This window comes from Oncorhynchus mykiss, chromosome 2 (assembly GCF_057628025.1).
Source record: "Oncorhynchus mykiss isolate SJ-2025 chromosome 2, ASM5762802v1, whole genome shotgun sequence".
Taxonomy (NCBI): Eukaryota; Metazoa; Chordata; class Actinopteri; order Salmoniformes; family Salmonidae; genus Oncorhynchus; species Oncorhynchus mykiss.
The window spans coordinates 20,855,170-20,977,065 of record NC_143023.1 but is presented as its reverse complement, the minus strand read 5'-3'; the positions used below and the strand labels follow the sequence as shown (position 1 = coordinate 20,977,065).

The 121,896-nt window shown below is 43.2% G+C and overlaps 9 protein-coding genes across 42 annotated transcripts; all 9 read right to left on the bottom strand.

Annotated features, from left to right (window-relative positions):
- Positions 1–3,987: 3,987 nt before the first annotated feature.
- On the bottom strand, positions 3,988–9,413 carry LOC110537720 (uncharacterized). 8 transcript variants are annotated; one of them, XM_036941942.2, is made up of 4 exons: positions 9,280–9,374; positions 8,292–8,646; positions 8,144–8,213; positions 3,988–7,732 (listed from the first exon to the last, which is right to left on the bottom strand). In XM_036941942.2, the coding sequence occupies exons 2-4, from the start codon at positions 8,595–8,597 to the stop codon at positions 6,309–6,311; spliced, it is 1,800 nt and encodes a 599-aa protein (XP_036797837.2). In that variant the 5' UTR covers positions 8,598–8,646; positions 9,280–9,374; the 3' UTR covers positions 3,988–6,308. The 8 variants fall into 8 exon arrangements, with proteins under 8 accessions (XP_036797837.2, XP_090048548.1, XP_090048547.1 ...); XM_090192422.1 differs by having other exon boundaries at positions 9,121–9,331; XM_090192421.1 differs by lacking the exon at positions 9,280–9,374 and adding an exon at positions 9,064–9,186.
- Positions 9,414–11,716: 2,303 nt separating this feature from the next.
- On the bottom strand, positions 11,717–19,549 carry LOC149984900 (zinc finger MYM-type protein 1-like). Of its 5 annotated transcripts, none has more exons than XM_090192396.1 (3): positions 19,372–19,502; positions 11,960–14,603; positions 11,717–11,821 (listed from the first exon to the last, which is right to left on the bottom strand). In XM_090192396.1, exons 2-3 carry the CDS (start codon positions 14,516–14,518, stop codon positions 11,819–11,821), a joined length of 2,562 nt encoding a protein of 853 aa, XP_090048522.1. In that variant the 5' UTR covers positions 14,519–14,603; positions 19,372–19,502; the 3' UTR covers positions 11,717–11,818. The 5 variants fall into 5 exon arrangements, with proteins under 5 accessions (XP_090048522.1, XP_090048513.1, XP_090048515.1 ...); XM_090192387.1 differs by lacking the exon at positions 11,717–11,821 and adding an exon at positions 14,970–15,055 and having other exon boundaries at positions 11,852–14,603; positions 19,413–19,549; XM_090192389.1 differs by lacking the exon at positions 11,717–11,821 and adding an exon at positions 14,970–15,055 and having other exon boundaries at positions 11,852–14,603; positions 19,372–19,452.
- A 1,286-nt stretch (positions 19,550–20,835) lies between these two features.
- LOC110537677 (uncharacterized) lies at positions 20,836–35,585 on the bottom strand. 7 transcript variants are annotated; one of them, XM_090192457.1, is made up of 4 exons: positions 35,535–35,585; positions 22,781–23,160; positions 22,604–22,679; positions 20,836–22,366 (listed from the first exon to the last, which is right to left on the bottom strand). In XM_090192457.1, the coding sequence occupies exons 2-4, from the start codon at positions 23,126–23,128 to the stop codon at positions 20,982–20,984; spliced, it is 1,809 nt and encodes a 602-aa protein (XP_090048583.1). In that variant the 5' UTR covers positions 23,129–23,160; positions 35,535–35,585; the 3' UTR covers positions 20,836–20,981. The 7 variants fall into 7 exon arrangements, with proteins under 7 accessions (XP_090048583.1, XP_021479699.3, XP_036797872.2 ...); XM_021624024.3 differs by lacking the exon at positions 35,535–35,585 and adding an exon at positions 24,636–25,240; XM_036941977.2 differs by lacking the exon at positions 35,535–35,585 and adding an exon at positions 24,596–24,869.
- Positions 33,743–37,862, bottom strand: LOC110537735 (uncharacterized). Its single transcript, XM_021624092.3, has 4 exons — positions 37,770–37,862; positions 35,712–36,091; positions 35,535–35,610; positions 33,743–35,283 (listed from the first exon to the last, which is right to left on the bottom strand). The coding sequence occupies exons 2-4, from the start codon at positions 36,057–36,059 to the stop codon at positions 33,899–33,901; spliced, it is 1,809 nt and encodes a 602-aa protein (XP_021479767.3). The 5' UTR covers positions 36,060–36,091; positions 37,770–37,862; the 3' UTR covers positions 33,743–33,898.
- An 8,092-nt stretch (positions 37,863–45,954) lies between these two features.
- LOC110537743 (uncharacterized) lies at positions 45,955–52,698 on the bottom strand. 6 transcript variants are annotated; one of them, XM_036942061.2, is made up of 4 exons: positions 52,112–52,698; positions 49,805–50,086; positions 49,626–49,713; positions 45,955–49,445 (listed from the first exon to the last, which is right to left on the bottom strand). In XM_036942061.2, exons 2-4 carry the CDS (start codon positions 50,042–50,044, stop codon positions 47,998–48,000), a joined length of 1,776 nt encoding a protein of 591 aa, XP_036797956.2. In that variant the 5' UTR covers positions 50,045–50,086; positions 52,112–52,698; the 3' UTR covers positions 45,955–47,997. The 6 variants fall into 6 exon arrangements, with proteins under 6 accessions (XP_036797956.2, XP_090048610.1, XP_036797974.2 ...); XM_090192484.1 differs by having other exon boundaries at positions 49,626–49,738; positions 52,112–52,156; XM_036942079.2 differs by having other exon boundaries at positions 49,570–49,713; positions 52,112–52,156.
- A 248-nt stretch (positions 52,699–52,946) lies between these two features.
- Positions 52,947–56,717, bottom strand: LOC110537864 (multiple epidermal growth factor-like domains protein 8). Its single transcript, XM_021624296.3, has 2 exons — positions 56,549–56,717; positions 52,947–55,343 (listed from the first exon to the last, which is right to left on the bottom strand). The coding sequence occupies exon 2, from the start codon at positions 55,301–55,303 to the stop codon at positions 54,842–54,844; it is 462 nt and encodes a 153-aa protein (XP_021479971.1). The 5' UTR covers positions 55,304–55,343; positions 56,549–56,717; the 3' UTR covers positions 52,947–54,841.
- A 1,885-nt stretch (positions 56,718–58,602) lies between these two features.
- LOC110537766 (uncharacterized) lies at positions 58,603–64,819 on the bottom strand. 6 transcript variants are annotated; one of them, XM_021624142.3, is made up of 4 exons: positions 64,384–64,819; positions 62,075–62,356; positions 61,896–61,983; positions 58,603–61,715 (listed from the first exon to the last, which is right to left on the bottom strand). In XM_021624142.3, exons 2-4 carry the CDS (start codon positions 62,312–62,314, stop codon positions 60,268–60,270), a joined length of 1,776 nt encoding a protein of 591 aa, XP_021479817.3. In that variant the 5' UTR covers positions 62,315–62,356; positions 64,384–64,819; the 3' UTR covers positions 58,603–60,267. The 6 variants fall into 6 exon arrangements, with proteins under 6 accessions (XP_021479817.3, XP_090048631.1, XP_036798025.1 ...); XM_090192505.1 differs by having other exon boundaries at positions 61,840–61,983; positions 64,384–64,422; XM_036942130.2 differs by having other exon boundaries at positions 61,840–62,008; positions 64,384–64,406.
- Positions 64,820–65,252: 433 nt separating this feature from the next.
- LOC110537646 (multiple epidermal growth factor-like domains protein 8) lies at positions 65,253–101,117 on the bottom strand. 7 transcript variants are annotated; one of them, XM_090192280.1, is made up of 43 exons: positions 100,941–101,117; positions 99,261–99,509; positions 93,742–93,905; positions 93,246–93,455; positions 92,731–92,911; positions 92,199–92,287; positions 91,110–91,323; positions 87,477–87,660; positions 86,958–87,103; positions 86,711–86,821; positions 86,467–86,630; positions 85,913–86,014; positions 85,621–85,768; positions 84,808–84,971; positions 83,695–83,898; positions 83,354–83,557; positions 82,972–83,217; positions 82,739–82,857; positions 82,505–82,636; positions 82,108–82,305; positions 81,630–81,869; positions 81,277–81,461; positions 80,933–81,146; positions 80,474–80,717; positions 80,222–80,354; positions 79,881–80,131; positions 79,557–79,667; positions 79,355–79,473; positions 78,912–79,149; positions 78,525–78,696; positions 78,080–78,243; positions 77,796–77,931; positions 75,558–75,789; positions 75,250–75,376; positions 74,947–75,163; positions 74,607–74,821; positions 74,298–74,493; positions 72,224–72,392; positions 71,023–71,215; positions 70,652–70,822; positions 70,309–70,439; positions 69,710–69,842; positions 65,253–69,517 (listed from the first exon to the last, which is right to left on the bottom strand). In XM_090192280.1, the coding sequence occupies exons 2-43, from the start codon at positions 99,433–99,435 to the stop codon at positions 68,024–68,026; spliced, it is 8,640 nt and encodes a 2,879-aa protein (XP_090048406.1). In that variant the 5' UTR covers positions 99,436–99,509; positions 100,941–101,117; the 3' UTR covers positions 65,253–68,023. The 7 variants fall into 7 exon arrangements, with proteins under 7 accessions (XP_090048406.1, XP_090048419.1, XP_090048430.1 ...); XM_090192293.1 differs by having other exon boundaries at positions 86,479–86,630; XM_090192304.1 differs by having other exon boundaries at positions 83,354–83,554; positions 86,479–86,630.
- Positions 101,118–110,232: 9,115 nt separating this feature from the next.
- On the bottom strand, positions 110,233–117,582 carry LOC110537775 (zinc-binding protein A33). The gene is made up of 6 exons (XM_021624155.3): positions 114,975–117,582; positions 112,608–112,703; positions 111,919–112,149; positions 111,713–111,735; positions 111,502–111,620; positions 110,233–111,317 (listed from the first exon to the last, which is right to left on the bottom strand). The coding sequence occupies exons 1-6, from the start codon at positions 115,398–115,400 to the stop codon at positions 110,779–110,781; spliced, it is 1,434 nt and encodes a 477-aa protein (XP_021479830.2). The 5' UTR covers positions 115,401–117,582; the 3' UTR covers positions 110,233–110,778.
- Between the last annotated feature and the right edge of the window lie 4,314 nt (positions 117,583–121,896).

Below are 121,896 nucleotides of genomic sequence, written 5' to 3'. Positions count from 1 at the left end.
AATGATAGTTTCCGGATTTATCCATATTAATGACCAAAGGCTCATATTTCTGTGTTTATTATATTATAATATAGTCTATGATTTGATATTTGATTGAGCGGTGGTAGGCAGCAGCAGGCTGGTAAGCATTCATTCAAACTTTACTACGTTTGCCAGCAGCTCTTAGCAATGCATGAATCACAGCGCTGTTCATAGTCAAAGGTGAATGAAATACAAAAGGTATAGAGACAAAGAGCGGACACGTCATAATAACTACAACCTAAAACTTCTTAACTGGGAATATTGAACCACTAGCTTTCATATGTTCTGAACAAGGAACTTAAACATGAGCTTTTTTACATGGTACATAATGCACTTTCACTTACTTCTCCAACACTGTGTTTGCATTATTTAAATCAAATTGAGCATGTTTCATTATTTATTTGAGACTAAACAGATTTTATTTATGTATAATATTAAGTTAAAATAAGTGTTCTTTGTTCATTCAGTATTGTTGTAATTGTCATTATTACACATATTTATATATATATATATATATATATTACAGTTGAAGTCAGAAGTTTACATGCACTTAGGTTGGAGTCATTAAAACTAGTTTTTCATCCACTCCACAAAATTCTTGTTAACAAACTATAGTTTTGGCAAGTCGGTTAGGACATCTACTTTGTGCATGACACAAGTCATTTTTCCAACAATTGTTAACAGACAGATTATTTCACTTATAATTCACTGTATCACAATTCCAGTGGGTCAGAAGTTTACATACACTAAGTTGACTGTGCCTTTAAACAGCTTGGAAAAGTCCAGAAAATGATGGCTTTAGAAGCTTCTGATAGGCTAATTGACATCCTTTGAGTCAATTGGAGGTGTACCTATGGATGTATTTCAAGGTCTACCTTCAAACTCAGTGCCTCTTTGCTTGACATCGTGGGAAAATGAAAATAAATCAGCCAAGACCTCAGGAAAAAGTAATTGTAGACTTCCACAAGTCTGGTTCATCCTTTGGAGCAATTTCCAAACGGTTGAAGGTACCACGTTCATCTGTACAAACAATAGTACCCAAGTATAAACACCATGGGACCATGCAGCCGTCATACCGCTCAGGAAAGAGACGCGTTCTGTCTCCTAGAGATGAAAGTCCTTTGGTGCAAAAAGTGCAAATCAATCCCAGAACAACAGCAAAGGACCTCGTGAAGATGCTGGAGGAAACAGGTAGAAAAATATCTATATCCACAGTAAAACAGGTCCCACATCGACATAACCTGAAAGGCCGCTCAGTACGGAAGAAGCCACTGCTCCAAAACCGCCATAAAAAAAGCCAGACTACGGTTTGCAACTGCACATGGGGACAAAGATCGTACTTCTTGGAGAAATGTCCTCTGGTCTGATGAGACAAAAATAGAACTGTTTGGCCATAATGACCATTGTTATGTTTGGAGGAAAAAGGGGGAGGCTTGCAAGCCGAAGAACACCATCCCAACCGTCAAGCACGGGGTGACAGCATCATGTTGTGGGGATGCTTTTCTGCAGGAGGGACTGGTGCACTTCACAAAATAGATGACATCATGAGGGAGGAAAATTATGTGAATATATTGAAGCAACATCTCAAGGTATCAGTCAGGAAGTTAAAGCTTGGTCGCAAATGGGTCTTCCAAATTGACAACGACCCCAAGCATACTTCCAAAGTTGTGGCAAAATGGCTTAAGGACAACAAAGTTAAGGTATTCGAGTGGCCATCACAAAGCCCTGACCTCAATCCTATAGAAATTGTGTGGGCAGAAGTGAAAAAGCGTGTGCGAGCAAGGAGGCCAACAAACCTGACTCTGTTACACCAGCTCTGTCAGGAGGAATGGGCCAAAATCCACCCAACTTATTGTGGGAAGCTTGTGGAAGGCTACCCATAACGTTTCACCCAAGTTAAACAATTTAAAGGCAATGATACCAAATACTAATTGAGCGTATGTAAATGTCTGACCCACTGGGAATGTGATGGAAGAAATAAAAAATGAAATAAATATTTCTCTCTACTAATATTTCACCTTCTTAATTAAAATTAAGTGGTGATCCTAACAGACCTAATGCAGGGAATTTTTACTAGGATTAAATGTCAGGAATTGTGAAAAACTGCAATGTATTTGGCTAAGGTGTACTGTATGTAAACTTCTGACTTCAACTGTATTATATATATATATATATACACATACAACTTTTTTTTTTCTTTTTTTTTTATATCGGCAGATTAATCGGTATCGGCTTTTTTTGGTCCTCCAATAATCGGTATCAGTGTTGAAAAATCAATTGGTCAACATCTAGAACTCACCTTTCAGCAGGACAATAACCTAAAACACAAAGCCAAATCTACACTGGAGTTGCTTACCAAGAGGACAGTGAATGTTCCTGAGTGGCCGAGATAAAGTTTTCACTTAAATCTTTGGTTGTCTAGCAGTGATCAACAACCAATTTGACAGAGTTGAGGCAAATGTTGCACAATCATAGGTGTGGAAAGCTCTTAGAGACTAACCCAGAAAGACACAATTGTAATCGCTGCCAAAAGGTGCTTCTACAAAGTATTGACTCAAGGGTGTGAATACTTATGTAAATGAGATATTCCTGTATTTCATTTTCAATACATTTGCAAAAAGTTCATTTTTTTTTTCTTTCACTTCGTCACTATGGGGTATTGTGTGTAGATGGGTGAGAAAAAAAATAATTTAATCAATGTTGAATTCAGGCCTTAACACAAAATGTGGAATAAGTCAAGGGGTATGAATACTTTCTGAAGGCACTGTAAGTGCTATATTAATTCCTAGCATCTATTAGGCTTACATTGTACAGAAATTGTAAGTTTCAAAACAAAACCTAATTAAACCATTTATCAATATACCATTTTTTGAAATGATTTATTCCATTGTGCACGGTTTGGTTAAACAGCCTTAACGTTGTTCATATTTATTAGTCAATGTAATGACTTAGTAGATAACAAGTCATTGACACATTCTTATAATAACAGTTGCCTAATCATTTAGAATAAATACAATGTACACTATCGTTCAAAAGTTTGGGGTCACTTAGAAAGGTCCTTGTTTTTGAAAGAAAAGCCATTTGTTTGTCCATTAGTGTGTCTACTTTGAGAAACAGACACCTCACAAGTCCTCAACTGGCAGCTTCATTAAAAAGTACCCGCAAAACACCAATCTCAACGTCAACAGTGAAGCAGCGACTACGGGATGCTGCCCTTCTAGGCAGAGTTCCTCTGTCCAGTGTCTGTGTTCTTTTGCCCATCTCAATCTTTTATTGACCAGTCTGAGATATGGCTTTTTCTTTGCAACTCTGCCTAGAAGGCCAGCATCCCGGAGTCACCTCTTCACTGTTGAAGTTGAGACTGGTGTTTTGTAGTACTATTTAATGAACCTGCCAGTTGAGGACTTGTAAGGCGTCTGTTTCTCAAACTAAACATTCTAATGTACTTGTCCTCTTTCTCAGTTGGCAGCAGGGCCTCCCACTTCTCTTTCCATTCTGGTTAGAGACCGTTTGCGCTGTTCTGCGAAGGGAGTAGCACACAGCATTGTACGAGATCTTCAGTTTCTTGGCAATTTCTCGCTTGGAATAGCCTTCATTTCTCAGAACAAGAAGACGGACGAGTTTCAGAAGAACGTTCTTTGTTTCTGGCCATTTTGAGCCTGTAATAAAACCCACAAATGCTGATGCTCCAGATACTCAACTACTCTAAAGAAGGCCAGTTTTATTCCTTCTTTAATCAGAACAACAGTTTTCAGCTGTGCTAACATAATTGCAAAATGGTTTTCTAATGATCAAATTAGCCTTTTAAAATGATAAACTTGGATTTGCTAACACAACATGCCATTAGAACACAGGAGTGATGGATGCTGATAATGGGCCTCTGTACGCTTATGTAGATATTCCAATAAAAATCAGCCATTTCCAGCTACAATAGTCATTTACAACATTAACAATGTCTACACTGTATTTCTGATCAATTTGATGTCATTTTAATGGACAACAAAAAGTGCTTTTCTTTCAAAAACAAGGATATTTCTAAGTGACCACAAACTTTTGAAAGGTAGTGTAATTAATCAGTTACAACACAACTATTTATCACACACACCAAGACAACACTATCAGTTAAAGTAGGTTATAGATTCAGTACATAGGCGGTATAAAGAGTATTTGTTTCTTGTATGTACAGTCCTGGCCAAAAGTTTTGAGAATGACAAATATTAATTTCCACAAAGTTTTCTGCTTCAGTGTCTTTAGATACTTTTGTCAGATGTTACTATGTAATAATGAAGTAGAATTACAAGCATTTCATAAGTGTCAAAGGCTTTTCTTGAAAATTACATGAAGTTGATGCAAAGAGTCAATATTTGCAGTGTTGACCCTTCTTTTTCAAGACCTCTGCAATCCGCCCTGGCATGTTGTCAATCAACTTCTGGGCCACATCCTGACTGATGGCAGCCCATTCTTGCATAATCAATGCTTGGAGTTTGTCAGAATTTGTGGGGTTTTGTTTGTCCACCTGCCTCTTGAGGATTGACCACAAGTTCTCAATGGGATTAAGGTATGGGGAGTTTCCTGGCCATGGACCCAAAATATCTATGTTTTGTTCCCCGAGCCACTTAGTTATCACTTTTGCCTTATGGCAAGGTGCTCCATCATGCTGGAAAAAGCATTGTTCGTCACTAAACTGTTCCTGGATGGTTGGGAGAAGTTTCTCTCGGAGGATGTGTTGGTACCATTCTTTATTCATGGCTGTGTTCTTAGGCAAAATTGTGAGTGAGCCCACTCCCTTGGCTGAGAAGCAACCCCACACATGAATGGTCTCAGGATGCTTTACTGTTGGCATGACACAGGACTGACGGCAGCGCTCACCTTGTCTTCTCCGGACAAGCTTTTTTCCAGATGCCCCAAACAATCGGAAAAGGGACTCAGAGAAAATCAGTCCAATCCCTGTACCTTTTGCAGAATATCAGTCTGTCCCTGATGTTTTTCCTTGAGAGAAGTGGCTTCTTCGCTGCCCTTCTTGACACCAGAACATCCTCCAAAATATTTGCCTCACTGTGCGTGCAGATGCACTCACACCTGCCTGCTGCCATTCCTGAGCGAGCTTTGTACTGGTGGTGCCCCGATCCCGCAGCTGAATCAACTTTAGGAGACTGTCCTGGCGCTTGCTGGACTTTCTTGGGCGCCCTGAAGCCTTCTTCACAACAATTGAACCGCTCTCCTTGGAGTTCTTGATGATCCGATAAATGGTTGATTTAGGTGCAATCTTACTGGCAGCAATATCTTTGCCTGTGAAGCTCTTTTTGTGCAAAGCAATGATGGCGGAACGTGTTTCCTTGCAGGTAACTATGGTTGACAGAGGAAGAACAATGATTCTAAGCACCACCCTCCTTTTGAAGCTTCCAGTCTGTTATTCAAACTCAATCAGCATGACAGAGTGATCTCCAGCCTTGTCCTCGTCAACACTCACACACACCTGTGTTAACAAGAGAATCACTGACATGATGTCAGCTGGTCCTTTTGTGGCAGGGCTGAAATGCAGTGGAAATGTTAATGGGGGATTCAGTTAATTTGCATGGCAAAGGAGGGACTTTGCAATTAATTGCTTATTAATCTGATCACTCTTCATAACATTCTGGAGTATATGCAAATTGCCATCATACAAACTGAGGCAGCAGACTTTGAAAATGAATATTTGTGTCATTCTCAAAATTGTTGGCCACGACTGTACTGCAGACCCACTCTGCTCACCTTCATCAGTAAATTATTGTCATCATACATTCAGTAAAATAGTGTCATGATTTTAGATATAGCACAAAACAGATATCATTCACCCAAAATAGTAATTGACATGACAGACGTCTGTCTACCTTACATTTAAGTCACTTTATTGCTCTATAATCAAATGTTGACGTTTTGATGAATCATCTACACCTACAGCCACGGTAAGTGGGAAATTAGATTCATTTGTACTTTGAACTATCCCTTTAATGTCCAGAAAACAAATCTGAAACTGCATGCCAACTAAAAACTCTACCCAACATCTAGCTGTATCTAGTGGAGTGTCAATGTCTGGAGCTCTTAGACCTTCGAATTGACGCTTCCTACATCATCTTGTTTGTCCGCTGTAATAGTCAGCCAAATGCCCCACCTCAGTGTTCTGGTGAAATATGGCTGCCCCCCCAGGTAAGGGCTACACATTGGGAGTAGTGGAAAGAGTGAGTTACCCCCATAAAGCAATGAATTTGAGAAAGGCGCAACACAACCAGGCAAATCATTATCATCAATCATCGACACTGAGCCAGGTGAACAGAGAGGTGGTGGGTGCGAGCGAAGGTCCGGAGACAGCGGGGGCAGGAGTACGGTCTCTCACCGGTGTGGGTCCTCATGTGAGTTTTAAGGTGGCCGACCAAGCGGAAACTCTTGTCACACTCCTGGCAGGGAAAGGGCCGTGAGCCATTGTGGATCCTCATATGTTTGCCCAGATCCCCTGAAGAGGTATAACAGCCGTGGCAGACAGAACATTCATACGGCTTCTCTCCAGTGTGGGTGCGTATGTGTTTAGTGAGATCTCCAGACTGAGCAAAGCTCTTGCTGCACTCCGAACAGACGTATGGTCTCTCCCCTGTGTGAGTGCGTTGGTGGTTCTTCAGGTGTTCCAGTCGAATGAACTGCTTGCTGCACACTGTGCAGTGGTAAGGCCTCTCGCCGGTGTGTGAGCGCATGTGTGTCTTCAACGCCCCAATGTCTATCACCTTCAGGCCACACTCCCCACACTGGTGGCCTTTTTCATTGTTGTGGATCTTTAGGTGAAGCCTCAGGTTTCTCTTGATAGAGAAGTCTTTACCACACTCTGTGCAGTGAAAGGGTTTCTCCCCTGTGTGAGAGCGTAGGTGAATAGTCAGACTAGACTTGTATCCAAACTGCCGGTCACAGTGGGAGCAGGAGTACTGCTTTTTGCCAGAATGAGTGGTCATGTGACTCCTGAGACCCTTCATACGGGCAAAATCCTTCCCGCATTCCTGGCATTTGAATGCCTTGACTCCAGAGTGTATCAGCAGGTGTTTGCGTAAACTGCCGCTCTCCGCAAACCTTTTGCCACACTCCTTGCAGGCATAAGGCTTCTCTCCGGTGTGAATTCGCATGTGAATGTTCAGGCTCTGTGGACTACAGAGGATCTTGCCACACTCTGAGCAATGGAAGCCGACTTCAAGACAGACCACAGGCTTAATGTCCTGAGGTTCAGTGCCCTCTGGTTCGTGACACTGGTGAGGTCCCAGTCCCCAACAATTCTTGAAGCTCTTCCCACAGTTGGCACAACTGAGGTGTCCATTGGTGCTGATCACAGCCATTTTGTGTGAAAGCTCACAGTGGTTTTGCAGACTGCCCAGGTATCTGAATCTGCGGGCACACTGTGGGCAGGTGTAGAGTTTTGCCGAAACTCTGTGTGGACGGGCAGGTTTCCGGGGAGTGGCTGAAGGGTGGATCTGGAGGGTGTGGATGCTAAGCAGCCGTGGGGTTTGGAACATGAGGCTACAGTGGAGGCAGCTGTGTGTTGGGAGCGTCTCTGTTCCACTGCTCTTTGAAAAACTGCTTCTCAACATGGCCAGATACTCCTTCTGGTGGTTCCACTTGATGTGCTTCTCCAGGAAGGAATGGTTGGTGAAGGAGATGGTGCAGTGTGTACAAGGAAAGAACTGAGGAGAAGAGACTGAGGGAGAGTGGTGGAAGTAGGGGTAGAAAAAGACAAAGGGAGAATAATAGATGAGTTGTTATTCTTGACTTGACTCTTGTTATTATTGCTATTGACTGACGTACTGCATAGTTGAGGGAGCTAGCACGTAAGCATTTCACTGCACCTTTTACCTGCTGTAAACTGTGTATGTGATGAATCAAATGTGATTTGATTTACAGAAGAGGGACATAAACTAAAATAAGAAACATTTCAAAAGTAAACAAGAGTAGTCATATATTTTCATGATGATTCTTAAATTTAAAGTCAATATAACCATTTAGCCTAGTCAGTCAATATCAAATAACCATTTAGCCTAGTCAGTCAATATCAAATATTCCAGCAAATTTTAAGATGACACTGATTTTAAGGGTGGGTGTGTATGAGTACCTCTGTTGCTGTCAGTATCTCTCCCGTCTTCGGTGTCCTCATCTGTGTCTTCTTCACCCACATTCTCCTCCTTCATGAAACACACTTGAGTTTCTTTCTTAACCACTACCTTATGTATTTCAGAATCAGAATCATACTCCGCTTTTACCTCTACTGTTCCTTGGCTAATGTAAACGGAATCTGTTTCAGTCTTGGTTATGACGGTTCCAGAATCCTTGTGGAGTGCTCTAGAATCGAAGCAATGACTCTGTACTTCAAAGTCCGCTGGTTCCTCTTTAATTTGGATGGAGTTGGAAGTTATCCCTTTAGTGTTGTGAGAGGGAGCTTGGCTAATGTCTGGTTCTTCTCTTTTGCAGTTAACATCATCTGACTGTGTTTCACACTCTGTTTTGATGGGGTCTCTGTGTTTAGACCTCATGATTTTGTGTTGCTTTTTCACAGATTTGTGCTTCATCTTGTTGACAAGTGTGTTTCTGGTTAGGTCAACACCTTCACATTACATTCTGTGGAGAAAAGACAAGGTTTGATTGAACATCACCCTATTATGATCCCTGATAGAGAGCTATGGGGATTATAATAACCCATCCAACAATGTAAAAAGTAAGAAACCCAAATTCTGCAATAGCTATGCTGAAGTCTGGCTTAGTAACACTCAATAGCCTACTACTTCATAGCCCTTCATAACACAGCATTATCATAATTTCCTGCGGAGTAACTTTTGGTTACAACCTACCTAGCTAGATTTCTACGTCGACGTTAGTAACCTATGTAGGCTTGCATAGTTGTAGCAAGACAGCTAAACGTATATGTTAGCTAACGCACCCTTGCTACTTTGTATGATTGTCACCCACCAAATGTAGCTATCTTGATTATGAAGACAATCACGAGAGGAAAAAGTTGTTTATTGTATAAATACTCACGGATAAATAAATAAAAAAGCAAGCTAGCAAAGTTTTGAAAATAGCTTAGCTAGCTACCTTCTTTCTGATTGTTGTCACCGGAAACAGAGACGGAAGAGAAAGCGAGACATCCCACTCCCTAATTGTTCTGGTTCATATACAATAAATTAACTAAGCTGACCAGACCAAACTGCTAATGCATTGGAGAGCCACCACGTTAAGCAGACCGGAACATACCATTTTATTTCAATGATCAACGGCCTGAGCGGGACCTCTTCCTTTATCCACCATCTTTAACCGGAAAGCTGATGCATTTCGTGGATTGTTAGTCATGAACCCTGACCAATCAGGCAAAGATCCCTGGATCATGTGCAAAGATTTAGCGCCTGTGACGAATTGACTGACGGAACAGGGAACATGAAAGGAACATTAATTCTCGCCAAAAAGTATCTGCCAAAGAGAATGATAGAGACCTCTAGTGGCCAAAAGAGAATTAGCATGGGCAGCACTATTGAGGGATTCCACCATTTTAATGTAGCCAACTGGGTGGGACTTCCAACTTCATTGGATGATCCCTCCTGGAGACCATGTTGCAGTCATGTCCAACCAGTCCATCAGGAGGAGTCAAGTCAATTTTCTTCTTCACAATTGGCTATCTAAAAATGGAAAGGGGTTCCACTAGATGTTGGAACATTGCTGCTGGGACTTGCTTCCATTCAGCCATAAGAACATTAGTGAGGTCGGGCACTGATGTTGGGTGATTAGGCTTGGCTCGCAGTTGGCGTTCCAATTCATCCCAAAGGTGTTCGATGGGGTTGAGGTCAGGGCTCTGTGCAGGCAAATCAAGTTCTTCCACGCCAATCTCGACAAATAATTTCTGTTTGGACCTCTCTTTGTGCACAGGGGCATTGCCATGCTAAAGAAGGAAAGGGCCTTCCCCAAACTGCTGCCACGAAGTTGGAAGCACACAATCATCTAGAATGTCATTGTATGCAGTAGCGTTAAGCCTTCCCTTCACTGGAACTAAAGGGCCTAGCACGAACCATGAAAAACAGCCCTGACCATTATTCCTCATCCACCAAACTTTACAGTTGGCACTATGCATTCGGGCAGGTAGCGTTCTCCTTGCATCCGCCAAAACCAGATTCTTCGATCGGACTGCCAGATGGGGAAGAGTGATTCATCACTCCAGTGAACGCATATCTACTGCTTCAGGGTCCAATGGCGGTGGGCTTTACACCACTCCAGGTGACGCTTGGCATTGCACATGGTAATCTGAGGCTTTTGTGTGGCTGCTCGGCCATGGAAACCCATTTTACGAAGCTCCCGACAAAGTTATTGTGCTGAGGCTGCTTCCAGAGGCAGTTTGGAGTGTTGCAACCGAGGATAGGTGATTTTTACACACTATGTGCTTCAGCACTGGGCAGTCCCATTCTGTGAACTTGTGTGACCTACCACTTTGCGGCTGAGCCGTTGTTTCTCCTAGACATTTCCACTTCACAATAACAGCACTTAGTTGACCAGGGCAACTCTAGCAGGACAGAAATTTGACGAACTGACTTGTTGGAAAAGTGGCATCCTATGACAGTGCCACGTTGAAAGTCACTGAGCTCTTCAGTATGGGTCATTGTACTGCCAATGTTTGTCTATGGAGATTGCATGGCTGTGTGCTCAATTTTTTTACACCTGGCAGCAACAGGTGAAGCTGAAATAGTCAAATCCACTAATTTGAAGGGGTGTCCACATACGTTTGGTGTACTTTTGGTATCAGTTTTGTAGCATTTTCTAGCTTTATCAAAGCAGTATTTACTGAAATACTGTTGTCAAAGATGAAATGTGTCCATTGGATTACAAAGATGATGGTTATTGAAACCAATGTATAAACTACAGCAGAGGCTGGTGGGAGGAGCTATTGGAGGATGGGCTCATTGTAATGGCTGGAATGGAGAAAATTAGAGTAGGGTTCCTATGCTATTGGTACAGACCATCACTGCCAAGATGTGGGAATGACAATGTAGCCTACATGCATGGCCCAATCATCTTCAATAAAATGAATGTGTATGATTATTAGCAAGTGAAACATGGCGCAATATCAAAACTAGTGCAGGCCATTGATGGCATATGGATTGACACAAATCAGTTATGACAGGATGTTCTACAGCTGTTGAAGTGAACACTGAATAATTCATTTTAAAGTAATGTCTAATGTGCAATTACCAAACATGTCCTCTTTCACATATTTCATTTACAGCAATCATTGTCACTTTTGTCATCCCCAGGCAGTAAGTCGGCCATATACAACCATCTGTGCATCACTTTTCCCTTGTTAATCAACTACAAAAATGTTATAAGTGCCTTAAATTTTGCTGGACTCCAGGAAGAGTAGCTAATGGGGATCCATAATAACTACAAAATACAACACAAAATCAAGAACCATGCGCAACTTAACAGTTCAAATAAGTCTTTGGGTGCAGGGTCCAAAAGGCATATAAACTGAAAAAGGAAAACCGGCATTCACCAAAATAGTCAAAGTTTTAATGTTCTTTAGCAGCAGCGGTCAGTTTGTTTGACATCTTTCGATGACACTGACAGCTTTAGTCAACGCTGACTGCAGTGCATGAGAAGGGTTGAGGTCTCCAGAGGAAGAATGAGAGGTTGTGGACATGTGCACATGCTTACAAACAGGACCTACACTCTGCTTTTAATACATTACTGGCATCTTGGGACCTTATACTCCCTCTCAGTAGTTCAGGGAGTTTCCACCATCCAGTCTCAATCACTGTTGGAAACAAATCAATTCAAAACACAGTTGGGCCAAAAAACAAATACTATTTACGTAAATATAAAATCTATTACACATATCGGTGCAAAAAAAAAAAAAAAAAACTTAGCACAATTGTTTTTATTAATATGTTACCTTGAATATAAAGTCAATTCTTCTCATAGTCTGGTTGGCAAACTGGTCAATGACCCTCTCATACCAGTGAGGATTCTTCTGTAGTGATTTAAGAATTCTCCTTTCTATGGATAGGATTGCCAGGTTCCTGAGTCGCTCTTGTCCCATGGTGTTCCTTGTGTAGCTTTTCAGCCTCTTCAGACGAGAGAATCTGCTCTCCACGCCCGCTGACGTTGCCCCTATAGTTGCAACTAGGCACATGAACCGGTACACCTCAGGCATCACTTCATTCAATCCACACCCCTTGAAATGCAAGATTCTGTCACACAGTTTTCGACTGTTCCCTTGAAGCTCCTCACCACAGTAGAACACTTGCAGTTCATTTTTCAGTTTTTCCATGTTAAAAAAACATCCATAGCTCTGGGACAGGCTTTCCATTGCATTTGCAGGGAATTCACTCCGGAATGACTCAAATTTCTCATCATCTAACAACTCCATGTATCTCCTGCTGTCCAGGCTTTGGAACCTCTGTGATATTTGTGTCTTGATGTTGTCATGGATTGAATTGTACAGTGATTTGTACATCTGCATTACATACTGCGTGCCCTGCCTTCGCTTCCTTCTGTGCATCAACTCTGGATCATCTGTCATGTTCGAAGCCTTCTGATATATAGCACTAAATTCTTCTTCAGATTTGTGCTCCGCTATCTTGAGCATAAGATTCTCAATCCTCCTCTTACAAAATTCTACATCCATGGCATTCTGTTGCACACTGTCAAAAACCACATCTGTGCAAGCAAATATATATTCAAAAGTGAGAAGTAAAAAAATAAAATGAAAATCTTCCAGCTGTGTCTTGAAGCCATTTGCATTGAAAATCGTGTCATCATCCATGTTAGGATGCTCTGTGATACCTGTGAATGTGTCCAATAGATGTTCAAAGTTTTTTGCCACTGTGTTAACGACTCTGGACGTGAAATTCCAATGTGTTGGTACGTTTTTGGCCTTTTCTAGCAGCACTCTATTGGTGGACTTACAAAAAAAAGTTGCGAAGCCACCCAGTGTGGCAAAGAAAACCTTGGTCTTGGGCATAGACTTCACGCTCTGGCTTAATACGGAGTTGAGGGGATGTGCATAGCAATGCACAAAGGTGGCGCTCGGAGCTACAGCTCTTACTTTTGCTTGCAGACCATTTAAATCAGAAGCCATTACAGCAGCGCCATCATATGTTTGAGCGACTAGTTTCTCAACAAAGTTAAACTCTGACATCTCCGAAATCACTAGATCAAACACAGACTGTGCATCTCGCCCAGCTGACACGTCAAAGTAGCCCAAGAAACGCTCCTGGACACACCCCCGATCATCCACATACCTGACAATGACAGACAACTGCGAATGGTCTGTAGTTTCATCCATTTGCCATGAGAAAAATGGAGCAGCGTCAACTTCGCTTTTAATCTCACTTTTAATTGATGATGCGATAGCAGTTATCAAGTCGTTCTGAATTGTTCTTGACATTCCAGTGAACACAGTTGAAGATTCCATATGCTGAGCAAGTAAAGCATCATACCGCGCGATTACCTCTGCCAATTCCCTGTAGTTGCCTTTGTTAGCGGAACTTTCCGTCTCATCGTGTCCCCTAAAAGCCAACTCTTGCATGCCTAAGTATGCAATGCTGTCAATGAGGCGTTTGAGAACATCCCTGTTTCTTCGGACCTTTTCGTTGTGTTGCGCAGCTTGAATACGCAGGCCTTCATTGAGTGAATGATTGGCATGATGACTCGGGTGTCCCAAAAGCTTGAGTTTCGCGTAGGAGTTGAGATGCTCCCGGCTTTCGTCATGCCGTTTAGCTGAACGGTCAATGTTCTTCAGGTCACTGAACCCCCCTTTAGCCCAAGGCTCAAACGTTCCAAAGAGCAGACAAGGCCAGCAATACAAGCGGCTTGATGAAAGACTACCTGTTAGCCATTGATACTTTTTATACCAGTTGGTATTGAACGCCCTCCTCACTTTGCCATCCTTCCTTATGTACTTGATTTCAGGCAGAGGTCGACCCTCTGTTTTAATTCGCACCATTTCTGTGGACTCCAAAGAATGAAATGGGGTCTTCAACAAAAAATCCACAACGTTGTCAGAATTCGAGACCTGGCAGGTGTGGACAAGTAGCTGCTGTGGTGTGTGGAACATGCAACTGCAGTGGGGGCAGCTGTGTGAGGGGGAGTACACTAGAGTTTCTGTCTTAACCACTCTGATTTCAGAATCATGCTCAGTCTTAATTTCCACCGTTCCTTGGCTAATGTAAACAGAATCTGTTTCAGTCTTGGTTTTGATGGTTCCAGAATCCTGGTGGAGTGCTCTAGAATCCAAGTGATAATTTGATCTGATTCCGTTATGTTCCTCACTTGTTTCATGCACTTCAAAGTCTGTTTCCTCCTCTTTGATTTGGATGATGTTGAAAGTAAACCCATTACTGCTGAGAGAGTGGGCTTGGCCAATGTCTGAATCTTCTCTACTAGAGTCAACATCATCTGACTGTGTTTCACAATCCGTTTTGATGTGATCACGATGACTTCTAGTCATCTTGGTTTTATTGCGTTGCTTTTTCCCAGGTTGATCTTAATCTTGTCGATTGGTTATTGTCTAGGTCTTCCTCTTCATTTGCATTCTGTGGGAAAAAAATATACTTGATTTGAATAAAACACCAGGTCAGGAATCATCATGACAATCATCCCATCCAACACTACAAAGTAAAACAACAAGCAAAGGAAAGCATTTCGTTACAACATGCATTTTTACATAGCTTATCAATGGGTGAATAAATAGCTAGCAAGACAGTAGCCCAATATTGGACAAAAGGGGCCTAACGTTACTCCTTAGTCCAAGGACCTTACATCTTGTTTATAGGGCGAATTAGCTCTACAAGCCAAAACAGCCAAATACTCCAAAATGTGAATCGATTCTCAATTGCGGTATGGTTCTAGAAACATAAATCGTTCTACTTTCATCTCACAAATGCAAAATACACACTTACAGTAAGCTGAGTAGCATAGGTAGTTGACCGTCTTCCGTAAACAAGCACTGTAACATGGAAATATGGCCGTGTGGGGAACCCTAACCCTATAAAAAGGTGTATCAATTTAACCTTTGGTTTAAAAAAATATATTTTGCCAATATAAAAGATTAGGTCCTTATGCTTCCAAAACCGTACCACAAGTGATGCGTGTCAAATGTTCAGGCCGAGCATCACTGCTCTTAAAAGAAAAACTGCCCCCTAGAGAAGACACCATAGTCCAATTACTGGTTTTATGTGTAATGCAGAGCCATATGCAGTGCATTCAAAGTATTCACACCCCTTTACATTTTCCACATTTTGTTGTGTTACAGCCTACATTTTAAATTGAGATTTTGTGTCAATGTTCTACACACAATACCCCATAATGTCTAAGTGGAATTTGTTTTGTAGATATTATTAACAAAACATTAAAAGCTGAAATGTCTTGTGTCAATAAGTATTCAGCCCCTTTGTTATTGCAAGCCTAAATAAGTTTAGGAGTAAAAATATGGTTAACAAACCACATAATAAGTTGCATGGACTCATTCCGTGTTCAATAATAGTAGTTAACATGATTTTTGAATAACTATTCCATCTCTGTACCCCACACATACAGTTATTTGTTAAGGTCCCTCAATTGAGTAATGAATTTCAAGCACAGATCCAACCACAAAGACCATCAAGGTTTTCCAATGCCTCGCTGAGAAGGGCACCGATTGGTAAATGTGTACAAATAAAAAGAGCAGATGCTGAATATCCCTTTGAGCATGGTGAAGTTATTAATTCGGCTTTGGAAGGTGTATCAATACACCCAGTCGATGCAAAGATACAGGCATTCTTACAAACTCAGTTGCCAGAGAGGAAGGTAGCTGCTCAGGGATTTCCCCATGAGGCCAATGACTTCAAAACAGCTACTGAGTTTAATGTATGGATCAACAACATTGTAGCTACTCCACAATACTAACCTAAATGACAGAGTGAAAAGGATGAAGCCTGTACAGAATAAAAAATATTCCAAAACATGCATCCTGTTTGCAACAAGGAACTTAAGTAATACTGCAAAAAATGTGACAAAGAAATATACTTTTTTTATCCTGAATAGAAGGCATTTGGGACAAATCCAACACAACACATCACGGGAGTACCACTTCATATTTTCAAGCATGGTGGTGGCTGCATCATGTTATGGGTATGCCTGTCATTGGCAAGGACTAGGGATTTTTGGTGGGATATTAAGAAAACGGAATACAGCTATAAGCACAGGCAAGATCATAGAGGAGAACCTGGTTCAGACTGCTTTTTAACAGACATTAGGAGATCAATGCATCTTTCAGCAGGACAACAACCTAAAACACAAGGCCTAATCTACACTGGAGTTGCTTACCAAGACAACATTGAATGTTCCGGAGTGGCCTAGTTAGTTTTGAAAATCTATGGCAAGATTTGAAAATGTCTAGCATTGATAAATAATTAACCTTTTTTTAAGAATAATGGGCAAATATTGTTCAATCCAGGTATGCAAAGCGCCCAGAGGCTTACCCAAAAAGACTCACAGCTGTAATCACCGCCAAAGGTGCTTCGACAAAGTACTGACTTAGGGAAGTGAATACTTGTGTAAATGAGATATTTCTGTAGTAAAATTTAAAATGTAAATACATTTACAAAAATTTCTAAAAACACATTTTCACTTTGTCATTATAAGGTATTGCGTGTATTGGTGGGTAAGGAAATTAAAGGGGCAGCAGGGTAGCCTAGTGGTTAGAGCGTTGGACTAGTAATCGGAAGGTTGCAAGTTCAAACCCCCGAGCTGATAAGGTACAAATCTGTCGTTCTGCCCCTGAACAGGCAGTTAACCTACTGTTCCTAGGCCGTCATTGAAAATAAGAAATTATTCTTAACTGACTTCCCTAGTTAAATAAAGGTTAAAAAAAATCATATTTATAAAATGTTCAATTCAGGCTGTAACACAATAAATGTCAAATAAGTCAAGGGGTATGAATACTTTCTGAAGGCACACATACATATGGCTCAGGTGTAATGTAATGGAACTGAAATGAGAGTCATGGTCAAAGGCTAGCAAGATACAGTGGGGAGAACAAGTATTTGATAACCTGCAAAATCGGCAGTGTTTCTACTTACAAAGCATGTAGAGAGAGGTCTGTTATTTTTTTATCATAGGTACACTTCAACTGTGAGAGACAGAATCTAAAGACACCTGTCCACATAATCAAACAGACTCCAACCTCTCCACAATGGCCAAGACCAGGGAGCTGTGTAAGGACATCAGGGATAAAATTGTAGACCTGCACAAGGCTGGGATGGGCTACAGGACAATAGGCAAGCAGCTTGGTGAGAAGGCAACAACTGTTGGCGCAATTATTAGAAAATGGAAGAAGTTCAAGATGACGGTCAATCACCCTCGGTCTGGGACTCCATGCAAGATCTCACCTCGTGGGGCATCAATGATCATGAGGAAGGTGAGGGATCAGCCCAGAACTACACCGCAGGACCTGGTCAGTGACCTGAAGAGAGCTGGGACCACAGTCTCAAAGAAAACCATTAGTAACACACTATAGATTTAATCATGGATTAAAATCCTGGAGCGCACGCAAGGTCCCCCTGCTCAAGCCAGAGTATGTCCAGGCCCGTCTGAAGTTTGCCAATGACCATCTGGATGATCCAGAGGAGGAATGGGAGAAGGTCATGTGGTCTGATGAGACAAAAATAGAGCTTTTTAGTCCAAACTCCACTCGCCGTGTTTGGAGGAAGAAGAAGGATGAGTACAACCCCAAGAACACCATCCCAACTGTGAAGCATGGAGGTGGAAACATCATTCTTTGGGGATGCTTTTCTGCAAAGGGGACAGGACGACTGCACCGTATTGAGGGGAGGATGGATGGGGCCATGTATCGTGAGATCTTGGCCAACAACCTCCTTCCCTCAGTAAGAGCATTGAAGATGGGTCGTGGCTGGGTCTTCCAGCATAACAACGACCCAAAACACACAGCCAGGGCAACTAAGGAGTGGCTCCATAAGAAGCATCTCAAGGTCCTGGAGTGGCCTAGCCAGTCTCCAGACCTGAACCCAAAAGAAAATCTTTGGAGGGAGCTGAAAGTCCGTATTGCCCAGCGACAGCCCCGAAACCTGAAGGATCTGGAGAAGGTCTGTATGGAGGAGTGGGCCAAAATCCCTGCTGCAGTGTGTGCAAACCTAGTCAAGAACTACAGGAAACGTATGATCTCTGTAATTGCAAACAAAGGTTTCTGTACCAAATATTAAGTTCTGCTTTTCTGATGTATCAAATACTTATGTCATGCAAAAAAATGCAAATTAATTACTTAAAAATCATACAATGTGATTTTCTGGATTTCACAGTTGAAGTGTACCTATGATAAAAATGACAGACCTCTACATGCTTTGTAAGTAGGAAAACCTGCAAAATCGGTAGTGTATCAAATACTTGTTCTCCCCATTGTAGATAGTACAGAGTAAAGCCAACAAAATACTAGGCTGTTGGGAAAAAAACTATTCTGGCTTAGCCAGAACACTGGAGAAGTATGTTTACTTCGACATACCTTAATTGCACAACCTCATCACAGTACTAGTCATAACACCCATGAAACATAGCAGTCAAACAAGGAAATTGTTCCAATTGTTTTTCCCATAGGGGATTTTAGAAACACTTAAAATAAGGGTTTTGTTTTCTGTTGGCTTACCCTGGCGTGACGTTTTGATAACCGTGTGAATCCCTCTAGGACAAGGTGACTTTTCAATATATTCGCCTATATTTACCCCTTCCAAACCAAAATGAAATTTGTAGTCTTGCAGGTCTACTTTGATGCTAATTTGCATTTTTGGATCTGAGTAAATAGAGCTGAATATATTGATAAAAGTAACCTTGTCCAAGAGAGATGTACTTGGTTATCAAGAAGTCATGCCAGGGTTAGCCTACACGAAACACAGCCCTTATTTTAAGTGTTCCTAAAATTCCCATATTATATGGTGGAAAACGGATTTGAACCATTTCCCCGTTTGACCGCTTGGTTCTATGGGTGTTAGGACACCTTCACTGTTTCTCTCTACTACAACGGTCACATGGACATACCTCTATCAAGAGGCAGTACAGAACCTCGGTGTTATTTTCTCAAATCAAAAGGTTTAACATACAGCAGAGTGGAACATTTGATAGCAGAATACATTTTTACGTCATTAGGAGGTTAGTTAAATTAGCTAGATTGCACACCTTTCTGGGTCAGAAATGGACTCTCTTCGCCTGGGTTGTTAGCTAACAATATTAGCTAGATAGTAGATAATGTAAGCTACCTTACTCCTATTGACGACTAGATATCTCTCACCAAATACTGATTGTAAAGATACTAACCATGAGAGGAACACGTTTCTGTTTCTCGTTCAAATACTCACAAATAGAAAATGAAGTTTCGCTACACCGGAAGAATGTGTTTCCTTACAGAGGAAGAGGCGAAGCGAGAGGCTTTACTCTCGTTAAAATCTGTCCGCGAGATAAATGTTTTGTTGTATGGAGGTCTATGAGAGTGTCGAATTACGTGAGGCTTTTTAAAATCAAATATAAGTTTCGTAATGTTTAGGTTGTTACAAATGTACGGATATAAGTGGATGCACGTGGCATTACGGCAACTAGGAGAAAAACGACTTACTTTGGCCTGTTGTGCCAAAGTACATCTGACCTCTCATTGGCTAGAATGGTCCCGCCTGTCTTCCATAATTTAGGGAGGACATATATTTCCATTGTTAGAGCGGTCACTTGACTATCTGGTCAACATAATAGACAAGCGTTTCCATTCCTGCGGTTAATATTTCACGGTACCTGACCAATCAAGCAATGACCTCTGGATTATGTGCAATAATTTAGAGGCTGTTTAAAAAAAAACATTTTTTACCTTTATTTAACTAGGCAAGTCAGTTAAGAACAAATTCTTATTTTCAATGACGGCCTGACAAGGTACAAAACTGTCGTTCTGCCCCTGAACAAGGCAGTTAATCTGCCCCTGAACAAGGCAGTTAACAGTGGGTTAACTGCCTTGTTCAGGGGCAGAACGACAGTTTTGTACCTTGTCAGCTCGGGGATTCAAACTTGCAACCTTTCGGTTACTAATCCAACGCTCTAACCACTAGTCTGTCGCCCGGATTGGTGTGGATTCTTAAATAAATATTAATTCTCGCCAAAAGTATCCGTTTTGTATCAGCATTTTTTGTAGCTTTGCCAGTTCTGACTCAAAATGGTGCAGCGGTTTAAGGCACTGCATCTCAGTGCAAGAGATGTCACTACCTGGTTCGAATCCAGACTGTATCACATCCGGCTGTAATTGAGAATCCCATAGGGCAGAGAGCAATTGGCCCAGCGTCATCCGGGTTTGGCCGGAGTAGGCCGTCATTGTAAATAAGAAATTGTTCTTAACTGACTAGATTAGTTAAATAAAGGTTACAATCAATGATGAATTGTCTTTGTATTATCAAGAGAGTTATTGTATGGATTATAAGCACCTGTTGTAAAGAGGATAAAGCATACCCTTTTATTTACTGTCCTGATTCTCCATAGGAAGACAGGTTGACTCCCACACTGACAATGTTGCCCTAGGTCTGGGATTTCAGAGACAAATAGCCTAAATTATTGAATCAATCCTCTTCAATAGCTTGCGTATTGTAATATGAAATGTATAACGTGCTGTAATATCAAAACCAGCCAGTGCAGGCCAATGATGGTTTACCAATAGAATACTGTGAGATTGAAATGTATGTGATATGGCTCTTATTTCAGCTCAAAGAAAAAACATACACAAAACACATCAGAACCAGACAACAGGCGTGCCATCTCTCACAGACTATAGAGGCCTTTATTGACATTACCACAACAGAGTCAGGCACAAAACCATCTTCTGTACATCACTGTTCCCTTATTAAATAACTACAACAAGAGTAAAAGAGTTGACTGTATATAAATAATCTAATCATTCAGCAACATCTAGGCAGGTGACCAGAGAGGTGGTGGGCGCGAGCAAAAGTACGATGGCAGCGGGGGCAGGAGTACGGTCTCTCACCAGTGTGGGTCCTCATGTGAGTTTTAAGGTGACCGACCATGCGGAAGCTTTTGTCACACTCCTGGCAGTGATATGGCCGTGAGCCATTGTGGATCCTCATATGTTTGCCCAGATCCCCTGAAGAGGTATAACAGCCGTGGCAGACAGAACATTCATACGGCTTCTCTCCAGTGTGGGTGCGTATGTGTTTTGTAAGATCTCCAGACTGAGTGAAGCTTTTGCCACACTCAGTACAGGTGTATGGTTTCTCACCTGTGTGAGTGCGCTGGTGGTTCTTCAGGTGTGCGTGTCGGAAAAATGTCTTGTCACACACTGTGCAATGGAAAGGCCTCTCCCCAGTGTGTGTGCGCTGGTGGGTTTTCAACGCAGCAATGTTTATGAACTTCAGCCCACAAACCCCACAATGGTAGTTCCTTTCATTGCTGTGGATCTTCAGATGTAACTTCAGATAACCTTTATCTGCAAAATCTTTACCACACACAGTACATTTGAAAGGTCTCTCCCCTGAGTGTGTGCGCAGGTGAAGCTTCAAAGAATCACTGTATGCAAACCGCCTGTCACATTTGGGGCAGGATAAAGGCTTCTCGCCAGAGTGAACGGTCATGTGAACTCGGAGGTGCCACATCCGGGCAAAATCCTTTCCACAATCCTGGCATTTGAATGGCTTGACCCCCGAGTGTATCATCATGTGTTTGCAATGACTGCTGGCTTCTGAGAAGCTCTTGCCACACTCCTTACAGACGTAAGGCTTCTCGCCGGTGTGTGTGCGCATGTGAATGCGCAGATTCTGAGGACTAGAGCAGCTTTTGCCACACTCTGAGCATGGCATACCGATGTTCAGACAGACAGGGCCATTCTCAAGTTTAGTGTCCTCAGGCTTGTGACACTGGTGAGGCCCCAGTCCCCAGCAATTCTTGAAGCTCTTTCCACAGTCAGCGCAACTGAGGTATCCATCTGTGAAAGCGACAGCCATTTTATGCCAAACCTTGCAGTGAGTATGCAGTCTGGCTATGTACTGGAAGCTGCGGGCACAATAGGGGCAGGGGTGGAGTTTTCTCAGAGAGGGAGAGGGGTGGGCCTGACGGGTGTGGACGTGTAGCTGCCGTGAGGTATGGAACATGCAGCTACAGTGGGGACAGCTGTGTGTGGGGGCATACACGGTTTTACTCGTTGAGACATGGCCTTTGAACAAAGCCAGGTACTGCTTATGGTGTTTGGTCTTCATGTGGTTCTCCAGGAAGTAACAGTCAGTGAAGGAGATGGTGCAGTGTGGACAAGGAAAGAACTGAGGAGAAGAGACTGAGGGAGGGACAGAGCAGTGGAAAGAAGGTAGAAAGAGTGAGAAGTGAGAGATGGGACAGAACATAGTTGTGTTTTCCTACATTTCCTCATTCAACAAAGCGCTTGAGTAAATATCTCTGCTAAATATACATTTCAAAGTTTGCTAAATTAATGTTCAGGTGATGTTCAAGTAATCCCATCATCCATTTCAAATACAGTGTTGAGGGTGAACTGGATGTATGAACTATGCCTTACCTCCATCTGTCTCGTCTGGGTTTTCCTCCTTCACCAAACACACTTTAGTGTCTCGCAGAAGAGTCTTAACCACCACCTTATGGATTAGAAAGATGAAGAAACCACAGTATGCATGAACCAAAGGTCAAAACACTCTTATCTAGTTACTAACTGTCACATGTTGGGAACTCTTCTTACATTAGACAATCTTGTTAGCATCACCATAGGACTCCTTGATATCTGGCTACACCCGGTCATTGGATTGGATGTATTTTGATGTTTGATGTGCTTCTTCTGGAAGGAAGGAACTGAACGGTTTGGTTCCTCTCCCATTCCCTGCTGTTCAAAGTCTGTTGGTTCCTCTTTGATTTGGATGGAGCTGATACAAACTCCTTTAGTAATGTAGGGTGCTTGACTAATGTCTGGTTCTTCTCTACTGCAGTCAACATCATCTGACTGTGTTCCACACTCTGTTTTGATTAGGTCTCGATGGTGTTTAGTCCTCTTGGTTTTGTTGTGTTGCTTTTTCCCAGGTTTGTTCTTCATCTTGTTGACTGGAGTGCTTCTTCATTTGAATTCTGTGGGGAAAAGAGCAGGTTTTATTGAGCATCACCCTTAGAGAGCTATACCAAGTAGTGATCATATTAATAAACCATGCAACACTATAAGTCACAGGAAGGCCAAAAAGATCATCAAGGCCAACAACCACCCGAGCAACTGCATGTTCACCCCGCTATCATCCAGAATGCAAGGTCAGTACAGGTGCATCAAAGCTGGGCCCAATACTGAAAAACAGCTTCTATCTCAAGGCCATCAGACTAGTACAGAGAGGCTGCCATATAGACATGAAATCATTGGTCATTTTAATAAATGGAACACTAGTCACTTTAATAATGCTACTTTAACAATGTTTACATATCTTGCATTACTCATCTCATGTGTATATACTGTATTCTATACCATCTTAGCCTATGCTGCTCTGACATTGCTCATCCATATATTTATACATTCTTATTCCATTAATTTACTTAAATGTGGGTGTATTAGGTTTTTGTTGTGGAATTGTTAGATATTTATTACTTGTTAGATATTGCTGCACTGTCAGAACTAGAAGAACAAGCATTTCGATACACTCGCAATAACATCTGCTAACCATGTATGTGTATGTGACTATCAATGTAAATATATACGTTTTTTAACAGTCAACCTACCAGTAATAATAGGCCTATAGACGGATTGGTTGTTTAGCAACAAACCCGACGCTTGTACAACTAATGCAAAACAGACGGGGTTGTCTTAAATTGCTGACAACATGTAAACTATATTTCGTCTCCAATGTTTATTAAAAACATAAATACATTTGCACAATGAGAACTTGTCTCTCAAATACATCGTTACATTTCTTGGTTAGCTAGCTAGCGAATTTGAGTCATAATAGCATAGATGACGTGGCAACAGTAAAAACACCTCAAAACACGACACGGTATCATTAACAAGATAAAACGATATGGAACCAGCCATTAACGATTCCCCACACGGCAGCTTCTTGTCATTGTTGTTAGCTATTTGCTATCCAGAATCACAACACATGGAGTTATGCCACATTGAAGCATGCGCATCCTTTTCGTGACGTTGTCAGCTAACCCTCAATATGACATTAGCATTCATGCTGCTACCAACCCCCTCCCTCAGACATAGCATAGCTCGTTATAGGATTATATTACAGGCAGCAAACTCTACTTACTGTTGCAGCCAACTAGCTACTGTTTTGAGCTGCTAGTAGCCTAGTCTTTGTAAATGAGAACAACACAACGAAGGCCAATTACTTTGTATCTTGTAAATGCTTAACGAGAAAATGGCACACAGCTTCACTTTCCTTTGTTGACGCCTTAAAACGCTGCACTTCCGGGTCTATGTCCGCAACGTTCCTCCACATAAAGAACAAGATCGTCACTAGTTACCACATTCACAAAGACAAAAACCCCAAATTAAAAAAAAAAAAAAACATTTTACCTCATTTATCGGACACTCCTTAACAGTAGTGAATGCATACCTTTTTGTACTGTTCCCCCGTGGGAATCGAATGCACAACTCTGACGTTACAAGCGCCAACCTCTACCAACTGAGCCACACGGAACCTATTCTACAATTTCAACAAGAAAAACGTGGTTTTAAACCTTAACCACAGTGATAACCTTATTTCTGAACATATTTTGACTTTGTGGATTTGGTAACTAGTGGAAACCATAGAACAAGGAACCAGATGCTTCACCGGATGTGTAAATCTGAAGCATCCGGTTGGAATATCCACTTCACACCAAATATGGTGTGAAGAAGCCCAGCGGTCTAGCATAAGAATGAGCCTGATGACTTGCACAAAGTTCTTCCGCTGCTCTGTCGTTCGCTATGTACTTTAGTCGGAGTCTCCCATAATTTAAGTAGTTTGTGGTGAAGAGGGGCACGAGCATCAAAGTCAACAACATATTTTCAAACCATCGCTTTACCCAGGGAGAAAGACTGCCCCCTCATTGAAGCATAGACAGCGATAGCGCTGACGTCATCCATCTATTCCTATGGAAAACTCACGATGGCGTATTTCAATTTAAAATGCGCGGCGCCATATTGGCACAGACAGAATAATCAGCAAGATATTTCAACAGGATGCATAAGTGTGAAGCATCCGGTTAGCGTTTCCACTCACTACCAAAAATGGTGATGAGAGAACACTAGAATCTATCCATCCTGCCCTGCCTGTCCTGCCCTGCCTGTCTTCGAAAGCCAAGTCAACAAACAGGTCACTGACCATCTCGAATCCTACCGTACCTTCTCCGCTGTGCAATCTGGTTTCCGAGCCGGTCACGGGTGCACCTCAGCCACGCTCAAGGTACTACACGATATCACAACCGCCATCGATAAAAGACAGTACTGTGCAGCCGTCTTCATCGACCTTGCCAAGGCTTTCGACTCTGTCAATCACCATATTCTTATCGGCAGACTCAGTAGCCTCGGTTTTTCTGATGACTGCCTTGCCTGGTTTACCAACTACTTTGCAGACAGAGTTCAGTGTGTCAAATCGGAGGGCATGCTGTCCGGGTCTCTGGTAGTCTCTATGGGGGTGCCACAGGGTTCAATTCTCGGGCTGACTCTTTTCTCTGTATATATCAATGATGTTGCTCTTGCTGCGGGCGATTCCCTGATCCACCTCTACGCAGACGACACCATTCTCTATACTTCCGGTCCGTCCTTGGACACTGTGCTATCTAACCTCCAAACAAGCTTCAATGCCATACAACACTCCTTCCGTGGCCTCCAACTGCTCTTAAACACTAGTAAAACCAAATGCATGCTTTACAACCGTTCACTGCCTGCACCCGCACGCCCGACTAGCATCACCACCCTGGATGGTTCCGACCTAGAATATGTGGACATCTATAAGTACCTAGGTGTCTGGCTAGACTGTAAACTCTCCTTCCAGACTCATATCAAACATCTCCAATCTAAAATCAAATCTAGAGTCGGCTTTCTATTCCGCAACAAAGCCTCCTTCACTCACGCTGCCAAACTTACCCTAGTAAAACTGACTATCCTACCGATCCTTGACTTTGGCGATGTCATCTACAAAATAGCTTCCAATACTCTACTCAGCAAACTGGATGCAGTTTATCACAGTGCCATCCGTTTTGTTACTAAAGCACCTTATACCACCCACCACTGCAACCTTTATGCTCTAGTCGGCTGGCCCTCGCTACATATTCATCGCCAGACCCACTGGCTCCAGGTCATCTACAAGTCCATGCTAGGTTAAGCTCCACCTTATCTCAGTTCACTGGTCACGATGGCAACACCCACCCATAGCAGGCGCTCCAGCAGGTGTATCTCACTGATCATCCCTAAAGCCAACACCTCATTTGGCCACCTTTCGTTCCAGTTCTCTGCTGCCTGTGACTGGAACGAATTGCAAAAATCGCTGAAGTTGGAGACTTTTATCTCCCTCACCAACTTCAAACATCTGCTATCTGAGCAGCTAAACGATCGCTGCAGCTACATAGTCTATCGGTAAATAGCCCACCCAATTTTACCTACCTCATCCCCAAACTGTTTATATTTATTTACTTTTCTGCTCTTTTGCACACCAATATCTCTACCTGTAAATTACCATCTGATCATTTATCACTCCAGTGTTAATCTGCAAAATTTTAATTATTCACCTACCCCCTCATGCATTTTGCACACAATGTATATAGACTCTCTTTTTTTTCTACTGTGTTATTTATTGACTTGTTAATAGTTTAGAAGGTCAGAACGTGACAATCCATGTCTAACTCTGTGTTGTCTGTTCACACTGCTATGCTTTATCTTGGCCAGGTCGCAGTTGTAAATGAGAACTTGTTCTCAACTAGCCTACCTGGTTAAATAAAGGTGAAATAAAAATGACAAAATAAATTACAAACAGAGTGGACTAAGTTTTTAGATTTTATCCTTCGCCAAAGTTTGTTTAGAAGGCCGAATTGGGTTACGGACATGTTCAATCTCTCCCTATCCCAGTCTGCTGTCCCCACTTGCTTCAAAATGTCCACCATTGTTCCTGCACCCAAGAAAGCAAAGGTAATTTAATTAAATGACTATCGCCCATAGCACTCACTTCTGTCGTCATGAAGTGCTTGAGAGGCTAGTTAATGATCATATCACCTCTACCTTACCTGTCACCCTAGACCCACTTCAATGTGCTTATGTAACAGATGTATATCGTACTCTCCTTGCGTTGTTTTCTCCAAATAAATCACATCAGCCAGTGGTCCCAGTTGAGCATCATTTATTTCTGTTGCTGTTGTTAAATGGGAAACAGCACGTTAGTTGTGCAGGGCTTAACGATATTGATGGGTGTCGATGGCAAAATCTGAAGCATGAAGACAACTGTGTTAGCAGTGGGCTTATGTGACCATTACATCAGTGTATGTTAGCTAACACACTTATTTACAGCAATCATATGCCAAAGCACATCCCAGAAAACCCCTCAATCCCTAACAGGCACCATATGCCCACACATGTATAAATCAGTAACGTACAGAAAACTTGTACACATTGTAAAATAGAAAACAGTATTCAGAACATGACCTACCCCTTACATCACATTTTCATACTGGGAAGGCTTGACGTTCGCGATCTCCCCCTATCTGCAAGCGGGGCCATACACAACACACCTTATTTTCATCAGAGTTGAACCAACCAATAAGAATGCTTGAACATTAAATACGCATTTCTTTAGAGGCAAGTGGAAACATAACCAACCCTGTTACACTTACCACCCCAATATATCCACAGAGGATGCAATCGCCATCGCACTGTCCTATCCCATCTGGACAAGAAGAATACCTATGTCAGAATGCTGTTTATTGTCTCTAGCTAAGCCTTCAACAGTATAGTACCGTCAAAGCTCATCATTAAGCTCGGGGCCCTGGGTCTGAACCCCGCCCTGTGCAACTGGGCCCAGGACTTCATGACAGGCTGCCCCCAGGTGGTGAAGGAATGAAACAACACTTCCACTTCGCTGATCCTCAACACAGGGACCCCACAAGGGTGCATGATCAGCCCCCTCCTGTTCTCACTGTTCACTCATGACTGTGTGGCTACGCACGCCGACAACTCAATCATCAAGTTTGCATATGACACAACAGTAGTATGCCTGATTGCCAACAATGAGACAGCCGACAGGGAGGTGAGGGCCCTGGTGGAGTGGTGCCAGGAAAATAACCTCTCCCTCATTGTCAACAAAATTAAGAAGCTGATCGTGTACTTCAGGAAACAGCAGAGGGAGCACACTCCGATCCACATCGAAGGGACAGCAGTGGAGAAGGTGGAAAGCTCCAAGTTCCCAGGCGTACACATCACTAACATTCTGAAATGGTCCACCCACACAGACAGTGTGATGAAGAAGGGGCAACAGCGCCTCTTCAAATTCAGGAGGCTGAAGAAATTCAGCATGGCCCCTAAGACCAATAGAAACCTTTACAGATGCACAAATGAGAGCCTCCTATCAGGCTGTATCACCACCTGTACGGCAACTGCACCACCCTAAACCGCAGGGCTCTCCAGAGGGTGGTACGGTCTGCCCAACACATCACCGGGGCACACTGCATGCCCTCCAGGACACCAATAACACAGGAAGGCCAAAAATATCAAACAACATCAACCACCCGAGCCACGGCCTGTTCACCCAGCTATCATCCAGAGGGCGAGGTCAGTACAGGTGCATCAAAGCTGGGACCAAGAGACAGCTTCTATCTCAAGACTGTTTTATTTTAAGGGATGGATCAGCATTTATATTGCAGATAGATTGTTGCTTCCATCAATGTAATTGTCTGCACCATATATTTTGGGGGTAAATATATTCATATACAGTTGAAGTCGGAAGTTTACATACACCTTAGCCAAATACATTTAAACTCTGTTTTTCACAATTCCTGAAATTTAATCCTAGTAAACATTTCCTGTCTTAGGTCAGTTAGGATCACCACTTTATTTTAAGAATGTAAAATGTCAGAATAGTAGTAGAGATAATGATTATTTCAGCTTTGATTTCTTTCATCACATTCCCAGTGGGTCAGAAGTTTACATACACTCAATTAGTATTTGGTAGCATTGCCTTCAAATTGTTTAACTTGGGTCAAATGTTTTGGGTAGCCTTCCACATGCTTCCCACATGCTTCCTTAAGCCATTTTGCCACAACTTTGGAAGTATGCTTGGGGTCATTGTCAATTTGGAAGACCATTTGCGACCAAGCTTTAACTTCCTGACTGATGTCTTGAGATGTTGCTTCAATATATCCACATAATTCTCCTGCCTCATGATGTCATCTATTTTGTGAAGTGCACCAGTCCCTCCTGCAGCAAAGCACCCCCACAACATGATGCCACCCCCGTGCTTCACGGGATGGTGTTCTTCGGCTTGCAAGCCTCCCCCTTTTCCTCCAAACATAACGATGGTCATTACGGCCAAACAGTTCTATTTTTGTTTCATCAGACCAGAGGACATTTCTCCAAAAAGTACGATCTTTGTCCCCATGTGCAGTTGCAAACTTTAGTCTGGCTTTTTTATGGCGGTTTTGGAGCAGTGGCTTCTTCCTTGCTGAGCGGCCTTTCAGGTTATGTCGATATAGGACTCTTTTTACTGTGGATATAGATACTTTTGTACCTGTTTCCTCCAGCATCTTCACAAGTTCCTTTGCTGTTGTTCGGCGATTGATTTGCACTTTTCGCACCAAAGCACGTTCATCTCTAGGAGACAGAACGCGTCTCCTTCCTGAGCAGTTTGATGGCTGCGTGGTCCCATGGTGTTTATACTTGCGTACTATTATTTGTACAGATGAATGTGGTACCTTCAGGTGTTTGGAAATTGCTCCTAAGGATGACCCAGACTTGTGGAGGTATACCATTTTTTTCTGAGGTCTTCGCTGATTTCTTTTGATTTTCCCATGATGTCAAGCAAAGAGGCACTCAGTTTGAAGGTAGGCCTTGAAATACATCTACAGGTACACCTCCAATTGACTCAAAGGATGTCAATTAGCCTATCAGAAGCTTCTAAAGCCATGACATCATTTCAGGAATTTTTCAAGCTGTTTAAAGGCACAGTCAACTTAGTGTATGTAAACTTTTGACCCACTGGAATTGTGATGCAGTGAATTAAAAGTGAAATAATCTGTCTGTAAACAATAGTTGGAAAAATGACTTGTGTCATGCACAAAGTAGACTTGCCAAAAGTCTGTTAGCAATAAATTTGTGGAGTGGTTGAAAAACGAGTTTTAATGACTCCTAACTGTATGTGAACCTAACTCTATGTAAACTCCGACTCCTAACTGTATGTGAACCTAACTCTATGTAAACTCCGACTCCTAACTGTATGTGAACCTAACTCTATGTAAACTCCGACTTCAACTCTATTTTATGTCGGAAAGAGTCAGTTATACGTTTCTGTCCTAGTTATAAACAAGTTATCATCTAGTAGGCTTCACCACTTACCAGAATAAGACACGCATTTAAATTCTATTAATCAAAATATATGTTTGCAAATGTAACATGATGATTGAGTGTCTATATAGCTGTACCATAATATTTGCATTGCTACTAAGTAAACCTCCAATTGGTCCCCCCTATTCCACCCACTAAAATCCCTCCTCATCCCGAGTTGGGTTGTCATCCCAATGCCCGGCAGACCACCCTCGACCCCCCGGATCCCATAGCCCCGGAGAAACCGGGAACCATCCTTCCAGAACAGAAGTAGATCAACTGCCAAATGCATTTCCATCGCCCTCACCTCGATTTATATTATATATAATTAGCTGTTAATGTTTGTAGTAATGTAGGCAATTTATGCAAAGGATTTTTACCTCTCACCAGTCTCGCCATTACCAAAATTACATTATGGCAAGCAATTATTACATTAGCAAACAACTATTGTGAATCTTCCTATATTGTCCCTAACATCTTTTACTCCCTCGCAACAGTTGTGGGATACACACACACACACTCATACACATTCAACCCCTTTCCCCCACAACAACCATAGACTCAGATTCTCAACAGTTGCACCATCCAGAGCCCAAATCAAAAAAGGTCTTGATTTACAAATGCATATACAGTTGCAGCTGTATGAGAAGGCCTGCAAAACTGTATAAAAAAAAAAGGTCAGAAATGGGGAGATTTGATTAACCATTGTCATGTCCTAGATGATGGAGGTCAGATATACCCCATAGACCATATTCCCAAGCATCTCTATGCAGACTGTTAAATAGCCATCACTAGCTGGCTACCACCCGACTACTCAATCCTGCACCTTAGAGGCTGCTGCCCTAAATACATAGACATGGAATCACTGGCCACTTTAATAATGGAACACTTGTCACCTTAATAATGTTTACATACTGCTTTACTCGTTTCAAATGTATATACCCTATTCTATTCTACTATATTTTAGTTAATGGCACTCCGACATTGCTTGTGCTAATATTTATGCATTTCTTAATTCCATTATTTTACTTTTAGATATGTGCATTGTTGTGAATTGTTAGATATTAATTCACTGTTGGAGCTCGGAACACAAGCATTTCGCTACACCCGCAATAACATCTGTTAAATATACTCTACCGTTCAAAAGTTTGGGGTCACTTAGAAATGTCTTTGTTTTGAAAGAAAAACACATTTTTTTGTCCATTAAAATAACATTAAATTGATCTGAAATACAGTGTAGACATTGTCAATGTTGTAAATGACTATTGTAGCTGGAAACGGCTGATTTTTAATGGATATCTACATAGGTGTACAGAGGCCCATTATCAGCATCCATCACTCCTGTGTTTCAATGGCACGTTGTGTTAGCTAATCCAAGTTTATAATTTTAAAAGTCTAATTGATCATTAGAAAATACTTTTGCAATTATGTTAGCACAGCTGAAAACTGTAGTGCTGATTATAGAAGCAATAAAACTGTCAGTCTTTAGACTAGTTGAGTATCTGGAGCATCAGAAATTGTGGGTTCGATTACAGACTCAAAATGGCCAGAAACAAATAACTTTCCACTGAAACTCGTCAGTCTATTCATGTTCTGAGAAATGAAGGCTATTCCATGCGAGAAGTTGCCAAGAAACTGAAGATTTCGTACAACGCTGTGTACTACTGCCTTCACAGAACAGCGCAAACGGTCTCTAACCAGAATAGAAAGAGGAGTGGGAGGCCCCGGTTTTACACTCTCATTTAAACTCCTTGTTTGTTGAAACAATGAACAAACGCCACCTGCTGGAGAAAGACCGAGTTTCTGCGAGTTATGCCTTCCTCTTCCTTTTTGTTAATCAGTGGTCTCACGCCGAGGCAGCTCGGTTCCAAATCGAATGCAATCTACTTTCAGCAGGTGCAAAACACGACTACACGCTTGCCTGGGAAAGATTGATCGAACCCCCTCATTGAAAACGACATAAATTAACTATTTCGAGTTAGTTATAAATGGGCGCGTTCGACATTGCAGCCGACTTTAAATGCAAGTCGAGACTGACTGATCAACAAATCACCTTGCATCATTAACCCTTTAACAAGCACACCAATTAATATATATATATATATATATATATATATTTATATTTATTAGTCTAATGCACTGTTGGCACATTGTGTCAGCTTCTTCAACCACAAGACCTACAACCCATAGCCTTGTTGCCCTAGGTCTGGGATTTCAGAGACTAGGGGATGTTCTCATTTGAACAAAAGGCTGTCCTCTCCTCGAATACTCTGTCCTCCGTGACCCAGAAACCGATAAGTGGTCGAGTGTCAATATGTTAGTAGGTGAACTGAGAAGTGTCCTTGCACCCTCATGTCAAGGAAGCACAAGATTATCCTACCCGAGTCCTTTGCGGGAGGGGCTACACCCCAATTTAAATCAGCTGTTCTTAACAGAGAAAAGCAGGCACGCATTTAAAAACGACATGCTACTTATCCTTTTATTCATAAAACTATCTAAATGACTTTGTACTACTTTAAACATTTAATTTGCATGTGAAGGAGTCTTCATACATGTGCATTTGTTTCCACATTTCCTCGCCTCCTCTCTTTGATGACCTTTGATTAGCTAGGCTAATTGAGAATGTCCCTAGGTCCACAATGTGACTATCAAAATGTGGGAATGATAGTGTAGCCTGAAAGCCAATCTATGCTTGATCCACAAATGTGGTCGAAGGTGTGACACAATTGCGAAGCCTCCGGAGGCATGCAGAGGCCAAATCAAGCTCCGTACCACATCACTGTGCGCCTCTCACATTTTGTAACAATGCAGAGGGCACTGTATAGCTCATCATTGGCATGATTGGTTGATGATAAGTGGGGGCAGGAGGTCCTGTATAAACATTGTTCTGGCTACTGTGGCGGCTGCATCTCAGTAAGTGCTATATGGTCACAGCAGATGGCAGATTTACCATGCAGAGCCTTTAAGAGCTTAAATCAATCCTCTTCAATAGCTTGCATTTCGTAATATGCAGTCAGACATGCTGCAATATCAAAACCAGCCAGTGCAGGCCAATGTATACTGGGAGACTGAAATGTGGGATATGACTCTCTTATTGGCTACACACGCCTCCAACTCAATCAACAAGTTTGCATACACAAAAAACACCAGAACTACATAACAGGCGTGCCATCTCTCACAGACTATAGAGGCCTTTATTGGCATTACCACAACAGAGTCAGGCACAAAACCATCTTCTGTACATCACTGTTCCCTTATTGAATCACTACAACAAGAGTAAAATACTATTTATATACATTCTAATTTCATCATTCAGTGACATCTAGGCAGGTGACCAGAGAGGTGGTGGGTGCGAGTGAAGGTGCGATGGCAACGGGTGCAGGAGTATGGTCTCTCCCCAGTGTGGGTCCTCATGTGAATTTTAAGGTGGTTGGCCAAGCGGAATCTCTTGTCACACTCTTGGCAGGGATATGGCCGTGAGTTATTGTGGATCCTCATGTGTCTGGTCAGATCAGCAGAACAGATAAACCGTCGGTGGCATTCAGAACATTCAAATGGCCTCTCCCCAGTGTGGATGCGCTTGTGTTTGGTCAGATCTCCAGACTGAGTGAAGCTTTTACCGCACTCGGTACAGGTGTATGGTTTCTCACCTGTGTGAGTGCGCTGGTGGTTCTTCAGGTGTTCATGTCGGAAAAATGTCTTGTCACACACTGTGCAATGGAAAGGCCTCTCCCCAGTGTGTGTGCGCTGGTGGGTTTTCAATGCTGCACTGTTTATGAACTTCAGCCCACAAACCCCACAATGGTAGTTCCTTTCATTGTTGTGGATCTTCAGATGCAACTTCAGATAATTTCTGTAAGCAAAGTCTTTACCACACACAGTACACTTGAAAGGTCTCTCCCCTGAGTGTGTGCGCAGGTGAAGATTCAGACAGTCCTTGTATGCAAACCGCTTGTCACATTTGGAGCAGGAGAAAGACTTCTCGCCAGAGTGAATAGTCATGTGAACTCGGAGGCGCCCCATCCTGGCAAAATCCTTTCCACAATCCTGGCATTTGAATGGCTTGACCCCCGAGTGTATCATCATGTGTTTGCAATGACTGCTGGCTTCTGAGAAGCTCTTGCCACACTCCTTACAGACGTAGGGCTTCTCGCCGGTGTGTGTGCGCATGTGAATGCGCAGATTCCGAGGACTAGAGTAGCTTTTGCCACACTCTGAGCATGGCATGCCAATGTTCAGACAGACAGGGCCATTCTCAAGCTTAGTGTCCTCAGGCTTGTGACACTGGTGAGGCCCCAGTCCCCAGCAATTCTTGAAGCTCTTTCCACAGTCAGCGCAACTGAGGTACCCATCGGTGAAAGCGACAGACATTTTGTGCCAAACCTTGCAGTGAGTATGCAGTCTGGCTATGTACTGGAAGCTGCGGGCACAATAGGGGCAGGGGTGGAGTTTTCTCAGAGAGGGAGAGGGGTGGGCCTGACGGGTGTGGACGTGTAGCTGCCGTGGGGTATGGAACATGCAGCTACAGTGGGGACAGCTGTGTGTGGGGGCATACACGGTTTTACTCTTTGAGACGTGGCTTTTCAGCATGGCCAGGTACTGCTTCGGGTGTTTGGTCTTGATGTGATTCTCCAGGAAGTAACAGTCAGTGAAGGAAATGGTGCAGTGTGGACAAGGAAAGAACTGAGAAGTAGATACTGAGGAAGAGGGAGGGACAGAGCAGTGGAAGGATGGTAGAAAGAGTGAGAAGAAAGCGATGTAAGGAGGAAACAGAACACAAACGTGATTTCTTACATTAACTCATTCAACAAAATACTTGAGTAAATATCTTTGCTGAATATTAATTTCAAAGTTTGCAAAATTAATGTTCAAGTGATGTTCAGGTAATCCCATCATCCATTTCAAATGCAGTGTTGAGGGTGAACTGGATGTATGAACTATGCCTTACCTCCATCTGTCTCGTCTGGGTTTTCCTCCTTCACCAAACACACTTTAGTGTCTCGCAGAAGAGTCTTAACCACCACCTTATGGATTAGAAAGATGAAGAAACCACAGTATGCATGAACCAAAGGTCAAAACACTCTTATCTAGTTACTAACTGTCACATGTTGGGAACTCTTCTTACATTAGACAATCTTGTTAGCATCACCATAGGACTCCTTGATATCTGGCTACACCCGGTCATTGGATTGGATGTATTTTGATGTTTGATGTGCTTCTTCTGGAAGGAAGGAACTGAAAGGTTTTGTTCCTCTCCCATTCCCTGCTGCTCAAAGTCTGTTGGTTCCTCTTTGATTTGGATGGAGCTGATACAAACTCCTTTAGTAATGTAGGGTGCTTGACTAATGTCTGGTTCTTCTCTATTGCAGTCAACATCATCTGACTGTCTTCCACACACTGTTTTGGTGGGGTCTCGATGTTGTTTAGACATCTTAGTTTGGTTGTGTTGCTTTTTCCCAGGTTTGCTCTTCATCTTGTTGACTGGAGTGCTTCTTCATTTGAATTCTGTGGGGAAAAGAGCAGGTTTTATTGAGCATCACACTTAGAGAGCTATACCAGGCAGGGATCATACTAATATCAAACCAGGGTCTGTAGTGACGCCTCTAGCACTAAGATGCAGTGCCTTAGACTGCTGTGCCACTCATGATCCCTAAACTAACTAGCTAATGTCTTGAGCTGCTAGGATTTGTATTTCATTAGGATGCCCATTAGCTAAAGCAGTAGCTACTCTTACTGGGGTCCACACAAAACATGACATATTACATAACATTCATCGATTAGGTACAGCACAAGGACAGAACATACACTTTAAATTAGAATACACACTTTTATACATTTAAGCCTTGGCATTCCATGCATTATATAGTCATTATAATGGCAATACTGCAGCCATTCATTTCCCATACATTGCCATCCTTTGCTCTACCGTTAAAATCGCTTTGTCTAAAAGCCGATTTATGCGGTCAGAGGCTCCATATGGATGGTGTGAAGCAAATGGATGGCGTCTCCCAAATGTTGTAACAATGTGGAGGGCTCCATTTAGCTCCTCCGCATTGACATGATTGGGTCACGGTAGGTAGGGATGGGAGATCCTGTATAAACACAAATTCATTCCTTGGCAACTGCCTTTACAACAGATCTGAGCTGCTTGACAAAGTGCAATAAGTATAAATGCCCTGACTTCTGCAGAGGCTTATCGCCGTAAATGCTGCACGGCCAATGCAAACATCAGATTGACCACGTAGCACCTTTAAACAAGTCAGGATATCATAATCTCGCAGCATCCTTGAACTCTGATATAATAATCTCACAGCAGAAATTGTTTTGTAAACACCAGATAGAATCTCAGAACATCAGGGGTGTAGTCATTAGTCCAACCACGAGTTTCTATTGGACAAATTCAGATAGGTCCCTCCCCGTTTCGTTCCTTTTGCTTCCGTTAAAGAAACGTTTTGCAACAGAATCAGCTAATGAATAGCCCCTGGAACCATCCTGTCCTTGGTTCTTCCGTTTGACGTCAATCTTATGTATTCGTGTGATTAATAGATGCTACTGAATGCAAGTGCAACCAGATGGGGAGAGGCAATGCAAGAGGGTGTACTCTGCCCAAAATCTGTCCACGTTAAGCAGATCATGAATTATGTATGGCGTTTTTGTATGGGGTCGGGGCAATGAGAGTGTCGAATTAAGTCAAGATAAAAAAGTAAATGCTATTGTAATACGTGCGGCTTATTTGATATAATAGAAGTTTGGTAATGCTTAGGTTATTACGAGTGTACTGATATAAGTGTGATGCACTGACATCCCAGCAACTTTGAGAAAATCACTTTATACTAGAGCTGTCCCTGTTGAAATTCAAGACGGTCTACAGGCGTTGGACGTTAACACCCCTCATAGAATATTCAAAAAATGAGATGTATCCACCTATCTAAAGAAAGCAATAGGGGGGACCTCGCCGTTGTCCTCTGTTGACAACGAATCCCCATTGTTAGGGCGGAGACACACGCATCTCGTCATTATATCCAGTATCTTTGGTGCAACACACGACAACGAAAATGCAATAATCACAGAAGTCGTTAACGAGTAGTCTTGTCTTTGTTGATAAGAACAATACAACAAAGGCTAACATATTTTATATCTCGTAAATGCTCAATGATAGAAGGGCAAACACAGCCTCGCCTACCTTTGTCGACGCCATAAAAACGCTGCACTTCCTAGTTTATGTCCTTAAAGTGCCTACTAAACCTGGCCTTGACCAATCAGGTAATGGATCCTCGATATGCCGCGATTTGGAGGCGGTTTATTGATGTGGATTCTTAAAGCAATATCCCTAAAAAATAAATAATACTGGAAATGTGTGGTATGTTTCTCATAATAAAAATAGGTATTTTATTGCAATAATAACAGGCCTCTTCTGCTGTCAGAATGTGGGAATGATACTGTACAGCATTGGTTCCCAACCGTTTTTAGTTACTGTACCACCAACTAAATTTAGCTTTGCTTGGAGTACCCTTGAAGTATCCCATGTGCATTTTACCAGTAGGCCTATAGTCTCATAAGTCTATGAGTTTTCAGGCTAGTACCCCTGGTTGGGAACCAATGCTGTACAGGACAAAGGTGATATCAACACCACTGCAGGCCAATGATGGTTCTTATCCATGGACTGGTACAAATCAGTTAATGACAGGATGGGTGGTTCTCTGTTCAAGTAGGAACCCTGTTAATCCATGCACATAGTGTAGATCAGAGGAGGCTGGTGGGAAGAGCTATTGGAGGACAGAATCATTGTAATGGCTGGAATGGAACAGGGGAGGGGCAGGTTTCTGGGGACAGGCAGAGAGGTGGGCCTGGCGGGTGTGAATGTCTAGCTGTCGTGGTGTATGGAACATGCAGCTACAGTGGGGACAGGCAGAGAGGTGGGCCTGGCGGGTGTGGATGTCTAGCTGTCGTGGTGTATGGAACATGCAGCTACAGTGGGGACAGGCAGAGAGGTGGGCCTGGCGGGTGTGGATGTCTAGCTGTCGTGGTGTATGGAACATGCAGCTACAGTGGGGACAGGCAGAGAGGTGGGCCTGGCGGGTGTGGATGTCTAGCTGTCGTGGTGTATGGAACATGCAGCTACAGTGGGGACAGGCAGAGAGGTGGGCCTGGCGGGTGTGGATGTCTAGCTGTCGTGGTGTATGGAACATGCAGCTACAGTGGGGACAGGCAGAGAGGTGGGCCTGGCGGGTGTGGATGTCTAGCTGTCGTGGTGTATGGAACATGCAGCTACAGTGGGGACAGCTGTGTGTGGGGCCGTACACTCTTTTACTCTTTGAGACTTGGCTTCTCAACATGGCCAGGTACTGCTTCTGGTGTTTGGTCTTGATGTGGTTCTCCAGGAAGTAACAGTCAGTAAAAGAGATGGTGCAGTGTGGACAAGGAAAGAACTGAGGAGACAAGACTGAGGAAGGACAGAGATGGGTGGGAGGAACGAAGGTAAAGAAGGGTATGATGAGAGGGGAGAAAGGGAACAGACAATGGGAAATGTAATTTCTTTCGTAAAAAAAACCCTTGCTGACATTTAGTTCACCTTCAGTAATTTAATCCTGTGAGACACAAGGATCTGTTTTTGCAACACCTAAAAAAATCCTCTAATTCAGAAAGTTTCTTGTCTTCTTTTTTTCTACATAGTCACTGCATCTTGGAGATGACAGTATACAACAACGTTTTTAAGAGATACATCTGGGTGGTCCCGAGCGATTCACCGAAATGTGAAAACAAAAAAACAACAACAACTAAATGACCAACATCAGTTCAATTATTCTAATTCAATTATTGTTTTTAAAATATGAGCTCAATGCACAGATTGCAGTTTCTCTAGAGATGAATCAGATCAAGCCCAAACTGTGCAATTAGTATGGAGTTGTAGTTTCCAAATAGTCTACATAGTTTTGCAGAGAAAACATGGTAATTAACTACAATGACCATAATCCATTGCATGCCAACTTGTCCGGTACTTTTCTTCTACGCCTGCTACGTAAAAGAGAGAAGAATGCACAATCGAGAAGGATGGAGAGCAGTTGCTTCGAGAGGTTTCTTTACATGAACAGTGTCTCTCAGAAGAGTCTTAACCACCACTTTATGGATTAGAAAGATGAAGAAAACAGTATGCATTAACCAACAGTCTAAACACTCTTGTCTAGTTATTAACTATCACATGTTTGGAAAGACTACTAACTCTTCTTATCTTAGACAATCTTGTTAGCATCACTAGAGGACTCCATGATATTTCACTACACTGGGTCGGTTGGTTGGATGCAGTTTGATGTTGCTTGACATGCTTCTTCAGCAAGAAAAGTTTGGAACGGTCACCTATTTCCTTCTGCTCAAAGTTTCTTGGTTCATTTTTTAATTTGGATGGAATTCAAAGTAACCCCATTCATTTTGAACTGTTTAGTCCTCTTGGTTATGTTAACTTTTTCCAGGTGTGTTCTCATAGAAGCTTTTCTTAGGTCTCTCTTGTCACAATGTGTGCTTTTTGTCCTATATTATCAATCTACACACAATACCCCATAATGACTAAGCAAAAACAGGTTTTTAGACATTTTTGCAAATATATTACAAATAAAAAACGGAAATATCACATTTACAGAAGTATTCAAACCCTTTGCGATGAGAGGCAAAATTTAGCTCATGTGCATCCTGTTTCCATTGATCATCCTTGAAATGCTTCTACAACTTGATTGGAGTTCACCTGTGGTAAATTCAATTGATGGTACATGATTTGGGAAGGTCAGTACAGGTGCATCAAAGCTGGGACAGAGAATGAAAAATAGCTTCTCTCAAGGCCATCAGACTGTTAAACAGCCATCACTAACTGCCTACATACAGACTTGATTATTAATGCCACTTTAATAATGATTAAGGGTTGGGGAATTTTTTTTTTTTACCTTTATTTAACTAGGCAAGTCAGTTAAGAACAAATTCTTATTTACAATGACGGCCTAGGAACAGTGGCACAGTGCCTGTTCAGGAGCAGAACGACAGATTTGTACCTTGTCAGCTCGGGGGTTTGAACTTGCAACCTTCCGGTTACTAGTCCAACGCTCTAACCACTAGGCTACCCCTATTCAGAGGTGGAAACTTTTTGTGGGAATTAACAGGAATATATGGGAATTAACGGAAATATAAGTAAATTAATATTAATACCATTTCAATGTAGATGTTTTTTGCATTGGATATATTTACCATATCATATGGAGACAGGAACATAAACCTTTTACCTTATAAGCAGACAGAATTGCAAATGATAAATCATTCCAATAGAAAAAAAAAGAAAAAAAAATGTTACGAATTGAACTTTAATTTAATTACAGACTGTGATATGGCCATTTCTTGAGAAACTCCTCCCCCTCCAGAAGACTGTCAAACATGATGACAACACCACCCCAACGGGTGTTGCTGGGCAGCTTCAATGTGGTGCTCTTATTCTTCTCACTTTGCTTGGTGAGGTAGATTGCTGCTGTAACTTGATGACCCTACACATACCTAACCATTTCCTTGGCTCTTTTGTAGAGTGTATCCATTGTTTTCAGTAACACAATGTCCTTGAGGAGCAGATTCAATACATGAGCAGCATAGCCACTGGGTGTAATGTGAGGGTAGGACTCCTCCACTTTAGAAAAAGCGGCCTTCATGTTTGCAGCATTGTCTGTTACCAGCGCAAATACCTTCTTTGGTCCAAGGTCATTGATGACTGCCTTCAGCGGCAGGGTAACCTAGTGGTTAGAGAGTTGGACTAGTTACCGAAAGGTTGCAAGTTCAAATCCCCGAGCTGACAAGGTACAAATCTGTCGTTCTGCCCCTGAACAGGCAGTTAACCCACTGTTCCTAGGCCGTCATTGAAAATAAGAATTTGTTCTTAACTGACTTGCCTAGAAGGTAAAATAAATAAAACATCTGCAATGTAGAGACTAGTGTGTCTGTTGTCCCTTGTGTCTGTGCTCTTGTAGAATACTGGTTGAGGGGTGGAGATGATATAGCTAATTATTCCTTGCCACGTACATTCAACCACCCATCAGAGATGATTGCTACACAGTCTGCTTTGTCTATGATTTGCTTGACCTTCACCTGAACTCTGGTTGGAGGGGTGTATGCTGGGCGAAGTACATTTAGAAATCTCTTCCAATACACATTGCCTGTGAGCATCAGAGGTGAACCAGTTGTATACACAGCTTGAACAAGACATTCAACAGCATCTCTCTGACCACGTTCCTCCATTGAGTAAAAAAACTTGATTCCAGGAGGACCATGAGCTGTTGCTATTGATAAGGTGTCTGAGTTATCATTTTCACCTCTACTAGAAGTAGAGGGACTTTGGTCAGAGGTTGCTTGTTGTGAGCGCTGAGGGAACTTTATGCACTTGGCCAGATGATTCTGCATCTTTGATGCATTATTCACATATGATTTGTCACAGTATTTACAAATGTACACAGCTTTTCCTTCTACATTAGCTGCAGTGAAATGTCTCCACACATCAGATAGTGCCCGTGGCATTTTCCTGTAAAGATGAGAAAAAAAATAATAAAAAAATACAATTCCATGTACAGATAAATAGTGAAGCAGTTAGATTAAACAACCCACACGTTAACAAGTTAGAAATATGAACACACTTTGCTGTAGGCTACTATTTACTAGTTATTAACAAAAAAATAATGTATATCATATCAAATATATTCACCCCACCTAGTATTGTAATCAAAACTTACCAGAAAGCATGTAGTCCTTGGCTCAGACAGTGTAGTAGTGTGGGCTCAATAGCATCTCATTAGTGTGCAATATCTTGAGGATCAGCTGTACATGTGATGGGAGAGTGCACTGCACATGTGATGGAAGAACACACTGTGCATGCAGAGGGTTGTCATTCCATTGAATTGGGGATAGATTAACCAAAATATGCCACAAGACCTAGAATTGCCTTATGTGTTTCCCACAAAAAAAAAGGTTCACAGTTATAAGCTAACTTTTTTGATGAATTTAAGCAAAATTCCCCAAATTCCTGGGCTTAACTTCACATGGAAAATTTCTGGAAAGTTTCCGACCCTTTGCAACCCTAATAATGATGTTTACATATCTTGCACTACTCATCCCAGATGTACAGTTGAAGTCGGAAGTTTACATACACCTTAGCAAAATACATTTAAACTCTGTTTTTCACAATTACTGACAATTAATCCTAGTAAAAAGTTCCTGTCTTAGGTCAGTTAGGATCACCACTTTATATTAAGGATGTTAAATGTCAGAATAATAGTAGAGAATGATTTATTTCAGCTTTTATTTCTTTCATCACATTCAAAGGGGGTCAGAAGTTTACAAAAATGAATACACTCTCTCCTTATTATACAGAACATATTTTACATAGATAAAACCACATACCTGCATCCAAAAGGAAATAAAACATTTGTAGAGCACATCTGTTCTGAGAATCGTCGCCTCTTTCTACAACAGATGCACAATAGGAGGGATTGGGATGATTCGAGGACCTAGCCATCGTTCACACATACAATAGCCTGCTAATACCTTAGCTAGCTATTAACCACATGTTGATTTCAGAATATTGACATCATCCTAAAAAGTACAATTACAAGTGCATCTTAACAATACCACCCACTTATGAGTAACCTCTGAATATACATCATTATTCATGAACAAAACACTGTGTGTATGACTTTGTACTTTAAAAGAATCAAACTTTTCTGAAGACACAAAAAGCGTGCCTACCTCTCATAGTGCAAAACGTACACTCCCCTTCTCCCAGGATGCAGGCTTGCATAACAAATCAACACAACATATTGATTATATGAACCTGGTGAAATTCACATAGTACTTTAACAACTGTTACAGTAGCATTGCCTTTAAATTGTTTAACTTGGGTCAAACGTTTCGGGTAGCCTTCTACACGCTTCCCACAATAAGTTGGGTGAATGTTGGCCCATTCCCCCTGAAAGAGCTGGTGTAACGGAGTCAGTCAGGTTTGTAGGCCTCCTTGCTCGCACACGCTTTTTCAGTTCTGCCCACAAATGTTTTATGGGATTGAGGTCAGGGCTTTGTTGTCCTTAAGCCATTTTGCCACTTTGGAAGTATGCTTGGGGTCATGGTCTATTTGGAAGACCCATTTGCGACCAAGCTTTAACTTCCTGACTGAGGTCTTGAAATGTTGCTTCAATATATCCACATAAATTTCCTACCTCATGATGCCATCTATTTTGTGAAGTGCACCAGTCCCTCCTGCAGCAAAGCACCCCCACAACATGATTCTGCCACCCCGTGCTTCACGGTTGGGATGGTGTTCTTCGGCTTGCAAGCTTCCCTCTTTATCCTCCAAACATAACGATGGTCATTATGCCCAAACAGTTCTATTTTTGTTTCATCAGACCAGAGGACATTTCTCCAGAAAGTATGATCTTTGTCCCCATGTGCAGTTGCAAACCGTAGTGTTTTTTTTTATGGCGGTTTTGGAGCAGTGGCTTCTTCCGTACTGAGCGGCCTTTCAGGTTATGTCGATATGGGACCTGTTTTACTGTGGATATAGATATTTTTGTACCTGTTTCCTCCAGCATCTTCACAAGGTCCTTTGCTGTTTTTCGGCGATTGATTTGCACTTTGCGCACCAAAGTACGTTCATCTCTAGGAGACAGAACGCGTCTCCTTCCTAAGCGGTATGACGGCTGCGTGATCCCATGTTGTTTATACTTGCATACTATTGTTTTTACAGATGAACGTGGTACCTTCAGGTGTTTGGAAATTGCTCCCAAGGATGAACCAGACTTGTGGAGGCCTACATATTTTTCCATGATGTCAAGAAAAGAGGCACTCAGTTTGAAGGTAGGCCTTGAAATAGTTCCACAGCTACACCTCAAATTATGTCAATTAGCCTATCAGAAGCTTCTAAAGCCATGACATAATTTTCTGGAATTTTCCAAACTGTTTAAAGACACAGTCAACTTAGTGTATGTGAACTTCTGACCCACTGGAATTGTGATACAGTGAATTTATAAGTGAAATAATCTGTAAACAATTGTTGGAAAAATTACTTGTCATGCTCAAAGTAATGTCCTAATCTACTTGCCAAAACGATAGTTTGTTAACAAGAAAATTGTGGAGTGGTTGAAAAAACGAGTTTATGACTCCAACCTAAGTCTACGCCGGTTGGTCATGGCCCATCCACATATATATTTTTAAACATATTCTTATTCCATCCCTTTAGTTAGATTTGTGTGTATTAGGTAGTTGTGGAATTGTTAGATTACTTGTTAGATATTACTACACTGTTGGAACTAGAAGCACAAGAATTTTGCTCCACTCGCAATATCTGCTAACCATGTGTATGTGACCAATAAAATTTTATTTTATTTATATAAGGTTCCACAGTTGACAGCGCATGTCAGAGCAAAAACCAAGCCCTGATGTGGAAGGAATTGTCCGTAGTTCCGACAGGATTGTATCAAGGCACAGATCTGGGTAAGGGTACCAAAAAATGTCTGCAGCGACCCTAAGCACACAGCCAAGACAACGCCCAGGAGTGGTTTTGCGACAAGTCTTTGAATGTCCTTGAGTGGCCCAGCCGGAACCCGGACTTGAACCCGACCTAACATATCTGGAGACCTAAAAATAGCTGTGCAACGATGCGCCCCAAACAACCGGACACAGCTTGAAACCACTTGAGAGGATCTGCAGAGAAGAATGGGAGAAATTCCCCAAATACAGGTGTGCCAAGCTTGTAGCGTCATACCCAAGAAGACTGAAGGCTGTAATCGCTGCCAAAGATGCTTCAACAAAGTATTGAGTAAAGGGTCTGAATACATATGTATATGTGATTACATTTTCTCTCTTTGCAAACATTTCTAAAAACCTTTTTTACTTTGTGGTTATGGGGTAGTGTTTAAATTGAGGAAAAACTATTTCAGACATTTTATAAGGCTGTAAAGTAAATGTGGAAAAAGTGAATGAGTCCAAATACTTTCCTGAATGCACTGTATATACATACAAACACACAGAGAAAGAATACTACATGCTTGTCAACCATGTATAAATGTTTGGTAATGTAATAAAAATCACAACCAGTGCAGAGTTCGAGTAGCGCAGTGGTCTAAGGCACTGCATCTCAGGGCAAGAGATGCATCACTACAGACCCTGGTTCGATCCCAGGCTGTATCAAACCAGCCGTGAGCGGGAGTCCCATAGGGCGGCGTACAATTGGCCAGCATTGTCCGGGTTAGGGGAGAGTTTGGCCGTCAATGTAAAATAAGAATTTGTTCTTTACTGACTTGTCTAGTTAAAAGGTTAAATAATCAAAGATCACAACAAAAAAGCAATACAGGCTTCTGGACTGAAACAAATGTGGTCTCTATGTAATTAACTTTAATTAAATGGCATGTTTATAACAATAGTATCAGAGTTACCTTTACATAAATTATCCTTTTGTTCCAAATCAAGGAATATACTACAAACACAAAGCAAAGAAAACTGACGATCTTTCAGAATTTATTATCGCCTACTGATCATCAGGACAATCAGTCATGAAACCATCTGAGCAAATTAAAAAAATGAAATAAACTGGTGTTTATAACCTCTTAGACATAAGGTCCCTTGTTTGGGTGGTTCTGGTACCGGTTCCGACCCTGCGTAATGTAGGATGTGAAATCTAACACCACTTGAAGCTGGGATGTCCCTTCTACCATTTCAATCACTCTTCCAACTGTCCAACTCCTGGCTGAACCCTATATCACAGCTACTGACAAAGCACATGCCTGCAATCCTTACATCATAGCGCAGTAGGAGAGTGGTTTCATTACAGTAGCACATTCAGAGATGGATTTATAGCCAATAATCTAAAACAATTAATAGATTTTAAACAAAAAAGATTAACATGGAGAGTTCCTAACGAGTTCATGAAGGCAATCTAGAGCGCTGTGAAATTTCCACAGCGATGGGGGCAAACACTTTGATCAAGAGAAACCTGTAGAAAATATGCACGCTCTTTAACACTAAACATACAAATATGATATTTACAGTTATGAGGTGAACTCGTCATTTTATAATTTATTTATGCTATATTTAGAAAGCACATAAGTCATTTCAAGCATTATTCATACAATTTTGTTGAAAAGGAAATCCATAACATATTTGTACTGCGTACTTGAGCCCTCAAAATTGACCTCAGCCATTTAACTTCAATTTTTTGACCAGAAGTGAGATTACCTTTCTTTGAGTATGCAACATTACTAGTTATCATTTATGGCCCTCATGATAACTACTTGTAGGGATTATGTAGCTTACATTGAACTGGTTAAACATCCATAAAACAAAAGAGCAATAATATTAACAAAAGAGCTCCAAAAGTATTGGGGCAGTGAATTATGTTTTGTTCTTTTGGCTCTGTACCTCCAGACTTTGAAATGATACAATGATTATTAGGTTAAAGTGTAGACAGTCAGCTTTAATTTGTATTTTTATCCATATGAACAGTTTAGAAATTACACTTTTTGAAAAGGGGGGGGGGGGGGGACTGAAAGAATTGGTACAAATTCCGTGTGGTAAAAGTAGTCAAAAGTGTAGTATTTGGTCCCATTGTCCTAGCACATATGGATTACAACAAGGTTGTTACTCTACAAACTTGTTGGATGCTACAATGATTACGGATAGTCGTGAATAATAAGTGAGAAAGCTAGAGTACAGACACACAAGTATCATGCCCAAGACATGCTAACATCTTACCATTACAATAACAGGGGAGGTTAGCATTTTGAGGGGGTATGATATTTATGCTTCTAACTTTCACTCATTAATCACAATTCATTCAGTTTTATCCGTAATCATGGTAGCCACTAAAATAGAAGAAAACATACACTATTCTAATTTATAATAAAAGTGACAATACATTATTTACCATGAATTTCTATTGAGCACAAAATACTCTGACACACAACCAAAACAAACAGCAAACGCATCCAGTCAAGCTTAATGTAAGCATTGCATGCTGGGAATATGGGACCAAACCATTTAACCATTCCCTTAAATGGGGGGGAATATGTACAAAAAATCCTGTTCTTTCTAAGCGGTTCACCCGATATGGATGAAAATACCCTCAAATTAAAGCGGAGTCTGAACTTTAACCTCAGTCGTTGTATAATTTCAAATCCAAAGTGCTGCAGGAGAAACAAAACGTGTCACTGTCCCAATACATGGAGCTCACTGTGACCCAACTGGAGGATTGTTAGAACATTGCAGCGTTATCATAAACATGGGGCAAAATTTAGTTAGAATTTGATGTCACACATCGATCACTGACAAAAGAGATCAGACTCCCCTCCATTTAATTCATAAGAGTAACAGTTTCATAAAAGGTGTTATGTTAATATACATCATTATCATTTAGGTTTATGACGTCTAAGCAGGTGTTTGGAGAGGTTGGACTTGCGAGCAAAGCTGAGAAAGCAGTGGGGGCAGGAATAACGTTTCCCCTTGTGGATTTTCATGTGGCCGTTCACATGACTCTGTTCATAAAAGCTCTTCCCACACTCTTGGCAGGAGTATGGCTTTACGTCACGGTGAGTGTGGGTCCTCATGTGCAGGGTCAGAGAAGCAGAGCAGATAAAGCGTTTGTGGCATTCAGAACATTCAAATGGCCTCTCCCCAGTGTGGAGGCGCTTGTGTTTGGTTAGATCTCCAGACTGAGTGAAGCTTTTACCGCACTCGGTACAGGTGTATGGTTTCTCACCTGTGTGAGTGCGCTGGTGGTTCTTCAGGTGGTCGAGTCGGGCAAACTGCTTGTCACACACTGTGCAATGGTAAGGCCTCTCACCAGTGTGTGAGCGCAGGTGTATGTTCAGCACCCCAATCCTTATGAATTTCTGCCCACAAACCCCACAATGGTAGTTTTTCTGGTTGCTGTGGATCTTCAGATGAGTCTTCAGATAACCTTTGTCAGCAAAGTCTTTACCACAGACAGTACATTTGAAAGGTCTCTCCCCGGAGTGTGTACGCAGGTGAAGCTTCAGACTCTCCCTGTATGCAAACTTCCTGTCGCATTGGGAGCAGGAGTACATCCTCTCACCAGAGTGAACAGTCATGTGCTTCCTGAGGAGCGACTTCTGCTTGAAAGCCTTCCCACAGTCCTGACATTTGAATGGCTTGACCCCATTGTGTATTAACAAGTGATAACGGTAAGCGCTGGTATCTGAGAAGCGCTTGCCACACTCCTTGCAGACAAAAGGCTTTTCTCCAGTGTGGATGCGCATGTGAGTGTTCAGGCTCGTAGGAGTAGTGAGGATCTTGCCACAATCTAAGCATTGGAAGCCGACTTCCTTAATGACCATCTGTTTAGCGTCCTTCGGTTTATTGCCCTCTGGTTCGTGACACCGGTGAGGCCCCAGGCCCCAGCAATTCTCAAAGCTCTTCTCACAGTCTGCGCAACTGATGTGTCCATTGGTGAGAACAACAGCCATTTTGTGCAAACTCTTGCAGTGCTTCAGCAGGCTGCCCAGGTACTTGAATCTGCGGGAGCACTGTGGGCAGGTGTGGAATTTCTCCTGTACCCTGTGGGGACGGCCAGTTCTCCGGGGAGGGGCAGGTTTCTGGGGACGGGCAGAGGGGTGGGCCTGGCGGGTGTGGATGTCTAGCTGTCGTGGTGTATGGAACATGCAGCTACAGTGGGCACAGCTGTGTGTGGGGCCGTACACTCTTTTACTCTTTGAGACTTGGCTTCTCAACATGGCCAGGTACTGCTTCTGGTGTTTGGTCTTGATGTGGTTCTCCAGGAAGTAACAGTCAGTAAAGGAGATGGTGCAGTGTGGACAAGGAAAGAACTGAGGAGAACCTGAGAGTGAGGGATAGAGGGAGAAGAGATGGGTATGATAAGAGGGGAGAAAAAAAATGGCAAATGTAATTTCTCATTCAATAGTCCTTGCCAATATTAATATGAATGTTCCAGTAACCATCACCCATTTAAACTGCACTGTTGGGAGTAGACTGGAGTATGTTAAACAGTATGTCCTGCCTCCATGGTTGTCTTCATCCTTCCTGACATCCGTCACCTCCTTCACCAAACACACTTTAATGTCTCTCAGAAGTGTCTTAACCACCACCTTATGGATTAGAAAGATACAGAAACTACAAGTATGCATTAACAATCTTGCCATAATACTAGGCACATTAGAAAACACTAATCCTACTTACCTCAGCCAACCTGGTTAGCACTACCACAGGATCCTTGTGGAGTGTACTAGAATCTGAATGAGGATTTGAACTGGTGCTCTTTGAGAGTGCTTGGGTACAATCTGGTTCATCTCTGCCGGTGGAGTCATCACCTGACTGTGGGTCATGTTCTGTTTGTGTTATACCCAGGTTTCCATGGCGTTTAGTCCCCATGGTTTTTTTGTGCAGTGGCGTAGTTTTTGAACGTTGTTTGATCTTCATCTTGTTGACTAAAGTGCCTCTAATATCCTCCTTACTGACATTCTGAGTGAAAAGAGAATTAGTTTCAGGCTGATGCTCATGAACAAAGATGAGCTAGACTAGGTCAGGAAACGCAAGGAAAACTCTTTTCATGGCACTTCGACATTTGTGTGACTTTTTCGTAGCAGGTTAGGAGACTGTGGTTAAGGTTAGGAAAAATATCTCCTTACCTGCTATGAAAATCACTGTATCGAAGTGCCATGAAAAGAGTATCCAGGACCAAAACAGCCTATACACACACAGAAACACTGCAGACTTAGGCCGCTAGGCAATGATGATTACACACAATGGCACAGGCATTTATTTTATTAAATCACTACATAATAGGCCATTAGAGACAGGATTCTATTTGAGCAAGGCATCTACATTGAACAAAAATATAAAGGCAAAAAAGTGTTGGGCCTATGTTTCATGAGCTAAAATAAAAGATCACATTTTCCATGTGTACAAAACGCTCATTTCCCAAAAAGAAATTGCACAAATGTTTGATTACATTTAGAAGACACTCTTATCCAGAGCGACTTAGTCATGAGTGCATACATTTCAGTTTTTTTTCTCCGTACTGGTCCCCTGTGGGAATTGAGCCCACAACCCTGGTGTTGAAAGCAACCTGCTCAACCAACAGACACATGGGACCATACACATGATCATTACACAGGTGCACCTTGTGCTGGGGACAATAAAAGGCCACTAAAAGGTGCAGTTTTGTCATACAACAATGCCACAGCTGTCTCAAGTTGAGGGAGTGTGATATTGGTTTCAACTGTACCGGGCAGATGGCAGGCAGACAGCGGTTTGCCGATGTCAACGTGCCCCATGGTGGCGGTGGGGTTATGGCATGGGCAGACATAAGCTACAGACAATCACAACTTCATTTTATCTTTGGCAATTTGAATGCAGAGAGATACCATGACAAGATCCTGGGGCACGTTGTAGTGCCATTCATACACCACATTCACCTCATGTTTCTGCACGGCCCCATGACATAAGGATCTGTACACAATTCCTAGAAGCTGAAAATGTCCCAGTTCTTCCATATCCTGAATACTCACCAGACATGTCACCCAATGAGCCTGTTTTGGGATGATCTGGATCGTTGTATATGACAGTTTGTTCCAGTTCCAGCCAATATCCAGCAACGTCACACAGCCATTGAAGACGAGTGGGACAACATTCCACAGGCCACAATCAACAGTCTGATCAACTATACGAAGGTGGTGTGTAGCACTGGTTCTGATACACCTTTTTTGTATGTATCTGACCAGACAAAGATCTGTATTCCCAGTCAAGCAAAAGTCGATTAGAGCCCAATTAATTTATTTCAATTGACCGATTTCCTTATAACTCAGTCAAATCTTCGAAATGGTTGCATGTTCAGTGCATTTTCTTAATACACACAGCTTTGCATAGTTAATTGTTTAATTCCAGCGTTCACTTCCAGCATTTTAATCAATTCTTAATTTCCTGAATTAACGTCTTATCAATTACACACTAAGGTTTATTTTGCCATATAATGCCGATTAAAATGTTCTGTAGTTATTACGACCGTTTTTACTGACGATAAAAACGCCAGTAAGTCATCACTGAATAATTTAAACTCAACAAATCAAAACATTAAAGTGTTTAACTTGAATTGTTTACCTAGTGTAAACAACTCATTTAGACCTGGCGTTTATTTGAAACAGGCGTATATTTGCTGACATGTGTGCCGTTGCTTAGTTATTAAAGAGAGACAGGCAGCTATTTCAAACGGCGTTTAATTGAAGTTACGGTTAAAGCTGTCTAGAATCTAGCTAGAAGATGGAATTTTTTGTTGAAAACGGCGAGTTAGCTACAAAAACACATCACGTGGCGTGGTTTTGGTGAAACTTGGATAAACCAAATTACGCAGCTTCCTACTTAGCTTATTTAGCTACAATTGACAACGGTCACCCACCTAACGTTCGACTTTGTTATAAAGATATCAACGATGTGAGTAAACATTTGTTTCCTACACAAAACATTCACGGGCAAAACAACTTCACTTACCTTCTTCGATTCAAACCAAACACAGTGACCGGAAGAACTCTGTTTGCACTTCCTCGGCGTGGGTGTAGATTGACCAATCAGGTAATCATGTAGAAAGATTGTCTGATTGATGAGGATTTTAAAAGAGACACTCGAAGAAAAGTGTGGGTACCTACTGACCTGAAAACAATGAGCCAATATATTCTAAATCTGACCCGTAACCTAAATGTAACCAATTCTGAAATTAAATAACCTATCGGTTTGCACTGCAGGCTAGCAGTGTCCATTATAGGGTGCGTTCGTATTGCACTCTGGAGGGCGTATCTAAATTCAGAATATTTGTTTATTTTTTTGTTAAATTTAACCCTTTTTACTTGCCCTAGCAGAGCTGGTTATGCGGTTTTCATGTCATCCAGAGCGTTGGTGACTGTAACTGTGCTGCTGGCAACAACTGAATTAAGCTTTTTTTTTTGCCGTTGTTTGCTGACACCGGCCCTATTCAACCGGTGTTGAGCGTCCGTAAATTCATCAGTTATAGAGCGAATTTTCGAACGCCTTTATAAAAAAGAAAAAAATAAGCCTATAGTCGTCTCCCACTGATGACGTACAGGATAAAATGGTCTTCAACCAAAGAATTTGCCGCTTATTGTTTGTAATCTATGTATGCTTGTGTTCCCTCATGTGCTTTATGTATTGATTTGTTAATAAAAAATACAATTTTAAAATAAAATCAAACAAATAATTTGACGCTATTTAAATGACGTGTCGAAATGACATGAATTGCATAAAATTAGTCCACCTCAACCGATGTCTCTCTTATTCTATGCACAAGAAACATGCACAAGAAAACCAGAGGTGTGTCATCTTTCCTGGACTTTTAATATTGTCACCTAACACTCATTACCAGGACAAAGAGTCTGCCAGGCAACCATCTTCTGTACATCACTGTTCCCTAATTTTAAAAAAACGAGTAAATAAAAAATGTAAAAAATAAAAAAGGGTAAAAAAAACCACGTAAACTAACAAACAAATACAAGAACAATGTAACCAGTCTAATAATGCTTGTGCTATAATGCTACTCGAAGGTAGCTGAAGATAGTGCTTCAATTTTCCTTAATTAGGAGCAATGCTACTAAACAAGAAAGCTGTTATTTTTGTTATATATTTGATTAAATACATGTAAATGAGAAATCTATCTGAATTACCAATCATTTTGTAGTCTAATGGTTGTTTTGTGTAGTGTATCCAGTAGCACCATTCAGATTGTTCCAAAATAATGGGGGGATTCATCTTGTAGTGAGTGAGTCATGAGAAACCGAAGAAAATGTCCTTCTTAAGAGTGCAAAAAACATGTAACAAAAATGTAACACACCCTCCTTGAAAATAAAACACCTTTTTCATTAATGTTATCTTTCACCAGGAAGATGGAGCTTTGCACATATCTTGTCGCTTTCCTTTGTCTCCATTATAATCTGACATCATTTCCATACAATTTTTTGTTCCACATAATGTAATTGCTTTCTTGTTCCATTTGTCACAAGACAAATCACAAAAAATAATTAAGTTCTAATCAAAGCTCTCACTGGCTGATAAAATCATCCAATCGAGAGCCAAAATAAAAAAAAGGCATATAAGTTAACATACAGTTCATATCAAATAACTGAAATAAAAAAAAACTAAACAAGTGTGTTATGTTATCCACTCATAAAATGGCTACAGGGACAGAAGTCTGATAACCTAGTTAAATCCTCCATTTGTAACAAAATCTATTTAAAACAGACATCAAATGTGTCAAAAGTTTTGCTTTGCTAAATATGTTCTCCATAAGCCTCACAATAGGAAATGATACACAACAGGATTGTTAAGTGTAGGCCTGCGAGTTCACAAATGCAGAAGAACTGGAGACAGACGAGTAGAGAAACAAATACAACAGCAACCGATAAAGAACCATGTAACAGGTCCTGTGAATGAACATGTACAAATATATACTTCGGGTTTTGAGTTAATAAACAGACACGTAGCTTAAAAGCCTGCCACATATGAACTTATAATTAATTTCACTCATCATTACTGCCATGATATAAAAAAAACATCTGGCAAACAAGCATCACTTTCTTTATTCCTATCCTGTCAATTCGATGTTGCACATCCTGGCGGACTAAGCCTTCCATCTCTTGTTTTTAATGGTAATGTTTGATTGCTACTTTCTGGGGTATGAAGCACATGTTCACCCCCCCCCCCCCCCTCTCTACATAGCCATGGTGGTGAGGTGCTGATGCCCTAGCAGGACTTTGCGCCCCCTCCCGCCCCGGGGTGGCCCCCTCAAATGCCGTGACCACAGTACTCCTGGAGGTTTTGCCGTAGTGTGACCAGGGCGGACCCCAGGCAGGCGCGGTTAGGGGCCAGGATGCCCCCCGGCAGCTGGATGAGGACGGTGGCCACCTCGGTCATGCCGTCGTCCGTGGGCTCCAGGGTGATGGGCCCCACCTTGAAGGTGGAGTAGGAGAAGCCCATGAGCTGGGACAGGAAGGGGTCGGAGCAGCAGAAGTGCTGGTAGCCACTGTGGGAGGATGGGTGGTGGTGGGGGTGCGAGGCCGTGGTGTTGGTGGGGACATACTGGTGGGTGTTGAGGTAATGCAGGGGCAGGTGTTGCCCACTGTTGCCCCCTCCACCCAGGGTAAGGTGGTGGTGGTGGATGGTGAGGCCTGCGCCTGACTCGTGTTTGTAGGAGACGGCTCCAGCACACCCCCTCTAACCAACTACAATGCCCCCCAGCCTGCCTTGCCAACGACAATGCCCCTCTGTGGAGGGCAGGTAGATGAGCTGGGGCTCCTCTGGCTCCAAATAGACAGTGAGCTTGGCGAAGGGCCTGGATGCCATCTTGGTCATTTCCTGGATATGATGCCTCTGCTCTCGGCGGAAGTCCATGAACTGCTTGATCTTCCGAAGGAGGACACAGACGGAGAGGAAGAAGCAGGAGAAGAAAACAGAGAAGACAATGAACAGGTCGATGTGAGCCTGGTCCAGGCGGAGGAAGAGCAGGCCCTGGGACTCGCCCCGTCTCTCCTCGGTGCCTACACCACGCAGGGCAATGTAGAAGCGGCTGGACTTCAGGGAGTGGACCTCATGGGCGAAGGTGATGACCACGCTGTCAGGGGGTTGACGCAAAACACTCATTGTCCACGTTGAACTGCCGGTAGCACTGGTGCTCATTTACTGGTGTGCCATTGAAGGAGTCTTTGCACTTGGCGCACTGCGTGGAGGATTCCAGAGAGGGAGAAGAAACAAGAAATACAAGTGCAAGAGAAATGCAGTTAAATGACATCCAAGATGGTATACCGATTCCTACACAGTGCGTGTCTAGCTTGCACATAAATCTCTTTAATTACTTGTTGCTTTATTTCTTATTCTTATCCGTATTTTTTTAAACTGCATTGTTGGTTTGGAGCTCGTAAGTAAGCATTTCACTATAAGGTGAACACAGTGAGAAGTGTAAGCCCCTGTATTTGGGGTTGGCAAGGGGATATGCCGAACCTTTCGGGAGTTCTGCAGGGGGAACAGCGCAGTGTGTCTGTCCCGGGACGAACACAAGAGGGCGCTAGACCACCACAAGACCACCCTTTGGACCCAGACAGCATAATTAACTCACTGTCTGTTTTAGTTCATTTTTTGTTCTTTCCATCTTGCTTTGAGTTTATTATTAATCACACCTGTTGTATTCGGAGCATGTGATTAATAATAAACTCAAAGCAAGATGGAAAGAACATATAAATGAACTAAAACAGACAGTGAGTCACTTTCCAAACAGAGTAGCAGCAGCTTGCATGTGAGTGGGTGTGTAGAGTCAGTATAAATGTATGTGCATATAATGTGTGAGTGAGCAGATGATGGAGTGAGTGTTTGTGTGTGTGTGTTGGAGTGACAGTGTGTGAGTGTGTAGGGCCCTGTGAGTGTGCATAGAGAGAGTGCAAATATTGAAATGAAAGGTCAATAAATATACAAGACAAACTCAGTCTGTGTAGTTATTTTGTTAGCTAATTATCAGTCTTATTGTTTGGGGATAGAAGCTGTTGAAGAGCCTGTTGGTGTCAGACTTGATGCCTTCCTTCCACACCTACTAATATAGATGTCCTGGATGGCAGGGAGGTTGGCCCCAGTGATGTACTGGGCTGTCCCAAAACCCTCTGTAGCGCCATAAGATCGAGGTCGGTGTTATTGCCATACCAAGCAATGATGTAGCCAGTCAATATGCTCTCAATGATACAGCTGTAGAACCTTTTCAGGATACTATGTATGTATACCAACTGAATATATAGCCGTGTTTGCAGGACAGGTGGAGTGGTAGTACTGACGATTGTGATGATGTAATGATGATGAGGTTGTGTGTGTATTGCTGCTGAGGTATCCAAGTGCTGCTACTTCTGCCGTTAATGATGATTGTGATGTGTGGCTTCCTACCGGCTGAGAACGTAGCCCTGCTTGCAGGTGCAGTGGTATCCCTGGGTCAGGTCATGGCAGTCCTGGGTGACGTTACAGTGGTGGTGGCCGTTGGCACACTCATCCTCCTCTGGGCAGTGGAGGAAGGACCAGCTGCTGTTTCTCTGGGGACACACTCACTCACTCACACCTGACACATGCACGCACGCACACACACACAGGGGAAAGTGAGGAGAAGAGGTAACTTGAAATAGTTATTGGGAGTAGAGAATATAACCCTAAATGATGGACAATGAAGTTATATTCTATAAAGCTCTTATATTTTATCAATATATATACACTACCGGCAAAACGTTTTAGAACACATACTCATTTAAGGGTTTTTCTTTCATTTTTACTATTTTCTACATTGTAGAATAATAGTTTAGACATCAAAACTATGAAATAACACATATGGAATCATGTAGAAACCAAAGCAATCTGTGATCCAACTCAACCCAAACCATCTCTATTTGGTTGAGGTCGGGGGATTCGGGGGATCCTTCTTAGTAAAATTGCCCTTATACAGCCTGGAGTTGTGTTGGGTCATTGTCCTGTTGAAAAACAAATGATAGTCCCACCAAGCCCAAATAGCCATGCTGGTTAAATGTGCCTTGAATTCTAAATAAATCAAGACAGTCACCAGCAAAGCACCCCCACACCATAACACCTCCATGCTTTAATGTGGGAAATACAGATGCGGAGATCATCCGTTCACCCACACCACGTCTCACAAAGACACAGCGGTTGGAACCAAAAATCTCCAATTTGGACTGCAGACCAAAGGACAAATTTCCACCGGTCTAACGTCCATTGCTCGTGTTTCTTATCTCAAGCAAGTCTCTTCTTATTATTGGTGTCCTTTAGTAGTGGTTTAGTTACAGCAATTCAACCATGAAGTCCTGATTCACACAGTCGCCTCTGAACAGTTGATGTTGAGATGTGTCTGCTACTTGAACTCTGTGTAGCATTTATTTGGGCTGCAAGTTCTGAGGCTGGTAACTCCAATGAACTTATCCTCTGCAGCAGAGGTAACTCTGGGTCTTCCTTTCCTGTGGCGGTCCTCATGAGAGCCAGTTTCATCATAGCGCTTGATGGTTTTTGCGACTGCACTTGAAACTTTCAAAGTTCTTGAAATGTTCCTTATTGACTGACCTTCATGTCTTAAAGTAATGATGAGCTGTTCTTGCCATAATATGGATTTGGTCTTTTACCAAATAGGGCTTTCCTCTGTATACCCCCCATACCTTGTCACAACATAACTGATTGGCTCAAATGCATTAAGGAAAGAAATTCCACAAATTAACTTTTAAGGCACACCAGTTAATTGAAATGCATTCCAGGTGACCATCTCATAAATCTGGTTGAGAGAATGGCAAGAGTGTGCAAAGCTGTTATCAAAGCAATTTGAAGAATCTCAAATATAAAATGTGTTTAACACTTTTTTGGTTACTACACGATTCCTTGTGTTATTTCAGTTGTCTTCACTATTACTCTACAATGTAGAAAAAGTAAAAATAAAGAAAAAGCCTTGAATAGGTGTTCTAAAACTGACACACACACAGTGGACGAGGATCTATCATTCGATCTTAATCTATATTCTAAAGGTCTATTCAATTCTGTTCCCTTTACCGTCGAAGGCCTCGCCGCTGGCAGCACACCAGGGCCAGGCAATGCAGAGAGCACTGGGTGAGCAGGTGTTTTCCTAAACTGCTGCCCTTCATGAATATTTTGCCACACTCCTTGCATTCGTAAGGTTTCTCTCCGGTGTGGGACATGCGCATGTGAGTGTTCAGGCTCATAGTTGTGAGGATCTTGCCACTCGGAGCAATGGAAGCCGACTTCCAGACATATCACAGGCTTAGTGTCCTTAGGTTTATTGCCCTCTGGTTCATGACACCGGCCCCAGTCCCCAAAAATTCAGGTACAGGAATCTGCGGGCACACTGCACACTTATCCATTTTAGAGCAAGGTTGTGACGTAACAAAATTCTTTCCTCTTCTTCCAAAAATACAGTACAAAGCAACAACAAAACCGACAATAATCTTTCAGAATTTATTATCGCCTACTGATCACCAGGTCAATCATTCATGAAACCATCTTCTGTACATACATTCTTAATTTTTATACAGAGCAAATAAAACATTTTTTGTGTGTGTTTATAACCTCTTAGACATAATGTCCCTTGTTTGGGGGACCTGGGTGGTTCTGGTACCGGTTCCGACCCTGCGTAATGTAGGATGTGAAATCTAACACCACTTGAAGCTGGGATGTCCCTTCTACCATTTCAATCAGTCTTCCAACTGTCCAACGTCTGGCTGAACCCTATATCACAGCTACTGACAAAGCACATGGAAGATGATATCTCAGTGTCATTTTATAATTTAAGTAATATTTAGAAAGAATAAACACTTCACAGCCCTATTCATACAATTTTGTCAAATAAAATTGTATCATTTGTACTGTGTGTACTTGAGCTAGTATCCTCAATAGTGACCTCAACAATCTATACCTATTTTTTTACCGGAAGTGAGATTTAAAACCTTTGAGTATGCAACATTACTAGTTATCATTTATGGCCCTCGTGATAACTACTTTTAAGGATTATGTAGCTTACATTGAACTGGTTAAACATCCATAAAACAAAAGAGCAATAATATTAACAAAAGAGCTCCAAAAGTATTGGGGCAGTGAATTATGTTTTGTTCTTTTGGCTCTGTACCTCCAGACTTTGAAATGATACAATGATTATTAGGTTAAAGTGTAGACAGTCAGCTTTAATTTGTATTTTTATCCATATGAACAGTTTAGAAATTACACTTTTTGAAAAGGGGGGGGGGGGGACTGAAAGAATTGGTACAAATTCCGTGTGGTAAAAGTAGTCAAAAGTGTAGTATTTGGTCCCATTGTCCTAGCACATATTGATTACAACAAGGTTGTTACTCTACAAACTTGTTGGATGCTACAATGATTACGGATAGTCGTGAATAATAAGTGAGAAAGCTAGAGTACAGATGCACAAGTATCATGCCCAAGACATGCTAACATCTTACCATTACAATAACAGGGGAGGTTAGCATTTTGAGGGGGTATGATATTTATGCTTCTAACTTTCACTCATTAATCACAATTCATTCAGTTTTATTCGTAATCATGGTAGCCACTAAAATAGAAGAAAACATACACTATTCTAATTTATAATAAAAGTGACAATACATTATTTACCATGAATTTCTATTGAGCACAAAATACTCTGACACACAACCAAAACAAACAGCAAACACATCCAGTCAAGCTTAATGTAAGTATTGCATGCTGGGAATATGGGACCAAACCATTCCCTTAAAAATGGGGGGGAATATGTACAAAAAAATCCTGTTCTTTCTAAGCGGTTCACCCGATATGGATGAAAATACCCTCAAATTAAAGCGGAGTCTGAACTTTAACCTCAGTCGTTGTATAATTTCAAATCCAAAGTGCTGCAGGAGAAACAAAACGTGTCACTGTCCCAATACATGGAGCTCACTGTGACCCAACTGGAGGATTGTTAGAACATTGCAGCGTTATCATAAACATGGGGCAAAATTTAGTTAGAATTTGATGTCACACATCGATCACTGACAAAAGAGATCAGACTCCCCTCCATTTAATTCATAAGAGTAACAGTTTCATAAAAGGTGTTATGTTAATATACATCATTATCATTTAGGTTTATGACGTCTAAGCAGGTGTTTGGAGAGGTTGGACTTGCGAGCAAAGCTGAGAAAGCAGTGGGGGCAGGAATAACGTTTCCCCTTGTGGATTTTCATGTGGCCGTTCACATGACTCTGTTCATAAAAGCTCTTCCCACACTCTTGGCAGGAGTATGGCTTTACGTCACGGTGAGTGTGGGTCCTCATGTGCAGGGTCAGAGAAGCAGAGCAGATAAAGCGTTTGTGGCATTCAGAACATTCAAATGGCCTCTCCCCAGTGTGGAGGCGCTTGTGTTTGGTTAGATCTCCAGACTGAGTGAAGCTTTTACCGCACTCGGTACAGGTGTATGGTTTCTCACCTGTGTGAGTGCGCTGGTGGTTCTTCAGGTGGTCGAGTCGGGCAAACTGCTTGTCACACACTGTGCAATGGTAAGGCCTCTCACCGGTGTGTGAGCGCAGGTGTACGTTCAGCACCCCAATCCTTATGAATTTCTGCCCACAAACCCCACAATGGTAGTTTTTCTGGTTGTTGTGGATCTTCAGATGCATCTTCAGATAACCTTTGTCAGCAAAGTCTTTACCACAGACAGTACATTTGAAAGGTCTCGCCCCGGAGTGTGTGCGCAGGTGAAGCTTCAGACTCTCCCTGTATGCAAACTGCCTGTCGCATTGGGAGCAGGAGTACTTCCTCTCACCAGAGTGAACAGTCATGTGCTTCCTGAGGAGGTACTTCTGCTTGAAAGCCTTCCCACAGTCCTGACATTTGAATGGAATGACCCCATTGTGTATTAACAAGTGATAATGGTAAGCGCCTGTACCTGAGAAGCGCTTGCCACACTCTTTGCAGACAAAAGGCTTTTCTCCAGTGTGGATGCGCATGTGATTGTTCAGGCTCGTAGGAGTAGTGAGGATCTTGCCACAATCTAAGCATTGGAAGCCGACTTCCTTAATGACCATCTGTTTAGCGTCCTTCGGTTTATTGCCCTCTGGTTCGTGACACCGGTGAGGCCCCAGGCCCCAGCAATTCTCAAAGCTCTTCTCACAGTCTGCGCAACTGATGTGTCCATTGGTGAGAACAACAGCCATTTTGTGCAAACTCTTGCAGTGCTTCAGCAGGCTGCCCAGGTACTTGAATCTGCGGGAGCACTGTGGGCAGGTGTGGAATTTCTCCTGTACCCTGTGGGGACGGCCAGTTCTCCGGGGAGGGGCAGGTTTCTGGGGACGGGCAGAGGGGTGGGCCTGGCGGGTGTGGATGTCTAGCTGTCGTGGTGTATGGAACATGCAGCTACAGTGGGCACAGCTGTGTGTGGGGCCGTACACTCTTTTACTCTTTGAGACTTGGCTTCTCAACATGGCCAGGTACTGCTTCTGGTGTTTGGTCTTGATGTGGTTCTCCAGGAAGTAACAGTCAGTAAAGGAGATGGTGCAGTGTGGACAAGGAAAGAACTGAGGAGAACCTGAGAGTGAGGGATAGAGGGAGAAGAGATGGGTATGATAAGAGGGGAGAAAAAAAATGGCAAATGTAATTTCTCATTCAATAGTCCTTGCCAATATTAATATGAATGTTCCAGTAACCATCACCCATTTAAACTGCACTGTTGGGAGTAGACTGGAGTATGTTAAACAGTATGTCCTGCCTCCATGGTTGTCTTCATCCTTCCTGACATCCGTCACCTCCTTCACCAAACACACTTTAATGTCTCTCAGAAGTGTCTTAACCACCACCTTATGGATTAGAAAGATACAGAAACTACAAGTATGCATTAACAATCTTGCCATAATACTAGGCACATTAGAAAACACTAATCCTACTTACCTCAGCCAACCTGGTTAGCACTACCACAGGATCCTTGTGGAGTGTACTAGAATCTGAATGAGGATTTGAACTGGTGCTCTTTGAGAGTGCTTGGGTACAATCTGGTTCATCTCTGCCGGTGGAGTCATCACCTGACTGTGGGTCATGTTCTGTTTGTGTTATACCCAGGTTTCCATGGCGTTTAGTCCCCATGGTTTTTTTGTGCAGTGGCATAGTTTTTGAACGTTGTTTGATCTTCATCTTGTTGACTAAAGTGCCTCTAATATCCTCCTTACTGACATTCTGAGTGAAAAGAGAAGCAGTTTCAGGCTGATGCTCATGAACAAAGATGAGCTAGACTAGGTCAGGAAACGCAAGGGAAACTCTTTTCATGGCACTCCGACATTTGTGTGACTTTTTCGTAGCAGGTTAGGAGACTGTGGTTAAGGTTAGGAAAAATATCTCCTTACCTGCTATGAAAATCACTGTATCGAAGTGCCATGAAAAGAGTATCCAGGACCAAAACAGCCTATACACACACAGAAACACTGCAGACTTAGGCCGCTAGGCAATGATGATTACACACAATGGCACAGGCATTTATTTTATTAAATCACTACATAATAGGCCATTAGAGACAGGATTCTATTTGAGCAAGGCATCTACATTGAACAAAAATATAAAGGCAAAAAAGTGTTGGTCCTATGTTTCATGAGCTAAAATAAAAGATCACATTTTCCATGTGTACAAAATACTCATTTCCCAAAAAGAAATTGCACAAATGTTTGATTACATTTAGCAGACACTCTTATCCAGAGCAACTTAGTCATGAGTGCATACATTTCCGTTTTTTCCCTCCGTACTGGTCCCCTGTGGGAATTGAGCCCACAACCCTGGTGTTGAAAGCAACCTGCTCAACCAACAGACACATGGGACCATACACATGATCATTACACAGGTGCACCTTGTGCTGGGGACAATAAAAGGCCACTAAAAGGTGCAGTTTTGTCATACAACAATGCCACAGGTGTCTCAAGTTGAGGGAGTGTGATATTGGTTTCAACTGTACCGGGCAGATGGCAGGCAGACAGCCTGTACGGTGTGTGGGTGAGCGGTTTGCCGATGTCAACGTGCCCCATGGTGGCGGTGGGGTTATGGCATGGGCAGACATAAGCTACAGACAATCACAACTTCATTTTATCTTTGGCAATTTGAATGCAGAGAGATACCATGACAAGATCCTGGGGCACGTTGTAGTGCCATTCATACACCACATTCACCTCATGTTTCTGCACGGCCCCATGACATAAGGATCTGTACACAATTCCTAGAAGCTGAAAATGTCCCAGTTCTTCCATATCCTGAATACTCACCAGACATGTCACCCAATGAGCCTGTTTTGGGATGATCTGGATCGTTGTATATGACAGTGTGTTCCAGTTCCAGCCAATATCCAGCAACGTCACACAGCCATTGAAGACGAGTGGGACAACATTCCACAGGCCACAATCAACAGCCTGATCAACTATACGAAGGTGGTGTGTCGCACTGGCTCTGATACACCTTTTTTGTATGTATCTGACCAGACAAAGATCTGTATTCCCAGTCAAGCAAAAGTCGATTAGAGCCCAATTAATTTATTTCAATTGACCGATTTCCTTATAACTCAGTCAAATCTTCGAAATGGTTGCATGTTCAGTGTATTTTCTTAATACACACAGCTTTGCATAGTTAATTGTTTAATTCCAGCGTTCACTTCCAGAATTTTCTGAACTAACGTCTTATCACTTACACACTAAGGTTTATTTTGCCATATAATGCCGATTAAAATGTTCTGTAGTTATTACGAGCGTTTTTACTGACGATAAAAACGCCAGTAAGTCATCACTGAATAATTTAAACTCAACAAATCAAAACATTAAAGTGTTTAACTTGAATTGTTTACCTAGTGTAAACAACTCATTTAGACCTGGCGTTTATTTGAAACAGGCGTATATTTGCTGACGTGTGCCGTTGCTCAGTTATTAAAGAGAGACAGGCAGCTATTTCAAACGGCGTTTAATTGAAGTTACGGTTAAAGCTGTCTAGAATCTAGCTAGAAGATGGAATTTTTTGTTGAAAACGGCGAGTTAGCTACAAAAACACATCACGTGGCGTGGTTTTGGTGAAACTTGGATAAACCAAATTACGCAGCTTCCTACTTAGCTTATTTAGCTACAATTGACAACGGTCACCCACCTAACGTTCGACTTTGTTATAAAGATATCAACGACGTGAGTAAACATTTGTTATCTACACAAAACATTCACGGGCAAAACAACTTCACTTACCTTCTTCGATTCAAACCAAACACAGTGACCGGAAGAACTGTTTGCACTTCCTCGGCGTGGGTGTAGATTGACCAATCAGGTAATCATGTAGAAAGATTGTCTGCTGATTGATGAGGATTTTAAAAGAGACACTCGAAGAAAAGTGTGGGTACCTACTGACCTGAAAACAATGAGCCAATATATTCTAAATCTGACCCTTAACCTAATTGTAACCAATTCTGAAATTAAATAACCTATCGGTTTGCACTGCAGGCCAGCAGTGTCCATTATAGGGTGCGTTCGTGTTGCACTCTGGAGGGCGTATCTAAATTCAGAATATTTGTATATTATTTAACTGTCATATTGCCCTTTAGTAAATTCAGAGCATTTCGCTGTCGGAGCGCGTGCTGGAGGCTCTGGCCGAGGAGTAGGGTTGATCCGAGCCTTCTGACCCCAAATTAACTGGATAAAAATTAACTGGATAAATAGATAACACCGCACTCTGGCCATTTTACTTGCTCTAGCAGTGCTGGTTATGCGTTTTTCATGTTATCCAGAGCGTTGGTGACTATAACTGTGCTGCTGGCAACAATTGAATTAAGCTTTTTTGCCGTTTGCTGACACCAGCCCTATTCAACCGGTGTTGAGCGTTCGTAAATTAATCAGTTATTCTGCGCTCTGAAATGGGAGATAGCCAGAGCGAATTTTCGAATGCTTATAGTCGTCCCCCACTGAAGACGTACCAGGATAAAATGGTCTTCAACCAAGGAATTTGACGCTATTTCAATGATTTGTGTTGAAATGGACTAATGTTATGCAATTCATGTCATCTCAACCGATGTCTCACTTATTCCACTTAAAAGAAAACATGCACAAGAAAACCACAGAAGTGTGCCATCTTTCCTGGACTTTTAATATTGTAGCCGACTCATCACCAGGACAAAGAGCCTGGCAGGCAACAACCATCTTCTGTACATCACTTGTTCCCTTCTTTTAAAAAAAAAAACGAGCAAATGAAAAATGTAACTCAGGTGCTCAGTGAAACAAGTACAAGACAAGAAAAATGTAACCAGTCTAATAATGCTTGTGCCCAGACTCGAAGGTAGCTTAAGATAGTGTTACAATTTACCTTAATTAGGAGCAATGCTACTAAACAAGAAAGCTGTTATTTTTGTAAAAAATTTGGGTAAATACATGTAAATGAGAAATCTCTGAATTACCAATCATTTTGTAGTCAAATGGTTGTTTTGTGTAGTAGCACCATTCAGATTGTTGCAAGATAATTGGGGGGGGGGGGGGGGATTCATCTTGTAGTGATTCACATGAGAAACCAAAGAAAATTACGTCTTAAGAGTGCAAAAAACATTAACAAAAAAATGTAACACACACACCCTTGAAAATAAAACACCCTTTTCATTAATGTTATCTTTCGCCAGGAAGATGGAGCTTTGCACATATCTTGTCCCTTTCCTTTGTCTCCATTATAATCTGACATTTCCATACCATTTTTTGTTCCACATACTGTAATTTTTTTCTTGTTCCATTTGTCACAAGACAAATCCAAAAAGTGAATTCAGTTCTAATCATAGCCCTCAATTGGCTGATAAAAATCATCCAATGAAAAGAGCTAAAAACAAAACCATAAAAGTTAACATACAGTTCATATCAAAGAACTGAAATAAAAGCCTTAGAAACTAAACAAAACAGTGTGTTATGTTATCCACTCGTAAAATGGCTACAGGGACAGAAGTCTGATAACCTAGTTAAATCCTTCATTTGTAACAAAATCTATTTAAAACAGACATCAAATGTGTCAAAAGTTTTGCTTTGCTAAATATGTTCTCCATAAGCCTCACAATAGGAAATGATACACAACAGGATTGTTAAGTGTAGGCCTGCGAGTTCACAAATGCAGAAGAACTGGAGACAGACGAGTAGAGAAACAAATACAACAGCAACCGATAAAGAACCATGTAACAGGTCCTGTGAATGAACATGTACAAATATATACTTCGGGTTTTGAGTTAATAAACAGACACGTAGCTTAAAAGCCTGCCATATATGAACTTATAATTAATTTCACTCATCATTACTGCCATGATATAAAAAAAACATCTGGCAAACAAGCATCACTTTCTTTATTCCTATCCTGTCAATTCGATGTTGCACATCCTGGCGGACTAAGCCTGCCATCTCTTGTTTTTAATGGTAATGTTTGATTGCTACTTTCTGGGGTATGAAGCACATGTTGGTTCCAACTCCAGTAGTTATCGTCCCTACTTTTATTGGTCATTCCAAAAAAACGACAGTGCAGAAAAAGTCTCTCTATGCTTCTGGTTGTCGACTCACACCTCAATAGCGGACGCAGACAGGATGCAACTGAATGGTTGAGCTGATATAACGTGCAGTTGTAGTGCATTCTATTCACGTATAGCGTTTGAAATAAAGCAATACATAACGGAATAAAATAATCAATATTGAAACAGTGTAAATATAGGTACCGATCCTATCAACTTTAATAACCTTTTGTGACTAGGGGGCAGTATTTTCATTTTTGGAAAAATAACGTTCCCGTAGTAAACGGGATATTTTGTCAGGACAAGATGCTAGAATATGCATATAATTGACAGCTTAGGATAGAAAACACTCTAAAGTTTCCAAAACTGTAAAAATATTGTCTGTGAATATAACAGAACTGATATTGCAGACGAAAGCCTGAGAAAAATCCAATCCGGAAGTGCCTCATGTTTTGAAAGCGCTGCGTTCCAATTGAGCAGTGAATGGGCTATCAACCAGATTACTTTTCCTCCGTATTCCCCAAGGTGTCTACAGCATTGTGACGTAGTTTTACGCATTTATGTTGAAGAATACCCGTAAGCGGCTACATTGCGCAACTGGTCACCTGATGGCTCCCAGAGTGATTCTCGCGTAAAATACAGAGGTAGCCATTATTCCAATCGGTCCTACTGAAAAACCAATTGTCCCGATGGATATATTATCAAATATATATTTGAAAAACACCTTGAGGATTGATTAGAAACAACATTTGCCATGTTTCTGTCGATATTATGGAGCTAATTTGGAATATTTTTCGGCGTTTTCGTGACTGCAATTTCCGGGTGATTTCTCAGCCAAACGTTAAGAACAAACGGAGCTATTTCGCCCACAAAAATAATATTGGCTATCTAACTGGGAGTCTCGTGAGTGAAAACATCCGAAGCTCATCAAAGGTAAACGATTTAATTTGATTGCTTTTCTGATTTCTGTGACCAAGTTACCTGCTGCTAGCTGGACAAAATGCTATGCTAGGCTATCGATAAACTTACACAAATGCTTGTCTAGCTTTGGCTGTAAAGCATATTTTGAAAATCTGAGATGACAGGGTGATTAACATGACAGGGTGTGTCTCAATATATTTCACTTGTGATTTTCATGAATAGGAATATTTATGTCCGTTGCGTTATGCTAATTAGTGTCAGTCAATGATTACGCTCCCTCATGCGGGATGGGGAGTCACTAGAGGTTTTAACAGGCTCTTACACAACTTTCTCCTCTATGGCCTTTTTCATGTAACCCCCCATTTCTCTTCTAAGCTCTTAACATGTTACTACCACCCCACCACATACCCCTCTCTCTCATCTACTTTCTCCCCCTCTCTTCTCTACATAGCCATAGTGGTGAGGTGCTGATGCCCTAGCAGGCCTTTGCGCCCCCCTCCCACCCCGGGGTTTCCCCCTCCATTGCCGTGACCACAGTACTCCTGGAGGTTTTGCCGTAGTGTGACCAGGGCGGACCCCAGGCAGGCACGATTAGGGGCCAGGATGCCCCCCGGCAGCTGGATGAGGACGGTGGCCACCCCGGCCATGCCGTCGTCCGTGGGCTCCAGGGTGATGGGCCCCACCTTGAAGGTGGAGTAGGAGAAGCCCATGAGCTGGGACAGGAAGGGGTCAGAGCGGCAGAAGTGCTGGTAGCCACTGTGGGAGGATGGGTGGTGGTGGGGGTGCGAGGCCGTGGTGTTGGTGGGGACATACTGGTGGGTGTTGAGGTAATGCAGGGGCAGGTGTTGCCCGCTGTTGCCCCCTCCACCCAGGGTAAGGTGGTGGTGGACGGTGGGGCCGGAGCCTGGCTCATGTTTGTAGGAGATGGCTCCAGCACGCCCCCTCTGGCCAACTACAATGCCCCCCAGCTTGCCTGTGCGTGCATGGGCCAGGGACACGGCACTGCCCCCCACCCCTCCGCCCCCTGTGGAGGGCAGGTAGATGAGCTGGGGCTCCTCTGGCTCCAAATAGACAGTGAGCTTGGCGAAGGGCCTGGATGCCATCTTGGTCATTTCCTGGATATGACGCCTCTGCTCTCGGCGGAAGTCCATGAACTGCTTGATCTTCCAGAGGAGGACGCAGACGGAGAGGAAGAGGAAGAAGCAGGAGAAGAAAACAGAGAAGAAGACGAACAGGTCGATGTGAGCCTGGTCCTGGCGGAGGAAGAGCAGGCCCTGGGACTCGCCCCGTCTCTCCTCGGCGCCTACCCCGCGCAGGGCGATGTAGAAGCGGCTGGACTTCAGGGAGTGGACCTCATGGGGGAAGGTGATGACCACGCGGTCACGGACACCTCGAACAATCAGCACCGTCTGGGGCTTCCACACCGTGATATAGGAGATGAGCCCCTCCGTCTTGGCCTCCCGTACCTCCCTGTCCGCCCCCTGGGGCTTGGCGTGGAGCTGCAGGGGGGTGTTGGGGAGCATGGCCCCACCCAGGCTGGATGAGGAGTTGGCATACACCTTCATAGGTGACGGAGGTGTCTCCTTATCCCCTCCGCTCGCCCCACCTCGGGCCACCGACTCGTCCTCGATCTTGATGGCGTGGATGCCTGTGTGGAGGTCCACTTCTACGATGAAGGTGTCATGGGAGTTGGACACGTACACCTCCACCTCCCCGAAGGTCACGTCGATGGTGACCCGGATGTCCACGTTGGTGAACTTTGGCTGAGCAGCGAAGAAGACAGTGCGTCCCTTGGGCAAATTGCGGATGGTGGGGTCGTGGAAGCAGTTTGTCTGAGAGGTGGGGTCGAAGCAGCACTCATTGTCCACGTTGAACTGGCGGTAGCACTGACGCCCGTTTACCGGTGTGCCATTGAAGGAGTCTTTGCACTTGGCGCACTGCGTGGAGGATTCCAGAGAGGGAGAAGAAACAAGAAATACAAGTGCATGTAAATACTGTGCTTATTGTCTGTATATGGATGTGATCTTTACAACCAGGAAAATCAAGGTATCCTTATTCAGAACTCCCCCTGCTGTATCAGTATACCTGCTTGTAAACTGTGTCTAGTGCCTGCACCATCCTATCCATACCTGTGTTCTGTAGCAGTCCTTCCTGTCGCTCTGCGGGCTGCTGAGGCAGGAAGAGGTCTCTGTGTTGTTCTGACATGGGCAGCCTGTGCCGTCATGTTCATTACACGTGTCTGCATGGCCGTTACACTGACACCTACAGGTGGGAGAAACAAATAGCATTTCAGTTTTCTGTAGGATACAGCCCTCCGAAGTGATTTTTACAGAATCACTCCATCATGAACACTCACTTATCAAGAGAACATCCATGGTCATCCCTACTGCCTCTGATCTGCCAGACCTCACTAAACACAAATGTTTTGCTTTGAAATTATGTCTGAGTGTTGGAGTGTGACCATTGCTTTCCGTAAATAAAAGAAAAAAAGCAAACCGCCTCGTTTGCTTAATATAATGAATTTGAACTTATTCATACTTTTCCTGTTGATACTTAAGTATATTTAAATCCAAATACTTCTTCTCAAGTCGTATTTTACTAGGTGACTTTCACTTTTATATTAAGGTATCTTTACTTTTATTCAAGTATGAGATTTTAGTACTTTTTCCACCACTGATTACAAGTGAATTAGATGTGGCTAGTTCATTTTAAAGGAATTACTACTCACTTGTCACAGTTCCCCTGCAGTAGGAAGTAGCCGCTGAGGCAGCTCTCACACTTGTCCCCCACACTGTTGTTCTGGCAGCTCACACAAACCGCTGAGTCCTCTGTAGGACCTTCCGACACCCACTGAACAATCTGATAAAGGAGAGGGAGTTCAACAAGAGAAATGTAGCTAAATGACATCCAAGATGGTATACCTGTTCCTACACAGTGAGTTTCTAGCTTGCACATAAATCATGATATGACCACAAAAGATGCTGTTGATCAGATCAAAAGTAACCCATTACTAAACTCAAAGCAAGATGGGGAGAACATAAATGAACTTAAACAGACTGTGAGTCACTTACGCTGTCTGGGTCCAGAGGGTGGTCTTGGGGGTGGTCTAGCGCCCTCTTGTGTTCGTCCCGGGACAGACACACTGCGCTGTTCCCCCTGCAGAACTCCCGACAGGGGCGACACGTCCCCCCGCCCACCGCCAACCCCACATACAGGGGCTTACACTTCTCACAGTGATCACCCTGGAACAGGAGAGAGAGAGCCACAAACCACATAATCATCAGTATATGATACACTGAATGAACTTGGAATCTGACCTGGGATCAGCACCAGTGTGTCACAAGTGTTTTGTCACTCAAGAAACACATTGGGTTGTGACATGCATAATCTTACAGTTGAAATACTGTGTATGTGTGTGTGTGTGTGTGTCTGCCCCACTCACCATAGTGTTGTTTTTACACTCCAGACACTTGTCAGGCTCAGACACTCCTTTACAGTTGCTGTGTTTGTTACAACGACACTGAGACGAGCAGTTGTCCCCCACAAAGCCAAAGTGACACTGACACACTCCCGGGGACACACAGGTCCCGTTGACACAGCCCTGAGCACAGACCGGCTCACACTGGCCTGACACACTGCAGAGAGGGAGTAGAGAGAAAGAGGAGAAACTTAAACAGATACTATGGATGTATACCTACTGAATATGTAGCCCTGTTTGTTTTCAAGTTTCAATGTCACATACACAAGTACAGTGAAATGCCTTTCTTGCAAACTCAAAACCCAACAATGCAATAATCAATGTATTACGATAAAAAAAACAAGAAATAAGAATAGGAAATACGCAATAAAGTAAGCAAGAAGGATACTATATACAGGAAATATTTAAAAAGTAAGTTCCAATACCATATTTACATGTGCAGGAATACTGGAGTGATGGAGGTAGATATGTATAGGGATAAGGGGACTAGGCAACAGGATTTAAGAATAAACAGAGTAGCAGCAGCTTGTATGTGAGTGGGTGGGCAGGTGTGTAGAGTCAGTATAAATGTATGTGCATATTATGTGTGAGTGAGCAGATGATGGAGTGTGTGTGTGTGTGTTGGAGTGACAGTGTGTGAGTGTGTAGGGCCCTGTGACTGTGTATTGAGACAGTGCAAATATTGAAATAAAAGGTCAATGAAGATACAAGACAAACTCAGTCTGTGTAGCTATTCTGTTAGCTAATTATCAGTCTTATTGTTTGGGTATAGAAGCTGTTCAAGAGCCTGTTGGTGTCAGACTTGATACACTGGTAGCTCTTGCCATAAGGCAGCAGGGAAAATAGTCTATGACTTAGGTGGTTGGGGTCTTTGACGATTTTCCAGGCCTTCTTTTCACACCTCCTGATATAGATGTCCTAGATGCCATACCAAGCAGTGATGTAGCCAGTCAATATGCTCTCAATGGTACAGCTGTAGAACCTTCTCAGGATACTATGTATGTATACCAACTGAATATGTAGCCGTGTTTGCAGGACAGGTGGAGTGGTAGTACTGACGATTGTGATGATGTAATGATGATGAGGTTGTGTGTGTATTGCTGCTGAGGTATCCAAGTGCTACTTCTTCTGCCGTTAATGATGATTGTGACGTGTGGCTTCCTACCGGCTGAGAACGTAGCCCTGCTTGCAGGTGCAGTGGTATCCCTGGGTCAGGTCATGGCAGTCCTGGGTGACGTTACAGTGGTGGTGGCCGTTGGCACACTCATCCTCCTCTGGGCAGTGGAGGAAGGACCAGCTGCTGTTTCCCTGGGGACACACTCCCTCACTCACACCTGACACATGCACGCACACACACACAGGGGAAAGTGAGGAGAAGAGGTAACTTGAAATAGTTATTGGGAATAGAGAATATAACCCTAAATGTTGGACAATGAAGTTATATTCTATAACGCTCTTATATTTCATTCATTCATTTTATATAAACTCAGTAAAAAAAAGAAACGTCCTCTCACTGTCAATTGCGTTTATTTATAACCAACTTAACAAGTGTAAATATTTGTATGAACATAACACGATTCAACAACTGAGACATAAACTGAACAAGTTCCACATGACTAACAGAAATTGAATAATGTGTCCCTGAACAAAGGGGGGGGGGTCAAAATGAAAAGTATCAGTCAGTATCTGGTGTGGCCACCAACTGCATTAAGTACTACAGTGCATCACCTCCTCATGGACTGCACCAGATTTGCCAGTTCTTGCTGTGAGGTGTTACCCCACTCTTCCACCAAGGCACCTGCAAGTTCCTGGACATTTCTGGGGGGGGAACGGCCCTAGCCCTCACTCTCCGATCCAACAGGTCCCAGACGTGCTCAACGGGATTGAGATCCAGGCTCTTCGCTGGCCATGGCAGAAGACAAAACGAACAGTATGGCTGGTGGCATTGTCATGCTGGAGGGTCATATCAGGACAAGACTGAAGGAAGGGTATCACATGAGGGAGGAGGATGTCTTCCCTGTAACGCACAGCGTTGATATTGCCTGCAATGACAACAAGCTCAGTCCGATGATGCTGTGACACACCGCCCCATACCATGACGGACCCTCCACCTCCAAATCGATCCCGCTCCAGAGTACAGGCCTCGGTGTAACGCTCATTCCTTTGACAATAAACGTGAATCCGACCATCACCCCTGGTGAGACAAACCCGCAACTCGTCAGTGAAGAGCACTTTTTTACAGTCCTGTCTGGTCCAGTGACGGTGGGTTTGTGCCCATAGGCGACATTGTTGCCGGTGATGTCTGGTGAGGACCTGCCTTACAACAGGCATACAAGCCCTCATCCCAGATTCTCTCAGCTTATTGCTGACAGTCTGAGCACTGATGGAGGGATTGTGCTTTCCTGGTGTAACTTGGGCAGTTGTTGTTGCCATCCTGTACCTGTCCCGAGGGTGTGATGTTCGGATGTACCGATCCTGTGCAGGTGTTGTTACACGTGGTCTGCCACTGCGAGGACAATCGGCTGTCCATCCTGTCTCCCTGTAGCACCGTCTTAGGCGTCTCACAGCACAGACATAGCAATTTATTGCCCTGGCCACATCTGCAGTCCTCATGCCTCATTGCAGCATGCCTAAATCACATTCACGCAGATGAGCAGGGACCCTGGGCATCTTTCTTTTGGTGTTTTTCAGAGTCAGTAGAAAGGCCTCTTTAGCGTCCTAAGTTTTCATAACTGTGACCTTAATTGCCTACTGTCTGTACGCTGTTAGTGTCTTAACGACTGTTCCACAGGTGCATGTTCATTAATTGTTAATGGTTCATTGAACAAGCATGGGAAACAGTGTTTAAACCCTTTACAATTTTATGAATTATCTTTGAAAGACAAGGTCCTGAAAAAGGGACTTTCTTTTTTTGTTGAGTTTACACACACACCTGCTCAAAAGTTTGGGTTCACTTAGAAATGTCCTTGTTTTTGAAAGAAAAGCAACATTTTTATCCATTAAAATAACATCAAATTGATCAGAAAGACAGTGTAGACATTGTTAATGTTGTAAATGACTATTGTAGCTGGAAACAGCTGATTTTTAATGGCATATCTACATAGGTGTACAGAGGCCAATTATGAGCAACCATCACTCCTGTGTTCCAATGGCACGTTGTTTTAGCTAATCCAAGTTTATAATTTTAAAGGGCTCAGGAGTGGATATTCTAAAGGTCTATTCAATTCTGTTCCCCTCACCGTTGAGGCCTCCCTGCTGGCAGCGTCCAGCCCCGTTGCCCCCCCGGGCAGCACACCAGCCACACTGGGGACAGGCGATGCACTGAGAGCACTGGGTAAGCTGAGCGCACTGGGGGGAGCAAGAGTCCCCACCAGACAGCAGACGACCACACTGACCCGCCTCACAGCGCAGAGGCACGAAGGACGGACTCACACACTGGAGGAGAGGGGGAAAGAAGGGCTGAAATATAATCTCATTCATTTGTTTTTGAAGCTACAATGCAGAAATACATTCAGGAAGAAAATAGACACCCACAGTCTCCGTCTTACCTGCTGCAGTGCCATGCTCCACACACAGTGCTGCCAGCCCCCGTCTGAGCCCCGGGAGCCCAGGCAGAGGTTGCAGGTGCTGAGGTGGTGGCAGGGGGGCGGGCAGGGCAGAGGAGGGGAGGACTCCACCTGCATGGGGGACACGTTGAGCAGGGCGTAGCTGAAGCACGTCCAGTCGTAGGTGGGGTTCACACTCAGGATGCGCCTGGTCTCGCCTGGAGGAACCGCAACACCAGATGTAAGAGAGTGGTTCTCAGTTATTCCAGCCACGACTTAGTCTAGTGGTCTACCCATAGACTCCTGTCCCTAGCAATAGAAGGTGAATGGAGGTGTCTCTCACCGGTGCGTTTGAACTGGCGTGTCCACATGCACTTCCCTGAGGCGGTGCACTTGGGGCAGTCGGAGGCCTCACAGCTGGTCTCAGTACAGTTGCTGGACAGGAAGATCTCTCTCTGGTTGATCCTGCAGTCGTGTTCTGAGGTACAGCTGACTGTACTGCTGATGCATGCTCCCTCTGGACAGTTGGTGCACCACTTACACTGCAGAGCAGACTGGGACTGACAGAGAGGGGGGGTTAGTGTGAGTGTGTATGTGTGTGTACGGTCTGAGCTAGTGTTTGTGTGCGTTTGCATGTGTGTATTACCTGTGAGGGGCTAGAGAAGGTCCTGGGGTGGCGTGCCAGACACTCACTGCAGGTCTTCAGTCTGCGACACTGGTCTGGTAGACGAGGGGTGGGGGAGCAGGGAGACTGACCAATGGAACAGCCCAGTCTGAGAGAGAGGGACAAAACACCATAAAGAGGGAGAGATGGGAAAGTTTGTCACTAATTCTGAGATAGGGAAAGAATAAACATGATTACACAAAGTGACAACCCCAAGAAACACCTCCAAAATAAAAGACACAGTCAACAACTTGGAAACATCATCATTCCCATGATAACCATAGCTGTACCTCTCAGCAGTATCAGAGGCGGCGCAGGTGCCCCTGCACCAGACACAACTGCCTGTGGTGGTGTTGCAGGCCTCGGGCGTGGGCAGCAAGGCACAGGGGTCAGAGGGAAGGGTCAGGGTGAGAAGACGCCCCAGGGTGACCCCGTTGAACCCCCCAGAGAGGAACAGCCGCCCACCCCAGGCCGCCATGGCCAGAGACACTGAACGGTTAACCGGCTCGCCCACCGCCGAGTCTGAGAGAGAGGAAGGGAGAAACGTTAGGATAATCTCCACATCCTCATCAAACTGAGCATACAGTGGGACAAAAAAGTATTTAGTCAGCCACCAATTGTGCAAGTTCTCCCACTTAAAAAGATGAGAGAGGCCTGTAATTTTCATCATAGGTACACTTCAACTATGAGAGAAAAAATGAGGAAAAAAATGAATTTATTTGCAAATTATGGTGGAAAATAAGTATTTGGTCACCTACGAACAAGCAAGATTTCTGGCTCTCACAGACCTGTAACTTCTTCTTTAAGAGGCTCCTCTGTCCTCCACTCGTTACCTGTATTAATGGCACCTGTTTGAACTTGTTATCAGTATAAAAGACACCTGTCCACAATTTCAAACAGTCACACTCCAAACTCCACTATGGCCAAGACCAAAGAGCTGTCAAAGGACACCAGAAACACAATTGTAAACCTGCACCAGGCTGTTAAGACTGAATCTGCAATAGGTAAGCAGCTTGGTTTGAAGAAATCAACTGTGGGAGCAATTATTAGGAAATGGAAGACATACAAGACCATTGATAATCTCCCTCGATTTGGGGCTCCACGCAAGATCTCACCCCGTGGGGTCAAAATGATCACAAGAACGGTGAGCAAAAATACCAGGACCACACGGGGGGACCTAGTGAATGACCTGCAGAGAGCTGGGACAAAGTAACAAAGCCTACCATCAGTAACTGTTGTAACTTTAATGTGTTACAGAGTTAATGTTTAAGTTTATTCTTTGAGCTGTATCTAAAGATATTTCTTTAGATTTATTTGCATATGTAATTGTATTGGGTTGTGTTGAATTATGCTTTTTGACTGCAAGTCCCAGAATGCCTTGCGAGAGGAATGAGAGAGAACGCGCCAATTATGTGCAGGTGCAGTGATTGTGGCTGACTTTCCGACAGCATCTTACCTGCATTGATCTGTACCAAAACAAAGTTGTTAAATGTAACGTGAACAAGTCTTATTACTAAAGAGGAAGCTTTCGTATCAAACCCGACGTCCCGAGTCATTACTTTGAAGATAGTTAATCTAAAAGTAACACACTACGCCGCCAGGGACTCAAATCCTGCAGTGCCAGATGTGTCCAGTACATGTCCAGGCCCGTCTGAAGTTTGCTAGAGAGCATTTGGATGATCCAGAAGAAGATTGGGAGAATGTCATATGGTCAGATGAAACCAAAATATAACCTTTTGGTAAAAACTCAACTCGTCGTGTTTGGAGGACAAAGAATGCTGAGTTGCATCCAAAGAACACCATACCTACTGTGAAGCATGGGGGTGGAAACATCATGCTTTGGGGCTGTTTTTCTGCAAAGGGACCAGGACGACTGATCCGTGTAAAGGAAAGAATTAATGGGGCCATGTATTGTGAGATTTTGAGTGAAAGGGCATTGAAGATGAAATGTGGCTGGGTCTTTCAGTATGACAATGATCCCAAACACACCACCCGGGCAACGAAGGAGTGGCTTCGTAAGAAGCATTTCAAGGTCCTGGAGTGGCCTAGCCAGTCTCCAGATCTCAACCCCATAGAAAATCTTTGGAGGGAGTTGAAAGTCCGTGTTGCCCAGCAACAGCACCAAAACATCACTGCTCTAGAGGAGATCTGCATGGAGGAATGGGCCAAAATACCAGCAACAGTGTGTGAAAACCTTGTGAAGACTTGCAGAAAACGTTTGACCTCTGTCATTGCCAACAAAGGGTATATAACAAAGTATTGAGATAAACTTTTGTTATTGACCAAATACTTATTTTCCACCATAATTTGCAAATAAATTCATAAAAAATCCTACAATGTGATTTTCAGGATTTTTTTTTCTCATTTTCTCTGTCATAGTTGAAGTGTACCTATGATGAAAATTACAGGCCTCTCTCATCTTTTTAAGTGGGAGAACTTGCACAATTGGTGGCTGACTAAATACTTTTTTGCCCCACTTTATATGCAGTGTTTTGGCTAGCCACATGTAGTGTCAGTCACACAGTTACCTGGCTGTATCCAGGTGTTACAGTTGATCTGGTACAGATACACCGTGTTGCTGTAGTCCTCCACTCCTGTTCTCCCTCCCACAATCACCATGGTGTCTTTTATCAGGGCTGCAGCGTGGAAGAAACGGGACAGGGGCTGGGGAGAGAGAGGGAGAAAAAAAGACGTTGTTAATTTAAGAAAAATGTTATTGATATAATGACAATGTCATCAATTAAGGCCAGCCTGGGAACATGTAAAAGCTGTTTAAATACCGGTTAGCTAGTTAAGCCGTGGTTGTACCTACCTTATTCCCCTGTGAGGGGACCAGTAGGGACCAGGTGAGGTTGGCATAATAGAGACTGTAGAGCTCTCCTGAGGGCTCTACTGTCTCCACGTGGAAGCGGTAGCCTCCGAACACGTACACGGCGTCCGTCTGCTCGTGGTACACAGCCGAGTGGCCATACAGACCTGAAGAGAGGGTAGGACACACAGGAGTCAGTCAAGAGACAACACGGGAGGGTTAAGGGTTAATCAACAGACTGGTAAATTATTCAACATCATAAGGGACAGCAGTTTACAGTTCATTGTGTCAGAAATAACTCTTTGCTCCAACCATAATGGATGCACCTCAATCTTTATATTCTATGCCTACTTAGTGGGAGAGGTTCCACGAAAGCTGAGTAGGGACTTTCCATTTTGGCAGGTTCTAAGTGAGTTAATGAGTGCAGGTGGACATTGGTTCTTCTGACCTGTAGGAGGTGTGCCGGTGTGGGGGGCGACAGTCCAGTTGCCAGAGTGGATGTTGAACTCCAGCAGGTGATGGTTGAAGCCGTTCTCTGGAGAGTAACCTCCGATGAGCAGCATAGAGGAGTCCCGACGCACCGTTAGAGTATGACCTGCCACCGGTGGCAGCACTGAGCTCTGTGGGGGAAGAGGACACAGACTAATTGGTTACATAGAAGTCTATAGTAAATTGAATCGTGGGGTGTAGGCTGACAGTTAACTACCAATATTTTATGTTTAGTGTTTTTTTGTTCATATATATATATATATATATATATATATATATATATATATATATATATATATGTATACCCAACTAAGGCAAGATGGTGGATTGATAAAACCAAACAAACCTTGTGCTGTCGCCACACCAGACTGCTGAGGTTGAGGCTCCACGTATCCACGGCGACACCCTTCTGCGTGACACCGCCCACCACCAGCATGAGGTTGTGAGTAGCTCCTTGACCGCCGGAGAGAGGCTCGTGACTGGCCAGAAGGGCAGAGGCGTGGTGGTACCGGGGGCTGGGGGTGGAGCCTTCCTCCACTGAGCTGGTCAGCATCTGAGTCCAGCGCCGCTCCAACACAGAGTACCTGAACCCACCAATCAACACAGAGAGATGATATGAATCCACCAATCAACACAGAGAGGGAAGATAGACAGAGAAAATAACTGATATGAGTTACTGGTCATTTCAAACAATTACAACAACAAAAAATTGCTGTCTCATAAAAGGCATCTTTAAATGAACACCAATAAAAACACAGCCATTAAAAAGTCCCCCCCCCCCACACACACCTGTAGACGTTTCCCAGGATGCCCTCTGAGAGAGAAAGGCCTCCATACATCCAGAGGTTCCCCTGGGGTCCAGACACTAGAGAATGGCCCATCCGGTGGAGGAACCTGTGGGCCTGGTTCTGTGAAGGGAGGGGGGAGTTTAACACTGTGACACTCTGTGGTGGGAGTGTTTGTATATGTGTGTGTGTGTCCTGGTTCTTACCGCTGTGAGCTGTGTGTCCAGTAGGGTTTCCCAAACTAGGCTGCTGGAGTCCAGAGGGGTGGAGCAGTCAGAGCCGCCCCAACCGTCTGCACACACACACACTCCCAGAGACTAAAACAGAGACAGACACAGAGAAAGACAGACAGACAGACACAGAGACAGACACAGAGACAGACAGACACAGAGACAGACAGAGGGTTAACATTAGAGACACACAAGAGACTGTAATATATAGGAACAGGATAAACAAAGAGGAAAACATCAAAACAACAATGAGCATTCACACTGTCTGCTGTAACAGTGCTACTGTTCAGTCCCTCTCACCAAGTTACAGGAGCCTCGGCCCTCTGCTAGCCCACAGCCCTCGGGACAGAGGGGCCTGTCGCAGTACGGTCCCCCATACCCCTGAGTACACTGGCACAGCCCCCCGCTGCACTGCGCCCCTCCCTGGCATACAGGTGACCCATCCTCCCCCGCCTCAGAACCCTGGCGACAGCGCCGCACCCAGAAGGAGGCGTTGAAACCCTGAGGGCGGTCGGACGAGACATTGGCCTCAAAGTACACAGAAATCACACCTGGGAGAGAAAAACAAAGGGATCAGAGAGGGAATCTTTCAATAAAAAATTACTAGAAGCTTTAATAAACAAACAAATCGCTAAGGTTACCTGAAGTGGCCTCCACAGTGATTGGCTGAGTCCGGGTCGTCCCACAGAATGCGCCAATCAGGTTGTGGTCCGAGTGCACCACCCCGTTGCTCAAGAAACGAGGCAGGCCGTCAAACACGTAAACGTAGGAGCTCTGTGTGTGAGAGACAGAAAATACATCTCAGGCCATGGGAATGCTGGTGGCTCTGTTCACTACAGCACAATAAACATCAGTCTGTGTTGTAGGAGTTAGTGTGTGTGGTTAGTACTCACAGTGCACTGTGTGTAGGAGTCTGGGTGCAGGGTGAGAGCCACAGGAGGGCACAGCTTGCCCGGCACACAGGGGACCAGGTTCTCAGAGACAGACAGGACCCACAGACAGTGGGAGAGTCCCCCCTTCCCCCCGACGCCCCCTCGCCACCCCAGGGAGGACGAGATGGGGAGCTCAGAGAGGGGTGACTGGTGGGACAGGATCACAGAGCGCCCCTGACACTGACGGAAACAGGTGCCATTATTCCTGAGGAAGAGAGAGTTGTATAAGTGATATGCATTAAGTGAGAGAAATTCAAACATTCAAATGTATAGTGAAGCAGGTTCTTAATTACAGAGCACATAGCAACTAGTTGCTGATGCACAGTACACATACTGTTCTATAAAACAGATCCTTTACAGACTGCCTATTTGTAATGCTGCAAAACCAATTTCCTCACTGGGGGTAATAAATCCATCCACCTGGGGTCTCCGTAGTATCCAGGCAAGCACGATTCACAGTGTGGTCCCTGGGTGTGGTGTGTGCAGTAGCATTGGCCTGTCTGATTGTGGCAGTAGCCCAGGAGGGGGCCTCCATGGCCGTTACACTGGCAGGGCACACAGCCCCCGCCCCCGGCCAGCGCAGAACCAAAACTCCCTGGTCGACAGTGCTCACACTGGAGACCCATTGTCCAATCTGAGGAGAAGGGAGAACGGAGAGCACATTAACTAATTCGAGAAAATTATGACTTGTGAAATTAATAAAATATGTTGTTTTTCCCCTTTTTTGGACGGATGAATTGGGTTGATATTTATGTCTGTCTCACCCTGGCAGTGGTCACAGATGCCTGGGGCAGTGATACAGGTGCTGTGGAAGTTACAGCCACAGTCCACGTCACACTCCACCCCGCTCAGCACCAGTGTGGCTGGGTCAGATGTCCAGCCCAGGGAACACTCACACTCGAACCGCGGGCTGCCGCTGCACTGGCCCTCACGACACTCATTATAACAACTGGAGCAGAAAGAGAGAGGTCGGCTTTAGGAGAATGGAGTTATCCAGAGAACGAGATATTATAAAAGCTAGTGGACAGAAAAAGGGCTTGTCATGATAGGTAGGATGAGAGGGAGAGAAAAAGAAAGAGCGACAGGGAGTGAAATGGGGAGAGAGAGAGAGGCTCACGTCTGGTTGCAGTGCAGGGTGCCGTCCCCGGTGTAGCCCCTCTCACAGTGGCACTCAAAGGAGGTGGGGGTGTTGACACAGGTGGCGAAGGGGTGGCAGCTGTGGAGGCCCAGCCTGCATTCCTCCACATCAGGACAGCTGGGGTAGGACCAGACTGGGTCCCTCTCCCTCTCCTCCATGTGTTCCAGCTCCATCTCCATCTCCATGGGCCGCGGGGGGGCCAAGGTCTGGGGCTCAGGACTAGAGGGGGAGGAGGAATAACAAGGTTCAGCATTACATCCTAATGCAGAGAGGTGGTCTGGTATTGACATGGTAACTTCACAGGCAGGTCCAGTGTACGTAGGCATTAGTTACACTGGACCTGCTCAGATAATGATTTTTTCCATCACCACAGCCCGTTTTGTGGGCTTGTCCTCAGCTGAAGTCAAACCTGGGTAAGTAAGCATTTTGAAGTGTGGTAGTTTGGGGGTCATCATACCTGGTAGCCCGTACTTCATCCACAGCCACACTGCAGTTATACACAGAGGCGTCGTCCATCCCTCCCCAGTCTCCTCGTAGACACCTGCCGATGGTGGGGTTGTTGTAGTCTCCACACCAGCCGCACTGAAACGTCTGGAGACAGTCTGTACAGGTGACCAGAGCTGAGCACTGCTTACACTGGGGCACTGAGTGAACACTGGAGTGGGGGATAGAAGGATGGAGGAAGGGATGGAGATAGGTTGAGGGAAGGAGGGAGACAGAAAAGGTTATTGCACGCTGTTGGTACATAATAGATTCCAAATAGGAAAGAGAAATAAGATTAAACTTCAATTTTAAACTGTTCCTAGTTTCATTGTTGACTACAGGAGTTCAGCTCATTGGTTCTAATGGTTTACCTGTCATACCAGTCCCTGCACTCTCCGTAGGGATACTTGGTGAGGTAGGCAGCGAAGTAGAAGCAGGCCTGGGCTGACTCACACCACGCACACTGACTGGAGTTAGACAGACACTCCCCACACGTCCTCCTCCTGTTACAGAGGGGGGGAAGGTGGAGATAGAGCGAGTTGCATACTGTAGGAGTAATTGCCTAAAGCAATTATATTACGATGAGCCTGACAGTGGGTACTCACTGGTTGCAGACTTTAGGGCACCCCCCTGGGTCGCGAATGGATCCATCCAGTTTCCCCCGTCGGCTGCATTGGTAATCACCCTTCTTGCTGGAGTTGATCTGCCACTCACAGTAGTGGTCCTGTCGGCCAAAGATCATAAAAGTCAAAGGTCTATAAGATCTATAAGGGGAGTATAAAAAATATTAAATGTTTTATGATGCTAATGGCAGTGAGGTGTTCTGTATGTTAAATACCTGAGTGCAGGCGGAGCAGTCCCTGTACTCCTCACAGAGGGTGCATTGTGGAGGGGCCAGCAGCAGGTGGCATTCCCCTCCCCCCTGTTCCTCTGGGCAGGGCTCCAGGGCAGGTAGGGCACGTAACAGACAGCGGCCCAGAGACGGGCACCAGCCACAGGACTGGTCTGACAGACATGCCAAGCAAGACTGGTACCCCGAGCAAGAGCCAGAACGGTACGGCTCCAAGAACAGGAAGGAAATCTCCTACAGAGAGAAAGGAGGGATAGAGAGACAGTGGGAGAAATAAACATATTCAATATTGATGTTAAGGGTATTGAGCCTCAGTATTACTGTGAAAACCTTTTGTTTATAAAATGTGTAATTGTCAGCTGGTACTCACACTTCCACCGGGCAGAGCGGTTCTGTTCCAGGTCAGGGCCATCTCACTGGTCTGTCCAGAGCCTGAGTTGTTGAGGTATCCCTCGGCCTGGACCAGGTAGCGGTTCCCCCGGGTCAGGTTGGGAAACAGACGACCCATGTCAGGACGGGACAGCAGCTTCGTCTCCTTCTCCTGGTGAGCTGCCCAGTGACCTACCACCTCCTTCTGAGGGGAGGAGGAAGAGTGAGAAAGTTCAGTAACAAAATGACAGGCTGGACTACTCGTATCCACTCTACTCGTATCTCTCAAAACATTTGTAATGTAAGCGCCCACCTCCCGCTCCCTCACTCTCTCCCTCTCACCAGTTGCAGGGAGTTGGGTCCAGCAGCCATGCGGGCCTCAAAGTGTAGCCTCTGTATCCGGGCCCACATGGAAACTGTCTCAGTGGGAGGGGGTGCAGGTGGAGGGGCACCCCACAGAGGGTGGATGAAGCCCCGGAACTGCAAGGTGACATCCATCTCTGTGGTGGGGCTGAGGATGATGGAGGTGCTGCGCAGGATGGACACCTGAAGGAGTGGAGGGAGGTGTTACAACTGACATTAAGAGTGGCATGTCTTACAGCAAGGTACAGCATGTCAGAAGTCAGCAGCATTACATTCAGTCAGATAAGAGTTTGGGAAGCCCACAGTATCTTAAGCAGGGTGGGAGGAGGGAAAGTACTTAGAGGGGCTTAAGAGACGCAGTATAGCTAGAAGTAGAGGTAGTGGTACCGTGTCCCGGCAAAAGAAAGTGGGGGTACGCCTTACCGGTAAAACACGGGCCTATCATAATAATTAAAACGTCAAGAAAAATAATGGTGTAGTAGTCTACAGTTATCATTACCGCATGTCAAAGGCATGAAACATTTCCGAATGAACTTGGGGAATAAATGGGTGGTATTAGCCTACACAAAATGTGATGTGGTTCAACGAGAACACTGACATTTTGCCAAGGCAGAGTTGAATGGCCGACACCGGGACGCGAGGAGAGCTGTGGACACAAATTCTTACACTTTTTGGTGTTTTGTATAAAAGATGTCGCTTTCCATTCAGCAGTATTTGGAGGCTGGAAATATGTTGAGATTGGATGCATATTCCCGGGTAGCCTAGTAAAGGAAGGGATCTTTTGAAGTGATTTACTTGACCATCAGATGAAAACATCCTGACTGGTTGTGTTTGTGAGGGAATGGAACTCACATTACTTGGCGGAAGGGTTGTTACGATACCGGTATCGTGATACTCAGAGATATCGTGGCAAGGAAACAAAACATGAAGCAGACCAAATGTTCTGAATCCCGTTCTGTTCCAAGCTATAAATACACAATATACATACAGTAGGTTTTTTAAAGGACCAAAGAGTTTTTGCCATGGAAAATCAGTTATCGTAGTATCGCGATGTTGGTATTGTGACAACCCTACTAGGCGGGGCCTCTGTACCTTGTCAGGCTGGGAGTCATTGCGGGGGTGCTGGAAGGTGAGCAGGTGCAGTCCCGGGACATAGTTGTCAGTGCGACAGGAAAAGAGTGAGGTGAGGAAACGGGTACGCTCCCCCCACCAGCCGTACGCCCCTGAGATCTGGTCCACACGGCAAGCACTTTGATCTGCAATACCGAGAGGGAGAGCTCATTAAACAACACACACAGTACCAGACCTTAATATTACAATACATTTTATTTAACTAGGCAAGTCAGAACAAATTCTTATTTACAATGATGGCCTACCCTACCAGAAGGCAAAAGGCCTCCTGCGGGGACGGGGGCTGGGATAATTAAAAAAAATGTTTTTTTTTAAATATAGGACAAATCACACATGACAAGAGAGACACCACAACACTACATAAAGAGAGCATGGCACAACATGGTAGAAGCACAAAACATGGTACAAACATTATTGGGCACAGACAGCAGCACAATGGGCAAGAAGGTAGAGACAGCAATACATCACGCGACGCAGCCACAACTCTAAGTAAGAACATCCATGATGGATTCTTTGAATGAAGAGATGGAAATAAAATGCAGTGAACTGAAAAGAGGAGCGACCCAGGGATGTGTGTGCTTTGGGGACCTTAACAGAATGTGACTGGCAGAATGGGTGTTGTATGTGGAGGATGAGGGCTGCAGTAGGTATCTCAGATAGGGGGGAGCCCTAAAACAGCATTGGTGTTGCTCATGTGGTCCCTCATGTCTTTTATCTCAAATGCATTTTAGCTATTGATATTTGTATTTCCCCTCCTCCCTCTGTGCATCTCACCTGACACAGGTAGGCAGGACTCGTTCTGGACACACCAGCCGAAGTCACCGGGGGCACGGGGCAGAGAACCTGGAGCCCCACTGAACACCAGGCAGGACTGGCAGTCAGACAGAAAGCGGGCCAGGCCCAGGCACCCTGTGCTGCCACACTGGAGAGAGACAGTTAAACATTGTTTTTATCCATGGTCAAGTTAGATTGTTAGAAGGTGGATGGGGAGGCCAGATGGATGAGGTTTGGGTTGAAGATCGAGAAAAAGGGATGGAAAAAGCAGGGTGTTGGATAGGTGTGTTACCGGGTTGGTGGGTTGGTACTCCCGACAGCGGCCCTCACACCAGCTGCATTCTGGGTTCTTCAGACACATGCTCTCGTCTGGTGCCTCGGCACACACAGCATCCTGACACACACAGAAACACAGTCAAACAAATACACACGCACACCACAGCAGGGCTCTCCAACCATTTTCCTGAAGAGCTACCGGTCCTGTAGGTTTTCGCTCCAACCCTAATCTCGGGCACCTGATACTAATAATGAACTGGTTGATAAGATGAATCAGGTTAGTTACAACTGGAGTTGGAGTGAAAACCTACAGGAGGGTAGCTCTCCAGGAACAGGGTTGAGAGGCCTGCACCACACTATACTATGAACTACCCAAAAATTGTGCACAAGAAATACAATGTTTACAAGTCCTGCTTTCAACACCCAAAACACAGTATCACTGAAAAACATTATGCTTCAGGAGATGAGAGCATTGCAGTTTCCACCATCTACTTCTCCCCCTTTCAATATGCCCCTGTCCACCATGCAATAATATTCCTTAATAAACTCTCCATCCCTCCCCCTCCTTACTTCTTGACTCACCCGGTCTCCTGGGTCGCTGCTCACAAACAGCGGAACTTTGTATGCCACCAGGTCTCCACGGGCAATACCACTGTAACCCCCGGCAACCAGCAGCACCCTGCCCTCCATCACAGCAGCTACATGGGAGTACCGCCCTCTCACAGACTCTCCTCCTGAAGGGAAAGAGAGATGATGCAACATAAAGCAACATGAATATGAGTGAGTGAGAATGTGTATGTGTGTAGGGACTCACTGTGTTGGAGGCTCGACCCAGCTGACACCCACTGGTGACACCCTAGGTGGTAGAAGAAGATTTCCTCATCATAACACTTCTCTTCCTGGTAGTGGATGTGCACATTCCCCCCTGAGAGAGAGGGGGGAGAAAGAGAGGGAATAGGGAGAATAAGAGCGATATTAGACGGTAAAAAGGGCTGGACAGCAAACAATTGTCCCTATCCTATATTCTCTGTGATGACCATTGCCACCACAAGTCCCCTCACCATAGACCACCATGTAGTTGCCGATGATGGTGGCTGAGTGGAAGGCTCTCTCCCTGGGGCCTGTGGCTGGGAAACGGGAACGGAACGAGGTCCAAAACCTCCGGTCCACATGGAATACATCCGTGGAGTTCACACGTACACTGAACCTGAGGGGGAGAGAGAGGCAGGAAGGATGCAGATGATTTGAGACAACAGAAACACTCCAACATTAACAGACAGACCTTTATTTAACTAGGCAAGTCAGATAAGAACACATTCTTATTTTCATTGACGGCCTAGGAACAGTGGGTTAACTGCCTTGTTCAGGGGCAGAACGACAGATTTTTACCTTGTCAGCTCGGGTATTCGATCTTGCAACCTTTCGGTTACTAGTTCAACGCTCTAACCACTAGGCTACCTTTCGCCCCTTGCATTACCAAATAGCACAAAACACACGACACAATGTGTACTCTTAGTGTGTACTTTGATAATAAAACACATTACCATGCAAGACAGTCCCACAATCCCATCCAACGGTACCTGGCGGTGGTAGGCCTGTGGCCCCCGTAAACCAGCAGTGCCCGGGACGGGGGGTGAAACACCATGGAGTGGCCTGCTGTGGCGGGAGGCTTCCCCCCGGTGGGCTGCACCGCTTCCCACACCCCAGACTCCCGCAGATCAAACCGATACAAAGATGATGAGAACATATCCTCTTCTGTACGACCTGCAGAGGGGAGAGGAGAGAAAGATTACAAGAGTACTTATTCACAACAGACAGGTGCAATCTTAGAATAGATAGAGTGAAGTAATGAGACAGTAACACTTGTTGGGGAATAATCAGAATTGGGTGGTAACATAGGTAAGATGTTTTCTATTCCTCATATGTTTGTAAGTTACTTCTCATCAGAATGTTTATTTTTGTATAATACTGTGGCAGGGTTGCAGTATCTGTTCTATGTCAAGACTAAGTTGCTTGGGCCGGAGAGAGGGGAGAGGTCAAGCGTGTATCTCTTGGCTCCACAATGTCTGTGTGCCAGTCAATGTGTCTCTGTGATCTTGTCAAGACAGGATGGATTTGATATATGCCTGTTGATATGGAGGATTGGTTTATGGTTCTGAGTTTGAGAAAAGAACATAGTTTAGGAGACAAAGCTGAACGATAAATTATGCCTATGCTGTCTGGATATGTGTGTCTTTGCTATAAAGGATCTCAGTAACAATGTGTGAGGGACTCTCAAGAGAATTCATTGATAGACACTGAATTGATCTGAGAGTCACAGGGTTGTGATAGAGCTCATATAATTAAAGATGGACTTTGTGATAACTAACTCTGACTTGTGTGTGGTTTGCTCTCATGATTTGGTAAATAGAGGAAATTTCCACGACACACTGTTGTTGTTTTGGCACTGTACTCCAGCACTTTGGATTCCAAATGATATAATGGACTGTGAGGTTAAAGTACGGACTGTCAGCTTTAATTTGAGGGTGTTTTCATTCATATTGGGTGAACTGTTTAGAAAGAACAGAACTTGTTGTACATAATTCCCTTATACAGTGGGGAGAACAAGTATTTGATACTGCCGATTTTGCAGGATTTCCTACTTACAAAGCATGTACAGGTCTGTAATTTTTTTTTATCATAGGTACACTTCAACTGTGAGAGACGGAATCTAAAACAAAAATCCAGAAAATGTACAAGTCCTCACCTGGTAGCTTCATTAAATAGTACCCACAAAACACCCGTTTCAACGTCAACAGTGAAGTGGCGACTCCGGGATGCTGATCTTCTAGACAGAGTTCCCCTGTCCAGTGTCTGTGTTCATTTGCCCATCTTAATGTTTTATTTTTACTTGCCAGTCTGAGATATAGCTTTTTCTATGCAACTTTCCCTAGAAGGCTAGCATCCCGGAGTCGCCTCTTCACTGTTGACTTTGAGACTGGTGTTTTGCAGGTACTATTTAATGAAGCTGCCAGTTGAGGACTTGTGAGGAGTCTGTTTCTCAAACTAGACATTCTAATGTACTTGTCCTCTTGTTCAGTTGTGCACCGGGGCCTCCCACTCCTCTTTCTATTCTGGATAGAGCCAGTTTGCGCTGTTCTGTGAAGGGAGTAGTACACAGCGTTGTACGAGATCTTCAGTTTCTTGGCATTTTCTCACATGGAATAGCCTTCATTTCTCAGAGAAAGAATAGACTGACAAGTTTCAGAAGAAAGTTCATTGTTTCTGCCCATTTTGAGCCTGTAATCGAACCCACAAATGCTGATGCTTCAGATACTCAACTAGTCTAAAGAAGGACAGTTTTTTTGCTTCTTTAATCAGAACAGCAGTTTTCAACTGTGCTAACATAATTGCAAAAGGGTTTTCTAATGATCAAATAGCCTTTTAAAATGATAAACTTGGATTAGCTAACACAATGTGCCATTAGAACACAGGAGTGATGGTTGCTGATAATGGGCCTCTGTACGCTTATGTAGATATTCCATAAAAAAATCAGCCGTTTCCAGCTACAATAGTCATTTACAACATTAACAAGGTCTACACTGTATTTCTGATCAATTTGATGTTATTTTAATGGACACAAAATTTGCTTTTCTTTCTAAAACAAGGACATTTCTAAGTGACCCCAAACTTTTGAATGGTAGTGTAAGTATTCAGACCCTTTCCTCAGTACTTTGAAGCACATTTGGCAATGATTACAGCCTCAAGTATTCTTGGGTATGACGCTACAACCTTGCCACACGTGTATTCGGAGAGTTTCTCCCATTCTTCTCTGCAGATCCTCTCAAGCTCTGTCAGGTTGGACGGGGAGCCATTTTCAGGTCTATCCAGAGTTGTTCGATCAGGTTCAAGTCCGGGCTCTGGCTGGGCCACTCAAGGACACTCTGAAGCCACTCCTGCGTTGTCTTGGCTGTATGCTTAGGGTTGTTGTCCTGCTGGAAGGTGAACCTCTTCCACAGTCTGAGGTCCTGAGGGCTCTGGAGCAGGTTTTCGTCAAGGATCTCTTTGTACTTTGCTCTGATAATCTTTCCCTCGATCCTAACTAGTCTCCCAGTCTCTACCACTGAAAAACATCCCCACAGCATTGTGCTACCACCACGCTTCACCATTGAGATGGTGCCAGGTTTCTTTCAGACGTGACGCTTGGCATTCAGACCAGAGAATCTTGTTTCTCATGGTCTGAGTCTTTAGATGCCTTTTGGCAAACTCCAAGCGGGCTGTCATGTGCCTTTTTACTGAAGAGTGGCTTCCGTCTGGCCACTCTACCATAAAGGCCTGATTGGTAGAGTGCTGCAGAGATGGTTGTCCTTCTGGAAGATTCTCCAATCTCCACAGGGGAACTCTGGAGCTCTGTCAGAGTGACCATCGGGTTCTTGGTCACCTCCCTGACCAAGGCCCTTCTCCCCCAATTGTCTAGTTTGGTCTTGGTGGTTCCAAACTTCTTCCATTTCAGAATGATGGTGAATGATGGTGATGATGGTGTTCTTGGGGACCTTCAATGCTGCAGACATTTTTTGGCACCCTTCCCCAGATCTGTGCCTTGACACAATCCTGTCCCGGAGCTCTACCGACAATTATTTTTTTCTCTGACATGCACTGTCAACTGTGGGACCTTATGTGGGATGTCAACTGTGGGACAGGTGTGTGCCTTTACAAATCATTATGGGGTATTGTGTATAGGTTGACAAGGAACATTTTTTGTTTAATACATTTTAGACTAAGGCTGTAACGTAACAAAATGTGGAAAAATACTTTCCGAATGCACTGTATATTATCCCTGTGATTACAATGAAGAGAAAGACGTGGCACTCTGTTCTGGACCACCTGCAGCTTAACTAGGTCTTTCTTTGCAGCACTTGACCACATGACTGGAGAATAATCAAGAGAAGGCTAAATTAGAGCCTGCAGGACTTGGTTTTTGGAATCTGAAATCAAACAGTACAGCGTAAGAGTGAGAAAGTTAGACGCACAAATATCATACCCCCGAGACATCTTAACATCTTACCATTACAATAACAGGGGAGGTTAGCATTTATGCCTCTAACTTTGTCACATATTCACGACTCATTCAGGATTATCCGCAATCATGGTAGCATCCACATTTAGGATAAGTGTTTATAAACATATTCTGCAAGAAGTTAGGTGACAGCATTGTATTTCAATAAGTTATTTACCTCCAAATATGTAGAGATAGTTGTCCACTACAGATGCTGCATGGTTGGCCACCCTCGGTGCCCCGGGCGAATGGGATTGGCCGAGCTGCTGCCAGTCCTCCTGGATTGGGCGGTACATCCAGACGTCGCTGGCTAAAGCGCCGCTCATGAGCTCTCCTCCGAAGATCACCATGTTCCCCTTCCACTCTACTGCCGTGTGGGAGTGACGAGCCGCCTGACAGAGGGAGGGGGGAAAGAAAGAAGGGCGAGAGGAAGAGGGTGGTGATGAGAAGAGAGATGGCAGTTGGGATAGGGTGGGCAGGAGGAAGGGAAGGATGAGAGGAAGTGGGAACAAGAAGAAAGAGAAAAGGGAGGGGTCAGAGTGAAGGGATTACTGTGTGATTAACAGGGCCAAAGCTAGAGTGGTGTTTGTGAGACAAGGCGTAACCCGAAGGGGCCTGGGGCCAGGTCTTTTATACAAAAACGTCTGTAGAGTCCGAATGGTTTGAGCTACAAACAATTAAAAGCTGAGTCACATGAACATGCTCATGTAACATGCTTTGCTCTATGACGCTCACAAGCTACACAAGAGTCGTTAAAACAGAAGGGGTTCTTCTACATAGAAGATCATAGTGAATCCCAGGACATAGTGTCTATAATACTGTAATAAGCTAACATAGTTGCTGTCAAACTCCAACAGTTGTCACTGACTAGTTAGATATTCATTTGCCAATAAGCAAACAATTTCTGTACTTACAGCATTCATATACATTATTTTTTTATCAGGTCAGCTTTGGCAGACTTTTTTTTTTTTAAATCAACATTTGTCAATACAACTCACGAATGCAACTGTTTATATGAAATGGTTTTGTGTTCTACTTGTAGCCCTGGTTGTCTTGAAAAAAAAATGGTAAAACAGTTTGTGAGGCTAAATAGAAGGGCTGGACATGTAGTTTAATGAAAGTCAGATAAATGAAAATCTGATTTTTGCAAGATTCTTGAATAAAATAATCAAAGCATAAGATAAACACAGGAAAGAATAACTAAAAGAGTACATTCTTTGATATATTTGATTAAGGTTACATTTCTGGCATGCGGGCAGGCACTTACTGGGGAGTGTCCATAAGATCTGTTCTCCCATTGGTTCAAGCTGAAGTTGTATTTAACCAGGTCCCCCAAAGCTCGGTTCAGGTCAAACCCTGAAATATCAAAACAGCACCAACCATACAGAAGTAGTTAACCGATTACATCATGACATACACTGAAAGCCATAATGATTACTACGCAGAGCCAGTTGTCCAACAGCAATAAGGTCAAGGTCTTCTGTGAAGCCGTGTGCTCGCCTCATCTAAACTGGGTTAATGTTAACCAAGCCCAACAATACTCCTGATTGGGTCGATACCGGGTCTAGTTAGACAATGAATCAGCACATAAAGTGAAAACAAATCAATCCTAACATCCAGACGAGCAACACCCTCCTAACTAACAACCCTAACATCCTACACACCAACACTTGAATTCGAATAGTATACCGTATTGGTATCCCTTTGCATGTAAAACATTTTTTTTTTAATGTACAATGGGATCCAACACTATGTAAAAAATAAATAAACAAACAGTTGTTCAGTGTTCTATCCCTCACCTCCAAACAGGTACATGGCTCCAGTGGAGGACAGGTAGACCCCAGCAGAGCCGGTCCGGGGGGGCATGTATGGGTCGCCCCCACTCACCTGCCACCACTGCCCCACCCCACTGTCATCACGGAGACCCAGCTGACAGCTCTGGCCCAGGAAGTCCGAGCTGCATAGACAACGCTCTCCTCTCTAAGAGAAAGAAGGAGAAAGAGAGAGGAGAACGTTTGAGAGAAATCAGCAATCAACAATATCTAAAGGAAAGGAGGGTCATTCAACCCCTATTTATGTTCCTGCTGTGCTGGTTTCCCCTTCTGTGTTTGAACTCAAATGTATAACCTGCTTAATAATTAACTCCTTAGGTAGCCTTGTACATAGGTTCCCTCAGCTAGCTGTCTTCAGCATCTCAGTTGGCTGTCCACTTTCCATCCTCACCCCAACCTTTGTTTTATTGCACTGTAATAAACCAACATCTCTAAAGACTGCACAGTTTCCAATGTGGATAATAAAGTCTCCCTCTTCTTACCTTGTCACAGGTGCCGTGCAGGATGCAGGCCTGGGGACATAGAGGGGTGTTGCAGTCGGCTCCTCCCCAGCCCAGGTGGCACTGGCACAGGGACGAGGCCGTGTCACAGCGCCCGTGACCTCCGCAGGCCCCAGGGCACACAGAGAACAAGTAGGTGGCATTGAAGCCCAGGAGGTTGTAGTTTGCATCGCTGAAGAGGTGGAGCAGCATCTGGAGGGAGGAGAGAAGACAGAAAGGATGTGAAGGGGCAATCAACAACTTGACTACATTTTTTCCATGATATTGTAATCCATCCAGCCCGTCAAGTCAGAAACGTCCAGCTGTCACTCAATTGTGTGATGAATTCAAATTGAGGCCATGGAAACCTGTCAATAAATCTATCCATTTAATGCTGGTATGAAAGGTTTCCCCACCCAAATCCCCAGCAGTCTGAGGTTGATATCTGACATCTCAGAACATGTCTAGTTCCGCCTTCCATAGATAATGATACGGTTACCTTGCCAGACTTGGCTTCTATGGGCTGCGGCAGGGTGTTGCCACTCAGACTGGCCAGTAGGGGGCTCTGGTAGGAGTCTCCATCGTAGACAAACAGGTAATCGTAGGTGCATTCTGTCTCCATGAAGGTGAAGTTCAGGACGATACGGTAATTGCTGCTGGGGGCTTGAGGAGAATACAGGAAAGAAACATCAGTCAGATATACCCAATATCACCGAGCCAGTGATACGCACCGGAGTGGAGAGCGGTGGATGGCCCCGTCCACTGGTCGTTGCCGCTGTGGAGGTGGGTGAGTGCTATGGTCCTATGGTTTCTCTCGACTCACCCGGCTCCAGGATAGATTTTGACTCTTCAAACATATCAAAGTCGCTATATGCGATCCCTGACTCTGTTTCTGGTACGCAATCTATTTTAATTAGTTCCCCGCATCCAGTGCAGGCGGGAGGGATTGTTAATTGCGCTACCGAACTGCCCCTAATCAAAACGAAACAAAACGGCCTAAACTCAGCCGTCAGAAAACACAGAAAATTTAACTTTTTTCAATGTGTCAATCACTCTCGAGTCATCTGGGACCCACGAGCTAAGCCCAAGGGACTACTAGGGGGGCACTTGAACATTCGTAGTGTCATTCCAAAAAGTGATCAAATTCAACATCTACTCACAGACTCCAACCTTGACTTTCTCTGCCTCTCAGAAACATGGCTCCATGGACACTCTCCATGTGCTGCTTTGATTGTGCCTGGCTACAATGTTTTCAGGAGAGACAGGATTGAAGGAAGAGGAGGGGGTGTGATGATTTACATTAAAGAACATATCCGATGTAAACAAATTGAGTGGTCATGTGATAATGAACTAGAATGTATCGGCCTGAACGTTACACTGTCTCCCCAAATGTCTTTTACCCTCATTGGAATGTATAGGCCACCTTCCACCAAAAGTGTGTTTTTTGATCAGTTTAATACTATGCTTAGGGAATGTGATTTTGGGAAAGAGGTAATCTTAATGGGAGATTTTAACATTAATTACAGTGCCTTGCGAAAGTATTCGGCCCCCTTGAACTTTGCGACCTTTTGCCACATTTCAGGCTTCAAACATAAAGATATAAAACTGTATTTTTGTGAAGAAACAACAAGTGGGACACAATCATGAAGTGGAACGACATTTATTGGATATTTCAAACTTTTTTAACAAATCAAAAACTGAAAAATTGGGCATGCAAAATTATTCAGCCCCCTTAAGTTAATACTTTGTAGCGCCACCTTTTGCTGCGATTACAGCTGTAAGTCGCTTGGGGTATGTCTCTATCAGTTTTGCACATCGAGAGACTGACATTTTTTCCCATTCCTCCTTGCAAAACAGCTCGAGCTCAGTGAGGATGGATGGAGAGCATTTGTGAACAGCAGTTTTCAGTTCTTTCCACAGATTCTCGATTGGATTCAGGTCTGGACTTTGACTTGGCCATTCTAACACCTGGATATGTTTATTTTTGAACCATTCCATTGTAGATTTTGCTTTGTGATTTGGATCATTGTCTTGTTGGAAGACAAATCTCCGTCCCAGTCTCAGGTCTTTTGCAGACTCCATCAGGTTTTCTTCCAGAATGGTCCTGTATTTGGCTCCATCCATCTTCCCATCAATTTTAACCATCTTCCCTGTCCCTGCTGAAGAAAAGCAGGCCCAAACCATGATGCTGCCACCACCATGTTTGACAGTGGGGATGGTGTGTTCAGCTGTGTTGCTTTTACTCCAAACATTACGTTTGCATTGTTGCCAAAAAGTTCAATTTTGGTTTCATCTGACCAGAGCACCTTCTTCCACATGTTTGGTGTGTCTCCCAGGTGGCTAGTGGCAAACTTTAAACAACACTTTTTATGGATATCTTTAAGAAATGGCTTTCTTCTTGCCACTCTTCCATAAAGGCCAAATTTGTGCAATATACGACTGATTGTTGTCCTATGGACAGAGTCTCCCACCTCAGCTGTAGATCTCTGCAGTTCATCCAGAGTGATCATGGGCCTCTTGGCTGCATCTCTGATCAGTCTTCTCCTTGTATGAGCTGAAAGTTTAGAGGGACGGCCAGGTCTTGGTAGATTTGCAGTGGTCTGATACTCCTTCCATTTCAATTTTATCGCTTGCACAGTGCTCCTTGGGATGTTTAAAGCTTGGGAAATCTTTTTGTATCCAAATCCGGCTTTAAACTTCTTCACAACAGTATCTCGGACCTGCCTGGTGTGTTCCTTGTTCTTCATGATGCTCTCTGCGCTTTTAACGGACCTCTGAGACTATCACAGTGCAGGTGCATTTATACGGAGACTTGATTACACACAGGTGGATTGTATTTATCATCATTAGTCATTTAGGTCAACATTGGATCATTCAGAGATCCTCACGGAACGTCTGGAGAGAGTTTGCTGCACTGAAAGTAAAGGGGCTGAATAATTTTGCACGGCCAATTTTTCAGTTTTTGATTTGTTAAAAAAGTTTGAAATATCCAATAAATGTCGTTCCATTTCATGATTGTGTCCCACTTGTTGTTGATTCTTCACAAAAAAATACAGTTTTATATCTTTATGTTTGAAGCCTGAAATGTGGCAAAAGGTGTTGTAGGAAAGTGTTGTAGTGTGTTGTAGGAGTGTTGTAGGAAACCCCTCAAACGGATCACTAATACCTTTGACCTTACACAGCTAGTTAAAGGGCCAACCAGGGTGACTTGTTGCTCTAAAACACAGATTGATTTGGTGTTCAGTAATAAACCAGAGAGAGTGACTAAATCATTCAATATGGGTACTGGGCTATCTGATCATAATCTGACACTTATAGCCAGAAAGCTGTCTAAGAGCAGGTTTAACCTCTCTACTGTTAGAAAGCCGGATCAACTCAGAATACCTAAGAGTGAATTAAACTATTTTGAAAAAGCAATTAAGGGAATAAACTGGAATGATCTCTTGTCCTATACAGACGTGGAAGCTGATAGTCAGGTTTTTCTATCCACAATCCAGACTACAATAAATGGCTTCCTAAAGAAAATCAAATCCAAACCTGGCCAAAAGAGCACTCTTCCTTGGCTAAATGGAGAAATCTGGAAATTGATGAAAGAACGAGATTACGCTCTAAAAATAGCCCTAAAATCTAAATTAGAGCATGACAGACGTAGGTTTACCATATTGAGAAATAAGGTGATGAAAGAAATCAGACAGGCCAAGGCAAACTTTTTTATTAACATAATTGGTGAAGCAAAGGGAAATTCTAAATTGATATGGGAGAATCTAAAAAAGTTAACAGGGAAAGACCATAGTAACACTGCAAAAAGACTAGAAATCATGGTGAATAACAATCTAACACAGGATGCAGTTGAAATAGCAATAGCCTTCAATTCCTACTTTATTGACTCTGTCAGGGTACTGACACAGAACCACTCCACTGGTTTCTTGGGCTCAGTGCTAGTGAATGACACAACCTGTCTTCATCATAAGGGAGGTTTCTGAGTCAAAGGTGAACAAGGTGATTAGCTCACTAAAGAACTCTAAAACCAAAGATGTGTTTGGGATGGACTCTACCTTTCTTAAAAACTACAAAGAGTCACTCATTGGCCCCATTACTAAGGTCACCAACACATCTATTGGTCTCGGTGTGTTTCCAAGGGTATGGAAGTCGGCCATAATAACGGCCATCTTTAAATCAGGCGACCCTGCTGACGTGAGTAACTACAGGCCCATTAGTATACTACCTGTGGTGTCAAAGGTTGTTGAAAAGTGTGTAGCAGAACAACTGATTGCCCACCTCAACAACAGCCCCTTCACATTACACTCCATGCAGTTTGGCTTCAGAGCGAAACACTCCACAGAAACGGCCAACTGCTTTCTTCTGGAAAATGTGAAGTCCAAGATGGACAAAGGGGGTGCTGTTGGGGCTGTGTTTCTGGACCTAAGGAAGGCTTTTGATACTGTTAACCATGAGATTCTCATCACAAAATTGTCCAAGTTCAACTTTTCCCCTGATGCCTTGAGATGGATGAAATCATACCTTGAAGGCAGAACTCAGTGTGTCAGAGTGAGCAATGAGCTGTCGCCCACTTGTAGCTATGATGTGGGCGTGCCCCAAGGGTCAATACTGGGGCCCCTCCTGTTCAGCCTGTACATTAATGATCTGCCTTCTGTCTGTACTGGGTCTGAAGTTCAAATGTATGCAGATGATACAGTGATATATGTGCATGCAAAGAGCAAACAACAAGCTGCACAAGAACTCACTACTGTAATGGTCCAGGTTACAAAGTGGCTCAGTGACTCGTGTTTGCATCTCAATGTGAAAAAAACTGTTTGCATGTTCTTCACAAAGAGGGCAACAGATGCTACTGAGCCAGATGTCTATGTGTCAGGGGAGAAGCTCCAGGTGGTATCCGATTTTAAGTACCTTGGCATCATACTTGATTCCAACCTCTCTTTTAAAAAGCATGTGAAAAAGGTAATTCAAATAACCAAATTCAACCTAGCTAATTTCCGATTTATACAAAATTTTTTGACTGCAGAGGTAGAAAAATTGTACTTCAAATCTATGATACTCCCCCACTTAACATACTGCTTGACTAGTTGGGCCCAAGCTTGCTGTACAACATTAAAACCTATTCAGCCTGTCTACAAACAGGCTCTCAAAGTGCTTGATAGGAAGCCCAATAGCCATCATCATTGTCACATCCTTAGAAAGCATGAGCTCTTGAGTTGGGAAAATCTTGTGCAATACACCGACGCATGTCTTGTATTCAAGATCCTTAATGGCCTGGCTCCCCCTCCACTCAATATTTTTGTTAAACAGAAAACCCAGACATATGGCAGCAGATCCACAAGGTCTGCCATGAAAGGTGACTGTATAGTTCCCCTAAGGAAAAGCACCTTTAGTAAATCTGCATTCTCTGTGAGAGCTTCCCATGTCTGGAATACACTGCCATCAGACACACATAACTGCACCACATATCACACTTTCACAAAATGCTTGAAAACATGGCTAAAGGTCAATCAGATTTGTGAACATGGTTCCTAGCTGTGTGTTGCCGCTTTCCATGTTATCTGTTGTCTGTAGCTTGTGAGGTGTGGAAACACTTTGTTGCTTTTATGAATTTTGTCTTGCTGCTTTTTATTTTATGTTGCTCTGTCTGTATGCTGCGTCTTGCTTGTCCTATGTTGCTCTGTCTGTATGCTATGTCTTGCTTGTCCTATGTTGCTATGTCTTGCTTGTTCTATGCTGCTATTGTCTATATTGTAATTGTTTTTAATAACCTGCCCAGGGACTGCGGTTGAAAATTAGCCGGCTGGCTAAAACCGGCACTTTTACTGAAACGTTGATTAATGTGCACTGTCCCTGTAAAAATAAAAAATAAACTCAAACTCAATATAATTTAGAGTTTACTTAATTTGCCCTAGACAGGATTTTTCCTTGGCATATCTTGAGATCTATGTATTCACATTAAACTGACAACCAACACACACTCATCACGGCACTCAGTTCTGCCACCACTGTCTCACTCACCTTTGATGAGCCACTCGCAGTTCCCGTTTACAGAGTAGTTCCCTGGCCCGTCTGTGACGTACCCTGGGGGGCCCCTGAGCACCTGTCTGTGGCCCTTACAGTCTCCTGCCCAACACCCAGGGGCTACAGCCACCAGCAGCAACCCCAGCAGGGGGACATGGAGGAGGGAGGCCATCCTCTCCCCCACCTGGAATAGGTGGAGGAGGTGAAGATGGGGTTGTCCGATTACCTCGCTCACAAGCCGGGAACCTAGAAACGGTTCAAACAAACAATGCAACTTCAATGAGATGGATATGCTAAAAATATTTTACAAAGCAAAGAGGTTACATTTCAACATAGGATGAAAGATGCTCTAGTTTTGCCTATATGTCACATCAGTGTTGCTTTCTGGTTACAGTCCCATATTTACAGAGTAAAATATCTAAAACTCTGCAAGATAGCCTTTTGGCAATAACTTGCAATCAAACATCAGCCAAATACATATTGCAGTCACATACAGAAGTAACCAAACAGGCAAAAAAATGTTTTATGCTGGCAGGTAGACAAGAGATTCTTTAATTTATGTCCATGGCACGGTGTCAACTTAAGGAATGTGCTTTTCATATGAGACTAACGTTAGTGTTATTACTTTTCCAATTATTTCTGTCTCTGGGCAAGGTAAATTAATGATTCACGTTTTGTAAAGTGTCAACGTGTACCCCGCACATTGTAGAATATTCGGCTTGTCAATATGACAAAATCTCATTAATTTGAATTACAGACATATACAAATAGTTACTTACACTTGCCAACACATTAAGACGTTTTCTATATATATATTTCATAGCTAATCATCATCACAGTTATGTCTATGGGTGCTGCTCCGTTTCTAGCTTACTAATTAGCAAAAATCTCAATTGAATCACGTTTAGCAAATATTTTTTAATTAAATGCCATGAAACGGTGAGCGAGCAGCTAGCTAACGTTACTAGTAGCTAGCCACTATCAAACAATGCTTACTATCCGCAGACAAACGATAACTAGCTAGCTAACGTTAACTGTTATTGCTATGGCTAGCTAACGTAATGTCATTAGTTGGCTAACGTTAACATAATAGCTAAATACAAACTTTGCACGTTGTTAGTTGCTAGTTAGTTATAACCAGCTAGCAAGCGAGTATTGAACGTTAGTTAGCGTAGCGGATTTGCTGTTATCATGAACGCGATACCAGTCACCACAGTAGCAGAGGACCGTTCGCTTAGCCTTCCCATTCATTTGTCTAACTAACCAGATCCCACATCTCCGTCCCCATGATATTTTATATTGTCAGATAGTTATGAGCGACACACTGCATAACTGAATGTGAGATAGCTGACGTTAGCTAGCAGTACCAAAGAGGATCGTCGGACTCCAGCACTGGACTCCAGTACTCGATGTCCGGAATCACAGGACACAGACCACCCTCCGCAGGGGCTCGCGCTTACTGGATGGCTGCTAGCTAGTTAGCGACCAAGCTAACTTTACTCCAGATGCAAAAGCGCAGTCGTTGGCCATTTATTCAATGATGGTTAGCTAAATCATAATAATAATTAAATACATCTGTCGCAGCTTCAGACATATCTTCATTATTTTTGCCATAAACTATCCTCTTACGCATAAGCACACTAGCCAGCGTGAAATGTTACTTGCTTATTGCCTGACCTCATGAAATGTTTATTGTTTTTGTATATGACAGCCTCCCACACAAAAGGCTCCTCCTCTTGTTCTTCTTCTTTAAAGTTTTATGGCAGACTAAACCTATTCTGCCACCTACCGTACGGGGTATTGAAACAAAAATAAAGAATATTCCATTGTATGCACGGCTTCTTCTTCTTTTTTAATAAGGGTTTATGGCAGACTACATATATTGGTGTATTACCGCCATCTAATGTACAGGGCAATGAAACAAAACATATTCCATTACGGGAAGGGGGGGGGGGGGGGGGGGGGGGGTGCGGCGAGGGGACCGGCAACATACAAAATACAAAGAAAAAATAAATAAATCATCCCACTCCTTCAGTCACAGATTCCCTGTCTGTATGCACCGTGCAGTTGATAACCAATGCAATAAACAATACAAAGTCCACCTTCTTAACATGCAACATGTTGACAAGGAATATTATCTGGTGTCTCTACTCCTACTACCATTAGTTCTTCAACTTCACTCCTTTCTTCCACTCTTCTCACCGACTCCGGATAGGAGACATGCTGGACAGCCCTTATTCTTGACACCTCCGTCTCCTTCAACCTAACAGGACACTTCAGAAATTCAGTTGTCTGTTCACCAACACAATTGCAGAATTTAGGCTCAGCTAGCATATGACACCGCTCATATCTACATACACTTGACACATGACTAAATCATTTGCATTTATTACACTGCATGGGTTTGGGCATGAAGGCTCTCACAGGGAATCTCATAAAACCCAAATACACGTGAGAAGGGAGAGACTTCATCAGAAAACAGTAGAACGGATGGAGTAGAACGCATCCACCATGCAAGTCAAAAAGTGTGCACCAACCACTTCATCCAATTCTTCCCATATACTCTTGGCTTTTACTTCGAGCACCACCCCATAGTTAACACCCTTGTTAGGCGCAATGCTTCATAGATCCACATTCCAGTCACTCCTATCTTCTTGAGTCACAGAGCATGCTCCTTCTGTTCCAAAGATATCAGTGGAGGCTGCTGAAGGGAGGACGGCTCATGATAATGGCTGGACTGGAGTCAATAGAATGGCATCCAACACATGGAAACCACATGTTTGATGTGTTGATACCATTCCATTGACTCCATTCCAGCTATTGTTATGAGCTGTCCTCCCTTCAGCAGCCTCCAATGATAGATATACAAAAAAACTAAATATACCCACTTCCCGTTACTCTCATCTACGCCACCTCATCCAATGCATCCACAATTTTCTTCTTCTTCTTATGTTTTTAAATGGCGATTGGGAATCACAAGGTGCATTACAGATACAAATTGAACTGGAGTGTAAATCCATTACACTTTGTAAAACAAAAGGGAAAAAACAAAACAAAACATGCTTCTGACTAACCCTTCCCTCATTAAAACCCATTACCCCATTCCACTACTTTGACCCTATCTGCTCCTACATCATGCCAACGGCCTGTGAGGACAGGACACCACAATTAAACACACCCTGTAACTCTACTGAAGTCAAATCTCGTAAACCCAAGTACTTCTCTGCAGCCATGAACACTAAGAACCTAACCTTGTTGAAGCATATATCACTCATTGGCCAATCCCTCTGTGCTGGCACAGATCTACTACTCACAGGGATCCTCTCAGGATTCCTCATCATTGACCCATCCTCCTCTACTTTCTTCATTGCCTCAACAATGACACCTTCTGCACTACTCTGACCCTGGCCACCGCAACCTCAAAAAGGCTCCTCGTCATCTCAACATCACAACAATTGTAAACCTCAGCATTGCCTTCCAGTGGCGATGTATGGTAGAGAAACTCACCTTAGAAAGTATGAATATTGACAACTAGAAACTGTGTAACACGAAGTGTATTAGTTTGATTAGTGTAATAGTCTGATTTCTAATCAGATGTAGTGTCCATCAGTTAAACATTTATTACCATAGCTGTAGCTGCTGTGCATCACCCGACGAGTGCATTATTTGAAGAGTGCATTGGTTGTGAATCTGGACTATGTAGACTTCAAAACACTCAATCCATTTATTCATCATTATTTTACAAAATCAGTATCAGTATATACAACTTATTCCAACATAGATTACTGATTAAACAAACATTGAATAGTGTCTGAACATCCCCCAGAGCAAAAGCTTGACTGATTCAACTGTTCTATCGTTTAAAAAAAATAATTCAACATTAAAAAACTAAGTCTAGTTTCCCATAGTATGTTTATTATTTTATAATAAATGAATAACATAAATACAATCAATTTGATTGAGAGCAAAACACTTTGGCATTCATTCAAACCTAAGACAATGAAAAGTAAGAAATCATCATAATGCATGATTTCATATAATCTAATTGTCACTTCAATGTTTCTATGAAACATTACATCAAGTCATTATAATATCATACAACACTGTCATGACAATATGCAATCATGTGCCTTACTAGATTGTTTTTAAACATTAGATAAACAAATAAAGCATCACATAGAATAGGCTTATACAAAGACTAAGACAGTTTGGCATAGACTAATTAGTAAATTAAAGGTACTGTACCCGAACTACCTGCACTGACTCCATCTTGCACTGACCCTACACACACTCCCTAGACCAGTGCATCCCAAACTTTTTATAGTCCCGTACCCCATCAAACATTCAACCTCCAGCTGCGTACCCCCTCTAGCACCAGGGTCAGTGCACTCTCAAATGTTGTTTTTTGCAATCATTGTAAGCCTGCCACACACACACACTATATGATACATTTATTAAACATAAGAATGAGCTTGAGTTTTTGTCACAACCCAGCTCGTGGGAATTGACAAATAGCACTTATAGGACCAGGGCACAAATAATAATATAATAATAATCAATAATTTTGCTCTTTATTTAACCATCTTACATATAAAACCTAATTTTGTTAATTGAAAATGGTGAATAACTCACCACCCGTTAATGAGAAGGGTATGTTTGAAAGGATGCACATCACTCTGCAATGTTGAGTTGTATCGGAGAGAAATTCAGTCTTAAATCATTTTCTACACAGTCTGTGCTTGTATTTAGTTTCCATGCTAGTGTGGCCGAGAATCCACTCTCACATAGGTACGTGGTTGCAAAGTGCATCTGTGTCTTAACAGCACGATTTGCCAAGGCAGGATAGTCTGAGGGCAGCCCAATCCAGAAATCTGGCAGTGGCTTCTGATAAAATACAATTTTCACAGAACTGCTTGTTGCAATTTTGATGAGACTCTTGTTCAGATATCGGTAAGTGGACTGGAGGCAGAGCATGAAAGGGATAATGAATCCAGTTGTTTGTGTCATCCGTTTCAGGAAAGTACCTGCGTAATTGCGCACCCAACTCACTCAGGGACTAAGCTATATCACATTTGACATTTGCAAACAAAAAAATCATACAATGATTGAAAGACCTGTGTGTTGTCCTTGTTAATGCAGACAGAGAAGAGCTCCAACTTCTTAATCATAGCCTCAATTTTGTCCCGCACACTGAACATAGTTGTGGAGAGTCCCTGTAAACCTAGATTCAGATCATTCAGGCGAGAAAAAACATCACCCAGATAGGCCAGTCGTGTGAGAAACTCGTCATCATGCAAGCGGTCAGACAAGAGAAAATTATGGTCAGTAAAGAAAACTTTAAGCTCGTCTCTCAATTAAAAAAAACGTGTCAATACTTTGCCCCTTGATAACCAGCGCACTTCTGTATGTTGTAAAGGCGTTACATGGTCGCTGCCCATATCATTGCACAGTGTAGAAAACACACAAGAGTTCAGGGCCCTTCCTTTAATAAAGTTAAACATTTTCACTGTAGTGTCCAAAACGTCTTTCAAGCTGTCAGACATTTCCTTGGCAGCAAGAGCCTCTCAGTGGATGCTGCAGTGTACCCAAGTGGCGCTGGGAGCAACTGCTTGCACGCTCGCTACCACTCCACTATGTCTCCCTGTCATGGTTTTTGCGCCATCAGTACAGATACCAACACATCTTGACCACCAAGTCCATTTGATGTCACAAAGCTGTTCAGTATTTAAAAAATATCCTCTCCTGTTGTCCTGGTTTCCAGTGGTTTGCAGAAGACGATGTCTTCCTTAATTGGATCCCCATAAATGTAACGGACATATACCAGGAGCTGTGCCAGGCTCGCCATGTCTGTTTACTAATCCAGCTGTAACGCATAGAATTCACTGGCTTGTATGCGAAGCAGTAATTGTTTCAAAATATCTCCTGCCATTTCACTGATGCGTCGTGAAACTGTTGTTTGATGAAGTCATTGTCTGTATTGTTTTTTTGGCCTTTTCCCCCAGCATTGTCCCAGCCATATTTAATTTTTTAACCTTTATTTAACTAGGCAAGTCAGTTAAGAACAAATTATTATTTTCAAAGACGGCCTTGGAACAGTGGTGGGTTAACTGCCTGTTCAGGGGCAGAACGGCAGACTTGTACCATGTCAGCTCTGGGATTTGAACTTGCAACCTTTCGGTCCAACGCTCTAACCACTAGGCTACCCTGCCGCGTCAGCAGGAAGAATTAAGTCCTCCAAAACAGGATGGGGCTTGCCTGCCCTAGCCACTCGGTAGCTCACCATATAAGACGCTGCTAGCCCCTTCTTATTAATGGTATCTGTTGCTTTTATACATATATTACTACTTGAAAGTAGTCTTAATTCTCACTCAAAAAACTTGTGACATATTTTTCAAATTGGCATGTTTTGTTTTAGTGTCTGCACAAGAGTGAAGGTTTCATCGAGTTGTGAGGTAGTACTTTTGCACATCAAAAGTACTGGCTGAGGGAAGGTACTACACCCAATATAAGTGAACCCCAAATCAATGTAGTTCTCATCATATTTGAGCCTCTTCGATGGACCAACGTCCCTGTCGGTTATTCGGTACTTTCCCGGGTAAAGGGGAAGTAGGTCTTTGGCTGCATCAGATTCACAACTGTCAGTGTCCGTGCTAGCTGGGTTAAAACAAATGTATAATTACTGATGCTATCATTGGATGTGCTCGTGGAAGCAGAACACCTTGTGTCGTCGACAGGTGCAGGTGTAGTACTGCTGGTAGTAGTAGTACTACCAGATGAGCTGGTATGTGTCTCTATGGGCCTTACTTTAAAAAAAAACATGTATCCATTTTCGAGCGAACGGAATGAGCAGCAGCTACGTTTGGGTACTACAGACTGTTAGTGGAATTCCCGCGAGAGTAACGGTTAACGTGATTGGATGTTAATTATTTGACTATGCTGCCTTAAATACACACGATACCCCATCACAACAAAGCAAAACGTTTTTTTATTTTAGCAAATTTACAAAAATAAACAGAAATACCTTATTTACGTCAGTCTTCAGAACCTTTGCCAAGAGACTGAATTGAGTTTAGGTGCATGCTGTTTCCATTGATTATCCTTGAGATGTTTCTACAACTTCATTGGAGTCCATCTGTGGTAAATTCAATTGATTGGACATGATTTGGAAAGGCACACACCTGTCTATATAATGTCCCACAGTTGACAGTGCATGTCAGAGCAAAATTCAAGCCATGAGGTCAGAGGAATTGTCCATAGAGCTCCGAGACAGGACTGATCTGGGGAAGGGTACCAAAACATTTCCGCAGCATTGAAGGTCCCCAAGAACACCGTAGCCTCCATCATTCTTAAATGGAAGAAGTTTGGAACCACCAAGACTCTTCCTAGAGCATGCCACCTGGCCAAACTGAGCAATTGGGGGGGACGGTTCTTGGTCAGGGAGGTGACCAAGAAACCGATGGTCACTCTGACAGAGCTCTATAGTTCCTCTGTAGAGATGGAAGAACCTTCCAGAAGGACAACCATCTCTGCAGCACTCCACCAATCAGGCCTTTATGGTAGAGTGGCCAGATGGAAGCCACTCCTCCGTAAGAGGCACATGACAGCCCGCTTGGAGTTTGCCAAAAGGCACCTAAAGGACTCTTAGTCCATGATAAATAAGATTCTCTGGTCTGATGAAACTAAGTTTGACCTCTTCGGCCTGAATGCCAAGTGTCCCATCTGGAGGAAACCTGGCACCATCCCAACAGTGAAGCATGGTGGTGGCTGCATCATGCTGTGGGGATGTTTTTCAGAGGAAGGGACTGGGAGGCTAATCAGGTACGAGGGAAAGATCAACAGAGAAAAGTACAGTACAGAAAAGTACTCAGGACCTGACTGTGGTGAAGGCTCACTTTCCAACAGGACAACGAACCTAATCACACAGCCAAGACAACGCAGGAGTGGCTTTGGGACAAGTCTCTGAATACCCTTGAGTGGCCCAGCCAGAGCCCGGACTTGAACCCGATCAAAAATCTCTGGAGACCTGAAAATAGCTGTGCAGCGATGTTCCCCATCCAACCTGACAGAGCTTGAGAGGATCTGCAGAGAAGAATGGGAGAAATACCCCAAATAGAGGTGTGCCAAAATTGTAGTGTCATACCCAAGGAGACTAAAGGCTGTAATCGCTGCCAAAGTTCCTTCAACAAAGTACTGAGTAAAGGGCCTGAATACTCATGTAAATGTGATATCAGTTTTTTACTTTTAAAAAATGTATACAGACCTGTTTATGCTTTGTCATTATGGGGTATTGTGTGTAGATTGAGGGGGGGGGGGGAACTATTTAATACATTTTAGAATAAAGGCTATAACGTAACAAAATGTGGGGGGAAAAAATCAAGGGGTCTGAATACTGAATCCGACTGCACTGTTTGTATGTGTATACACGCAAACCATATATTTGCACTCCCACACTTTCACTACATCACACACACCTTTACACTCATTTACTGCTGCTGCTCTGTTCTTTATTTTACTCTTATCTATCCTGATGCCTAGTCACTACCTTGCCTTCATGTACATACCTCATACCCCTGCACATTGATCTGGTACTGGTTCTCCCTGTATATAGCTCCACATTGATCTGGTTCTTCCTGTATATAGTTCCACATTTATCTGGTACTGGTACTCCCTGTATATAGCTCCACATTGATCTAGTACTTCCTGTATATAGATCCACATTGATCTGGTTCTTCCTGTATATAGCTCCACATTGATCTGGTTCTTCCTGTATATAGCTCCACATTGATCTGGTACTTTCTGTATATAGCTCCACATTGATCTGGTACTGGTTCTCCCTGTATATGGCTCCACATTGATCTGGTTCTTCCTGTATATAGCTCCACATTTATCTGGTACTGGTACTCCCTGTATATAGCTCCACATTGATCTGGTACTTCCTGTATATAGCGCCACATTGATCTGGTACTGGTTCTCCCTGTTTATAGCTCTACATTGATCTGGTACTTCCTGTATATAGCTCCACATTGATCTGGTACTGGTACTCCCTGTATATAGCTCCACGTTGATCTGGTACTCCCTGTATAAGGCTCCACATTGATCTGGTACTTACTGTATATAGCTCCACATCGATCTGGTACTGGTTCTCCCTGTTTATAGCTCCACATTGATCTGGTACTTCCTGTATATAGCTCCACATTGATCTGGTACTGGTACTCCCTGTATATAGCTCCACATTGATCTGGTACTGGTTCTCCCTGTACATAGCTCCACATTGATCTGGTACTGGTACTCCCTGTATATAGCTCCACATTTATCTGGTACTCCCTGTATATAGCTCCACATTGATCTGGTACTGGTTCTCCCTGTACATAGCTCCACATTGATCTGGTACTGGTACTTCCTGTATATAGCTCCATTCTTGTGTATATTATTTTATTTCTCATGTTACTATTTTATTTAGATTTTTAACTTCTTATGGCTGGGGGCAGTATTGAGTAGCTTGGATGAATAAGGTGCCCAGAGTAAACTGCCTGCTACTCAGGCCCAGTTGCTAATATATGCATATTATTAGTAGATTTGGATAGAAAACACTCTGAAGTTTCTAAAACTGTTTGAATGATGTCCGTGAGTATAACAGAACTCATATGGCAGGCAAAAAACAGAGAAAAAAATCTAACCAGGAAGTGGGAAATCTGAGGTTTGTAGTTTTCAAGAAATTGCCTATCCAATATACAGTGTCTATGGGGTCATATTGAACTTCCTACTGCTTCCACTAGATGTCAACAGTCTTTAGAAACCTGTTTGAGGCTTCTACTGTGAAGGAGGGGGGAATGAGAGTTGATTAAGTCAGGGCTCTGCCAGAGTGCCATGAGCTGATCACGCACGCTCACGTGAGAGTTAGCTGCGTTCCATCGCATTTCTACAGACAAAGGAATTCTCCGGTTGAAACATTATTGAAGATTTATGATAAAAACATCCTAAAGATTGATTCTATACTTCGTTTGACATGTTTCTGCGAACTGTAATATGACTTTTCGTCTGAACTTTTGCCTGAACTTGCCTGCGCCTCATGAGATTGTTTACTAAACACGCTAACAAAAAGGAGGTATTTGGACATAAATGATGAACTTTATTGAACAAATAAAGCATTTGTGGAACTGGGATTCCTGGGAGTGCATTCTGATGAAGATCATCAAAGGTAAGTGAATATTTATAATGCTATTTCTGACTTCTGTTGACTCCACAACATGGGGGATATCTGTATGGCTTGTTTTGTTGTCTGAGCGCTGTACTCAGACTATTGCATGGTGTGCTTTTTCGGTAAAGCTTTTTTAAAATCTGATACAGTGGTTGCATTAAGGAGACATTTATCTAAAGTTCCATGCATAACACTTGTATTTTCATTAACATTTATGATGAGTATTTCTGTAAATTGATGTGGCTCTCTGCAAAATCACCAGATGTTTTGGAAGCAAAACATTACTGAACGTAAAGCGCCAATGTAAACTGAGATATTTGGATATAAATATGAATTTTATCAAACAAAACATACATGTATTGTGTAACATGAAGTCCTATGAGTGTCATCTGATGAAGAGCAAAGGTTAGTGATTAATTTTCTCTCTATTTCTGCTTTTTGTGACTCCTCTCTTTGGCTGGAAAAATGGCTGTGTTTTTCTGTGACTAGGTGCAGACCTAACATAATCGTTTGGTGTGCTTTCGTCGTAAAGCCTTTTTGAAATCGGACACTGTGGTGGGATATAACAAGTTTATCTTTAAAATGGTGTAAAATACTTGCATGTTTGAGGAATTTTAATTATGAGATTTCTGTTGTCTTGAATTTGGCGCCCTGCACTTTCACTGGCTGTCATATTGATCCCGTTAGCGGGATCTAAGCCACAATAAGTTTTTAAACTCTATTGTTGGGTAGGGATGGTAAGCAAGCATTTCACCGTGTTCGGCACAGTTGTAATTGTTATTAGTTTATTAGTATTTTATTAGTTATTTTTCACATAATTCCATACAGAAACATAATTCAATCAGTAAACATATCAATAAATCTCAGAACGCAGTAAGATTTGACAGAAAATACGTTCTTACCACTGGAATCCCTCTAGTCCTAGAAAATGTATGTATAATAGCTCAGCAATCTAAACATACCAGTTAAAGAATCAAGGTCCAAAAAAAATCCCTCATATAATAAATGCCTGCATTATGTACATCCTATGGAAAGCATAGGAATACTGCTATGGCACAATTTCAAAGATGATTGTGACAATACAAAAGGCCTTGATCCAAACCTCCTCAATGCAAACCTATAGCCACAGTAAAACTACTAGAATTCAACCACACCAGCCTGACAGCTGAAACAGTGGAACACCCCATATATTCAAGTGCACATATTAGGCTACCTTCTGACCATAACATGCTATGTCTATCCAAGCGAGTACTACTACTGCCCATCGGCTATTGAACCAGACACTTAGCAAGCTGTAGTGACTGTCACACTGCCCTGTCACGCAGTATGAATGGTCACCTTGGCCGGGTTAACCTCCATCGGGGTGGTGTGGAGCCCAGGACCAAATATGGGGAACACTCTCTCTGTAAACTTGTGTGTGAAGGTGCACAGGTGCTTCCCTCCGTTGCCTGCATCCCAAAATGATACCTCCCCCTTATCCATGTTTAGCTTGACCCGGATCCTCTCTGGCCGCCTCTCCACGACCAGTACTGTACGTTGGCCCGTCAGGGCGTTGTACACCCCTTTGCTCAGCCCGATGGTCCACACGCCCCTGTCTGTGGACACGGTGAACTTCCTCTTGCGAGCCACAGACTCCTTACAGATTCCCAGGATCCACTTCGGGTTGTCTCCCACATGGACCTCCCAGCGGTGCTTGCCGGAGCAGAAGCCCTCAGCTCCAAGGACAAAGACACAGGGGTCGAAGCGCTCAGGGTTGTCCGGGAGAGACTGGCGCTCTGGGCTGTCCCGTACGCTGGCCAGGTCTGGGGACATGGAAAGCCAGGGAGAGGCTGTGTTAGGGTCCATCACCACTGGGACTGGAGAGAGAGAGGGAGACGTGTTACGACACATTATGATTGAAGTGTAACTGTTGCTCAGTGTTTCCTCCTTCATTCAAAACATTGATCCCTTACATGTTATATAGCCATCCACACCCATTTTATTGTGTGTCATAACTTATGTAGCAAGTTAGAACCCTAACCCTTCAGTACATGTACTCACTGCATGTGACGTGAGCCTGCATGCTCTTCCAAATGCTGTAGCCCAGAGAGCCCACGTGTTTGGCCATGTTCAGGAGAGCATCTGAGGGATTCTGGGGGTCTTCACGAGGCCACTGGGCTCTGTGAAAACATGACATCATAGAAGATGACCATGATATTAGAGGGAGGGTACCTGAACTGTTGGGCAACTGATAGGATGTTACTGTACTTACTTTTTCTTTAAAGCTTGGAAGTTCTGAAAAACAACACAAATGAACCCATTAGTTCATTGTGAATAAGATTGACAAATGCGTGCATTCAAAAATGTCTCACTGTCATGCATAGTGACAATGTACAGTTAGGATGAGAGAGGGCGACCCCCACCCCACGAGAGAGAGACCCATGAACCCCCTCCATGAGGGAGACCCCTCCTGCTTACCTGCAAGAAGGTTAAATCCTCCGCCCCCATCTCCCTCTTTACTGTTTGGACCAGCTTAGTGAGGGCAGCGATGTCACTGGTCAAGGAGCTGATCCTTTCCTCCATACTGGATCTCTTGTCCTCCTCCTCGTCTGCCAGGGCCTTCAGCCTGGCAGCCTCCTCTACACACAGCACCTGACGGAGCCTCTCAAACTCTGCCTTGATCTGCTTCTCTGCCTGCTCTGTCTGGATCTGGGTACGAGAGAGGTTGGAGGAAGAGTGCCATTTTGTAATGATACGGACATACCTCTTGCAATTCATATCTCACACAACATTACTCATCTATAGGCTATAATTATAGTTTCCTCTAGAGTCTTTCCTGGAGTTTTTCCTTGTCAGGACTCCAGGCCCTAGGTTTGATCTACAGTCAACTATTTTGTTATTTCCAATTCTTTCTGGAGGCTCAAGGAATCTCAGTCTGTCCCTACCAGTCAAACAGGTTGGTTCACATATCTCATTACAGAACAATGATGAACATCAAACTGTTGGGCTCTGGATAGGCTACACACGTCTGGATAGAACTAGTGAGGGCATCAAAGAGCTCCAACAAATCCCATTATCTTACACAAAACCTTCACCATTAGTCATGGTCATGGATAGGCCCTACAGTGTAGATGTCAGCAGGTCAAGCAGATACAGTATTATAGTACCTTCATGAAATCAACTGTGTTAGAGTATTTCTTTTTCATTCTCTTGAAGGTCTCCACTTTCTCCTCTAATATGTTGACTTTAATGGTCAGTTCTTCCTGCAATAGAACACATAAAACACAATTAATATGCATATTAGTTTGTGATCTAGTGACTACCAGATAATAAAAACATACAGCAACTTATTTTTCAGTATTGTTTCAGGTCCTAAGCTATTGGGTGTTGATTAAGGCCTTGTTCCATAATAACAATAAAGCCTTGATCACACTACAGGCTTTAAATGCTCAAATCTGTTTTGGAATACTGATTGTCCAAACACCAAGTTACAAGTGACCAAATTAGATGTGTGTGTTCAGACAGCAGTCATTAGCTGACATGGCTATGCTAGTTGTCATAGTAACAACAGGTGTGTCCACAATGGTGTAGGATGATTGGTGGTGGTGCTCATGGTTCCTATCACTCAGAAGTTATACAGCAAGCTAAGGTGACAACAATGCCTGCCGGGAAAGTTTGATTGTTGTAAGCATTAACTTGGGGAGGGAGAGCGATGGCGGAACCAGAAGCAATGCTTGATTCTGTTGGTGCGAGTGAAGACAGATATTTCCGTATTCCAATCATTTCCTCTAAGAACGGAGCTAAAAAGGACTAAAGTTGTAAATCAAGATAAGCCTCGGTATGATACTGCCTCATTCCTTGTTGGAGTGCGATTCATGAGCAAGGATGTTTTTTGGGGAAACCCGTTTGGTCACAAAAATGGTAAAGGATGCATTGGGAGAAGTGGAGTCAGAGTGACCAGGAGTGGTATGATGTTGATTTCATGTGTGTCAAAGGAACAAAAAGGAGAATGCACAAATGATCGACGCACAAAGTGGAATGCTATGATTATCGGAGTAGGGCACCAATAAAAGGTGTCATATCTGGCCTCTCTATGGATATTGAGGCTTCAATGGTTTAAGATTAACATGTAAGGAATAGTTTATTCACGTCGCTTAATCCGCACTGTGAATGGAAAGGAGGAAAGCCTTTCTGTGTTATTGATGTTCGATTAAGAATTTCTCCCAACCCATGTAAAGCTGGGATATATGAGATATGTGGTGCGAGTTTATGTACAAAAGCAACTTCAATGTCATAAATGTAAAAAGTTTGGCCATGTGTCAAGTGTTTGCAAACGGAATATCATTGTTGAAGAGTCTGAGGATGCACAATGTTGCCATTGTGATGGGAATCACATCCCAGAGTTCCCCGAGTGCCCTGTTAGGATGGAGGAGGTCGTAGTAGGAAGGATCAGGGCTGTTGAGAAGGTCTCCTATGCAGAGTCAGTGAAAATTGTCAAAGCAGCAAGTAGAGATGATGAAGCTATGGCAGTGGATGCCCATCAGTCTGTGAATGTAAGTTGAGAGATCCTGAAACACTAATCGTGAACAATGTTGATTTTGTTGCGTTCATTGCGCAGGTGATTAATTGTATAGGACAAAAAAAACAAAAAAAATATAAATATTGTGAAAGCGGCTAAGAGGTTCTTATAACTCCAGGATTTCACATCTGAAACATTGCAGGGAAATAATGTCTGGAGACACATCCCCCTCTCAGGCCCTAGAACCTGTGTAGGGTTCTGAGTACATTTTGACTAAGTGAAGGAGTCCATAGACTTTGTTATGTTTTTTAAGAATAATATGAGTGTTTTATTATGTATTATTATTATTTATTTTCGTTGTCAGTTCTATCCCCCCCAGTAGGTGGCGACAATACACCTTTCGGATGTAGTCTGCCAATAACATCTTGAAGAAAAAGGCCTGAAGAAAAAGCCCTGCCATGGACGTTTCCCAGTTGCTTTGAATGTTCAAAATCATAGTGTAAGAACACGCTTAAATCCTCAAAGGACAAGACGATCGAACGTTTTGGCTAGCCACTGCAGTTCATACAAGTCGCATGGCCAGGAATCAGATTAGTACCTGACTTCAAACCACCTATCAAGGGCAAAAGCGGTGAGGGAGGAGAGCCCTTCTCAAATTTACAGTTATCTGTAGCGCTTGGTCATGTTGTCAACAAGGCAGCATGGTGCATCGTTCAGAAACATACAACATATATTTAACATAAAATAAAATGTTCTAATTTTCAAACGAGTTTTCATTGGGAATGCAGATAAAGCGCTATTAAACGCAATCGCTTTGCATGTTAAAACACAGCATTCTATTAATTACTCCACGTTCTTAATTAACCTGTCACTTTTTTTGCCAACTTCGCCACCGGCCAGAGCCGGGCACCTGGCTCAAGCCCCGGAGGAAAATCGGTTCCAAAACGATTGCAATCACTTTTAAACCCCTCTCACCTAGGAAACCCGGCCCAGATAATCAAATCTCCTCACTTACCTTACACAACGGCGCGCCCTTGTTGAGTGGCAGTAGCTCGTGAGTTCGATGTAGAGTGACACAGTCAACGCACACGGGCTCCTCGTCCTTTACGCAGTAAAGTTGAAGCTCCAGACGGTGCAGGTTACAAAGAGGCACGTTATTGATTGCGTTCGGTCCCCGCCAGCGCTTCTCCTTCTGAAAGGACTCGGTAGCGGCCATCAGCGCCCGGTTAGAGATTGGTTGCTCCCCGTCACAGCTCTTCCTGCACACGGGACACCTCTGCACCATCTTTCGGCTTTGCTCCAAGCACTCCTTGCAGAAGCTGTGGCTGCAGGAAAGAAGCACGGGCTCCCGGTAAAGATCTTTACACACCGGACAGGTCAGATCTTCCTGAAGGAGGTCTGGACCCTCTGACATCTCCTCATTCCAAGCACATTCAGCCATGGTGTCGCTGTCGGCAATGCAGGCCCCTTCTGAAAACGCGTAAAGTTTACTTTCGCTTTCTTCAAAATGCTCCTTTTTATACGCGGACTCTTCCGTTCTGTTTGACGGTTTACCTTTATTGTTTGTAGGTTTGTTAACACCAACACAAAACTTCAGTTTGTAAACAGGTAAAATGTGCCTTTTTGGAGAGCCATCGCTTACAGTTTCAACTGTAACCTCCCTTCTGACTTCCTTCCGCAATGGAGTGGGTGTGTGTATGGTGAGCACCTTTCTTCTTCGATGAGCTTCAAATAAAGGCGGTTGCCACCCAATAAACGTTGCATTACCGCCATCTACTAGACTGGAGTACTACTTTCCTTGAAAAAAAATATAAATAAACAAATACCCTACCATCTAACACTAGTCTCCAATAAAATAATACAAAAATAACACCACCCTACTCCACAATTTAAATATATTTAGTCCTACCTTAGGCCAACAACCTGAAAGGATGGGACACCACTTAACACACCCTGTAACTCTGATGTCAAGTCTTGCACACCCAAATACCTCTGCAGCTGCCACCACAACCTCAATTTTCTGTGACTTACATTCCATCCCTGCAGTACAGTTAATAACCATTGCTTTAAATGCTAAAAATCTAATCTTACTGAAACATCACTTGTTGGCCTATCCCTCTGTACTGGTACAGATCTACTACTCACACCACTCCTCTCAGGATCCCTCCCCTTGACCCATCTTCCACACTGCCTCAGCATTACAACTTCTGCACTACTCTAACCCTGGAAACCTCAACCTGCCTCTCTCTCACGGGACATTTCTCGCACGGACTTTCCCCAATGCTACACATTCCTTTGTCTCATGCCCTTCTGCACACTTCTCACATCTAGTAACCTCCCTCCTACACATTGCTTTCACATGTCCATAAGCTTGACACCTGTAACAACGTAATGTATTCAGCACAAAAGCTTGTGCAGGATAACTTACATATGCTAACATCACTTTGTCAGACAAAGACTCAACATCAAAACTCAAAAGAACAAACAATGACTCTTCTGTTTCACCACTCACACCACACTGTCTGTGTCGCACCAAATGAAGAGCATCAAAAACCCAGGGAATCTTCCCCTTCAGTTGGTCAACTTTTACATTTACTATTACCCCAGCAATCACTCCTTTCAATGGTGTCCTTTTCTTGAGACCATTCGTTTAACTCGGAGCACCTTTTCCATCTGACCAGCTGAAAAACAAACAATTATCTCAAGACCACTTTTGGTTACCCTCACCGATTTCACACACCCTGAAACCACAAATGGATCAGCCAAAAGGCAAGGGTCCACTTTTTCCTAATACTTTACTCCTACTGTCACAGACTCATCTCTATTCTCTTTTCTGATCCTCGGTGCAAGCCTCTGGCTCAGAGAACTTCACCACACCTACCACCTCCGATACTTCGTCCTCATTCACTTCCATTTCTCCTCCTGTCTTCAGCTCATTCTGCTTACACTTTCTACCATTCTTCTTTAACAAACCATCTCAATTTTTTCTGCCATTTTTAACCAACTCAAGCTCACTGCACAACGGTCCCTAGCGGAGCTTAGGGTGTACAACCATGTATTTATACACGTGGCTATTGAATTGGTACATGTAATGCAATGTAAAGTATACATGATTGAATGCTGTGTCAAGATGCATTTCATTGTATACATTGTGCCAGCGGGTAAATTGCTCCTGTCATTGCTGTCTCCCCCCTTTCCCCAATCCATGATATCCTCCTAAATGGATTTAGGCCTAGAAATAGACTACATGTATGTTCATGATCAATATTTTCTCTCCAACAGAGGGAGCCCAAACATTTGATAAATTATGTTCATAATTGCTCATGAGAGTTTTACCATTGTTTGTGATTTATGAATCACATTTATTTAATGAAATTGTGAAATAATGTTTCCACCATCAAATATTTCTAAATGCAAAAAAATGAAATGCACATGATATCATTTTTTATTATTGTAAGTTTATTTGCATTACAAATCAGTGACAATAAGACCTGAGTTCCACATTATGTGAATGCAAATGTCTCATTGACGATCAAATGATCTTCATCTGCTGGATGAGTCGCTCCATGGCTCCACTCTGCGTGTCCAACACCATGGAAACTATTCCCAATAATAAACACTTGTTTTATACCTGTTCTCATTATTAACAAAAACATATCAGTCAAGCTTAGACACACTCCACAGGTAATACTGGTTTTATATGTTGCTAATAGGATCTGATTCTATGGTCTGATTGGTCACCATTTCAGCACTGAATCTCACTTGCATTTTAGCAGACACTGTTATCCAGAGTGACTTACAGGCACCATTAGGGTTAATCGCCTTGTTCAAGTGCACAGACAGATTTTTCTCCCAGTCAGCTTGGGGATCTGAACCAGCAACACTTTCAGTTACTGGGCCAACACTCTTAACCACCCCTTGTGGTCTGTGAGTAGTAGCCATAGACACAATATGACATTATTGATAGTAATAGCAGTGCTTGACTTGCATTCAACCTATTTTGTTGTCTTACAACCTGGAATTAAAATGGATTTTGGGGGGTTGTATCAATTGATTTACGCAACATGCTTAGCACTTTGAAGATGTAAAATATTTTTTATTGTGAAACAAACAACATAAGACAAAAAAACTGAAAACTTGAGCGTGCATAACTATTCACCCCCCGCCCCCCCCCCCAAAGTCAATACTTTGTAGAGCCACCTTTTGCAGCAATTATAGCTGCAAGTCTCTTGGGGTATGTCTCTCTCTATAAGCTTGGCACATCTAGCCACTGGGATTTTTGCCCATTCTTCAAGGTAAAACTGCTCCAGCTCCTTCAAGTTGGATGGGTTCCGCTGGTGTACAGCAATCTTTAAGTCATACCACAGATTCTCAATTGGATTGAGGTCTGGGCTTTGACTAGGCCATTACAAGACATTTAAATGTTTTCCCTTAAACCACTCAAGTGTTGCTTTAGCAGTATGCTTAGGGTCATTGTCCTGCTGGAAGGTGAACCGCTTTCCCAGTCTCAAATCTCAAGACTGAAACAGGGTTCCCTCAAGAATTTCCCTGTATATAGCGCCATCCATCATTCCATCAACTCTGACCAGTTTCCCAGTCCCTGCCAATGAAAAACATCCCCACAGCATGATGCTGCCACCACCACGCTTCGTGTTCTCGGGGTGATGAGAGGTGTTGGGTTTGCGCCAGACATAGCGTTTTTCTTGATGGCCAAAAAGCTCAATTTTAGTCTCATCTGACCAGAGTACCTTCTTCCATATTTTTGGGAAATCACCCACATGCCTTTTGGCAAACACAAAACATGTTTGCTTCTTTTTTCTGGCCACTCTTCCGTAAAGCCCAGCTCTGTGGAGTGTACAGCTTAAAGCAGTCCTATGGGCAGATACTCCAATCTCCGCTGTGGAGTTTTGCAGGTCCTTCAGGGTTTTCTTTGGTCTCTTTGTTGCCTCTCTGGTTAATGCCCTTCTTGACTGAGATTTGGTGGGCGGCCCTCTCTTGGCAGGTTTGTTCTGGTGCCATATTCTTTCCATTTTTTAATAATGGATTTAATGGTGCTCAGTGGGATGTTCAAAGTTTCGGATATTTTTTTATTACCCAACCCTGCTCTGTACTTTTCCACAACTTTGTCCCTGACCTAGTTCCTTGGTCTTTATACTGCCTCTTGCTTGGTGGTGCCCCTTGCTTACTGGTGTTGCAGACTCTGGGGCCTTTCAGAACAGGTGTATATATACTGAGATCATGTGACAGATCACATGACACTTAGATTGCACACAGGTGGACTTTATTTAACTAATTATTTGACTTCTGAAGGTAATTGGTTGCACCAGATCTTATTTAGTGGCTTCATAGCAAATGGGGTGAATATATGTGCACACACCACTTTTCCCTTTTCTTTTAAAAACATTTTTAGAAATAAGTAATTTTTTTCATTTCACTTTATCAATTTGGACTATTTTGTGTATGTCCATTACATGAAATCCAAATAAAAATCCATTTAAATTACAGGTTGTAATGCAACAAAATAGGAAAAATGTCAAGGTACCGTTTATATTTGGGTGCAGGTGCACCACAATACTTTTGATTTAATATTTTATAAGAGGAATTGGAACTCAAGCTGTAGAACATATGAGGCACCGGTAAGCTCCTGCCCAAGTCAAGCACTGAGTACTACTAGTATTTTAACTAGGCAAGTCAGTTAATAACAAATTCTAATTTACAATGACGGCCTACCCTGGGCCAATTGTGCACCACCCTATGAGACTCCCAATCACTGCCAGACGTGATACAGCCTGGACTCAAACCAGGGACTGGAGTGACACCTCTTGCACTGCGATGCAGTGCCTTAGACCACTTCACCACTCAGGAGCCCAAATATGAAACCATCGCTTTAAGCTTAAAAGGCCTCAGGCAAAGAGACACAGGAAACCGACAAAGGTGCAGCAGACAATGTGAGAAGGTTATATGCCTGTACCACATACACACTCACAAACACACGCACTATAGGGACCACATGCTACAACATCCTCAACACACACATCTAGATCAGACCATATATAGAAATGTATCTAAATGGATACGTTGTAGACGCTACAAACTTATCTCTGTCACACAAAGGCTACAGCAGAGCACAACCTACACCCCTGTGGCCAAACTCACACATATACACCATGTCTGTGGGTGTACAACTGTGTCAAATTGATGATTGGAGACATAGGCATAATTACTCTGATAATGTAGCAATTACTAAGAATAGAATTGATAGCAAGGATATCAGCTCCTGTGCCAGATTAAACAGGGTTCAGGTGATTACAGATGACTGGAATGATAAGAAACTGTAGCAGACATGTATGCAAATAACACATTTGTAGGTATTGATATCGTTTCATATCTAGATAGAGCTTGTCATCCCCTTTGATTTCAGCTGTGTCTGACTGTGTCAGTGTGTCAGGTTAGCGGCTGGCTGTGTAGTGTGCTGTGGTGACCCCATTTCTTCCACCAAACAGAAAAATTGAGAGATGAGGTAGGAAAGAGTGGTTTTACGAGAGACCTATTCAAAGTCATATCTTTAGTGCAAATGGCAAAACTCTGGTTTTAAAATAGATTCAGTATTATTTTTCTCAGAAAAAATCACTTGGTGTGTACACCAATTTGAAAACACTAAGAATATATTAAATAACCTTTTAAACTCAGTCAAATTCAGTCCTAATATTTGTGATGTCATTGATACGGTTTGTTTGCTGCTCAAGCACCACAGTGAACTATAATCACAGCTCATGTGTTTTGTGGTACCAGTTCCTGAAACAACATCTATAAAAGAGTTTCCTTTTGACTATGTTTCAGTTCCTGTACCATGTGGAAGTAGTGCACTCAGTCAAACGTGTTACCTTTTTGAAACAATTGCCTTTTTGATATGTTTTGAGAACCTAATATCACGGTTTTCGGGGAAACTAGAAAGATAGACGACAGGCAGGCAGGCTGCAGTGGAAAGAAAGGGGGAGGAAGAGGTGCAAGTTTAGGGTTTTAAGCGGCACAGTGGTTCAGAGTGAACTAAAGGGGGAGAGAGAGAGGTTCCCTTATGACACATCTTTGACATGAAGTAATAATAATAATTGTCATTGTTTTTCACAACACTCAGTGACTTTACATACACAAGATAATCAGCAGGATAAAAAGCAATACAATCACACAAAATAAGTCAGTATATAAAAGTAGACAAACCATTGAGAACACTAACCATGATGACAGACTAACCAGGGAGAACACTAACCATGATGACAGACTAACCAGGGAGAACACTAACCATGATGACAGACTAACCAGGGAGAACACTAACCATGATGACAGACTAACCAGGGAGAACACTAACCATGATGACAGACTAACCATTAAGAACACTAACCATGATGACAGACTAACCAGGGAGAACACTAACCATGATGACAGACTAACCAGGGAGAACACTAACCATGATGACAGACTAACCAGGGAGAACACTAACCATGATGACAGACTAACCAGGGAGAACACTAAACATGATGACAGACTAACCAGGGAGAACACTAACCATGATGACAGACTAACCAGGGAGAACACTAACCATGATGACAGACTAACCAGGGAGAACACTAACCATGATGACAGACTAACCAGGGAGAACACTAAACATGATGACAGACTAACCAGGGAGAACACTAAACATGATGACAGACTAACCAGGGAGAACACTAACCATGATGACAGACTAACCATTAAGAACACTAACCATGATGACATACTAACCATTAAGAACACTAACCGTGATGACAGACTAACCAGGGAGAACACTAACCATGATGACAGACTAACCATTAAGAACACTAACCATGATGACAGACTAACCAGGGAGAACCCTAAACATGATGACAGACTAACCATTGAGATGACTAACCATGATGACA

Coding starts and splice junctions, on each gene's coding strand:
- LOC110537720 (XM_021624059.3), bottom strand. CDS start 8,597: ATGAAGCACAAATCTGTGAAAAAGCAACACAAAATCATGAGGTCTAAA. Junction 7,733..8,143: donor AGATACTGACAGCAACAGAG/GTACTCATACAC, acceptor ACTCTCCCTCAG/TCTCTTCTCCTCAGTTCTTT.
- LOC149984900 (XM_090192387.1), bottom strand. CDS start 14,518: ATGACTAGAAGTCATCGTGATCACATCAAAACGGATTGTGAAACACAG.
- LOC110537677 (XM_090192457.1), bottom strand. CDS start 23,128: ATGAAGAACAAACCTGGGAAAAAGCAACACAACAAAACCAAGAGGACT. Junction 22,680..22,780: donor TGCTAACAAGATTGTCTAAT/GTAAGAAGAGTT, acceptor CTAATCCATAAG/GTGGTGGTTAAGACTCTTCT. Junction 22,367..22,603: donor CCCAGACGAGACAGATGGAG/GTAAGGCATAGT, acceptor TCCCTCCCTCAG/TCTCTTCTCCTCAGTTCTTT.
- LOC110537735 (XM_021624092.3), bottom strand. CDS start 36,059: ATGAAGAGCAAACCTGGGAAAAAGCAACACAACCAAACTAAGATGTCT. Junction 35,611..35,711: donor TGCTAACAAGATTGTCTAAT/GTAAGAAGAGTT, acceptor CTAATCCATAAG/GTGGTGGTTAAGACTCTTCT. Junction 35,284..35,534: donor CCCAGACGAGACAGATGGAG/GTAAGGCATAGT, acceptor CCTCTTCCTCAG/TATCTACTTCTCAGTTCTTT.
- LOC110537743 (XM_090192487.1), bottom strand. CDS start 50,933: ATGTCTGCCCATGCCATAACCCCACCGCCACCATGGGGCACGTTGACA. Junction 50,087..50,852: donor GTCTGCCTGCCATCTGCCCG/GTACAGTTGAAA, acceptor CTTTTCACTCAG/AATGTCAGTAAGGAGGATAT. Junction 49,446..49,625: donor GGATGAAGACAACCATGGAG/GCAGGACATACT, acceptor CCTCACTCTCAG/GTTCTCCTCAGTTCTTTCCT.
- LOC110537864 (XM_021624296.3), bottom strand. CDS start 55,303: ATGAGCACCAGTGCTACCGGCAGTTCAACGTGGACAATGAGTGTTTTG.
- LOC110537766 (XM_090192519.1), bottom strand. CDS start 63,224: ATGTCTGCCCATGCCATAACCCCACCGCCACCATGGGGCACGTTGACA. Junction 62,357..63,122: donor GTCTGCCTGCCATCTGCCCG/GTACAGTTGAAA, acceptor CTTTTCACTCAG/AATGTCAGTAAGGAGGATAT. Junction 61,984..62,074: donor TGCTAACCAGGTTGGCTGAG/GTAAGTAGGATT, acceptor CTAATCCATAAG/GTGGTGGTTAAGACACTTCT.
- LOC110537646 (XM_090192280.1), bottom strand. CDS start 99,435: ATGGCCTCCCTCCTCCATGTCCCCCTGCTGGGGTTGCTGCTGGTGGCT. Junction 87,104..87,476: donor CACAGGCCTACCACCGCCAG/GTACCGTTGGAT, acceptor TCTCCCCCTCAG/GTTCAGTGTACGTGTGAACT. Junction 82,858..82,971: donor ACTGCTCCGCCTGCACTCAG/GTATTTAACATA, acceptor TTTGGCCGACAG/GACCACTACTGTGAGTGGCA.
- LOC110537775 (XM_021624155.3), bottom strand. CDS start 115,400: ATGGCTGAATGTGCTTGGAATGAGGAGATGTCAGAGGGTCCAGACCTC. Junction 111,621..111,712: donor TTCCAAGCTTTAAAGAAAAA/GTAAGTACAGTA, acceptor ATGTTTTCACAG/AGCCCAGTGGCCTCGTGAAG. Junction 111,318..111,501: donor GCAGGCTCACGTCACATGCA/GTGAGTACATGT, acceptor CTCTCTCTCCAG/TCCCAGTGGTGATGGACCCT.